Source organism: Triturus cristatus, chromosome 1_2 (genome assembly GCF_964204655.1).
Source record: "Triturus cristatus chromosome 1_2, aTriCri1.1, whole genome shotgun sequence".
Classification (NCBI taxonomy): Eukaryota; Metazoa; Chordata; class Amphibia; order Caudata; family Salamandridae; genus Triturus; species Triturus cristatus.
Window position 1 is genome coordinate 1115762777 of NC_140580.1, and position 144179 is coordinate 1115906955.

Below are 144179 nucleotides of genomic sequence, written 5' to 3' on the forward strand. Positions count from 1 at the left end.
TTGTCTGAACCCTTCCTTGAATGTTAGATTGTTAGGAGCTCTGTAGCCCATCATAGGTATGTGGCTACCTGTGGGGTACACGCCCATGAAAAAACTAGTTACTCAACTGGTTTCCCCTCTCTGTTACCACTGCCATCCCATCTGCCAATGCTTAATTTGTAAAATATTAAGTGCCAGGGCTCTGACCAGGAGACCACTGCAACTTTCACCACCCATCACCCCTGTCATTGCTGCCAAAACAACTACTAACCATCTCTCTTGCATGTAAATGCGACAGTTCAGTTTATTCTAGGTCCCCAAAGCTAAAGGAATGGCTGAAGTGGCAGGTAATAATAATTTTAATGTGTATTGTATTCCTAAACAACAGTTGTTCTGCTCATCTCTAAATTAGATGAGTAGCGCCACGATGTGGTAGACTGTTCTATGTATGGTGTTGACAATTAGGTACCGGTGCTTAGCACCGGAAAGCCCCGGCTCAAATTAAGCACTGCCATCCACCCGAACAAAAGGGGGGGGTTCCATACAAGTGTGATTGTTATTTGCCCACCAAATGCAGCTTCCCCTTTGAAGCTCGTCTTTTGGGCCAAGAATCTGTTTGGCTTCCTGCAGGAGGGAGGCAACACCTCCCTATTTGGAAGGCCTCTATTGTTCCTGAGCCTGGGGGTTGTTCACACAACTTCCCAGGAGCGAAGAAGGCTGTCTGGTGGCCAGCAACTGTGAAAGGCCAACAGATAAACTGGGCAACAGATAGCAACTCCTAAAATTTGCCTTTCCTTAAAAGTGAAATTAAATTTGACTTGGTCGTCAAGTCAGGTATAATGCCACAATTAACTCGAGACCTTGAAGTACCTATTTTACTAGTCCCATTCAGAAGTTATCAGGACTAAGATGTCAGCCTGTAACTCTGTGCTAGTCAATGGGGCTGTTAGCTTTTCCACAGCAACAAGGACAATTAGGAAATTTTACTGTTAGGACATATTAATGTATATGTCCCATTTGAGAATATACAGATCCCTGCCTTAGGGCTAGATAGGCGTTCTTTAGGGGAGACTTATATCTATTGTTAAGGGAAGTGGGAGCTTTGCCGTTGTTTTAAATGACAAAGTCGACCCAGCGGTTTTATAACTGCTCTTCCAGACTGCAGTGGCAGGCTGGGAGCCATTTTGTATTTTGTCACACACAAGGTGGCACAATCAGGGCTGCAACACTGAGTGAACACTATAACTTACATGCTCTGAAGGCCCTTGGTACCATATACAAGGGACTTATAAGTAAGTCAGCTTATGCCAATTGTGGGTACCTAATTCAACATCGATTTTGTAAGGGTTAGAACTCTGATACTGAGGTCTGGTTAGCATCTCTTAACATTGGCATGAACCGTCCTCATGACAGTTCCTGCAATGTATTAAAAGTTTGACGAGTGGTACCACCAGAATGATGGTATCCTCCATAACATTTTTTTACATGTTTTTATCTTTTCAGAAACAAATTCCTAAGTGGTGCCTATTCTCAATCGTGTGTGCTGTCAAACGGCCAAAACTTCAGCGGCCAGTACTCCATAGGGCTTTCGGAGGAGTATGTCCGCCACAGAGCTAGAACAGGCTTTAATGCTGACGTAGTAAATGTTCGCCTGGCTGTAAATCAGGCGAGTAGACCAAAAGTTTGGCGTTGACGGTGCTATGTCGCAATTTCCATTGAGTAAACTCTCCGCCAAACTCTAAATAAGACCCTAAGTTAGGAGGTAACATTATTAATAGGGAGGAATATGGATGGTGTATCCGACCTGCCCTTCATCGCAGTGGCTCTGAAATTGCACTTGGTTCACGATCTGCCACATCCATTGACTATCACTGGTGCTTTACATTTTCTTGGTTCTATTTCTGCTTAAAACGTAAAAAATTCATATCTCCGGTTTACATTATTAGATTTTTGTTGTTTTGATATAATTTTATGTATTCAATTTTACTCTATTGTTCCAATTCGGTTTGGGATTTTTATTGTTTGCATATTGACTTTATTATTTTTTTGGTACGGCATGAATAATTTACACATTGCTCCAAGGTTAGCCTGTCAGCTCTGTGCTATAGATCCCATGGGGTTCAGCTCAGTTTAATCGAGTGACTTTAAGGGTTCAGCCTGATAAGAGTTGTGATTATTTCTCGAGGTGGGCAGTTTCCCACCCCAAATAATAATCCAACTTCTTACAGTGCTGCACTCCACAGGTGGCATCTACCTTCGAGGGCCGGGGTGTAATCTTCATACCATTTACTAGACTCTTAAGTAAGTTAATTATGTGAAGCAGCGGTATACGATTTTTCCATGTTTAAAGGGGGGGCACATGCACCTTACTCCTGTTTAGCAAAGGTAAAGAGCACAGAGTTCCAATGCCAGCAAAACATAAAGGACAAACATGTGGGTAAATCACACAAAGACAGTCAATTTGTCATTTCCTACAAGCATGCAATATTTAACTTACCCCTACAGTGCTACAATCGCAGCAATGGATTTCAGGATAAAGACAGATGGTTCCTCGCGTATAATAATTATCCTTACATTATTTTTCGCTTTGCTCATTATATGACTGAATAATTGAATTCATAAGCCTCAGTAGATAAAAGAGATCCTTTCCCCTTGCTTTATTAATAGGAAGCAGCTTGTTGGACTGTTCCCCAGATGTCATATGTGTCAAAGTGAGCAGATGAGCCCCATGAATTTGTTTTGTTCTTTTCCAAAGATGTATGCTGATTTACATTGCTGTTAATGAAGTCGTTATGTTGTTTATTCACAACCATTTTGTATGCCTCTTTTATACTAGATCCATACTGTGTTTGCACTTCTGATGAGTGTAGCCTTCTTTTCATATTGGCACGTATAATCAAGGATTCGTATATGACTCGCTCAGCATCTTAGACGTATATATTATTTGTATTTTTTCATGGTCCTCTTGATCCTTCGCATGGGAAAGCCCATCACCTGCTGAGATTCCCACTGTCTGACTTCCAGGTCCTGTCTCGTGTGTCCTTTCCATTGCCGGTTTTAGAACGACAATGCTCAAAAAGTGCTACGTTGTGGGAGAGGAAGACCCCTATGATGAAGCATGACACCATGGGCCATTCTTGGTGTGTGAGGGGTATTTAAACAACCTAGTGTGTGTCCAACCAAAGAGGGACACGCACACTTCACTACCCTAGTGTTTATTGAACCCAGGATATTTCTTTCCACTCTTCTCTTCCAGAGGTGGATCCTTATGTTTGATAACTAATTCTAAGTGGAGGACGTATCCACCTCCAGTGCCCGTGTAGGGCTTCCCCTCTACACTCCCTAAACCTATTATTATTAACGTTGTGGGAGAGGTCAGCATCCCATGGTCGTTAACTTGGAGAGGCGAAGCAATGTCTCTCTGGGTGCTTATTTGTATATTTTTGCTTTAATAAACATGGTTTAGGCTTCCAATAGGTGTGAAGGTATTTAACTGCCTCCACAGAAAATGGTGCCTTTGGCCGGGAATTGCCTACTCTCAGGCAGAGGAGGGAGGAGAGCTGGACTCGACTCCACACGATGACCCCAGGCACCAAAGATAAGGGAGATATGTCTTCAGAGGAACTGGGGAAGAGTGCGGCCAAGCACTTCACCAGCTCGTCAGGTTAGCTATTGTTAGAGTAGCTGAATTACAAGGTGAAGTCTGAGCATGCTTACTTTTCTATTGCTATATGTGCTTGTTTATTTTTTTCACAAAAGCATGCATTGGTCGCCTGAGTAATAGCCAAGGGAATCCAACTGGTCGGGTAGGTAGGAGCCCATAAACGGAACATCAGCACGTGTGTGTACACCAAGGAATAGAGAAAGAGGTAGTGGCGGCCGGCATGGCTCACAGGTGGCAGGGTGTGCAAGGGGGGGAGGGTGCACGATGTAAAAAAATATTAAAAAGAAAAATAAACACTTACCTTGCCGCTGGGTCGCGTGTCTCTGCTCCTGCTCTCCTCGTCGGACTCTAGGAACAGGAAGCACAGCTAGCCTCCCCTGACCAATCACAGCGCTGCAATGCAGCGTTGTGATTGATAAGCATCCAGGCTCCCCTGCCAAATCACAATGCTACAATGCAGCGTTGTGATTGGTCTGAGTGTCCTGGTTCGATGCTCAGCCAGGAAATGGGGGCCTGGGCATGTTCTCCATGCAGGCTGTAATGCAGCCTTTGTGGAGAACAGGGAAAGTGTGCATGACTGTATTGGGCAGCCCAAGAGGGCCTGCCAAACAGCCATGTGCACATAGGAGTGGGCAAACAACTCCTGTGATGCCCTGCTCCGCGAGCAGAGCAGCCCTACCTACCCGCCCCTGGCAAAGCAGCACAGAAACCAGTACTGACGGAAACATAAAATGATGATAACTCAAAGTTATTTTCATTTTATGTTTCCTTAACTTTGCACTGCTTAAAAGCAGTGGGGCGACGCTCTTCCTCCTTAGCAGAGGAGCATCTACTTGAGAGAGGTGACTCTAATAAGATTGCAAAAAGGGGAAGATAGGCAGGAGTTCCAGAACCCTAGCACAGACCCTCTAAGAATGAATGTGTGTGTGAAACTGCTCATTGATCCGCCACCTGACTCCTTCGATAGCATATCAGTGTGAACGAATGTCAGCTAAATGCAAGATGGTCAGTGTGAGGGAGTAAAGGATACTGCCCTTCCTCCCTCTACAAGATCAGTTAGAAGAAATAACTGAATGTCTCCTCCCCCGTTACCCATAATTCCTTTTCCCCGCTCCCTCCACAGGAGGAGCTGCAGAACATTCCTGGAAGATGCCTTCTTGTGTTTCCATGAGTGAAGGTGGAATAGCAATGGGGACTAAGAATCTAAAGGTGGAGAAGAGCTCCTGATAAAAGGGCCTCCTGCCCTTCCTATGTACCACCAGCATGGAAAAAAGCATGTGCCCCGATCTGGAACAGTGAGTGGGACTCACCAACAAAGATGGAAAGAAAAGCTTTCCAGAAGGAGGCACCTATGATTTGGAGCTTTTAACTAACTTACAAAAGAGGTTGAAAGATGCCAAAAATAAGATTGATGCAGAACAGCGGCTGGTGTTTCGTAGTTGGTGTAAGGAAGTAGATGAGGGTAAGCATGAGTCGCAGGTCGCCGGGATGAAGCAGACTCATGAGAAACTTCAATATCAAGTCAGTCATTCGAGAGATAGAGATAGGGCTTTCTGTGCCCCCACTGCCTGCCATCCTCCATACTTATTTCCCTAAATTACTGAACTAACAAAGAAAACCACAGGGGAGATAGAAGAAGGTATTCCATATGTCTTCAATTTCCCCTTGCAGGCTGGAGGTGCAGGGGACGTGCCCATGGGAGCGCCCGGAAATGGAGCAGTGCCAACAGCCCCGCTGGCAAGAAGGGCACAGGGAGATAATACACAAGATGGAGCCACGAGACTGAAAATTGACAAAGAGGCTTTAGAGGGAAAGAGCAGCACGTAGGATGAAAGTCTGAGTCACGGCACATACTTCCCGCTCTCATCACCATTTTCATTCAGCACTGGACAGACCACGACAGTAGCCCACCACCTGCAGTATGTTGGGCGAGAAAGTGTAGTAGATATAAGGAAGGCAATAAGTACACACCCTAACTACTCGTGATACTGAGGATGCAGGGCTCTGACAACCCCCTCACATCTCACCCCTAAGAGGCTAACCTGGTCCAGCAGGAAGAATTAACTATCAAGTTCATTGGTCCATGGATGATTTTATTAATATTAAGAAACAATAACACAACATTTGTGAGAACCCAGCAACGTTCAGTGAAGAAATGCAAATGGTGCTTGTAGTGTCCAAGCGAAATTGGGTGCAAGTGGATCAGCTCAACGGAGATGCCGAGGAGAAGTGAGAGATCGATGGTTGGGAAAATGTGAATGTCTGTGAAAGGATAAGGTGTGTATGAGGTCGCTGTAGCAGCAGCGAAAGACGGGTCGCTAAATGCTGTGATGGAAGTCGTGTGCCTAGGCAAATGCAACTGAACAAAGATCTCCCATTTTAAGCACAACTAAGGAGAGCCACCAGTGGATAGCTTAAACATGCTTCAGGATGTGTTGACCAATATCCCAGTATAGACCACCGCAGAGAATTTTCTCTGGGAGCTGTGAGTGTGGCTTTTGTACATGGGCTGTTGTGGAATGTTCAGAATCAGTAACATATCCTGTGATTGGATGGTAAACTGAGAACTTAGTCTAATTAGTCACAGTGGCTAATCACTGTTTGACTACTCACGGTGCAAAGAAACAATGGAATGAGTCAACATTAATGTCTTTACAAATGCAACATATCCTAAAACATGATAAAAGGGAGGTGAGGAGGAGAGTGAGGAGTTAAACAGGGAGCTATGCAACAGATCCAAAAAATGATAAAAGGGAGGCGAGGGGGAGAGTGAGGAGCTAAACAGGGAGCCATGCAACAGATCCAAAAAATGATAAAAGGGAGGCGAGGAAGAGAGTGAGGAGCTAAACAGGGAGCCAAGCAACAGATCCAAAAAATGATAAAAGGGAGGCGAGGAGGAGAGCGAGGAGCTAAACAGGGAGCCATGCAACAGATCCAAAAAATGATAAAAAGGAGGCGAGGAGGAGAGCGAGGAGCTAAACAGGGAGCTATGCAACAGATCCAAAAAATGATAAAAGGGAGGAGAGCGAGGAGCTAAACAGGGAGCCATGCAACAGATCCAAAAAATGATAAAAGGGAGGTGAGGAGGAGAGTGAAGAGCTAAACAGGGAGCCATGCAACAGATCTAAAAGATGATAAAAGGGAGGTGAGGAGCTAAACAGGGAGCCATGCAACAGATCCAAAAAATGATAAAAGGGAGGTGAGGAGGAGAGTGAGGAGCTAAACAGGGAGCCATGCAACAGATATAAAAGATGATAAAAGGGAGGCGAGGAGCTAAACAGGGAGCCATGCAACAGATCAAAAAAATGATAAAAGGGAGGTGAGGAGGAGAGCGAGGAGCTAAACAGGGAGCCATGCAACAGATCCAAAAAATGATAAAAGGGAGGCGAGGGGGAGAGCGAGGAGCTAAATAGGGATCCATGCAACAGATCCAAAAAATGATAAAAGGGAGGTGAGGAGGAGAGTGAAGAGCTAAACAGGGAGCCATGCAACATATCCAAAAAATGATAAAAGGGAGGTGAGGAGGAGAGTGAGGAGCTAAGCAGGGAGCCATGCAACAGATCCAAAAAATGATAAAAGGGAGGTGAGGTGGAGAGTGAAGAGCGAAACAGGGAGCCATGCAACAGATCCAAAAAATGATAAAAGGGAGGTGAGGAGGAGAGCGAGGAGCTAAACAGGGAGCCATGCAACAGATCTAAAAGATGATAAAAGGGAGGTGAGGAGCTAAACAGGGAGCCATGCAACAGATCCAAAAAATGATAAAAGGGAGGTGAGGAGGAGAGCGAGGAGCTAAACAGGGAGCCATGCAACAGATCCAAAAAATGATAAAAGGGAGGTGAGGAGGAGAGCGAGGAGCTAAACAGGGCGCCATGCAACAGATCCAAAACATGATAAAAGGGAGGCGAGGAGGAGAGCAAGGAGCTAAACAGGGAGCCATGCAACAGATCCAAAAAATGATAAAAGGGAGGTGAGGGGGAGAGTGAGGAGCGAAACAGGGAGCCATGCAACAAATCCAAAAAATTATAAAAGGGAGGTGAGGAGGAGAGCGAGGAGCTAAACAGGGAGCGAGGGTTAGGACGGACAGTTCGGGTACGAATGTGCAAAATTCACACTGAGGTTCATATTTTATTTGTGGCCAATTTGGACATTGAAATAGAGATTAACAAATGTCAGTTAAGGCACTGATATAAACTGCACCAGCCACTGTCACCAAGCAGTCCAAAAACAATGAAGCCCGCAATTTGGGTGCAAGGGTTTAAAGAGACTAACTACCACAATCCTTTAATGTGGGCCTCCCAAAACGTTGGCCCAAAAGAATAATCCTAAGTAGGCAAACCCAGTGTTACCTTTCAGTGTTATCAAATCAATCAATTATAAACCGATATGTATGACAATAAGTTTTGATCCTTTGAAACATCACTTTATTTCGAGATCTTTTATGGCACAGGATAAACTTGATTGTAGTATGTACAAAAATCATTAGCCAACATGTTTCGTTCCATCTTAACTTCTTCAGGGCTGCAATAAATACATAAAATACATATTGAATATTTACAAGACTAAACATTATTTACACTTTATTTGAATACACAGTTACTAATTTAAAAACAAGTTTATCAGATGTAACCAGGAAACCTAGTTATGAAGGGCACCGCCTCATCGAGCAAAATGAAACCTTGATTATTTTAGTAGTGTCTGTTATAGAGTCAGAGAGCATCCTTTGCATCATGGGAAGACCCCATGTGCGCCCTCATTCCCATTCCAGTGACTGCAAAGTCTCAATCCCATCTGAAAGTTTTTAAGAATGTACCTTGTAAATAGGCATCGCCTCTGGTTACGTCTATATCTTGATGCACATTTCCGCTCTTCTTAATGAAGGAAATGTACTCTCTCTTCTCCTGTTCCATAGGATAACGTTTTAATAGTTTACAGAACATTCCTTCACTTAGTACATATATTATATAAGAGAGGCAGAGCATATTAATCAAAGCTACTAACAGATACCACCACTCCTAATATCCAGACATAATTTGACATGGAAATGCTATTTCATTGTTGTTCATTTTAAGAAGACAGAAATATGTAATGGTGAATTGTGCACGTAAGTCAAGCGTCCTCTTCCGACTTGCTTGCCTACATCTTCTCAAATATGCAAAGGGGGAGAAGAGGTGTAGATGATACAATGTAAAGGAAGGGGCTAAGCCCATCCTTACAATAAATACTGGTCTATGCACCAAGGGCCTACTCAGTGACATGGTCGCATTTCACTTGGTGATATACAGTATGCGTATGTTTCAACAAGACAGGACAATGCAATGGGATGTTATGCGTATAATCCAAGCGCCATCTTGAAATGTAGTTTCTGCCTGCTTCCCCAACATCATCTTGAATACCCGAAAAGGGAGATAAAACATGTAAGCCGCAGTGTGAAAGGAAAGGGAATAACCTGGCCTTGCATTTAATGATGGTCTGTAAACTAAAGACCCTTTTGGTGGTATGACCTTCAATCAGTTAGTGATATGTATAAACGAGTCATTCCTATATGGCCCTTACACATAGCAGGAATAAACAACAGCTGTGCATATAAGCCTGCACCATCTTGAAACATGGCTCCCACTCGATTACTCACATGATCTCAAATATACAAAGTCGGGAGAAGAGGTGTAGATGCCACAATGTGAAAGGAAAGGCCAAGACCATCCTTAAAATCAGCAATGGCCTATGCACAAAGACATTTTAGTGACATGATCGCCTTTCAATCAGTCGTACAGCATATGCGCATTCATCCTTGCCAGCTATCACAAGAACATTTACCTCACAGATAATTTAGCTTCATTGGAAACTCCGTTTCAGGTTAGTCTTCTTGTTTAAAGCTTTTTGCTAGTGCTAATGGGGACAGTTACCCTGTGTTGTGAGGTGCTGTTACCACAACTCTCAGTAAGCAATACTACATAAGCATCTGTGCCTTAAATGGTCAGTGAGGGACACGTTTTACTTAAATTTGGGGTCCCGGCCAACAAGCTAAGCAAAGACATCTGGCCTTCCAGGAAAAAACTCAAAACCAGGCTCTGCTCCAACTCCATGACCCCGCCCCCCCAAACCTCTCCACCATTTATTCATATGCACCAGGTGCTACTATGCCCCCAGTCTGCTTTCGACAACAGCACAGCAACACACAACAATGAGATCCTGGAGCCAGTGGGTAAGGTACTGCCACAATCCATCATGCTTAAAAGTCTAAACCAGCGCGTATATATGACGTTCCGATGCATGCAATTACAACGCAGTCTTTACATCACAACTACCATTACATTGCATGATTTTACAATGCATGCCATTACAACACATTTTTAAAAACTACCATTACAGCGCATTCCTTTACAAGGCATACCATTACAATGTATACCATTACAACACATAATACTTTTAGGGCAACAGTAGGGTAAGTGTTGGATAGTAAAGGGGTAAAAATTACTATTCCCACTCCAGTGAGTGCAACAGTAGGGAAAGTGCTGGAGAGTGTAGGGGTAAAAATTCCTATTCTCATGTACCCCAAAGTCGATACCCTCCCTAAAACTAAATTAATCTCCTCCATTACTTACCTTATAATGCGCTGCAATGGCATGCGTTGTAATGGTATGCGTTGTAATGGCATTCGTTGTAGTGACATGTGCTGTAATGGCATGCATTGTAATGGCATGCGATGTCAAGGCAGTTGCGGTGTAACAGTTGCGTTGGAAAGGTAGGTCGTTGTAATGACTGCGTTGTAATGGATGTTTCCCACCAACGCAGACAGGTGCTATAAAAATACCAATGAAATAATGGAATTGTACTTGTGCAGTTAAACAGGAATAAGTGAGGGCAGGCAGCTCATGCGTTTTCACAGCATGTTATCCACAACTACTGAGTGAGTACCAGTCAAGAGCATGTATGACACTCACTGAGTGGCATTTAGTGCACTTCAGGCGCGTGTGCCTCATTTAGAAGAATGTACTGATGGGCACGACGGATGCCAGGGTGTTGAGAGCAGATCAGGACATTTAATCACTGGGTGATGGGGACTGTATCATGGACATTTGGGTACATTTAATAACCAGCCTGTGGGACTGAGTTGCATCTCCTGGGCTGATGTGAAGCCATTTATTATCCACTGGGGCATTTGTGGGGTTATTAAGACCTGTTTGAAATTTAACTTTAAACAACAGTAGGGGTGAAGGCACCCAAGGGTGTGCATTCTAAACCATGTTTGTAATACCTTTTATGTGATTGATAAATAGTTACAAGGGTGGATAGTAAATTTGTCTTCCAATTCCACAAATCCTTTCCTTCATTGTAAGAGCTCTTTAAATTATAACATCTTTACCTTCATTATCGAGCCATGAGAGCCCTGGCAATTGACGTCCCACTCCTTTCACTTTTTTCAATCTCTCCTCCTGAGTTTCAATCTATCTTAGTGCTCAGAAGCCTTTGCAGGTGCAAGCGCTTCACAAAGATCTTGTCAATCAATACAGAAACAGCAAGCACCACTATGTATTCTTTGAAAGACGATTCTCGGTCCAATCTGAGGTTCTGTCTATCCTTAATGGCCCTTCTTGATAATAACTCAATTTCCATTGATCACTTTGTCATCACACTTTGTGGAGCCCTTTTCAGTCCTCCACCAACTCCTCAAAATCTGGTTCTTTTCTTTCCTTGTGTGATTCCTCCTCTTTGAAGTGCATTATTGATCAATCCCAACATTCTAGGCCGGGGGTCATCGGCCAATCGAATAAATTACAGAGAGAATCATCTCAGAAGGATGAGGCTGTTGTAATCATTCCCAAATTGTACAGTCAACGGATCTCAGACACATGGAGATTGAGGGATATACCCAGTACTGGAAGTGTTTTTCGAAATAAAATATGAGATTAGACCTAATGTCACCCATCGCCAACGCAGGGATTTACTATTAGACCACCCCAGATTGAAAGAGGAGAAAGATTCTTTTATCCCTAATTTCAGAAGAGCGTCTGTTCTTCCCAGCAATACCAATTCCCTTGAACGTACTGAAAACGTCTTCTCAAATCATTTTTCCATGTTTTTGCTTGTAGGGCAGGTGCCGATGGAACGAGCGGTGGGTGTATTGCACCAGGAGGCCTTTCCATATTCTTGTTAGTGGAATCACTGTGTCCTCTGCTGGCATCCCTCCAGCCCAAACACCCACCCAGCCAATTGTGAAGATAATAGATGCATTACTTTGGAATTTACTCCGACAACTGTTGTATGTTTGTTTTTAGCCCCCGGTGCAGAGATTTGGCCATTCGCGAACAAGTGTTCAGAGGCCATTTGGGAGCCTTATTGCAACCTGAGAACATCTGCGCCTTTTCGTAGGTTTGAAACTGACCCAAGGACGAACATATGAAAATTGAGGGAATTACCCTGAGCTCATTCCTGGCGCGCGCTCGTCTTTCTCATAGAGGCGCTAAGCGCTTCCATATGGCTGGAGTCGCTGCTGTGCAGCGGTATTCTGTTGCATCAGTCATATCCCAACTTGTATCAGGGCACGGCGAGGCACACACACCTGCTCAGCGCCGGGATACCCTCGCGAGCGATAGAGCACTTTACAACTGCACATAACATATTAGAGTAGATGGTCATTAGTCAAATGCTCACGAAAAGAGGCCCTGAAGAGTGTATCGCGAAGGCGTGCATGCAATGGCGTGTATTGTGTTTACTAGTTGTTGGTTTGCGTTTTGTGTAATTTTGATGTGGTGGATGTGTCAAGGTGTGGTGTGGGATGTACCTTTAAGGCAGGGTGCATTGTGGTACGGTAAGGAGTGGAAACGCATGATATGGTATGATATTGTACAGCTTAATGTGAGAAGCATAGGTGTGCACTGTGGTACTAGCAAAGTGAGGATGTGCTACTTGTGTGGGCCTACTTGGTTTAGTGAGGTCTGGCTGCTGTGGCACTTTGTATGGATTGTTAAGGTGTGGCATAGATTAAAAGTTATTTTGTCTTGTTGTTTTGGGTGGTGTGTAATGCCATTGTGATGTGGGCTGTCTTTGTGGTGAGGAGAAGGGTTGAGACATATTGTGTGGAATAGTGTTTTGTGGTGTGGTGAAGTGTGATGTAGTGGTGAGTGTAATGGTGCTCCATGGTGAATATGTGTTGCTGTGAGTTTGTTGAAGCTTGCTCATGGAATGTGGCTCTCGGCATACATATTATTCCCTTGTTGTGAATCCCCTTTAAGTTGTGTTGTCCTGTCCCCAGTTAGGGTCAGTGTATGTGCTTGTTCCCATGGCTGAGTTTCTCCTTCGTGGTTGTGAGGTGAGGTCCTGAATACAAGCAAACACACCTGTTTCAGGCAAGATACTTAAAGCGAAAAATAGCTTTATTTCAGGTTTTTACCAGCTAAGATTTATTCCACGTAAGTGGATGTCGCTGATATAAATCCCTTCAATTTTCTTTTTCAAAGTCCCTTTCCTGTTTCCAAATGATGGAATATATGGGTACTATGTTGGGACCCTTAAACCCCCACCAAACCTCACCAGTAAGGTTTTGCAAAGCCGTAAAGCCTGACAGCTTTCTACTTAGTGCAGTAAATAAAAACAATAAAAAACTAAGGGCCATATGTAGAAAGCAAAATTGCGATCGCAAATGCCGAAATTTGTCGAATTTCGGCGTTTGCGATCGCAATTTTGCTAAGTGGTATGTAGGAAGGCTAATCTGCGTGCAAAATAAGGAATCGCTAAATTTGCGATTCCTTATTTTGCTATTGCATTTAAGGAATCGCAAATTTTGCGATTCCTTAAATGCAATGTAAGAAGCACCAAAAAAGTGCAATTTGGCCTTAAGGAACCGCAAATTACCACCAACTACAGGTTGGTGGTAATTTGCGATTTCTTTCACAAATGCATATTTTTGCATTTTTCAAAGTGGAATGTGGTGCACACACATGTCCTTTGGGCATGTATGTGTGCCACATGTGCACCCATGCTCATTTCAGGGGTGCAACAGGGTGTCCTTTTGACACCCTGGCACACTTGAAATTGCATTCTCAATTTGCGAATCTCTAATTGAGAATCGCAAATTGAGAATGTCTTCCCATTCATTCCTATGGGCCTCTAGGCCCATAGGAATGAATGGGGAGGTATTCCTTAATTGCGAATTGCAATTTGCTATTCGCAATTAAGGAATATGTAGGATTCGCAAAAATATTTGCTAATCCTACCTACATTCCGTTTTGCAATTCTCTAATTGCGATTCCCTAAAAATTGCAATTAGAGAATCGCAAAACACGTTCTACCTACATATGGCCCAAACTGAGGTAAAAAGAGGCCCTTCAAGGAGTACTTTCCAGATGCTCTGGAGCTGCTCCGAAGCTGCCGACCGTGCAGTCTGGGCGCTGGGCTCATTTCCTTGCCCAGCTCCTGGAAGTCCTAGGGTGGGACTTATGGGAGCACGCATTGAGACCACCAGCCCTTTGTGTTCGCCCACTTCCACTCACACATTAGTGAGGCATCAATCTCTTTCTCCCTGATGTCCTGTCCAAGTAGGAGGGGAGCGTGACAGCTGGCTGCACAAAGTTAGCTATGCCAGAGTAGGGCAAAGTAAGAAAAGGTCATACTTCTTCCTGAAGTATAAACTTTGTCCGTCTATGCTGTCATAATTCACATTTTTCCTACCCCCCAATTCCCAGCCCGGGGCGGTTTCAGGCACCCCTCCGTCCCCTGCAGGAGGGTAGAAACGAGCATCACCCGCGCTTAAAAATCCAACCCCACTTTATCCTGGAGTGAAAGGTCTGACCAACCTGAATTCAATGGCTGTTATTTGATTTACGTCTGTATGTTTGTTGTGCTTCCATTGTTAACAAGGTTGGCATTGTTCACACTGATCAATCAGCACCAAACAAAACATACTGTAGTGAATATGTAATACACACATGACACACTCAACACAGCGCCCATTCTCTCTTTAGGTGAACCCCAAGATGTTCCCAACAGTACCCAGGGCTTTAAGTGGGAGCGAAAAAGTGAGGGTCTCTAAAAGGGGAGTGGCTTCTGTAGTTAAGGGCGTGGCATAAACTAAATTCCTGTAATTTCCAGTGTGCCACCAGACCGGTATTTTGGTGTCTCTTTGAGCTCTCTGTTTACACATCTGGATAATAACACACCATTTGATATACACCTTACACTAGCCAGAAATATTGACTTTGACAATGGTTATTAGCTGCTTAAAATAAATGAGCAACATCTGGAGGTGACTCAAGAGCAGTATGAAACACACAAAAAACAGGAACACAACATCCTGGAATAAGCAAACACACAAGTCTAAGTAAAACTTGAAATACAAAGAGGAATGTAATCGATGACATGGATTACCTTAACGCTTTTTACATTCATTGTTCAGAAATCGATCAGTGTTTTTGCCTTTACATTTAAATTTAAGGATATAGGGACCTGTTTCAATGGCTGTTTTTAATTACAATCAGGGTCGGACTGGCCAATGGGCTAATCTCACAGATCAGAGTTTGTGCCGGTTTTTCAGCAGTTTGTGGGCTTGTTTTATTGCCAAGTGGACCAGTTTTTACTGTTGATTTCTCTGACATTTAAACAAACTTTGCCTGCAGCACAAATGCATGCAGTCTCCCATACATTGCAATATGCTCATACAGCGTATCTTTACAAGTTCAAAACTGGCCTGATTTGCAAATGTGGGCCACCTTTTCAGCTATCTGGTTCGCTAACGTGGGCCACTTTTATTTCGGTGCCCGGGCCGATTTTTTCTCTCAGTCCGACACTGATTACTACTGGGTCTGAGACCCGGACGAGCCCCGGCCCACTTAAAGCCCTGACAGCAATCAATTCAAAGACATGCACCCCAACAAAGCGCACTTGACAGATCATATCTTTTTTGTTTGATACTAACATATACTCTGCTATCAGTGCACTTTCAGTGTAACTTACATCCAACAATGTCATTGTTCAGTCTGCCCAGATATACACACAATTTTCTATGACAAAACAACAAGTGAGGCACAAATCATGGCACTCTTATGTGCACAACACACCACAAAATCCAAACAGTTGGCAAAGTTTTGACACCATAACAGCACCTTGTTCACCTCACACCAGCACACACACAACACCTAAGTCTATTGGTGCACGTGTAAAGTCAATTAGCATGTGCACCAATAAACTTAGGGCCAGATGTATCAAAGGGTTTTACTCATTCTGTGTCTTTGGGAAAATAAGTTAATACATAAGGGCATTAGTACTCGACAAAGATCCGATTGTATTCACCCCATTAACCAATAGGAACCATTATTCAATAATGCATTGGACACACTGTCCTTCTACTTACTTACAAGAGAAGACCGACAATGTGGCAGCCACATCGGCATTACTTGGCCTTTACATCCACAGGGGCACCACCAGGATCCTGAAGGCTAACACAGCCAGCACAGCTGCACTCACTCTTGCAGGCGATGCACTGGAAGAGGTTGAGGCCTTCAACTACCTGGGCAGTGTCATAGACAAGCACGGCGGCACAGACGCCAACGTCAAGGCAAGAATCGGCACCAGACCAACATGACATGAGAAAAGCCAGAACCTGCAGAACGGGGCTCAGACTCATGATGTGCTATTAGGCTGTTCAAATGGTTGAAATGTTTTTATCAAAGGCTCAGAACTTAACATAAAATAGCATGTTCATTGGTGCACAAAAAGTTTTCAGAGTCCTGCCCACAGCAATCAATGTCTCATGCGGCCATGTCAAGTACAAGCACCTCCTGCCTCTTTCCCTTTCAGATGATTGAACTGGACACATTATAGGCCTTAATTGGAAAACACAATGTACTTGCTGGGTTTTAGCACATGTGATTTATTCCCGCTTACTGTTTAATTCTGTCTCAGATGGTCCTTGTTATGTCCTTGGACACTGTTCACAAAGGCAGGTCAGTAGAAATTAGCAGAAACCCAGCACCCGGAGGGGTTTCACAGCAGTAGAGTCTGGATGTGAGGCTGAAAGTAAGGACAGAGTTACTTCAGCTCCCCACTATTGGAGCTGGGGTACACGAGCAGCAGTATCGCCCAGCCAGCAAGGCTTTTGAACCATCTCCTCTCGCAGTGGAGCTGAGGGCAGTTGTGAAGCGCACTGTCACTGGATCAGCATGCGGTTGTCTTAGGAGTGTGTAAAGTTGGGAATTCGAACAATTGCCATTCCACTTAGTTGTTTGTACAACTTTGACATCTCCATCGAGTGTGAAACTAAACAAAGTTTGAAAAAGGGAAGATAAAATGGGTCTCTGCACTACAGTGTGAACGCGTCCCATTGCCTCTCAGGAGCGGGAACGCTTCCCATTGCCTCTCTAGAGCAGGAACGCTTCCATTGCATCTCAGGAGCAGGAACGCTTCCCATTGCCTCTCAGGAGCGGGAACGCTTCCCATTGCCTCTCAGGAGCAGGAACACTATCCATTGCCTCTCAGGAGCAGGAACACTATCCATTGCCTCTCAGGAGCAGGAACGCTTCCATTGCATCTCAGGAGCAGGAACGCTTCCCATTGCCTCTCAGGAGCAGGAACGCTTCCCATTGCCTCTCTGGAGCAGGAACGCTTCCATTGCATCTCAGGAGCAGGAACCCTTTCCATTGCCTCTCAGGAGCGGAAACCAGGGCACGAGTCAGGGGTAAACGCAGGTACACGGCATCCACCCACTATTTTCACAAGGCGGACACCATCCCCACTGCTAAGACGTTAGGCCCCACACAAATATGTTGAACTAGTCCCGGCGTAAGACACCGGGACACGTTCAGCAGCACCTGCACGTTGCCTTCTTTCCATTCCAGCAGCAACGTGCAGGCAGCGAGGGAGCCGTTTTTCACCTCCAGCTGGGCCGAAGTTAAGGGGCCATCCGGCCTCCTTTTGTTTGAATATGCGTACTGGGGGCCGCCTGGAACCTCACACTTCAATGTAAATGCCACAGAGGGTAACAAAGGCACACAGCTTGCCTTCTCTTCACAGGTACTTAAGGGAGGCATGCTTTTGCCTTTGTTCTGTCCCTGTATATAAATGCAGACACTGTAAGACTGTCAAATGGGTTGGTCTGTAGCAGTATTAACGGAAATAGTTTAAATAGCATTATTTTATTTATTTTATAGTGGTACGTAATGACGTCATGACGTTATTTGCATACTGTGTTACTTGGTCAGTCCCCCCACTTCTTTTTATAGGACTTGTGCCCTGGCGGGAATGCTGTCATTTGCCTCTCTGTAGCAGGAACGCTTCCCATTGCATCTCAGGAGCAGAAGGCTATCCGTTGCATCTCAGGAACAGGAACACTTCCCAGTGCCTCTCAGGAGCGGCAACGCTATCCGTTGCCTCTCAGGAGTGGGAACACTATTCATTGCCTCTCAGGAGCAGGAACACTTCTCATTGCCTCTCAGGAGCGGGAACGCCATCCGTTGCCTCTCAGGAGCAGGAATGCGTCCTTTTGCCTCTCAGGAGCGGGAACACTATCCATTGCCTCTCAAGAGTGGGAACGCTTCCCATTGCCTCTCAGGAGCGGAAACGCTTCCTGTTGCCTTTGAGGACCACGCGTAGGCTGTGCACCTTTCACAGCACTGATATCCCATAGACAATCAACCTACCCAAACTCATTAATAGAAATGCATGGACCTATGGCATAGCGCAGGAAACACACAGACCAAATAACATTAGCGGTGGAGGGGCACAATTCCGAAGGAAAAAAATTATGTTGCAGGATCATTAAACAAGTTAATGTGTTAACTTGTGGGCGATCCAAAAGCAGACAGTGATGATGCGGCCTTAGCTGGCTGCCATCCTGATCAGCCAAGAAGCAGTGCGCTACCCGCAAGTGATGCAATACTTCAAACAGCTACAGATGGGTTTAATCCATGTCTGGAGGTCACCGTCCAGGAGAACATAGAGCAATCACAGGTCACCACCCAACAGCTCAGGCTTGTCCCAGGGAATACAGGGGTGCCGTCGCTTACACCAGGGCCCCGCTGAATGATTGCAGATTTATTATTTAGGAAGCTCAATCTTCTGGGTACCCTTCGCAGAGATTGCCCTCCTGACCACAGATGAAGATGACCCCTGACTCATGAAACTGCTGGACCTATCAGCTGCCTTCGAGACAGTCAGCCATCCCCCCTCATATGAACCCTAGAGTTTCAAATGGGATTCACCAGCAGTGTCCTTCACTGGTTCTCCCTCTGCCTTCCCAAATGGCAACACATGGGCCTCCAGGTGGAAAAAGATCCCTATCACCTGCCAATTCACCAATGTTCTATACGGTACCGTAGCATCTCCAACCTCTGCCCTGAGCCGCTTGGTGCTCTACTCACAGATAATGGTATAAAAATTCACCAATATACTGATGATGCACAACTCCCGTTGAAAATCTCTTCTGCTTCAGACATCCAATGCCTCAAACACTGACTGCACATCATCCAGACCTTGGCATTCAGTGCCTACCTGAAGCTCAATCAAACCACAGCAGAATTCCTAACACTACACATCTGCCTCTATGACATGAACCTTGACGGCTTCAAACCCCAACTTTCACCAAATACCAAGTCAATTGGATTCACCCTGGACACCAACCTCACCCTCAAGGAACATGTTGCCAAAAACACAAAAACGGCCTGGTACCAGCTTTCACTTCTTAAGAAACTGAAACCAATTCTTTCAGAGAGTGACTTTAGAATTGCTGTTCAAACCCTCTTACTCTTGCATGTGGATGCTGGTAATGCCCTGCTACATGGCCTCCGAGGCTCCACACCGGCATCCCTTAATGGCATCTTACATGCCTTAGCATGTCTCATCTAAAGCCTGAAAAAGTAGGATCACATCACCCCATTCCTGATGGAACACCATTTGCTCCCCTTGCCATCCTGTACCATCTTCAAAACCAGCTGCATCATTTACAAAGCCATCATGACCAGCACTCCTGCTTACCCTGCATACAAGCTCGCCGTCTCTGGTGGTTCTCGGCACACTGGCAGCCAGGAGACCATCAGATCGCAGACTAAGAAGTTAAAAAAGAAGTAAAAACAAGGCAGCAGGCCTTCTCCATCTATGCACCCAAGATCTGCAACTACATCCCCGTATACATCAGGACTACTTCAATGCTGCTACAATTTAGGAAAGAGCTGAAGTCTCACCTCTTCAAAGAACTCTACAGCACAATGCAGTTATAGTCTACAAACCAGCTACCTCTCCCCTCACTGATTGACTTTAAGCTTGTCTTTGACACTGCGCAGCACTCAGATGTAATTTAGCTAGGTTTGCGCTATATAAATATCACAGATATTCATACATACAAAGTTAAAGTGTGTGATATAAGCCTAAAGAGGCTATTACATCAAAGGAAAGGTTTGCCATATACAGTTGAAACTGTTAAGCTGCTGCATCTATATGCCCTAACTTTGGTACAAGCTTTGAGAGACTACTAAAATCGCCTTCCTTTGCGATGTCACACTTCGTCATAAGAGTGGGGTCCAGTATTGATATCCCCTCCACATTTCCTACCAACTAAATTCTAAGAAAGGGTGCTTTTCCTCTGCAACATATATTTTTTTTAAAGTGTCTACCTCAGTAAACCCGCCTTCAAAAGTTTTTTAAAAACACATTGTGTAAAACTAAGAAAGAATATGTTAGCAGAAGAACTCTAGGCAAGCACACATGAGAAGTGAATGGGCGATCCTGTTTGTCACTGAGAGGATCTGGGATTGTCTATTGCCTCACGTGGAATGGAAGTGGCCAAGCTCCTTGGACCAGATGCCTCCTTGTATGGTGGGATTGTCCCCTTCGGTAATGGCACAGACGAGCTAATAAATGATGGCAGGACTGACTTGGCTAGTCATAGAATTTTACTCCATAAAGGAGGTATAGGTTTCAATGAAATATTGGCAAGCTGCCAGCCAGCCCACCACTGTGGCACTGTGGTGGAGGACTATCAGCCCAATCTAGAGATCTCCACCGCCGTATGTGGATCGTATTAGCAAAAGTGATTCCGCCAATGCAGTAGGAGCTCCTTTCTCAAAACAGTAATAACTATCGGCCAACATCTCACAATGGCTGGTTGCCTTTTTTTGTATTTCAATAAAAACAAGCATTTGCAATGCAACAGGTCTCGCATTTGCGTGAGTTTGAGCTATTGGCATTGTAAATGACAATGCCTTTTATTTATGTGTTTTGAAAACCTGCAAGTGGTGCGGAAACACGTACTTTGTACTTATAGTAGTTGCTCTTTTATTGCCAGCCTTGCTTCTCATAAGCAAGGACTATAAGTACAAAGTACGTGTTTACGCACCACTTGCAGGTTTTCAAAACACAGAAAAAAAGTAATTGTCATTTACAATGCAATAGCTCAAACTCTTGCAAATGCTAGACCTATCGCATTGCGAATGCTTGTAACTGTGGCCTTCTACACCGTGTATTCAATCCTTGTTTTGACATCTGCCCTGATAATCTATTTCCTCAATACTATTACATGACCGCCATAAAAACTCAATGTCCATCCAACAAATCAGAGGCAAATCTACTGGTGAGGGGTCTGCCCTCATGAGGATTTATTGCCTGTAAAGTGTTGGCATGAACCCCAAGCCAGCCTTCCTGGACCAGGACTACCATGAATGGGTTGGAGCCACTTTCACAGCACATTAACGCACTGGAGAGTGCCGCATTTTACCAACTCAAACACAGCTTAGTTTGTTGTATTACAAAGCAAAGATGCCCATATCTCAGAACAGGTTCACAAAGATCTATTTGTTTGGAGTTTCAAATCAATGAAAATACTTAATCCGGGGTCCCCAGCTTACAGAAATGACTCCGTGTGGGCCTGTACTAGTTTTTCATCAAAGTCTGATCCCATGCGAATGCAAGAAAGGTTAAAAAAAAAGAAAAAAAGAAAAAAAACAGTGACTAAGAAAGCAAGGATGGCAAGGGTGAGATAAGGAGAAATGTAGTGTATGGGGTGGAAGAAAGAGGCATGAGCGGAATCTAGGCTAGGCAGCCCTGGTATTAATCAACCCTGCCATTAAACAGCACCAGATGGGCACCTAAACTAACGTTTGAGCCCATGCACTTCCAGATTAAACACTGCAATTATTCTAAGTCACCCATGCGTGACTGGGCGAGTGGGGGGACAAAAACACACACACACACACACACAAGATGGGCAAGCAGTGTAGCATCTGAAACAAGTGGTGCAAAGAATCATGCTGGAGCATTTCAAAGAAAACAAGCTGGCCACAAAGTAACCATAACACAGAAGGAAGATGTGCACAAACAGATGCCTTGGACCACTGATCAGTAGGAAACCAAGAAATGCAAGTGCAAAAAGTGTAAAGAAGCACCCACCATTGCTTTAGCTAGCGTCTCGTGAGAGCTGTGTACATTAATGAAAGCTCCCGAGTTAGTACACATGTAAAAGGGGCGCTTCTCATGAGAGGTAACAGAAGACAGGGAGGAACTAAAAGAGGGATTAGAAGCCTATTAACAAATCAGAAGCCAACCTTTACAAAAGACAATGTCACAAGTCAATGAAAAATATGGGCGGAGAGTGGACGGAGCTTTGAGTCCATACCGATTATAGTATGACTCGAAGAGACAGCGCAAGCGCTGCCTAGGCGAGACCTAAAAAGTCATCTCCTTTCACACCTCAGATTCTCAGATAAAGCCCTTCACTTTGAAATCAGAGACAGAAAAGTAAACATCACGCTCCCTTGCAAAACAGAGCCTGAAATGTGACCTCAGTCTTTGAATGCACAGCAAATGTAAGAAGATCAGAACACATTTTATAAGTTTGTTTACAGAAGGAGAGCACTTGTGGAAGATTACAAGGAGCAATTGTAAACAGGCTATACTACACAAGAGGAACGAAGACATGGTGTACAGCCTAATATAAATAAAGCCAGCAAACAAAGGTGAATTGCAAACCACAAAGTTAATGGTAAGCAATTGGTGGCAAGCATTCCTAGGTCACCTTTCCGAGTGTTGCCAAGACGTCTTTAGCAAATCATCTGGTATGCTTCGACCTAAAAAGGTACAATGGCAAAGCCAATAGGTTTCATGGCGAGACCTATTGGCTTTGCCAATGCCCATTCTTGTTCCCATTTCTGTCAATGGCTTTGTTCTTAGTGGAGCGTAAATTGCGTGAGATAGGAAGCCGTGCAACTATTTAGTAATGGCTGTTTTTATAAGTGATGTAATAGAACTTGAATTTAAAGCATTGTTTTAATACTGGGAGATGGAGTCTTGCATCCCAGTGTGAAAAGCACAGCTCCTTCAATCTCGGCAGGATAGAGGCTTGCGTGAGCGTGCTGGCAGTACTGTGGGAAAGGCAGATATTGACTAATTTAGCAAGAGAAAATCTGCACAGAAAAATAGGAGATTTTGTACTTTATTTTGGTATGGGAGCATTTTTTTTAGATTGCTAATAGTCAGTGGTATCAGTGCATCCTTAAGCAAAACACGAGAATGCAACGCTGTGCTGGAGTTATAACGAATGTCCTCCCGAAGTAAAGAAAAAACAGCAATAATGAAATAAAATATCAGGGAGACTGAAGACCAGGGCAAACATGGAGCTCAACTCCAAAGGAACATTATTTTTACGAATCCTCTACAGTTACATTAAAAAAAATCCAACAACAATGGACGTGTCGGGAACGGGAGGGTATGGGGGGGGTAAGAGTCGTAGGCTAAACGAAAGTTAAGATTTCATACAGGGTTAAGTTATTAACTTGGACAAATCCGTGCAAGGACAGTTACAGAACTCCCGCAATGATCTCCATGGCATTTATTGGCAGCCCCGGACAGTCACGTAGTATCTGCCAGATGGCCCTTATGTCTCCCTAGCACAGGCCATTAACACCCATCAATCTTCCACATTTAGGATAAGAAAAAAACATTTCCCTCCTCACCGATTACCACGCGCTCCCAGGGCCCGAATTCATTAGCGTTTCACTTGCTATTGTCAACAAGCGATATGAGGAAAAGAACTGTGCGCTCCCTGCGTGCGCTGCGCAATCGGTAAGAGCGGTGTGCTGCGGCCCGGCCTTGCAGGTCTCTCAAGGGTATGAATTTGCCTCCCGGGTAAAAGCGCCCCATATTTACCAGGCCCATCCGACGTAGCCGTCTTTGTCTAACCTTGTCTCCAGCAGGGGGCAGCAGAGAGGTATTAGCAGCTGTAAGGCCAGCTGAGTAGATGCAGTCGTCTTGCCCTGCGGCGGAGGCTATGTCCGGCCGATACAGTCCAGTGGCGGGTGTCGACCGCGGGCACGGAGCAGATCGCCATGACGCCATGACGTATTTGCTCTGCTTTTTCTGCCGAGCCACTTGGACGGCCTCGCCTCGCCTGTTAAAGGGTTTCTTGTCTTTATGGGGCCATGTGTTTGGCCCCATAAAGATAAGAAACCTTTTGCGACGAACGCAAAGCAGGCCAGGCCGTCCAAATGGGACGGCTCAGAAAGCCAAGCGAATACGTCACCAACACCTCCTTTCCAATGGCTGGCCACCGTTTAACATAAACGGTGATGCCAGCCAATGGAAAAGAGGTGCGGGGCTTAATGCCCCTTACAGAAAATACCCACATCTCATTAAATCTCGCCAGCGAGACTGCGCATGCGCGCAGCCTACGCCAGGCGAGACCTAAAAATAGCAAAGTGTGTTTTTTTCCTCAAAAAAACAAACAAGGACTCTTTCTGGTATATAGCAATATCTTTTCCTGGGCATCAGGGACATTTCTGTCTTTTTTGCCTGTGACCACTGTGACCTCACGAGTAGTCCAGGGCATGAAAAATAAATGTTGGAAGTCCCATCCTAATTTGCAATGGATCTTCTGGCCTTCTCTGCACAGCAGCCATGTAGCAGGAGGATCACTGGTCAAGGGTCTCCAACAGCAGAGCTAGCACAGGCTCCAAAAAAGAAATCTGGTGGTTTCCTATAGTCTAGACGAGGCAGGGGAGCCATGTGTTAGGTGTGGCCAGAGTCACGCTAATTTATGGTGGGGCTCCCATTCACCAAACTTTAAAGTGTTTAATCCACTACTGAAATATTGTACAAAGAAAATAAAGTAAATAACAAAACGAGAGAGTGAGAAGGAAAAGAAACTCATTTCACTTCCCTTATCAACTACAACCATCAAATAAAAGCAAGCTCGCTATCAGCCTTCAAAACATCTACTGATGCCTCTCACTCATGTAAGTAAGGAAACCCTTTAGGTTTTTAAAAGAACCCTCACCAGCTAATGCTAGTTAGCGGCATGCTTTATCATACGGTTCCTACCGAGATGCCTAGTACTTCTGGGTGTGCTTCACTGCCTGAATTACAGCAGAGCGTTTTTTTGTGGTTTCGTGAGAATCAGTGAGTTAAAATTACCTCAAGGTTGTCTACCAATCAGGCATTTTTAATACTGGACACCTTAGGTAAGGTTAAAAATAGTGGTGGATGTGATGTGAAAATACAGAATTATAGATCGATAACTGTGCAAAATGGGGATGTTTTTCACCAAAGTGGTTCTGTGGGACACAAGCTTTAAGCTTCAGTTTTCTATGATGTCACTCAGAACCAGAGTTGATAATCTTCCCCGTTATTCAGTTTACCTATCCATAATATGCACCTAAGCTATTTGTCCATTCTTATCTTTTTAATCTATATTTTATTTTATACAAGTCTTCTGAGAACCTAATCCTAAATAAATAGGAGACAAACTAATCTATGCAATCAATAGAAATGATATGGATAAGACAAGAAATTCAGCAACATGGTCTAATTTAGATGAAATACCAGGCAAGATTTTGCTCTTACTGTAGTCTGTTTGCAGACATTGCTCCTCTCAATGCCGGCCAAGCATACAATTCCCTCCACTCCCAGCTTTTATGTTGCTGTTTTTGATACACCCGGATTTCCTTTTACCCCTTTAGCGTCCAGCTGTCCATTTCAAAGACTTTGGAAATAGCCTACACGTTCAAAAATAGCTCCAATGTTGGAACTTCCAGCCATCCAACTTCTGCTTCTGACCAATGGCCAGTGACATTTGATAAAGCTGTGTTATCTTTTACGCTGTCACAGATGGGGCTTCATGTTGGTCTTTCTCCTTCCAGAGCCCACAACCTGCACAAGCTCCCTTGGAGAGCTACTATTCCTAAGCCACTGCCATATCTCATTTCTCCAGTTTTAGAGGCTCTTGAATATATTGCTTTTCTAAGAGAATATTTCTTCTGACCTGGCAAGTGGCGAGCGGCTGTCGCGCCGTCAATGTTGTGCCAGCACAAAGACCATCTCTTTCTAAATTTGAACTCAGCGCGTGGAGATTAGCTCTGTGAACACGTCATCAAAAGAGGGCTTTGTGATCTCTGGGGTGATCAAAAGGATCTGATCTCAGTAATGTCACAGGACAATTCCATGGAGCAACAGGGCTCGGTGGGGTGGAAAGACTGCAGAGCTGCAGAAGCTCACGTTAGAATCACAGGCGGGGGCACGGAAGCTCCAACATACAGGCAACTGGTTTTGCAAGACTTGGCTTTCGTTTAAAGGGTCCATCAAGTGAGTGATGTCACAATTGGCCTCGAAACCCCTCTAGGCCTCATTAAACAAAGGCGCATTCTGTCTGGAATACAAAATCCAAGCAGGCATCAAACAAAGGAAAATGCAGGAATTTGCAATCTAGGCAGATATTATCAAACAAAGGGAAACTCAGAAATGCTAAACCCAAGCATACATCAAGCAAATGTACAATCTGGAATGCACAATCAAAGCAGACACTGCACAAAGAGAACTGCATGAAACTACAGCCTAAGCAGATATTAACAAATAAACGGGAATTCAGAAATACTAAACCTAAGCATTCAACAAACAATTGCACACCGTGGAGAGTCAATACAGGTAGACACCAAACAAATGGAGCTGCAGGAATCTACACCCTAAGCAGATATTATCAAACCAAGGAAACTCAGAAATATTAAACCCAAGCAGACATTAAACAGATGCACAACCTGGAATGCAAAGTCCAAGCAGGCGCCAAACAAAGGGAACTGCCCAAAACTACAGCCAGTCTTAGCAGACATTATCAAACAAAGGGATATTCAGAAAGGCTAAACCCAAGCAGACATCGAACAAAAAAGCTCAACCTGGAATTCAAAATCCAAACAGACACCAAACAAAGGGACATTCTGCAATTTAGAACCCAAAACTAGATAAACAAACAAAGGGACTTTTTGAAATCCAAAACGCAAATGCCAACATAATAGAAAACAAGGATTCTAAAATCCAAGGAGAAGTGTTGTTCAATTGAGATATGTATTTAATTATTTACCTCCTTATTAGTTCCATATAAAGTGATTTGTGTCACTTTGCAACCCTTTGGATCATTTTGATGTTATTGATAAGGTGCATGTGAAGCCAGGGGTGTTATGGAGCATTCTGATGTTATTGATAAGGTGCATATGAGGACAGGGGTATCATGTAACGTTACGTGGTTTTTTTGAGTGCTGCAGCGGTCACCAATAACTGGACCTCTTGGCAGTGTAGTTAGAGTTCAGTCACATTGAGATGAGTTCCCAGATATTTTTCATTTGTGGTCCCTCTCTTGCAAGGGGATCATTTAAAGGTCGGGTTGAACAGGTCGATGTGCTGTTGTTTTGTGTGACCTGTGGATAGTTCAATTCTACACTATAGTTTAATATTATGTAATTCTGCACCCTATGGGCTGGATGTCCAGGTATCTGTCTCTATGTTTCAGGCACTTGACAGAGAATAGATTCACAGTTGTCTCCATGTAATGGGTAAACCATTCCTGGAGGCGGCCTAGTTTTTACTTCAGAAGGGTTGTGCATGTTCCAAAGATTTTAAACTTTATCCATGTGCCCACCATGAGCTAGTGGAACGCTTTATGTGATCACCGATTTGTAGATTTCATCACAGCAGGCCACAAGGATTTGTAACCCTTGGAACTTGCTGAGTTTCATTCAGAACCTGTGTAGATAATGTTGCCAAGGTGTCCCATCACCCAGGCTCTCTTCAGCTCCAACCAATGGTAGGTTTGATATGTGGTTAGATTTTTCAGCGTAAGGTGAGCCCTAGGATGATGCCAAGGTTAACTTGGGAAGCTGCAGTTACCGATACTGGGAACATATCACAATGACACTGTGCTCACTCACAGGCAGACAAATTGCTCTAGACATTAAGACCTGCCTGGTAGGCCTTTTATCACACCCATCAGAACATAAACACACGTCCAAATTCATTGATCTGGGGTTGGTCTTGGTTAAGTGAGCTATAGCCAAGGTGCGGAAGGAGGGATCACCCCCAGACACTACACAGAGGCTACAGGATGTGGAAAAATGGACTAGGGCTGAGATAGCAACACTTCGGAGCACTATAGGGGGTCAGCACAATGTCACTGGGTTTGACCGTTGGAATGCCCCCCCTGGCAGCAGTACAAGCCAAAACAGATGAAAAGTCACCGTAGCTTCTCTCTTTTGACATTCACACAAAGGTGATCGACAATGGAATTGGTGGGCCAGCCACAAAACTCAGACTCCATTTTGGGGGGCATGCCTGGGACACTCAATGCTGCCCAACCTCTCCCCGGCCTTCAACACTGTCTTACACAACACACTCATTAGAAGACTCCACGAGATTGGGATACAAGGATCCACTCTCAGGCTGCCACCCTTCACATCAGAAGCCAAGAAACTGATATGCAGTAACCTATACATGACACCGCTCACCAACATCATCAGATCACAAGACATCACAGTCATCTTCTATGCCATAGGTGCTCACAAATATTTTCCTGGGGGCCACAAAGTTTGGTCTTTGGTGTGACCGAGGGCCGCACTAATGCCAGTGGGGGGCGGAGGGGGGGTGTAGGTATAGAGGAAGCGAAGCATGCATATCTACTGGCTGAAATCAATTGCGCAATGTGCACACTGGAATGAATCCCGGCTTCTTCACTTGACCAAATTATGTAACCCTGGGCAATTGTTTTATTTCAATTTCCCTCCTTTTTCTTCATTTTCACATATAAGAGGACATTGAAATACATGACATCAGGATGCATGCTGTACAAAAACAACTCCAATGCTTGGATGTAATCACTAATGGCATTGTTGGCAGGGTGTGGGGTTCGGGGGGAAGCATGAACATTCTAAATACATGTTTGAAAACCATCATTTAGAAAAAAATACTTCTGAATACTTCTGAATGCACATCTATAAGTTGACTCACTAAGGTGAAATGGTTCTACAAGTCAATGAAAGACACTTTTTGAATTTTGAAAAGACTAGCGTATTTGTATATTGTAGTAAGGAAGTCTGGACGGGAAGTAGGTTCCAAGAAAGGATTTATTTGAAATGGAGAACAACTTAACAACCACTGTAGAGACTAGGGTAAACACAACCGATCTCACTAGTATCTCCTCTTCTCCACATCCACATTTCATAATGACCTAATACAATTCTACAATGACATAGTAAAGAATACCACACACCTCCCCTCTTTTAAAAAACTAAAAACAAACAACAACAAAGATGATAGAATAAAATAAAAAAATAAAAAATAATAATATTCAAAAACGAACAAAATCTTTAAGTTTAACAGGAGTATGCTTAACACGTAAACTTTTCCTTGCAAAAACAGATTCTTGGTCAATATTAGATGAAGCAGTATCAGGAGTATTTTCATGAACAAGATTGTCCGGAACATCGCCATCACCAAAATTATCTGGAGAACATAAATTATCAAAAACTTCGTGAGTACCGGCAAATCCAGAATTATCGACAATGAGTGAATGACTCTTTGTAGAACTAGATATGGAGCCCTGTGGAACAATAGCAGCAATATGGGGTTTATATACTGATATACATCTAAAATTCCAAATTTTCCCACCTTCTACTCTCACAGTTTTGTTAAAAATGTCTGTGATTTTTACAGGATTAGACCATTTGGATACTTTCCTATTGATTTGACCACCAAACTTCACTCTCACCAAGTCACCCACTTTAAATTTTGAAACATTTGCTTTTCTTTTAGGATTATGAATCATCATTTTCTCTTGATACTTTTCAACACGATCCCTGACACCTTTCAAATCCAATTCTAACTCATACAAATTATTTTCTTTTAACCACCATGGCATAAGTTTGTAACCAGGTTTCCTGCCACGTAACATCTCAGAAGGAGACAATCCCGTTACTGACTTAGGAGACGTGCGATAAGTTAAGAATGTGGCTTGCAAAGCCTTCTTCCATTTCAAACCACTCCTTATAGCCAATTGACACGATTCTTTAATCACCCTATTGAAACGTTCCACCTGACCATTGGCTTGTGGAAAATAATTTGAGACTCTTTTATGCACAATTCCACAATTAGAAAGAAAAGATTCAAACTCACTGCTAATAAATTGTGGTCCATTATCAGAGATAATTTCCTCTGGTAAACCCTCTCTACAAAAAAACTCATTTAAAAATTCAACCACATTCACAGAAGTAACTTTATCAACAATTTTTAACTCCGACCACTTTGAAAAGTAATCAATTAAAACCAAAGCAAACATCTCTTTACCCGATTGATAATTGAATGGTCCAATAATATCAATGCCCAATTTCCTCCAAGGACCTTGAGCAAACTCTACAGGAGTAACATCCACAGAAAGAGGTTTCACAGATTTATCGCTCAATGTACATGGAGAACAATTCCTAACCCATCTGTCCACCATACAATCCATGCTAGGTCACCAATAAAACTCTCTAATTCTTCTCTTGGTTGTAGACACACCCATGTGACCTTTGTGAGCTAATTTGCGAATAAATTCTCTAATGTTCTTTGTAGGTACAATTTTGTCAGCTCTTAACACCATGCCTTGGTTTACCATCAGCTCATCTTTTATTTTAAAAAATGAAGCTAATTCACCACTCAGTTTCCTTTCTTCAGGCCAACCTTTGTTCAAAAACACTTGCATTTCTTTTAAAGTTTCATCTTGCTGCATAGCTTGTGTCCACTCAACCTCTGAAATAATATTAGACTGTTCTTCTCCTATAATAGAATTCACATCAACCATGGTGTAGGCTATATCACACTCCTCTCTGCTTACAGATTCAACATCATTGCTGATGGGCAATCGTGACATGCAATCAGCATGGACATTCAAACGTCCTGGAACATAAACTACTTCACAGCGATATTCTTGCAGTTTGGCAGCAAGTCTTGCTAAACGAGCAGTGAGCATCCTACCACCTCCAGCAGACAACATACTAACCAATGGTTTATGATCGGTCCTTAGTGAAAATTTTGTTCCCCACAAAAATTGACGGAAATGCTGAGTTGCCCAAGTACACGCAAGTAATTCTTTTTCTATGGTAGAGTAATTAAACTCTGCATCACGAAGTGTTCTAGACGCATATGATACAACAAATTCCCCTTCTCTATCTTTTTGCATTAGAACAGCTCCAAGACCAACATTACTTGCATCCACACATACTATGCATTCTTTACCCACAGAATATGGTTTTAAAAAAGGAGCATCAACAATTCTATTTTTGAGAATATCAAGACTCATGTTGATCCTTACCCCACATAAATTTAGTATTCTTTTTTAGCAACAATCGTAATGGATAAACAATTGTGGAATACTTTTGTACAAATTTACCGTAAAACTCTGTAAGCCCTAAAAAGTACAACAATTGTTCTCTTGAAGTAGGAGCAGGTGCCATAGTAATACTCTGTACATGGTTGATTTTGGGTTTAATTCCATCTTTAGAAATTTCATGACCTAAATACTCCACTTTAGTTTGTCTAAATTTGCATTTAGAGAATTTCAATGTTAATCCTTTCATCTGAATATTACTTAGAACCGAATATAAATTATCATCATGTTCTTCAAAACTCTTCCCAAATACCAAAATGTCATTCTGAAACGCTATTGCCCCCTTACAGTTTTTCAATAAATCTTTCATTCAACGTTGAAAAACAGAGGCAGCACTTGCAAGCCCAAAGGGCATACATAAAAATTTAAACATGCCCTCAGGAGTTACAAACGCAGTTAATTTCTTAGACTCTTTGTGCAATTCTACCTGATGATAGGCGCTTGCCAAATCGATTTTCGAAAATACAGTGGCATCAGATAAAGTGGAAATTAATTCCTGAATGTTGGGAAGAGGATGTTTATCTATCCAGATTTCTTTATTTAAACTGCGGAGATCCACACATAAACGAAGGTCTCCTGTACTTTTAAGTGATAAAACTATGGGAGAAACCCATGGAGACGATTCAATAGGCTCAATGATCTGTTTTTGCACTAAGTCATCCAACATTTCTTTGAGTTTAATTCTATAAGCCAATGCAACATTCCTGACTCTGTCTCTGACAGGAATTGCCTTATCATTGAGAATGATCTTGTGTTGAAAATCTGTGTATTTTCCCAACATGTCCCTAAAAATATCTGAATAATTATTTGTTATATTGTTTACGAATAGCTCATCATTCTTAACCTTTTCTGAAGAAGGAACATTCAAGATTACTTGTGACATCTCACTAATGGTATCCACCACACTTACAGGAGGAGAAGCATTAGGGTCGAGTTTAATCCCCAATTCTTGTTGATGTGGCCACCCCAGAATAGCTACACCCTTCGTGGCTACATACACTTTTCCTTTGATAACTCTATCTTTGAATTGAATTTTAACCCCAAAAAAAACTTCCAGATCTATTTTGTGTCCTGAATACCCTCCAGGCTGGATATCAGGAACTAACAAATCTCTTTTTCCCCATAAATCATTACACAACTTCATACCAATAATGGTGTACCATGAACACAAATCTACCATTAGTTGGACAGGTTTGTCATCAATCATAGTAGTACATAAAGGACATTTTTTATGTTCAGTGTCATTCACTGACAATATGCAATTCAAACTGTGAAGGACTTCATCCTCTTCTTGTGAAATGTAATTAACTTTCTGGGTAGAACGACAAACATTACCAAAATGTCCCTTTTTTTGCATTTGATACACACTTTATCCCATGCAGGACACCCTTTATAATTATCAACATGGTTGAAGCTGCCACATCTGTAACATGTTATAGAATTTCTTTTAGAGAAGTTCTTATTATCTACGCTTTTCTTATCAACTTCCTTCTTAACAGGATTTTTAGTATACGTGTTGGAATTAGTTTGACTCTTGACTAATGAAACTTCAGGTTCAATATTTTGTGGCTTCGGCGCTTGGTTTCTTATTTCCGATACGAATAACTCTGATTGCTCAATCCCCTTTGCAATATTGATAACAGCACTGAGAGAGGATTCGGTACCTAACCAAAGTCGTTCTTGAATTTTTTTACTCTTTGTCTTCATCATTATTTGATCTCTAAGTACCTGTTCATACGAAATTGTGTCAAATGCACATGAACAAGCCAGAGAACACAAAGCCGAAACATAATCTTCTATTGATTCTTCTTGTTTTTGGCCACGTGAATAAAATTTGAACCTTTCCATTACTGTGTTTATTTTTCTTCCAAACCGGATTTTCATTTGTTTAGAGGCCTTTTCAAAAACATCCATATCTCCAGAATCTTCGATAAGAGGTAAATTGTCAAATTCTTTCATTCCTGCGCCTCCTAAGCAATGTCTCATTAAAGCAAGTGTCCTGTTTGGCAGAACAACCATCTTTCTCAAGTACATCCACATAAGCAATAAACATTGGGAACCACAAATCCCATTCAATGTTAGGTTTGCCTGCAGTTTGTAGGAAATGTGGGGGTGCAGCAATATTTGACATCTTTTCTGTTTTAATTTTTTTTTTAAATAAAAATATAACAAACAATGAAATGGAAAAAGAAAAAAAAATAATAATACCTGACTCTTCAGGATGTGAGAAGATTTCCTTGCTTGTAGAAATAAGTAAACTTTAACTAAAATGAATATTTAAAACTTCTAGAAACTTGCGATGTGCAGAATGTTCAAAAAGAAATAACTCCGGGTGAAATTCCCGATGAAGTGAAGCTGACGAAAATTATTAAGATGGCGGCACGTAAATGACGTTTCCCACGTTGCGTAGGGTCAAAGGCAAACAATCCCAAAGTGCATTGCGAAAGAGAAGGGAAGAAAAACAACGTCGCGCATGAAGAATTGCAGACAAAGCTCGCGCTGTTGTTTGAAAGATGCAGTGCGTGAATGTCCGTTAGCAACGGTCAACTTCTGGAATTCAAAAAAAAAAAGAAAACCAATGTCCCAAAAAAAAAATTGTTGCGCATGGATAAGCAGAACTTCTAAAACGGTAACATGGCTTGCGGTAAAAATTAATAAAAAGTACTAGCAAAATCTCAAACCGTCAGCACAACCGCATATGAAAGCGCTAGGTCACTAGAGATTTTTCATCCATTGTGCTATGCACGCGTGGGTTCGAATCCCATCCTCGTCGCCAAACAGTGTGTAGTAAGGAAGTCTGGACGTGAAGTAGGTTCCAAGAAAGGATTTATTTGAAATGGAGAACAACTTAACAACCACTGTAGAGACCAGGGTAAACACAACCGATCTCACCAGTATCTCCTCTTCTCCACATCCACATTCCATAATGACCTAATACAATTCTACAATGACATAGTAAAGAATACCACATATATGTTTGCTGTCTTTAAAAATGAAGGTGTTCCTAAAGTTAAGGGCCGAGTTACTTCCTTTAGTTTAACTGCAATTAACCTTTAAATAAGTGCTTGCTGTATACTTAACATTTTTTTAATGTTAGTGCTGAGTCGAGTCAACAGCAGCCCAGTGCTGCTGCTGCTCAGGGGGCCGCATGTAAAGGTCAGGAGGGTCGCATGCAGCCCCCGGGCAGTACTTTGAGTATCACTGTTCTTTGCCAATGACACCAACTCACCCTCTCACTGACAGACAAGACAAAAACCACCAAAGCAAACTCCAGCAACTGCATGACCATGGTAGCAAACTGGATGTGAATCAACTGCCTGAAGCTCAACTCTGACAAGACAGAAGCACTAGTCTTCAGCAATAAGACCTCCCCATGGGATTCCACTTGGTGGCCTTTAAAGCTAGGACCAACACCCATGCCCACAGTCCACACAAGAAATCTAGGGAGCATCCTTGATGACAAGCTCAACACAACAGCTCTAGTCAGCTTCCACATCCCACACATGCTGCAAAAGATCTTTAAATGGTTGCCTCAGAACGGACGGACAATATCGCAAGCATTCATCACCAGCAGGCTGGACTACGGCAACACTCTCTATGCCGGAATCTCCAAACCACTACTACACAGACTCCAGAACATCCATAACGCAGCCACAAGACTCATACTCAACCTCCCATGCTGAACCCACATCCCACCGCACTTCAGCAAGCTTCACTGGCTCCCCATTCACAAGCACAGCCAATCCAAACTTCTAATACACACATACAAAACCCTACACAACACAGACCAGAATACCTGAACAGTTCCATCAACAGTTTTACCAACCAACCAGACACATACGCTCTGCCTCACTCTCACTCGCATACACACTCGGCATTCGCAAATGCAGAAAGAGAGGTCGCTCATTCTCCTCCATCGCATCCAAGACATGTAAAGACCTCTCTCAACCCACCAGAGCCTCCTCCTCACTTCTTGAGTTCCGCAAGAAGATGAAGACCTGGCTCTTCATATAAGCACCTTTAGACCACACACCTTGCCCAAGCTCCTGGATACCCTCTCAGGTATTTAGTGCGCTACACAAATCATAATGACACGCTAGTTGAAAGATCACTGGCTAATGTTCAAGGAGTTATTACTGGCAACACATACTGACAATGGGTTCCTAAAATGTTAGCTGGAAAGAAAATTCAGACTACCACAATCACGTTATTGTGTGTCAGGTTCACATGAGCAATTTGTCATTTTTTGTAACCATTTTGGTGCTATTATTGCTTCAATGTTAGATTTCTTTGTCTTCATGTTCTCAATTTTTGGCAAGGAGTCTTGAAAAACTTCATTTTAATGAATAGATGAAAATCAGCCAGAACGTGAGAAGATTTTTGCCTAAAGGGGAAAGTTTCGACATAGCTACTTGGCCAAATCGCACTGGCTGTGTAGAGCACAGTGACGGCAGAGCTGGTGTTGTGGCTCATTGCAGGAAAGACACCTAAAACATTCCTTTAGAGCACCAATCTCAGCACTTAGACTGGGAGTAGTGTGCATGATCCCAGAGCTCATACTAACCTGCGGAATGTTCTTTACATACGAGTATGAGTGTCCCTGTATGTCCACAAAGGCCGGAACCACGATCTCCAGGAACATCACTGGCTCTGAGAAGGATTCCCATTTAGACCTCAAACCCTAGTATGGTTTTAAATTCTGATAGGTGTGGTTAGTCATGTAACTGCACACACCAGACCTTCAGGATGTGTGGTCATTGCCTCACACCCGCCATTTCCTCCGGTTAATTTTGCGAGATCAAACCCGCTGAAATTTTCCATGGGAAAATGTCCGGTAAATATGGATACTTGCAGAATTCAGTGTAGTAAGCTCCAAATTCTATGCCTGATGCACCACTTCCAGAACAAAGCCTGGAATAGGAGGTATTTGGCAGACTCGGAGGTGTCTGCATTTAGTAGGTGAGGTAAGTACCTCATTCCCATCTCCCGACTCATAATTTTTAGGTGTATCCTAAATAAATGGATATAATGAAAGTCTGGCATGGATTCGACCTTCGTGGATAATGACTGGACAACTCTTCATTGGTCTATCACACATGACCCCTCCTTGGATCATCATTCTTTAAAGCTAAGATGCAGCGGAAAGAAATATTAATGGTAGCTTAAGTAAACAGAGAGAACAAACAAATCTCATGTTGCATGTACAGAATGTTTGGCACAGATCCGAGGCACCTATGAGATCCCATTTCTCTCATTTCCAGGAGCGCCATCGGGACGTATACTATATGCACCACAACTATGTGGTATACAAAAAAGTAATGGATGGAATTCTTGAATTAATCTCAGCCACTGGTAATTACTGGGGCCGCATCCCAGTCCATCATGATTTTGTACTCCATGTCACCTCAGTTTCGGCCAACTATATGCATATCACTTTTGACCGTGCTCTAATCGAAACAGGCCAGCACAAACTGCTAAGCCAAGTCCCCCCGAACCAGAAATACTATTAAATCCATTTGCAACTCAGAATTACATCAGAAGTGAAATCTGTGTAAGCAGAGTGACATGAAAGTGCTGTTTACTGCCACAGTCTTTGAAACAGTGCACAGTTGTGAACATTTACCAATATTATTCATCTAAGAATGAAGAAACAATAAGCAGATCTGTCAAGATTCAAACCTGTGACTTAGAGTTGGTAGCCTTGTATTTTATATTGGTAGCCTTGTATTTTATATTTGCATATGTATGGTGTTAGAGGTCTCATATGTATGTGGTATTTGCATAGCTCAAACAAATCCAGAAAGAAGCCGAGCACTGTACAAGTTCTAAGATAAACATAATGTCAATGAATAATAGGGGAGATAGCTGATTTGGGTATGGTTAATGCATTGTGATGTAATGTTCTTTAAAGAGATGTGTCTTCCGCGTTTGCCTAAATTGGATCAGCGTTGAGGAGGATCTGAAGGATAGCTTTTAGCTTTTGTTGACAAAGTCCTATTGTGGATAATACCAATACCTGCAGTGGGCTTAGGGTCTGCTCATTGCTTACCATTTGCTTGTTTCTTATTCAATAGCATTTCCTTCCTTTTCTTTTGTTTGTTCTTCCCCTGGAGCATAGCTTCTTTATAATTGTTTTGATTGGATTACTTGTATCCTTCCACCTCTCACATTCAGAGAACTACGTTTTTCTTTTTATTTAAGCACTGTATGTGTTTTCTTGCTCTCTCTCTCGTGTGCTGCATCTCCACTCAAATCCCCACCCCTGTACTTTCAGTATTGTCCATCCACTCCCCCAGCTTGTCTGTTGCTTCCCCACACCTTTCCATCTAGCTTTTTATAATTTAATTTCAAGTGCTCCCCCCACGCTTCTGTGTTGCTCCAAGTTTCCGTTTGTCTTCCTGCCCCACCACGCAAGCATTGACTTTTCCCCCCGCAAAACCCCCACCTCCTCCTTTGTTACACCCCTGCATCTCACTGTTACATTGGTTAAAAAAAAAAAAAAAATGTTTATTTTGTTGCATGCAAAGCACCTCCAATTTGCTACCAGGTTACTCAACGTTCTCTTTAATGCAGTTTTTACAAATTTACTGCCCCAGGATTGGTGTTTGCCACTTTTGAGCCATACTACGATACTGCTCTATTGAGTGCCGCTGAGAGCCATATTCTCGGCTCCTTTTGGCTCCCTGTGCTCTATTAAAGCAGTGAGGCAGAGGCAGGGTCCAAGGTGGCCTTCAGCTGGTTTAAGACACCAGGCATGCGTGTCCTGTCATACTCTGTTTAGCCTTACTGGTGAATCCCAGCTGATTCGGCACTATGAACTCCACCACCCGGGTATGCTCTCATTGGTAACTGGGAGAACAGCTCGCGAGCAGCGGGGACACTCACAGGAAAGACAAGGTAATGGAAGCCATTCACTGCATGAGGCGGTCTGGTAGCGCCCCGGCCACGAGCTGCCACTGTTTCTCAAAGAGGATTGGCCTAAGGATATTGGGTTTGGATTTTAACTAAAGTCACCAAAATTATATTGTTTAAATAGGTTTAAAGCTGGGCTTAAAGTTAAGGAGGGTGTAGGAAAGAATTAGGAGGGGAAAGGCCGCAGTTATGTATTTGGATATGTTTCAGAACAAGGTCACACCCTATGTGGTATGGCATCACCACCAATACATATTTTAGAACATAGGACAATTGTATTTCATATGGCTGTGCATTATCCTCCATTACTAATACAGCACGCAAATTGTCCTAAAAAACTGCAGTTCCAGAAATTGAAGACCTGAATCAGTTGGGGCTTAAACCTAAGAAACCAAAGAAATCAACACTTGATTTTTTGGGAGATAATCGGATAGTAGTATTTTCTTAGCTCCTAACTTGGCTGGCGCACTGGAGACTATGAGGAACACTCATTTAACATCTCCATTGGAGCCAATGACCTCTACTTCATGAAAGGGAGATTGACAGTGATCTCTCCAAGTAAAATATTAATAAACTCTCCAACATTCCCTGGCAAAATCTCATCTGCTTTATCAGCCAGACCCTTACTATCGGAAAATGAGTTGAAAATACCTTCGGATTTAGCTGATTCTAAACATCTTCACAGACGTACCCCTGACTCAGATCTAACCACCTTTAGCATTCTTTAATTGCACAATTCCTGGCATTGTTGTATTACAGGTTCCTTTGCTCAAGTTTGGTATATAACCCTCGCCAACTGAAAGTCAAAGATCTATTTTTTTCAAGGGGCTATTCTATGTCTCAGACTGACTACAGGGATAAATGGAAGCACCTTTTGCTATCTTGAAGTTTGCCACCCTACCCTAGTTCATACATTAATAGGTACATTGTAGGGTCTCCTGGACGTGGATGTCCACAAAAGAAAAACATGTGAGAAGGTTCTTCTCAAATGAGCAAAGTTCAGTCGGCTGCTGAGGAAAGTCAAGCACATCTGGTATTAAGAACTATGGCCACTCAAGTTGGTAGACCCAGGAATATCAAACGTTCTTCCAGAAAACCAAGCTACCCTGGGTATCTTCAAAGCAGATGCTCTTCTGAACAACTCTATCATCTCATGGGGACTCATCATCTTTATTCCATGAACAGCCGCATGTACTTCCCACCTACAAACAAATGAGAAAATTGAAAGTATTTCCAATAACTATGACTACCTCGTTTGTCCTGTATAATGGACAGGTAAAACATAATTGAAAAGAATGAGATCTGGGAAAAAGAAATGAAAGATTACCCATAACAACAATGGAATAAACTAGAAACACCTATGTCTAAAATCAAGTTACTTTTTACCCAGCGTCAGAAGTCAATTTGAATTCCACCAGCCCATGTAGCAAGGCTGGGTCCGGTGGCTCTACAGCTTCTTCCACATGGAGCAAAGATTCCATCTTCTGAATTACTCTAGTTATCGTGCACTAAGCGAACCACCATGATTCATATCCAAATCTGTAAGATGTTTTGTATTCACCCTCTTCTTCTACCTTTGGTATTCTCTTTCCGATAAAGGTCCACTTTCAAACACATCTAGAATCATACAAGTGTTACACCTTGTCCCTCAACTAAGACCTTTGATCTCTGCTGACATTAGGCTGGTAAGACTGATACCTCACGGTCCTTACACTTTTGTCTAACCTTGTTCTTTTTCTGAATATGGAGAATAGGGACATTATTTCACGCTAGAGGAATTGATGTAACTCCTTACATTCCTAACAACAATTCGATTACTCGTCTCCCTAGCGAGCTAACATTTCCCTCTGGCCAGTTTACTGTCCTGCATGGTGAAGGCCCAGTATAATATTTACCTATGACCCATATGTTCAATGAAGTCTGATTTATGAAAATTAGCACCTGTTCGTGGGGCAGAGTGTTGACCAGGATACCCTCAGGAGTTCGCCAACCAAATATGAGAAAGATTACTACTGTTGGGACTAGTTTATGCTTATGACAGTTTGGAATGACCAGTTAACTTCTCTATTATTCTTTAATGTATATATTCCTCTTGATAAGAGCTTCAACAAGTAGTTGCTACACATTCTGGATTTTATCGCAGTAAGTGTAGAATGAGAAGGTCGATTGCCCTATATTAATAGGTGACTTAACTGCAAAAGTGTCAAACAAACGCCTGACGCAGTTAAGCCAATGACAGAAATATTGTGGACAATTCCTAGAGTGTTACTTGCATCCAAATATAAAACAGATCAAAGTGGTATACTTCTGTTTGAAAACTTGAGAGACAGTGTCAAACCAGGAAATTGGACAAGAAAGGGACCTGCTGGTGCTCAGTAATTGACTAATCAATTCCTATATACAAACCATTCTATTTCATTATTGACTTCCAAGTAATTGTTAATGATCTTAGTGATTTCCGACCTCTCCAACTTGGTTTAGATCGATTGGAACATCAAAATTCATCGTGGGGGCCATTGGAAATGGAACCCTCACGCAGTCAGATACAAAAGCACCCACGGGCTATTGCCTCACTGCACTGTATGATCTGTGGACAACGACATGCCGGTAAAGGTAGAAGTGGTGTGGACTATTGAGTATAGAATATGGAGTGGCCACAATATAGTGAACAAAACAGCAAGGCCCAAAATAACAGCAGGAAAGTGTGTGTAGACTTTCAACACCTAATTCCACCTGTCTGCACCTTGATATTATATCTCCTCAAGGTACCTAGACGTGGAGTTAAGAATAGCAAATCAATACTTCCTGACCTTTCAGTATTTTGATTTTCAATGTTTTGGTCACAGTATTGTGGCCACTTAATATTCTACACTCATTTTTTCAGGCAACAACCAGTATATGTCATACAGTCACTTAGGAGAACACTTTCCATATATTGGAGTAAGCACAAGCAAACGCCACCAGATCAACCATGGTACGACTTACAGAGAGCAGCAGCCCAAAAACAATTCTATAAATTACTGCCAGCTCATTTATCTGTACACAGAGGTCAAGAAACCACCAAGTCCAGTGTTTATGCCAGAAAGTGCATGAATGAATTAACTGTATGCATCTTGCAAATGAGGGAATAGTGTGGCCCCGTATACCTTCCTTCCCCATTCTGTCTATTTCCATGGTACCTACGGCCACTCCAAAGGCCAAACATGTCTCTTTGGAAAGATTCTCCAGTGCTACGGACCCTGACTAGATCCCATCCTAAGTCATGAAGCAAGACCAAAACCTACGAGGAGAATCTTCAAGGATCCATTCTTAGTAGCTGGAAAGTTAGTAAAATACAGGTGTCCATAAGGAAAGAGAAAGGGTGAAGGGGAAGCAGCTCCAATTAGTAGCAAGAGCCCTCACACACCCCGAAGGGTGTCATGCTTCATCATCGGGCAGCTCCTCGTTGGGCCGGCACTGCAATGCCCAACGGGCCCCGCAGGGGGGCTCTTTGCCGGAGGTCTTCTCTGGTTGCCGATGTGAAGCTGAAAGGTGGTGGTGTGGCGTATGTGTAGTGAGTAGCGCTGGGAGGAGGAAAGTATGGTTAAAAATAGCTATAGGACTCCCAAAAACCAATTTAATTCGCTGCGTTCCTATGCTATGAATAAAAACAACCGAATATATTTTATTTGCCAGCAATGGTTTGTGAGCAAATCATGTACAAAACACTACATCAAAAATGAGTAGGGTTTGCAAGGGCATATTCAGATTTTCTATTAAGCTTGGCCTATTAGAGAAATTATTAACATATTAACATATACAAAGCTAAAGCATTATTAGCCGTCACGTATCGAGCAGGCACCTGGGGCCATACATCAAGTGGCATTTTACAGGCTCAAGAGAATATCTTTATCATACGCTTGTTAAGTATCCCTTCATCTACCTCAACAACAATTATTGGCAAAGAGGTGGGGCTAACCTATCTGGGAAATGTACTTATAGGTAAGCCAATTTTGATTTGGCGGTCAGTTTGGGCCAAATCCGAAACGTCCTTTCCCAGATCTATCGTTTTGGATTGCATAGCACTTGATCATGCTTTTAATATTCCCTGGCTTGTCCATATTAACGATGCTCTTTTAAAGAGGTGCATTGCCTCTCCACACAGTGTGTTGGGTTTGCATAAAAACGAAATAAAAGTTTTACACTTAGACACATGGTCAGAAGATAGGATGCTTAATGAGGGTCTGAAACCTATGGTTGCACTATTTCTGTCAAATTCCTCTGAGGAAGGTTTTCAGTCACACCTGACCATGGTCTCACTCCCACCGCGTCAATGTTTTTTAAAGGGTGCACTGTCCCTGTTTGCGCCACACCTCACCTTTAAACAAGGTGCCCTATTGCAGTGAATGTACAGCTCCCAAGTCAGCCGCAAACTGCGCTGCCCTGGGGGTCGGCAGCGCATTCCGTAGAATGTTAGGGCATATTAGCACGCGATAATGATCGCAAAATGCCCTTAGCGCATTTTTTTTTATCACCTTCTATTGCTGGAGTACATTGCCCTGTTAGCAGCGTATTATCAACATGCCGCTAACAGGCGATGTAAAATCCAGCGATCCTTGCTAATATGCAAGTGTGATCTTATCCCAACAATCCACCTCCCATTGAAAGTATGCCTAAGTAAACTTTTTTCCAAGCGTAAAGTAATTGCGATAAGCATGGTTATTGCTCGTTTTTTTTATCGCTTCGCTGGTCCTGGGCCGCATTGCTAATAGGGCGATGTTGTGTTAGCGACCGTTTTCATTACGTTTAGGTGAGGAACGCCTACCTTGCATGTCATTAGCGATATCTATCGCTGACATGCAAGGCGTAAAAGATAATGGCCGCTAACGCTAGGAAGCAAGCGCTAAAGCAGTTTAGCACTTGCTTGATGATAGTGCGATACAATTATCGCCGCTTTTCGTCCGAAGATGGACGCTAAAGCGGCAATAATTCTATTGCGGGGGCCTTGATGATATGCCCCGTGAGGCGGCTGTTTCAAAGCTGCTCTGTGTTTCACAGTGCATCCGGCAAAATCTATAACATGGCCCCAGTTTTGTTTGATTTAATAGATTTTAATGTTGCATCATGTGTAATAAAAATGCACGCCATATATAGCATGTAAATGACAACACCCCCTTTGTTCATTGGTGGTACCGTTGGCACAGCAGGAATGTTTCTAGTTTCATTGGTTTAAAACTGTAATTTTTAATAAATGCCTTTCAATGCTGTGATGTAGTCGGAGGTACTAAGGTAAAATGCTTCCACATGTGAAAGAAATACACTTGTCTAAATTTTGGGGAGACTTTATTTTATTTTCACATAATATGTGCTTCATGATTTGCATGCCAAATGTTTCCATGGCTCGACTCGGGCGCGGTCTCTCAGAGCCAAAGTAGCCCCTTTGCTCGGCCCTATCTTTTCCTGTTAATTTTCTGTTTTGCCCATTCCGCCTTCCAGCCTCAGTATTCATATAAATTTTTCAAATTAATGAAGTTTCCCTTTGGGTAAAACTAACACAGGGTGACCAGCTTCCCCCTTTTCTTTCTGAGTACAAATTAATTCCCACAAGTTAAATAGTTCCATCTTACTCACCCCGCCCTCCCATAAAATAAAATGAATGTAGTATGGCCAGAAATCCGTTTCTCAGACCCTTTCCTTTTCGATATCGTGAGAACAGAGATGGGCTTTTCCATGCGCTGTTTCAAATCGAGCCCAACAGACTCGGGGCGGGGAGGCATGGGAGGGCGTCCCCAGGCGCTGTCAAAGATGACTCGCTGTGTGACCTTGGGCCCATCACGATGGTTACTTGGTTTACGAGCAAGATACTTGGATGCGAAGGAAATGCTTTATTACGTTTGACACAAGGTCGCCACAAAAACGTGCATCAGCACTTTTCAAAGAAAAACAAATAAGGTTCCGTGTGCTTTCTTCATTTTGTATTACACTAACCTGTTAACAAGATGATGTTACTCGGGGTCTCTTAATGAATTAGATTTCATAATAAAATGGTTGAGGCAGACTTGTCTTTGCAGTACTGGTGCTCCAATCTTTCGAATCTTTTGACAGTGTTAGTTTTGTAAACATAAATCTCCTTAATGTGTTAGTTTAAGTAAATCTATATACCCTTTACCCACCATTTGTATGGTCCGAGTCCCGCTCGGATTCTGGGCGCCTCTTATGGTTCTGGTACTTTCGACGACAGAACTCATCTTGCTCTGTTGGGATTGTATTTGCTTCTGTTTCAGATTGTACTGTAATATTTCAATAGCGCTTGCTACCCCAACGAGTGGTGCTGTAGCACTTGCCTACTTGGGTAGCACGCTACACTCTGTATGGTGTATCACTGGGAGTCTGTTGTCTCTGTTTTGAACCTATGTGGGATGTGTTTGAATTAGGGGTGGGCGGAATTTGCGAAATTCACTTTCGCAAATTATCGCGAAAATGTTAAAAATCTCCGCAAACACGCGGAAATATCGCGAAGATGCGGAAGTTTTTTTCCCACCCGTTCGCGGTATGTTCTGCGTGGTCGCGGCTCGCCAACTTACCCATGAGGTTGCTCGCGGGCGCGGTGCATGATCGCGAGAAGAAAGACGTGATTGCGCGACGAATGATGTTACTGCGGACGCGAACTGTCGCGAGACAGCGCAAATGGCTACCAACAATCCAACATCTCGTGGAGAACGCGACCAGATCGGGAAAACTTGTCGGCGAACGCAGGGATTCAGGTAAGGCGATCGCGCGCACGCAAGAATGTATTATTTTACAGCATGAGCAAGCAAAAAATTTCCGGTAAAATGCGGATTGCGGAAATTTTGACATTTTCGCGCTCTCCGCGGAACGTGAAAATGTCAAATTATCGCAATTTCCGCGAGCGGAACGGATTTTTAGCCCAGGCCTAGTTTGAATGTCGTGCATGATGACCACGGAGGTGCGGTTATCGTGTTATGGGACACAGCGCTCAGCCGTGTGATGGATGCAGACTTGTGGGAGAAAGACGCACGGATTGATGGTTTGCAGTAAGCTGGCAGCTTTGACCACCTCTGCAGGCCCCTTTACTGTACGTCTTATGATCTTTGTGACCTCGCTGGTTACTGCACTGGGTGTCCAGTCCGTGATACTTTGCTTAAAGTCTATGGTCCTGAGCAGGCATAAGTTGGAGGAAGAATTGATGGAGAGATCTGCTAGAATGGACTTTGTTATTATCATCCCGTATCTGATTCTCGTTGTCCAGAGGTGAGTCTCATTGGCTAGTGGCCAGCAAGGCTAAAATAGACTGGTGTTTTATATGGTGACTGAAAAGAGTGGATACTGGTACAGGTATGTGTCTGTCTGGAGTGTCACGTGCCTGGATGACTGTGCCAGAGGACATTGCGGTCTGATTTGCTCTTCTAAAATGTATGGTTGTCCACGGCTTGGCTTCAAGGTGGTGGTTGTTGTTCGAGGCATCATTATAGTTTTGAGACCATTCGAGATGTGCAGGTGTTGTAGGACGAAGTTATCTTATTCAGCATGGTTGATTGTTGATTGTAAGAGGAATTAGGTTTGTTAGAATGACCTGACTGTATGTGCCACTGAGGTGGTAAATCCTTACGCAGCTATATGCCTTGGAGCTGTGCTGTGTGTGATGCTACCGGCCACAGAGCCTACTGCGCACTGTTGTGGTACGATGGATGTGCGAGTAGAGCTTGATGTGGATGTGCCATTGGGGTAGCAAAACTGTTAGGCAACTGGACAGCTTGTAACTTTGGATTATGCATGATGATGTTACAACCTGTGTTTAAAGTGTACTCTTGTTGAATGTCAAGGAGTGGGCATAGCTCCACATGGCTACCAGCTGTGGGGATGCTAACTTTGCTTATGATGTGCATGTACACACCATGTCCAACTAGAAGAACACATGCTGGCCAAGGCATGGCCTCAGTTGGGCCAGAATGATAAAGGCCGGCCTCAAACAGTGCACTGTGCTCCACAAACAGATTGTGGTATGTTGGGGTTGCACAGCCGTGTCCCAGTGATGGCTGCCTCTCTTTTCAAAGAAAATGAGCCTGTTCTACTCTGAGGGCTAACAATGGTTGTACTTTGGAGGACTTAGATCACAGGACCTTGAGAACTTGACAGCAAAGGATGTTTCTCAGTTAGGTTAGTTGCATGTAGAAGTCGCCGTTGTCAGTGGTTTGTGGTCATAGTCCTATAGAGGTCAGGAGTTATGTTTGTGGTTTGTGAGAGTCACAGTACTAAGGGGTCTTTGGTCATAGAACCAAAGGAGGTAGGAAGTTTGGCACCGAAGGTTGGATCACAGTGCTCAGGGAGAGCAGAAGTTACTTTTGTGGTTTGCAAATTTGTCCGTATTGAGGGGCTTTTGATAACAGCGCCTATGGGGTTCAGGAGGTGGGTTGGTGGTAAGTAAGAGTCTCCGTACTGAGGTTTTGTGATCAGAGCACCTATGGAGTTCAGGATGTAGATTGGTTGTATGTAGGAGTCACCGCAGTTGGTGGTAAGTAAGAGTCACTGTACTGAGGTGTTTGTGATCACAGCACCTAGGGATTTCCGGTGTTAGGTTGGTGGTATGTAAGAGTCACCATAGTTGGTGGTAAGAGTCACCGTACTGAGGGGCTTGTGATAACAGCGACTCTGGAGTTCAGGAGGTAGGTTGGTGGTATGTAAGAGTCACCGCAGTTGGTGGTAAACAAGAGTCACTGTACTGAGGGACTTGTGATCACGGTACTTAGGACGATCAAGAAGTAGGTTGGTGGTATGTAAGGGTCACTGCACTGAGCGGTTTATGAACCAAGCACCGACGGCGACCAGGAGGTAGGTTGGTGGTATATAAGAGTGACAGTACTGAGAGATTTGTGATCACGGTACCTAGGGAGATGGTGAGGTAGGTTGGTGGTAAGTTACCGTTCTGAGGGGTTCATTAACCAGCACCGACAGCGATCAGGAGATAGGTTAGTGGTATGTAAGTTACCGCACTGAGGGGTTCGTGAACCAGCACCAACGGCGATCAGGAAATAGGTTGGCAGTATGTAAGTTACCGCACTGAGCGGTTTGTGAACCAGCATTGACGGCGATCAGCAGGTTGGTTGGTGGTATGTAAGTTACCGGACTGAGGGGTTCGTGAACCAGCACCGATAGGTTCGTGAACCAGCAGCGACGGGTTCTTGAACCATTCTTGAACCAGCACTGACGGTGATCAGGAGGTTGGTTGGTGGTATGTAAGTTACTGCACTGAGGGGTTCCTGAACCAGCACCGATGGCGCTCAGGAGATAGGTTGGTGATATGTAAGTTACTGCACTGAGGGAGTGATTCGTGAACCAGCACCAACGGCGATCAGGAAGTTAATTGGTGGGTGGTATGTAAGTTACCGCACTGAGGAGTTTGTGGACCAGCACCGACGTCGACCAGGAGTACAGTGACTTGATACCTTCAGGTTGACGGTTGAAGGGAAGCTTGTTTAACTTTTGTTATTTACAACAATTCAGATGGTTATTTTCTGTCGCATAGTGCGTGTTTGGGGTGTTTCCAGGACTCCAGGTGTTAGTTATGCCTACTAGTTCTCAGTGAGTGGGTAGTTTCCTCCCTGTTACTTGCACCTGAAGTCTGTCTTGTGGTTTGAGTTGCCACCACCCTGCTTACCCTAGTGGTTACTATCCTTCTGGGGTACCAGTGGTTTGGTAGAAAGGCACTGTTTCCACACAAGAACTCTCAATCCCACATCGACCCAATCTTTTAAAAAATATGATATTTGCAGATTCGAGGAAAATGCTCATTATTGTCAAAAACAAAAAGAACACTATTCATACCGGTGCGTAAAACATATGATATATATAAACATATGAGATATATTTTCCATCTTTTCTTATCTCACGATTTCAACAAGTTGATTTTGCCTGAAACAAACATGGCGGCCTTGAATTTCTTTCTGTCGCTATCAGGTGTGACGTCAAGGAAGGCATTCCCATCAACCAGAGTTGTGCACAACGATCGAAACTAATTACAAGTATACATTAAAAAAATAACTTGTATGATTTAATTGAGTTTAATAACAGATGTCTTGCCCTCGTGCATGGACGTTGTTTAAGCAATGACACCTGACCCTGCATATAACCTATGCTTCCTCGCAGGGGTGTGGGTTCAACCCGTATCACAGGGCATCACAGGCTCACAGAGGAGGCCCCTGTTCCTGAAAAAGTTTCAGGGGGACGCAGGATTAGTCCCTGGGATCGCCAGCTGATTAACTGTCCTGAAACTGTCCTGAAATGCTGTGATTTTATGAGACTGCTCAGAGCCCAGGGAACTGTCACAGACATTGTGTTAATTCCGATAATGTTTGACTCACGGGTGCCTGTCTCGGGGACACACACGTTTAGTGCCCCCAGGGGCGAGACTGTGCCAGGCACTAAAATAAAACTTTATCACTTACTCATAAAAGAGTCCCCGAGGGACGCGCGGCCTCAACCGCTGCATACTGAGCAATTCCCGTAAAATCCCCGGCCTGTCTGTCTCAGATTCAACAACATGAGAACAATGAAACCCAAGCATAAGCAAGCGAGCAGGGTGGGGTGTGCAAGGACCATAGTGCCAATATCGGCAACCGTTATCATAGCATACATCAGTACATAATCATAATAAAACACATGACACTGAATGTAAGTGGAGAAATATTGCTGCAGGTTTATTAGCATAATAAATATGCAAACACGGTGGGTTATCTTACGGGCGATCCCAGGGCAGGCCAGCCCCATGCCGCCTGCCCGTCTGATAAGCCTAGAGTCACCATGGCAACGCCAATTGGTGACCACCAAATGTTGGGAGGGTCCACCCCTCCCATCCGTGGACCTCCAGTCCACATGCTTCACCACGCCCCCCCGTGATGGGTGGGCGGAGCATACATGGCAGCCCCCGGTTGCTCAGACCCACAACCGCCTGTCGGTTAGCGGGGCGCCGTAGGTCTTCCAGTGGACACGCTAAAAGATCCCTGGGTATCCTGGCTTAGCACCACACGGTGCTGCTGCATGCTATACCCCTTGGTATGTGCAGACCCTGGATCGCCCTGTAACTCCTCCTGCAACACAAAAGTGAAAGTTGTTAGAAAAACCTTCCCCCCCCTTCTTGTCCCTCCTGATGCCGGGTAAGCGGATGGGCGGGCAAGGCAAACGAGCGGACAAGAGGGCGAGGAGGGGGCGGGGACCGAATATGTACCCCCCCCTTGGCTCCTCCCCGCCGGAAGCAGCTACCTGACTGGGGTCTCCCTAGGTCAAGCCCAGGGACACGACCTCCCACCCCTGTGCCTTCCTGTGGCACTAAGGCGGCCGCCCTCAAGGGGGCGGGCCGCTGCGCAACCCCCACCCCGGGCAGCCTTACATAGTGCCAATATCGGCAACCGTTATCATAGCATACATCAGTACATAATCATAATAAAACACATGACACTGAATGTAAGTGGAGAAATATTGCTGCAGGTTTATTAGCATAATAAATATGCAAACACGGTGGGTTATCTTACGGGCGATCCCAGGGCAGGCCAGCCCCATGCCGCCTGCCCGTCTGATAAGCCTAGAGTCACCATGGCAACGCCAATTGGTGACCACCAAATGTTGGGAGGGTCCACCCCTCCCATCCGTGGACCTCCAGTCCACATGCTTCACCACGCCCCCCCGTGATGGGTGGGCGGAGCATACATGGCAGCCCCCGGTTGCTCAGACCCACAACCGCCTGTCGGTTAGCGGGGCGCCGTAGGTCTTCCAGTGGACACGCTAAAAGATCCCTGGGTATCCTGGCTTAGCACCACACGGTGCTGCTGCATGCTATACCCCTTGGTATGTGCAGACCCTGGATCGCCCTGTAACTCCTCCACAGCCTTGGGAGTGGCCACCGTCACTACCAGGGCCCCCCACCAAGGTAGACCTATTTCCTTACAACCTGCTGCAGCCAAAGCTTCCCCTAGGCCCAGTAGGTCCAGTCTATTCGCAACCCGCAGCTGCCAAGTCTTCACCAAGGTCAAGTAAAATTAAATTCATACCTAGGGTGGAGAGGTGCACCCCATCACCCTCCAGACACCCTGTTGATTTGGCGTGTAAAAGGCCATGGCTGATGAAGCCAAAGCCTCTTAGCTCAGTGAACTTGCACATGGCGCTATTAACTTTTCTCCTTGACACCTCAATGGCTTCTCCTGAGCGGGCTCCTTGCCAAGGTAGCCTATTACTAACAGCCTGCTGCAGCCAAAGCTTCCCCTAGGTCCAGTAGGAAAAGAACCGTGCCTAAACTAGGGAGGTGCACCCCATCTCCCTCCCGGCACCCTGTGGACTTGGCGTGTATAAGACCATGCCTGATGAAGCCAAGACCTCTTTGCTCTGCGCAACTGCGCATGGCTCCTGGTAGGCCATCATACCTACAGCATACTGATACCGGGCTTCTCCCAGGTCCAGTCAAAACAAGTCTACGCCCAACCGGGCCGGCGGCCAGCGTGCACCATCAGGACAGGTTCCCCCAACCTTTCTAAACTCCTCCGTGGATTTGACTGAAATGACCTTAAACCTAAATAGGCGATGGTCCAAAGTTGCCTTTGCATGGCTAAATAACAATCCCTTTGCCAAGACACTCCTGCCTGGCAGTGCCCAGCCTGCCTTCCTTCCTCTTTCACTCCGTTGGAGTATGCCCATCGTATTCCATCAGTCACCACCAAATGTAAAGCCTTGCCCTCCCAAAATTCTGCTAGTATACCAGGGAGAGACAGGTCAGAGTGACCCCAGAGGAGAACAACGTGTAAAATGCTTCTCTATTTGAATACTGGAAAAGCCAATTGGTCTCCAACAGATTTATAGCTTAAAGTGTTCCCCCGGTGCTTCCCTTAATCATATGGACCATAGGCCCCTGTTGGAAGGCCACTTCCACAACCTGCATAGCTGCCAGCCAGTGCTGTAGGGCGGGCGAAGTTACCCGGTACTGATGCTCGCAAAGGTACCTGTTTCGCCAAACTCAAGGGCGTGCTACTCAGTGAGCAACCAGACTCTGCCCTAGTACCCAGAGGTCAAACCCAAGCCCCTCCAAGTTCTGCTGCTTCACCTGCCTGTTAACACGAATCCCAGGGCAGACCACCGGCCTATAACCCATGCTTGGCCATGCCTGAGCTAAAATACCTCTGAACAGCCTGACAACAGGCTAACCACCAGCATTGCGTTCTGAATGTTTCTGACACTGCCAAGAAACATGCGCATAACTAAAGCAACTGGCACCATGCCATAAAAGTAACAGTTCAGCCTTCTATGAAACAAACGTGCCCTTGTGGCGATCAGAGTAGTGCTCCCTCCAAGCCAGCAGCCCTAACAGGCAACCCGCACCCTCTTGGCACTGGCACACCCCCGCCACAGCTGCCCTCGAGTGCCTGGTCGTGTGAGGCCATAACCTATGTTTCATCACTGCGTCATACCGGGGTATGATGACCCATCTAACTCTACTGCTGAGTGCCCATTGCACCATCGCAAGTATGCCTTTGCCTGCTCAGAGTCTGGCTGTAAAGTTGGAAGACATTGACCCCCCAGCCCAGGGCGAAGATGGCAGCATTACAGTATCTGGTGCTATAGACGGTCCCCGTACCCTGATGGGACAGAATGCAATGCCCTTGCTCCTGTTGAGCACGAAACCAAAACCAATTGCTCACCCTGGTTTAATACCTTCCTGCTGCTAATCATTTCCTGGCTGAATGTTGACAAATCCATGTTCTGTAATGGCACTACTTCGCCGCCTGCACCATTCTGCCAGTGCCGAAAAGACCTTTGTCATGCTGCATGGCCTCATCAATCATGCCCTGTTCTAGCAGCGCCCGCTTCAGCCGAGGAGCAAACAACTCGCCGGTACCCCCAAACTGGCCCTGATGCGAGACAAACCGGGCCAAGGCACAGCAGTGCGGTACTAACTAATAGCAGGTCTAACAGCGTCAACAGGCGTCCTCAGCTTACAATAGGCGTGGTGGAGTGAGGGTATCCAGTGAGAATCAAGATGACAACTTCCCATCTGACCGACCGTGGTGGGAACCACTCCTGCATATTCTAGTACACATGGTCCCAGTTCACATGTCACTGCCTGATGTACGTGCCCTAGGTACATGGTCCCCTTGCATGGCGGCCTGCCATTGAGACCCACACCAGTCCCCGATCAGTACCACTATCTGCCTACGCTACAATCTTGCCTGGCCTTCCTTCATGCCCAGCTGTACCACGCGATGATTGCTCTCCTCCGTCACTTGACCTGACCACACCTAGAAATACAAACACAGCGAGAGGAGGCAGCCTGTGACCTGCCCCAAAACCACCATCCCGCATCAAACCGACCCGATGAAAAGACAAGCGCCTAATGCTCTACACCCCTGGAAGACCCAGGAAATAACCCACCGATCAACAATCGAGTAAATAACAACGGACATCCTTTCAGCATCTGAAGGCCTAGCCCCTCCGAAGTAACCTGGGAGCCCAACGCCAGGCCTCAGCACCTGTGGCGTGAGTGATCTTTGCCCACTACCGTGTGAGCCAGGGCCCCCGTGTTTTTTTTTTTTTTTTTTTTTTATGACTGAAGCACACGAAAACAACCCTAGCTGTTCCTTGCCGCTAGGTCTTCCTACCCTCAGGAGACCAAGAACGACCAGGAAACAATAACACTCACTCAACACTAGGCGTTCCAAGTCCACTCGGCCTAATTTGCCAGCCGGTGAGCGTTCCAGATTCTTTAGCTTGGCCCCTCCTATGAGCTCCCTGTTGAAAGTGGCGAGCCGGACCTGCCAGTACTATCTACCCTTCAACTCCTTGCCGCATGGCGGCACTACCCATTGCAACCCTTGTCAACCAGCTGGCAATGTGGGTTAACCTCCGATTAGGGTGGCGGCAGAGCATCTAGCATGTGTCCTAGATGCCCAATCTATGTGACGTTGTGCCGGGGTGGTGGAAACCTTACACTGATAACTGTGCATCGCACCCTCAGACAATCGTAAAATACTTGCTATTTAATAAAGCTGTGAATTGCAATGTGTAACTGTTACTACTTTTATCACACTCCAGGAGTGAGAGGCAGAGCTAGCTACTGATGCACTGCCCATTATACATGGGGTTAACAGCAGGCACATCCCCTGGTGGGCTATCTTGTTTGGAAAGGATCCTTGAGCTGAGGATTACACCGCGATCTCCCTGCCAAGTGCAAGTACACCTAAGAAATGTGCCAGTTTCATACCTGAGACCTGTAAATAAATCCCCGTAGACCGGCTACCTAACATGACCATAATGCGTGCTACCGCCTCAGAGTTTGCCTGCAAAATAACTGCTGTGATTCCAGGCTGATATGAAAACTCATGCATGAGGCAAGAAGTATTGATGGAAGGATCGTGATGTGGCCAAAATTGCAGTCACTGCACCCCCAGTGGGTTGACCCCTACCCCGCCCATCCTACTTACTTGCTGAGTCCTATCCCAGGTACCTTACCTGCTGACCTACAGTGGCCCTTGGTGCTGAACAAACTATGCCCCGGTATGCTTAGTATCCCCCGGAGTTGCTAGCCTCCCACAGGAAGAGGTGGAACTGGGCCTGCCTGTATCTAGGAGTACTGGAGGATGTATGTAATTTGCCCTCCTTGGGATAAAACCTGCCCTTACCTACACATGCATAGATTCGTGTGCTGAACTACAGCAAGGAGCATGCCCAAGTAACTTGCCCTTCTATGAGACCTGGGCAGGAGAGGACCTGCGACATACCCCACTATGGTTGACCTACGCAGATCCCAGCTGTGCCCACACACAAGCGTAAGGTAAGGAGCGCGCGAGAAATGGGCGGAAGGTCTACTGAAGGTAACTGGAGTATGAACGAGCATAGATGTCTCCCACTACGTCGTGCCTTCCCAACTGGCAATAAGTTCAAGATCTGCATCAACCAGGAGCTCTGTCCATGTGACTGCGCCCATACTTCGAGACCCGGGCAGGAAGGACTGTGACCGCCCCAATCTCCTTGCCCTAACACCGGCCCAGCTGTGTCCAAAAGACCTCACAATTCAGCACGTAAAGTGCTTAACTCGTATAACACTGTCAGGACTGACACAAGGCGGCCCCATATAATGCGCCATACATACTCCTGCCGTGCTGCGGAGTGCCCATATCCCTGCCATTCCAAGGACGTAATCTTTCTTCCCGTGGCAACTCTTAAAGGTAGCCAACCCAAACCACACTACCCACTCAGCATTCCCGAGGCTCAGGAATCTGTGGCCTCAAAAATGAGTATAAGGATCAAAATTCGGAACCCGTGGCAGCACGACGGTTGCTGCTGTGGCGAATTCTGCGGCGTTGCCTATGGGTCACCAGATTTGTGTGACCTCGATATATTCGCGCACAGCAGGTGAAGGGTATGAAATAATAGTTGATTAGAGCACACTACTAGCTAAACATAGTGACGTATACACTCCCAATATGCCCTAAAGGGTGAGTAGCTACACCTAGCATGGTAGTGTCAAAAGCTTGAGTGAAATGTGCAAGTTGAAAATATGCATCAGCCACTAGTACATGCATACAATCGAACTCCGGAGGCCCGGAGGAGCCCTTGACGGCGGGCACCGAGCGGACCCTGAGTGCAGTACGTTCAGCCGGGAAGTCTCTAACTGTGGCCCTGCGGATTCGTTTGGGGCGAGGGGGGCCCGCCTCCTCGTTCAACGTAAGCCTTGGCCAATACCGATTGAGACCGGCCCCTACCCCCCTTAACCAACCGCGCCGTCACACCCGCTCCTACTTACTCTCGCGGAAGAGAACGCACCTCCTTCAACTCAGAGCGGAAAGCTGTCCCCGATTCCCCGCATGCAAAGAACAAAGCTGTTAAAACGTGCCCCAGGGCGGTATTGTCCTTGGCCGAGCCAACCATGCGCCTACTCTCCCCTTCCTTCCCCAGCAATAGCCACACTTACACCCTTTTTCCGGCAGCAAGCGTGATCGTCTGGTACACCTAAAACCTTCGCACGACCTTCGCACGATCTAGGAGGAAGAGAAGAGAGGATGACACGACAATATTACTTCCCTGCTGCTCAGACCCACATGCATGGAGGTGATGCGCGCGCAGAATCCTGGATACAAGGCATTCAACACAGGCCTGAGATTAAATCCCAGTTCCCCGGACGCTGCATTCCCTTCGCTACTGAAGAACGGGTGACCAGGATGAACGTGCACAAAAGACTGCTGCTGCGCCCGCAACATTACAAAGCGCTAACAGTAATGCTGGCAAACCAACCGTCTTCGCTTACAAAGTGCAAAAACACGAAGAGCGCACCGGGTGAAACAATATTAATATGTTTTTGGTGTGGTATAAAATCGAGCTCCATTTCCGTACACGATGGGTCTCGCGCAGTGTGGGCACCAGGCACGAGGCGTGTTCGCATTATTACTAGCCTCCATCCGGGTTGCACTCGGCAGCTGTACCCCGGTCATGTATGGGGGAGCAAGAAATGCTACCCAGCAGACAGCAGAGCCTACAGCTTTACTGAACCGGGGTCTTCCATCGGCACACACGGGGCCTCTGCCCCCTCACCTGGTTACGGCTGCTCAGTGCCGGGCGTAAAGCAGGCCCCAGCAGCCCCTGCGGTGCAGGGGGGATACCCGACCACTCAAGGTACCCCTTTCAACCCAAGGCTCATGCGTTTCTGGGAGATGTGTGAAATTCAAGGTCCCTCATCACATTCGGCGGACGGGGAGGCGTTATCAGTTAAGATACTGCACAGTACGTCGCCTGCATTTTGCTTTCACAAGTATTTATTCACTTCTTTTCTTAAAAGAACAATGCCCTTCTTTTCAACATTTTGAGAGTATACACACAAGTGCATCGCTTTTAACTACTGACAACGGCACTAATTCGAGAATGGCACAAAGGGGCAGTTATTTTACACGAGCATTTCTGAGATCAGAACCTCTTATTACCCACAATGCTCAGCCCTGGGAAATAAGCATATATGTTTGTTGGAGAGCGGTATACAAACATGATGCTCAATGGGGCAGGAAAGGGCAGAAAGCAGGACCCCACCACAGGGCCCAGGCGCCCTCTTATTGTTTAGCAATCGAATCCGTCCCACTCACGGCTTGTCCTGCTAAACTGAACACAACCACGTCACGCCAACGTATATGCCTAATATATACCCCATATAAAAACAGCTTGGTCATCGAAGCCGGCGCACAATCCGTCGAACTGAAAGAAGGCTCACTTGCCGAGTGGGTGCAATCTGTTTTGGGGCTTGAGGTGAGAAGCAGGCACCGTCACATGCACCCATCCCCGTTGCCTTGATTGGCTCCGGGGTGTTTATGCACTGCGACCCGTCCGGGAGGACGGGATACTGCAGCAGGAGACGCCGAGCCCGGAACCTATGCAGCAAAAGCCGAGGCAGCAGCCGCGCCAATGCTGGGGCAGCACACTGCGGGTGCCTGCCGGGGGGGGTCAACGAGGGCTCACTTCGAAATTACCCCGCATGTGAAATGCACCGTGAAACCGAAAGCGGGCGCGGGTGCCCCTCCCTTTTATCACGGGTGGCTAACAGATAGCGAGCCCAAGGTCTGATTTCAAAAGGGGCCCCTTTCGCCTCCATTTTACTGCATTCCCTGTCCCAGACAGATAAGTAAGGGGCAAACACAGCGGCGTAGCTACCGTACAGCTTCCTAAACCCGCACCCGCGAACCCCCGTCCGAGGCCCCTGCGTCCCCCGGGCAGTCTGTTGTATGCCCCGTGACTCAGGGCCAGGCTCGTAGCCCAGGGTGCAACTGAGTGCACACCCGGATGGCAATAGAGATACCCCAACCCGCCCCACGATCCACAACATTTGTCGGAGCAGGAAGAAGGGGGGGGGGGTGGGGGGGGGAAAGGGGCGAGGGAGAGGGTGAGCGTGGGCCGGCGACCGTAGTCCGAATCCGCCCCATCGACCCCCTTCCAATGCCAGGCCCGACTAACGGTGAAAGGAGCCAGCCCGGGTAAATTTAAATTATTTACAAACGCGCTTTCCCCTCAAAAGCACAAGATCCAGTCCCCCGCCACAACTCTCTCCCCATCTAAGACACCAACAATAAGGCCGCGAGCGACCAGGGGGGAAGAGAGGAATCGGACGCTCCTACACCCGAGCCGACTCGATGTGCACATCAGGAATGGGGATCAAAAGGACGCGGGGCACAGGGCCGGGGCACTGGCCCCTCGCACTCTACTTGACCGCGTGGCCCGCGACCCACAGCAATTTCCATTAACGCACACCCGATCCTGCCCCCCGCACAAGCTCCTTCCCGAGCACGGCCCCCCCCCCCCGCCCGTGGCACGCCGACCACAGGGCCCTGTCTCCTGGTACTGCCCAGGGACAAGGCCGGGGCGAGAGGGAAGTAACCGGCAGACTCACCTAAGTGAAGACGGGCGACCCGACGGAGCACGACGACTGCAGGTAAGGCAAACGAGCGGACAAGAGGGCGAGGAAGGGGCGGGGACCGAATATGTACCCCCCCCTTGGCTCCTCCCCGCCGGAAGCAGCTACCTGACTGGGGTCTCCCTAGGTCAAGCCCAGGGACACGACCTCCCACCCCTGTGCCTTCCTGTGGCACTAAGGCGGCCGCCCTCAAGGGGGCGGGCCGCTGCGCAACCCCCACCCCGGGCAGCCTTACATAGTGCCACGAAACGGAGAAGCGCTTTGTGTGTGATTCGGGAAAACAGCAGCTTGCACTTACTTTGTATCTATGCAGTTTAATATGTCGAGGACACTCTAGCCAGAGGTTTAGAGCGCTTTATAATAGAGCTGACACATTACTTAAGCATCAGAGGCTGCTCTAGTCATAAGTATGGGGTGCAAGAGATGTAGAGGTACCAGGTCAGGAGTGTCACGCAATAGTGAGGTAAAGGAGTGTTTCACAAGGCAGGGCGCAGTGGAAGGTCAAGTCTCAGAGGGTTGTGGGGAGAGAATAAACTATCTCAAATGGCTTCCAAAGGGGTGAGATTCAAAGGTGAGGGGAGATTCAAAGCCTGCCAAAGACACCGGGCAGTGGTGTGTAGCCCGGGGGAAGGCGTTCCAGGCCCTGGTAGCACTCCCTGAAAAGATTGTCACATCAACTCTTCCTTTTGAAAGGTGGGGGCTCTAGATCAGCGCTTCCGCATAGTGCCAATATCGGCAACTGTTGTCACATAACACACAAGTACATAAATAAACCACATGACACTTTTTGTAAGTGGAGAAATATTGCTGCAGGTTTATTAGTATAACCAATATGCAAACATCAAATCCAATTGGCCGCACTCTGCTCGTCCCACCAGCAAGTTGCCCCAAGGAACTGTGGTCAATGTAGTGGCGACGGCGAGTACGCCTGTGCCACAGTGTTTCAAGAAAGTAAGTGTCGCATTAGCCATCCCTGGACACGTGTTTCGAGGTAGTTGCCTCTCGTCAGCAGGGAGTAGGTAAGTGTATGGGGGTGCCGCGTGGACTGCCAAAAAGTATTAACAGGTAAAGTACCTCTCATGGCGCGCAGGTGCTGGTCCAGGGCTCGTCAGCCCGATGGCTCAAGGGAGCCATAATACAACAAATCCAATCGGCCGCACTCTGCTCGTCCCACCAGCAAGTTGCCCCAAGGAACTGTGGTCAATGTAGTAGCGACGGCGAGTACGCCTGTGCCGCAGTGTTTAAAGAAAGTAAGTGTCGCATTAGCCATCCCTGGACACGTGTTTCGAGGTAGTTGCCTCTCGTCAGCAGGGAGTAGGTAAGTGTATGGGGGTGCCGCGTGGACTGTCAAAAAGTATTAACAGGTAAAGTACCTCTCATGGCGCGCAGGTGCTGGTCCAGGGCTCGTCAGCCCGATGGCTCAAGGGAGCCATAATACAACAAATCCAATTGGCCGCACTCTGCTCGTCCCACCAGCAAGTTGCCCCAAGGAACTGTGGTCAATGTAGTGGCGACGGCGAGTACGCCTGTGCCACAGTGTTTAAAGAAAGTAAGTGTCGCATTAGCCATCCCTGGACACGTGTTTCGAGGTAGTTGCCTCTCGTCAGCAGGGAGTAGGTAAGTGTATGGGGGTGCCGCGTGGACTGTCAAAAAGTATTAACAGGTAAAGTACCTCTCATGGCGCGCAGGTGCTGGTCCAGGGCTCGTCAGCCCGATGGCTCAAGGGAGCCATAATACAACAAATCCAATTGGCCGCACTCTTCTCGTCCCACCAGCAAGTTGCCCCAAGGAACTGTGGTCAATGTAGTGGCGACGGCGAGTACGCCTGTGCCACAGTGTTTAAAGAAAGTAAGTGTCGCATTAGCCATCCCTGCACACGTGTTTTGAGGTAGTTGCCTCTCGTCAGCAGTGAGTAGGTAAGTGTATGGGGGTGCCGCGTGGACTGCCAAAAAGTATTAACAGGTAAAGTACCTCTCATGACGCGTAGGTGCTGGTCCAGGGCTCGTCAGCCTGATGGCTCAAGGGAGCCATAATACAACAAATCCAATTGGCCGCACTCTGCTCGTCCATATGCAAACATGGTGGGTTATCTTACGGGCGATCCCAGGGCAGGCCAACCCCTATGCCGCCTACCCGTCTGATAAGCCTAAAGTACACCGTGGCAGTCGCCAATTGGTGTATACCAAATATTAGGAGGAACCACCTCTCCCATCCGTGAACCACCAGTCCACTTGCTTACTCACGCCCCCCCCAGTGAGAGGTGGGCGGAGCATTCATGGCAGCCCCCGGTTGCTCAGACCCACAACCGCCCGTCGGCTAACGGGGCGCCGTAGTTCTTCCAGGGGACAATGTTAAGACATCCCTGGGTATCCTGGCTTAGCACCCCGCTGTGCTGCTGCATGAAGTACCCCTTGGTATGTGCAGACTCTGGATCGCCCTGTAACTCCTCCTGCAACACAAAGTAACATGTTAGAATGCCTCCCCCCCCCTTGTACCTCCGGCTGCTGGGTAAGCGGAAGGGCGGGCAAGGCGAGACGAGAGGGACAAGAGGGCGAGGAAGGGGCGGGGACAGCCTAAATACCCCTGCCCCCTCCGCCGGAAGTAGCCTTTTGCCGGACGTCTTCCCTGGCCGTGACCCAGGGACTAGACCGGCTACCCTCAGTGCCTTCCTGTGGCACTAAGGCGGCCGCCCTTTAAGGGGGGCTGCTGCGCAACCCCCCCGGGCAGCCTTGCATAGTGCCAATATCGGCAACTGTTGTCACATAACACACAAGTACATAAATAAACCACATGACACTTTTTGTAAGTGGAGAAATATTGCTGCAGGTTTATTAGCATAACCAATATGCAAACATGGTGGGTTATCTTACGGGCGATCCCAGGGCAGGCCAACCCCTATGCCGCCTGCCCGTCTGATAAGCCTAAAGTACACCGTGGCAGTCGCCAATTGGTGTATACCAAATATTGGGAGGGGCCACCCCTCCCATCCGTGAACCACCAGTCCACTTGCTTACTCACGCCCCCCCGTGAGAGGTGGGCGGAGCGTTCATGGCAGCCCCCGGTTGCTCAGACCCACAAACGCCCGTCGGCTAACGGGGCGCCGTAGTTCTTCCAGGGGACAACGCTAAGACATCCCTGGGTATCCTGGCTTAGCACCCCGCTGTGCTGCTGCATGAAGTACCCCTTGGTATGTGCAGACTCTGGATCACCCTGTAACTCCTCCACAGCCTAGGAAGTGGCCACTGTCACTACCAGGGCCCCCCACTCAGACTACCCATTTTTACTTACAACCCGCAGCTGCCAAGGCTTCCCCGAGGTCCAGGAGAAATAAATACATGCCTAGAGATGAGAGGTGCACCCCATATCCCTCCAGACACCCTGTTGACTTGGCGTGTAAAAGACCATACCTGATGAAGCCAAAACCTCTGTGCTCCGTGAAGCTGCGCATGGCGCGATTAACTTTCCTCCTTGACACCTCGATGGCGTCCCCTGAGCGGGCTCCTCTCCAGACCACCCGTGGTGTAATTTCTGACCACCACAGTTCGCACGACCCCAGCATATTGCTCAACTGGCAGAAAGTGTCCCTCATGTTATGGACCCTAGTGTGGTCAAATCATTTCCACCCAGGTGTACCACCAATAGATTTGGCGGAGGCCACCCCCCGAGTCTTTGCTTCAATTTCCTTGTCCATTCACTCCAGCGCAAGCCCGGGAATCCCAACCACGTGATGTCCGTGGCGAGGAAGCCATTCCGCCACTCTCTGACCTTCGCCCACTGCGACAGTCTCGAGATGCTTGAATGGCCCGTTACCCAAACCTTGGTTCCTAATAAATGAAGAAATGATGGTTTGAACGTTTATTTATTGCAACCGTTACCACACAGCACAACACATCTAACATATATACATCTAAATCAAACAAAAAGCACACGGCAAGTGGAGTGGCATACACCTCTCTCCAAGTTCAAACTCGTACAAGTCCAGAGAAGTGCCCCCAGCCCTGAAATCCACTCCTAGGGCCGGATGTATCGTTTGAAGCACTGCGACTCCCAACGCCCTACCTTTTTGATACTCTCTGAAGACATGATTTACACAAAAAAGAAGAGCCACCAACGACAGACAAAGGTTAAGCACTTAAATTCCCATGTATAGTTATATCCAAAGATGGTGCATCCACTTCCAGCATCCGTCGTTGGAAGATGCTATAATGATCCAGAGATTTCACAAACATAAGGAAGGTGCACTCAGTACAAGAGTCATTCAGATCCACAAATGTTATCCGTTGATATTTCAAGTTTATTCCAAATATAATCGGCAAACAGCCAACGCGTTTTGTCCCTTTTGCCAGGGGACTTCTTCAGGGCTGCAGAAGTGACATAAGAACATAAAAGCACAAATATAATGCGACAACCAACAGAAACACATAACAAAATACAAATATATAAATACAATTTGATCAATGACAAACATAAACGTTGTGTACAACATCATATGTATAAAAACAACACAATACACACACATTACATATAACGTGTTTTGCTGGGCATATAATATAAATCTATATATCTAACCATAAGGCTACATACATTTTTTGGTGATTTTGGGAAAGAACTTTAAAATAGAACAAAGACGAGAAAGAAGAAAAGGAAGAAAAGTTTTTATAATAATAAAAACTGAAGGTATATAAGACCAGCATGAATATATGTAAGTATAAAAATAAATAAAATCAGTACAAAAACATACTCCATAACAATAAGAATATATGTATACAATCTCACCTAAAGATCAAACGAGATACGGCTAATTCCGCAACAGCAACTTCATAATAGCCAAAAAGTCCATAAACCGCGCAAAGTTCATCACATGTGTATCCATATCTAAAAGTCAAAATGACAAAAGGCAAGTAGATACATAATATATCTAATCTTTAGTGTGATACACAAGTATAGAGTATTTTCTAAAATCCAAATCGTCGCCTCTTTTTGCATTCACGGTATAAGCCAAACGTAGTAAAATCCAAGTCACGTTCAGAAATCAAGTCATCACATTACTCACACCACTCAAAGCAATAAACCCTCAATCATATTCCTTATCACTCCCATATTCTAAGTGAATAAGGAAGGGGCTTAGGATAGTAACAAAAAACACCATTATGTCTCAACATATATGGTTTCAAAGATAACTTACGTATTCGTCAAAAGTACATGGCGGCATAGTGAATATCATCATAAGTGAATTCTAGATTGCTAGAAGCTTCATGGTAATTGCACTCTCAATCTATCAACAAAGGACAAAGAAAATAAAATGAAAAGGACTATTTAATAATAGCCCATCAAATCTCTCCATTGTCTAGACAGACAAATACATAGACGCAAAGACGCGAAGAGCACCAACATGAGTCCCTAACATATGAAGCAGTGATAAGCAAAGCTCCTTAGGCAGCCTATCACTGTTATCTACTATCCTTCAGTCAAAGTAGCACGATTTTCTAAAATAGCAACACTAGTAATCATTAACATTGACTCATATAAAAATACAATATGTTGACTGGCTGATAAGCGCAAATCCCTATTATGGATTCCCCATGGGTCACTCTGTTGCACTCTCACTAAATATGTCAATAATCATCATGGACTTATAATAATCATATGCCTTGCCTGTTAACTTACAAAAAATTGTTATCCACATATAACGTATGGCATTTGGCGGCAAATATGTAGTCATAGCTGATAGCCTATTTGAAGACATCCAGAGTAAATCGCATTACGCTGCAAGTTTAGGCAAAACCACAGGCTCTGCATATAAAGCGCAACTTAGTCATGTAACTTCTATCTCTATATGGCAGCAAACGTGTAATCATAAGATAAGACATAAAAAAAGGCAACCAGATTAAAACGTATTTCACCGCAAATTAAGGCAAGCTATTATCTAGTTTATCTGTGCGTATTTACTTATATATAACACACAAATCAACTCTCGGGTCTAAGCAATTTTAAAACATGAGCATGAAAGGAGGGATAATATAATCAAACTGTGTCTAGAATGACAGTTCCCTGATACAGAAAAGGAAAGAAATCCCTTTTAGGATGAATGCCCTCACTCACCCGAAGGTGACATGCTTCATCATTTGGGCTTTCTCCTCTCAGTGGGAAAACCTAGTCCCAATGAGGGCTACAACCACCGCACTGAGAGGTGGGAGCTCAGGGATGTTTTATGTGGAGAATCAGGATACTCAGATCCCAACGATGAGCACTAGTGTGGAGTGAGGGCGCAGCGCAAAAAAATCAGAAAGATGTGTAAGTGTGATCTAAAACTGGCTAGCGCTATTGAAAAATGATTTTTATTGGCTCATTAGCCCTGCCAGAAGTAAAAACAGTGCAAAGCAGTTACTATTGAAAACTGCTTGATGACAAAAGGTCGACATGTTTCAGCCAATAAACATCTCAAGAGTATGTGTGGCTTTCATCAGGACCAAAACAAAGCTGCTGCTAGAAAGTGTTACACGCGTGCAAATAAAGTTTGTAAAAAAGACCAAACCAGTTAATGCTCTTGCGGATACAATCTCGCTGGAACTTGTCTGAAAGCAAAAACAAGAAGACACAGATGGAAACAAAATGAGTATCCAAACCTCTTTTCTAAATAACAGTAGCGGTTGAGGCCATAATATATATGTCTCAAACATAGAGCATCTGCCCAAGCTATTAGGAAGCTCTAGTAATAAAGACTCACCCAATTTGTGGGACAAGTAGGCCCACCTCAACCTGGTTACAACTCAGGAAAGGGAGCCCCGCTCTGTAAAAATAAGCAAGCGTAAATCAATACATTTTGCTTATTAAAAGGTGCCAGGAAATGTGAAAAATATCAATAATAACCAACAAAGTGAGATCAAAAATAGGAGGCAAACAGTCTAGTGCATGTTACACTCGTTGAATCCAGAGGGTATACATCATGCATGGACAGACGAGGAAGAAAAAGGAATATTGAGCCCTCATAGATGTTCTAAACAGGGGTCAAAACGGAGTAAACTAGGCGACTAGCAATTCAGACTAAGGTTCTCGCCGAAACTTCACCACCGAAAAAACACCCTGCTCAAAGTCAAGGACAATTACGGCATACTTTAAGACTGAACCCAGCACAGCCCACATATCAAACACTCTTGAAATTATTATTTTCTGCTGACACTTGTGGCTGTACACTCACCTCTCCGTCTGTACTCCGTTGTGGTACAGAAATTGCAACCGGAGGTACCGACGGGGTGGAGAAATGAAAATAAATACCCATCTGGTTCCAGCTCCGAGTCGGAATGCAAGGGCCCCGTAGGTGTCTATCAGTACTGCCTATCCCCATGGAAGAACGTTAGGACCCCATGGTTGTCTAACCGTACTGCCTGTCTCCATTCGGGCGCTAGCTGTTTAGGGAAATGATGTGCTTCAAAGACGCATGCGCGTTGGGGTATTACACTATCACCCATACACTACGACATTGTTAGGAGAGCCCGCCCATGGAAAACAGTAATTGGCTGGAAATTTAGACCCAGGAAGGTAATGTGTGTTTTTTTTAAAAAAACGATGAGAGTAGGAGCACGAGCTTTATTGATGTGCAGCTCCAGCAAAGTCCCTAAATAGAAGGCAAGTAAGTGCTTCCCAGACTACAGAGTGCTCAATACCGGCAGAAATCATTGCCTACAGCAAGAATGTTGATCAATATATGGCGAAGCCACATTTGTTTCGGAAAAATGATAATAAATACACAATCAATAAACAAGGGACTGCATACTCAAAATCCTCATCTTTATAAAGATAGACACACTCACAGTTGTTATGTATGCTTAGTTTCAAAAATGTGACCAACCAATAAGTTTGTTTGCGGATAACAAACCACATACATTAAATGGCACAAAGTTATAGAGATAACCAGGGGATATCCTCATTCAACCCTGAGATGTCACTTTTTAAGCGGAACACCCACCGCTGTTCTCTTCTAAAGAGAAATTTTGAAATGTCTGTAATATGCTGTGGAATGAGGGGCTGCTCCAAAATTGTCCACCGCAGGTCATCTGCCTGATGGTTGAGATCCAGAAAGTGGTTTGTCAGTTTTGTGGCCCTCCTCTTGCACCGAATGGTACTCTTGTGTTCAAGGATTCTGATTTTAGCCTTTCGTGTGGTCATGCCCACATATCGCATGAGACAGGGGCACGTGATGAGGTAAATGACATTATCACTATTACAATTAGTGTGTTTCTGCAAGGACCAAGGTTTAGCAGTGCCGATGTCGACTTCGGTCATATGTGAAGTCTGTGGACAAGCCGCACATGAGCCACATGGGTAATGTCCTCTCACCGGTGGCAACCCCCATAGTGACTGTTGTTCACTGGCAATGTGCATGATTCTCGGTCTGGTATGTACAACCTGATCTTTTATATTAGCACTTCTTTTGAAAGCAAAAAGTGGAGGTGCTAAGGCCTCTGTACCAATATTGAGAATCTTCCAGTGTTTGAGAATACTACTCTTGATCTTATTGATCTTATTGGAGTGAGTGTTATAGGTATTCACACAAGTAAGAGTACCTGAAGGTTCTTTGGGGCTGGGCAAATCAATCAAAGCTTCTCGATTATTGTTTGCAGCTCTTTTGCGGGACATGCGTATGACTTTCTTGGGATAGTTACGCTCCTTGAGTTGGATGCTAAGAAGTTTGGCATGCTCATTGTATTTGTCAATGGATGAACAATTCCTCCTTATTCTTAAAAACTGGCCAAAAGGAAGGTTCTCCCTGAGAGATTTGGGATGAAAGCTTTTAAAAGACAATAACGAGTTACGGGCTGTGGGTTTACGATACAGTTCTGTACCCAGCCCTCCGTTCTCAGGAAAAATTCGAGAAAGCCCAAATGATGAAGCATGTCACCTTCGGGTGAGTGAGGGCATTCATCCTAAAAGGGATTTCTTTCCTTTTCTGTATCAGGGAACTGTCATTCTAGACACAGTTTGATTATATTATCCCTCCTTTCATGCTCATGTTTTAAAATTGCTTAGACCCGAGAGTTGATTTGTGTGTTATATGTTACTTATTGGGGAAAAACTTCTTGCAGGTCTTAAAATTCATTCCCTTGGACCCCCTCCTCCCTTCTTTGCGTATTTACTTATAGTCACATAAAAAGGCAGTATGATAACTAACGATCAAATCTTACCCGCAAGTAGTAAATCGCATTAAGCCGCAACTTTAAGAAAAACCCCAGGCGCTACATATAGAGCGCAACTGCAAATGAAAGCAAACTTATATCTAATTTGGCCGCGTGTACTCACTTATAGTCATATAGAGAGCAGCATGATAACTGACAATCAAACCTTTCCCACAAGACGCGGCAGTTTTAACAGCATCTCGGGTGCAACGTAAATGACGTAGTCTGCGTAGTGACGCGCCCTCAAACAAACCGACATAAAGAAGGGCCTGCGTACGAAGGTATTTATTTAAAAAACGGTCGCCATCTTTCAATGGGCAGAAAACACCCGATAATTTGGGCACAAAACGATTTATAAGTCGGCTTGACGTTAAAACCCAAATATAGATCCTTTCAAAGAAAGTGCATTGAGTAAAAGCACCAGTGATATCAGTATTTATAAACATAAATTACCAAGACCATATCAAGGGCCAAAACGAAAAAAGAACATACTGCGCCAAACGCTCTATATATATTTATTTAAGGCACAATACGAATTGCAAGTAAGCTTAACATAATGATCTAAATGTAGATCGTCTAAAAAAGACACATTAGACAAAGACACACAAATAATATAAATATAAATATATACAAACATTTTATCAAAAATTGCCAGAGTTATGTCAAGTGGCAAAAGAAAAGACATATGCTATGCCAACGCGCAATGTGAGCTTGTTATAATAACCAGACTCAAACTAAGAGAACAAGCAATAGTGGCAAACACATGCCCCAAATGGCCATAAATAGACGCGCGTATTAGAGAAGACCATAATACAACGATCTAGCAAGAGCGCCATGTCAAAGCATGACAGTGAATCATTGCATATCCTATAATATATACTATGATAAATAGCCGAGAAGGACACATTGTAAAGAGCCATTAGTTGACCTATAATTCAATCTGCATGGCAATCTTGAGCAGTATACTGCGTCACATCTCGACAGAATAAGAGGCATCAAATAAACCCCATGATCAAGATCAGGATTTAAGGAAGGAAAAGGCAAAAGGGGAAAGAGGGAATATGTATACATTGAGGGTTTATTGCTTTGAGTGGTGTGAGTAATGTGATGACTTGATTTCTGAACGTGACTTGGATTTTACTACGTTTGGCTTATACCGTGAATGCAAAAAGAGGCGACGATTTGGATTTTAGAAAATACTCTATACTTGTGTATCACACTAAAGATTAGATATATCATGTATCTACTTGCCTTTTGTCATTTTGACTTTTAGATATGGATACACATGTGATGAACTTTGCGCGGTTTATGGACTTTTTGGCTATTATGAAGTTGCTGTTGCGGAATTAGCCGTATCTCGTTTGATCTTTAGGTGAGATTGTATACATATATTCTTACTGTTATGGAGTATGTTTTTGTACTGATTTTATTTATTTTTATACTTACATATATTCATGCTGGTCTTATATACCTTCAGTTTTTATTATTATAAAAACTTTTCTTCCTTTTCTTCTTTCTCGTCTTTGTTCTATTTTAAAGTTCTTTCCCAAAATCACCAAAAAATGTATGTAGCCTTATGGTTAGATATATAGATTTATATTATATGCCCAGCAAAACACGTTATATGTAATGTGTGTGTATTGTGTTGTTTTTATACATATGATGTTGTACACAACGTTTATGTTTGTCATTGATCAAATTGTATTTATATATTTGTATTTTGTTATGTGTTTCTGTTGGTTGTCGCATTATATTTGTGCTTTTATGTTCTTATGTCACTTCTGCAGCCCTGAAGAAGTCCCCTGGCAAAAGGGACAAAACGTGTTGGCTGTTTGCCGATTATATTTGGAATAAACTTGAAATATCAACAGATAACATTTGTGGATCTGAATGACTCTTGTACTGAGTGCACCTTCCTTATGTTTGTGAACTCTCTGAAGACATGCCTGCTAGAAAAGCCGTGGTCGCCGCCCCTATTCTAAAGGAGTGGCTGCTGAATCTTTTGCTCCGGTCTGCCTGCCCTGACAGCCGTAGGCAAGCCTGCAAGATGTGGTCGACTTGAAACCTGGTGACCGGGAGACCATCCGGATGCACCAGTAGGTAGCTTGCCCCCAGCGGGCGAAGTGCCAAGTAAGCTCTGCCCCAGGCTATCGGACAATATCTTGCATCACCCAGGCAGCGTAACACGATCATCCTCCCCCACCCGTGTTGGTCTGTTTTGGACTGCCTAATGACTATTTTGAGACAACCAGACTCCAGTTCTACGTCATTCACGTTCAGGGCCACCCCAGAGGTGTCTGTCTTAGATCGCGCCACCAGTTCCCCGATCCTGAAGGCCCCAAAGAAGGCCAGGGTGAAGCAGGCCAAGAACAGGGTAGCTTCGTACCCCGAGTGGGTGGCCCTGTCCATGCAATCGAGCATCCCTTGGAGGATAGGGTACCCAATAGGAGACCTGGAGTCAGGCGAGCGCGGGTTCGTCCTAGCCCACCCTTGCAATGCTGCTTTAATCACAAAGGCTTTGGTGGGGTCGAACTGTCCCCTTAGCTTGGCATGGTGGCTAATGGCGGACAGGTGACCCATGATCCATGGATGCGATTTACTCCCATCCTTGGCCCACAGAAGGAATTGTTGAACTCTAAGTTCCATGACCGCCTGTTCCTCCTCCCATGCCCCGGTGATCGCACAGAAATTCGCCACACAGCTCCTGTAGCATATCGCCATCCTTGGGGCTAACGACCGTTCCCCCAGTCCCCTCATCGGGAGTCCCACTTCAGCAGCAGCCACAAGTGTGGCGGGAAGGGGGTCCCCTCTTCTCTCGCGCTCGGCCAGGCCTCCCGGAAGCGGAGCCACTGAAATCGAGACAGAGAGTCAGCGGCTACATTCAAAACCCCTTGGATGTGCCTAGCCCTGCACTCCACATTGTTTTTTAGGCACACCCTCACTAGCTCTCGCAGCAGGCACAAAACCAGGGGACAACTAGCTGACTGAGTGTTGATGGCCTGCACCACTGCTAAGTTATCTGACCAGAACAAGACTCGTTTCGCTGCCAGAGCCCTGGGACATAAATGAAAGGCTACCACTATTGGGAAGAGTTTGAGGACAGTGATCTTGGACGTGATCTTCTTCCTGTGCCACGCATTCGGCCACTTCTCTGCACACCACTCCTTGTCCATAATCACGCCGAACCCTTCCCGGCCTGACGCATCAGAGAAAAGTGCTAGTTCAGAGTTGCTGGCCCAGGGTTCGCGCCAGATGACTGACCCATTTAAGTTGTCTAGGAAGTCCGCCCACATCAGTAAGTCTTCGCGCATACCCCTGTTCAGCTTGACCATGTGGTGTTTCTTTTTGACAGGGGCAGTGGCTCTAGCTATCCTCCGCGCAAATGCCCCACCTACGGGGATAACTCTGGCAGCAAAATTGAGTTTTCCCAGGAGGATCTGGAGGGAACCCAGGGAGACCTTATCCTTCCCTACTGTTAGCCCAATCTGATGTCTCAGGTCCCGCACCTTGTCTACTGGCAGCCTGGCCTCACCTGCAACTGTGTCCAGCTCTATGCCTAGGAAGGAGAGGACCTGCGCTGGATCCTCTGTTTTCTAGGGGGCTAAGGGAACGCCGAGCTGCTGCATCAGCACCTGAAATTCCGTGAGGGCTGCCTTGCATTCCTGGGTGCCATCCTTCCCAATGAATAGAAAGTCGTCTAAAAAATGCGAGACCCCAGTTACCCCAGAAGAAAGCTGAAAGGCCCATTGCAGGAAGGAGCTGAAGGCTTCGAAGAAGGCACAGGAGACCGCGCACCCCATGGGCATGCACTTGTCAAAGAAGTACAGGCCGTCCAACTTGAAACCCAGCAGGTGTTGGCTGCTCGGGTGCACTGGTAACAAACGAAAAGCTGACTCAATGTCGGCCTTCGCTAACCAGGCTCCTTTGCCAGCCCTCCTGACAAGGTCCAGAGTCACGTCCAGGCCCTCCTGAAGCCCATGGTTCGCCGATTCCCCCTCCGGGTAAGATAAGTGGTGGATCAGTCTGAAGGTCCCTGGCTCCTTTTTGGGTACCAACCCCGGCGGGGAAACGACAAAGTTTTCTAGCGGAGGTTCCCTGAACGGACCAGCCACCCGCCCCAGCCTTAATTCTTTCTGGACTTTCTCGAGCAAGACCTGGGGGAGGACTCTGGCGGATTTGAGGTTATCCGCTTCCCGGCCGTGCAGCGGGCCTACGAATGGGATGGTGAAGCCTTCGGAAAAACCCTCCAGCAAGAGCGCGCTGTCAGTGGTGTTGGGATACTGTCTGAGGAGATGAAGCATGCGGTCAAGGTTGACTGGGGATGGCCCCTTGCAGGCGTGGGATGCGGATGCGCTGTGGAGTGCCGGGAGCGGGAGACCCATGGGGCCAGGGGGGCTGGAGGCGAGCTGCAAGGGGGCACGACCGGGCTGGAAATGGGGGGGAGGGGCGCCGCTGGGGGTGGCAGAGCTGTCTCAGATGGCCTGTTTGAAGGTGTCAGCCGGCTTCTTATCCTGTTTGGACTGGCACGTGGTCGCAGCATGACGGCCCCCGCATTTGCTGCATGCGTGTTGAAACCGGCACTTGCTCCCCCACGAGCATGCGCCTGCGTTGAATAGGTTGCATGTCCCTGGGGAGACTCTCTTGGCTCCACCCCTGCCACCTCCCCTGCGCGCCCCCCAAAAGGACTGCCTAAAGGGTTTAGGGTTGGTCTGGCTGTTCCCTGGCTGAGCACCCCCTCCTCCCGTGCCCTTAGACTGGGCGACTGTGCTCTGAGCTCCCCGGGAACCCATGTGATCCATCCACAGCTGGACTTCCTTCTGATCCCATTCCATTTCTGGGCATATGTAAATGTAAATGTAAATGTAAATGTAAATGTCAAGGTACTTATAGAGCGCACTGTCACCAGACGGACACCTTGCGGTGTCGCCTTTGCGGTTTCCTGGCGCTGATACTCATACCGCTGTGGAACCCCTCCTGGCTTTCCCTGTGAAGTGTCCACTCCTGGGCACCCCCAGGGTGAAGCCAGGCATCCTTAGCGCTGTTGGGGCCGGTGTGGAGGCTAAGCAAGCTATTGCCCAGAGTTGCAGCGTGGGGCCCGTGATTAGAATAGGCACCGAGGCGAGAATAGACAGGTCCGAGGAAATTGAGCCCGAGCCCCGCCGAGGTGGGAATCGAACCCTGGTCCCTGGCCAGAACTCTGCTTCAGGGTCTGCCGCTCTAACCATTGAGCCACACTCCTCCACATATGGCCATCTTTTTCCTGAATTCACGGTCGTAGTTGAGCCACCCTTCTCCCCCCCACTTCTGTGCCTCAGTGTGGATTAACCGTTGGTACAAAACCAGCACCTGCCCTTGCTCTGGAAATTTTTCCAGAATGACGGATTGTAGGATGGAGAAAGCGGACAGCCAGCTGTCTATGGATTTCTCTGGCCATTGCTGAAACCTGATCTTCTTATCATCCTCTTTCCCCCCAAGCCTGCGCGTGTCTTGGCCGTGCTGGCCCAACAGAAGTAATGAAAATATATCAAGGAATTTGCGCCTCCAGATGAATTCTTTCACTGCCATGGGCACTTCCCAAGACATCGAGCTGTGCCCCGACAGTAACGGGGCGTGGGTGACAGCCTTCTTAACTGCTGCTGGCTGGACTAACACTGGCGAAGCTGCGCTGCCGAGCTGCGTGGAGGAGGGAACACCCGCAGAGGGGGTGGTGACCGCCAGAGGGGTGGCGGCACAAAGTTGCCCAGCTGGCGGCTCACCCCCAGCAGTCTGCTGTCGCTCCCCCCTGACGGTATGTGGCCTGGCCCAATGGGCCCTACGGGTGCAACCTCCAACCTGTGAGCCACCCCTGATCCTGCTGCTGCCACCTCCGCACTCTTGCCAGTGATGCTGCGTGAGGCACTCGCTACCATGGTCAACTCAGGGGCCTGCCGGCCTGTCCCCTGTGGTGTCCAAACATTGGCTGCCGAGGACACATCCCCTCCCGCACAGTCTGCAGGTGGGAGTCCCCCGACTGTTCCCGCCCTCGAGAAGCCAGCTCTGACCTCCTCCATAAAGCTCTTCAGGGTGTCATTGAGCTTACCCAAGTCTTCCGTGGTTGCAAAGTTAGCTTGAGATGGGCTGACTCTCGTGGGGGGGGGCAGGCCCTACAGACGCAGGCTGTGGTGCGGGCACGATTGCACCTCTGGGGGTAAGCGCCGGACGATTCCTGGGTGGCGGCGCGTCCGCGGGAAAGTCTTTTACAGTGGCCCTGTGAATCCGCTTAGACCGGGACGGCCCCGCCTCGTCAATCGACTCCTGTCCCGTGGGAGGGCCTCCGGACACGACCCCAGAGTCGTCAGGGTTGCTGGTCTTCAAGAGGTCTGCAGCCCAAGCCAGGCCCTTGGACTTGGCAAGATCGATGATAGCCGCTATCTGTGCGTCCTGGGAGGTGCCCTGCTGCGTTTCCTCTACCTGGGACGGCATCGAGAAGAGCGCCGGGGTACCCTCGCTATCCATCCCTCGGGCTTGGGTCCTAGTCTGAAAGAGAAAACGATCGTGAGCTGCAGCCTGCAACAACGTGAACAGGCACACCGCACCCTCAGGTGTCCCTTCCGCGACGTCCAAACCAGATTTTACTTACTATCTAGATATAGCTAGCACGACTGTCTGGTCCGGACCTGAGAGATATCCAATATCTGAATTGAAATAAAGAGAAAAAGTTAGATCCCGCGCCCACAGGCGCTTACTCCTGTGCCTAAAGGCCGTTGGCTTGCTCTCCGTGTCCCCCACTGTTCCCACCGAGCCAACTTACTCTCCTGTTCACTAGCGAGTGGATCCCGCAACTCTGAGGGTCACCTGGCAGGATCTGTGTGAGAAATTAGAGAGGTTAGTTTTTTTTTAATTTATCTATTTTTATTTTACTCCTTAGAATTCTCTAGCGTGCACCTGCCGCATTTCAAAGCATCATGGTGAACCTCAGAAGAACACCTTAATTATAAGATGGACACGTGGCGATCGAGTCAATGGCCCAAAAACCTAAGGAGTACCGCTCCCCCAGATGGAGCTCAACCGGTACCACCTGCGCCGCTGGGTTGCATTCTCTCAGAGGGCTATCCCCCTCCCCAACCTGCTGCTCAATCGCCTCTGCCGAGGGATTCCTAGGGCCCCACCGACCCCCTACCGGTCACATTGGGGGGGGGGGGGAGATTAACATTCTTTACCTTATCACACTACTGTGTAGCAAAAGCAAATTTTTGCTACAGGTGGCAGTGGGTAGCAGTCAGATTGTCCCCTACTTTGAGAACTGCAGCCCGCTGGGCCAGCCTGTCCAACAGCGTGTCTGACAATCACCGCATGTACGAGGGGGGATAGCCCAGAAATGCCAGGAGGGGGGAGGCGGCCGTGCAGCTCGAACCCGACCGCAATCCCCGATCCCGGCAATAGGTGGCGCTCTGGTGCCGCCGGTATACACCGGAGCCTCGTTCTCGGGAGAGCAGGGTTCTCTTAATTGCATAAACGAGAGCGCTGGCTCGTCCCGAAGCTATTGGGGCGCTTTACATAGCCCGACGTTTCTTTACCCACTGAAACACGGGGGGAGCAGTAATTAGCCCAGGATCGCATCGTGTGTCCGCGACCTCGAGACTCGAACCCTGGTTTCTGGCCCAGCGGCCTCTCTAAGATGTAGCGCGAACACAGCCGGAAATTAAGTTCTTTGTATTATTGGTTTTGACCACGAACCTGCAAAGCCAGAGGTCTGAACTAGTCCTATAGCACAATGTTTTTATTTTATTTTATTTTTTTAAATATTTAATAGCGCAAACTCGACCGCAGGTATTGGACCTTGCCCCGTAATTACATTACACAGGCACGGGGATTTGCCCAGGCTCACCAGATGTGGACGCGACCTCGAGGCTCGAACCTTCGTTTCCTGCACCAGAGGCGGCCCCGCAGCCGACGGACCTCATTCTCTCCCCGGTATTGGAGACAGGCGGCCCCAGATTAATAAAATGCAGGCGTGGAGTGGGGTGAGCGGATGTGCCCCGGTTCCCAGGATGTGGACGCGACCACGGAGCTCGAACCCTGGATCTTTGCCACTAAGACTGCAGCGCAGTCGATGGACCACCGAAGCGCAGATCAAACGGTCCGAGCAACGCTGGAGATAACCCGAGGGCGCAGCGAGAGAAGCTAACTCACACGACAGCGCCACGCGGGAAGCGGGCACCCGCAATAGCGTGGGGCCTGCCGCTGACGCGGCCTCTGTGCCGCACCTCACCCCCCCAGCGGGGTCGCCATGCCGGAACTAGCGACCAGGTGCACGCAGGAAGAGCGCTGTCCCACCCCCCCACCTGGTAGTATCACCAGCATCGTGGAAGGTATGGAGTCAATGCTATTCCGCGGAGGCACCAGCTGCTGGGAACGGGGAGTGGGGGGGGGGAGTGGCGGTCAGCATTCCCGGGAGGCCAAGCAAGCTAAAACAATGCCGACTCTCGCACCCTGGTCCCCCGCTCCGAGGTCGGCAGCACTGTGCACGAAGCGGAGATACCGGCGGAATCGAACTCCGGGGCCTCAGGCATGCACCGCATGCGCTCTGCCATATGGCTACAGCCCCACAGCAAACAAAGCAGACTCTTGCACCCTAGTCCCCCGCTCCGAGGTCGGCAGCACTGTGCACGAAGCGGAGCTACCGGGGGAATCGAACCCGGGGCCTCGGCATGCACCGCATGCGCTCTACCATTGAGCTACAGCCCCACAGCGGACTACCCATTCTTAAAACACTTGCGCCCCCCACCACACACGCAACCATATGGCCGACGCCTTGAGCCTAGGTCCGAGCATTGTCCCCCCCCCCCGCCCGTGGTACTCCGACCACAGGGCCCCGTCGCCTGGTACTGCCCAGGGACAGGGCCGGGGCGGGGGGGGGGGGTCACCAGCAAACTCACCGCGCAAATGTTCCAAGGCAGCTGGGCGCACGACGATCAAGCTGCGACCAGCGATCAAGGCGAGACGAGAGGGACAAGAGGGCGAGGAAGGGGCGGGGACAGCCTAAATACCCCTGCCCCCTCCCCCCTCCCCCCTCCGCCGGAAGTAGCCTTTTGCCGGACGTCTTCCCTGGCCGTGACCCAGGGACTAGACCGGCTACCCTCAGTGCCTTCCTGTGGCACTAAGGCGGCCGCCCTTTAAGGGAGGCTGCTGCGCAACCCCCGGGCAGCCTTGCATTCCATGAAGGCCACTCTTGCCCGATGTCTGAAGCTTGGCGGCCAGGTATGGATAGGTGGAGGTATGAGGGGCCTTGTGAGTGACGCAGGCTGTATTGTGTACACCGCTTGTTTCAATGAGAAGCCAGTTGGAAGTGTGAGGAGCGGGCACTGCTGGGCAGCACGAGGAGATTGCCCTGGTGAACAGTGTGGGGAGAAGGCACTGGTGACAGATAGCACTGGTGAGCCGTGAGAGCGCAGGCACTGGTTGGAAGTGTGAGGGGATGGTACTGCTGGGCAGCACAAAGAGATAGTACTGGTGACCAGTGGGGGGAGCAGGCACTGGTGAGAGATAGCACTGGTGAGCAGTGCAGGCAGCAGGCACTGGTGAGAGATAGCACTGGTGAGGAGTGTGGGCAGCAGGCACTGGTGAGAGATAGCACTGGTGAGCAGTGCGGGGAGCAGGCACTGGTGAGAGATAGCACTGGTGAGCACTTGTGAGAGATAGCACTGGTGAGCAGTGCGGGAAGCAGGCACTGGTGAGAGATAGCACTGGTGAGCAGTGCGGGCAGCAGGCACTGGTGAGAGATAGCACTGGTGAGCAGTGCAGAGACCAGGCACTGGTGAGAGATAGCACCGGTGAGCAGTGCGGGCAGCAGGCACTGGTGAGAGATAGCACTGGTGAGCAGTGCGGGGAGCAGGCACTGGTGAAAGATATCACTGGTGAGCACTTGTGAGAGATAGCACCAGTAAGCAGTGCGGGAAGCAGGCACTGGTGAGAGATAGCACTGGTCAGCGGTGCGGGCAGCAGGCACTGGTGAGAGATAGCACTGGTGAGCAGTGCAGGGAGCAGGCACTGGTGAGAGATAGCACTGGTGAGCACTTGTGAGAGATAGCACTGGTGAGCAGTGCGGGGAGCAGGCACTGGTGAGAGATAGCACTGGTGAGCAGTGCGGGGAGCAGGCACTTGTGAGCAGTGCTGGGAGCCGGCACTGGTGGGAGAGAGCACTTGTGAGCAGTGGGCGAAGCAGACACTGGTGAGGGATAGCACTGGTGAGCATGCACTGGTGAGAGATAGCACTGGTGAGCAGTGCGGGGAGCAGGCACTGGTGAGAGATAGCACTGGTGAGCAGTGCAGGCAGCAGGCACTGATGAGAGGTAGCACTGGTGAGCAATGCGGGCAGAAGGCACTGGTGGGAGATAGCACTGTTGAGCAGTGCGGGAGCAGGCACTGGTGAGAGAGAGCACTGGTGAGCAGTGCGGGGAGCAGGCACTGATGAGAAATAGCACTGGTGAGCAGTGCGGGGAGCAGGCACTGGTGAGAGGTAGCACTGGTGAGCAATGCGGGCAGCAGGAACTGGAGAGAGATAGCACTGGTGAGCAGTGCGGGCAGCAGGCACTGGTGAGGGAGAGCACTGGTGAGCAGTGGGCGGAGCAGGCACTGGTGAGAGAGAGCACTGGTGAGCAGTATGGGGAGCAGACACTGGTGAGAGATAGCACTGGTGAGCAGTGCGGGGAGCAGACACTGGTGAGAGATAGCACTGGTGAGCAATGCGGGCAGCAGGCACTGGTGAGAGATAGCACGTGCGAGCAGTGCGGGGAGCAGGCACTGGTGAGAGATAGCACTGGTGAGCAGTGCAGGCAGCAGGCACTGATGAGAGGTAGCACTGGTGAGCAATGCGGGCAGCAGGCACTGGTGAGAGATAGCACTGGTGAGCAGTGCGGGAGCAGGCACTGGTGAGAGAGAGCACTGTTGAGCAGTGCGGGGAGCAGGCACTGATGAGAGATAGCACTGGTGAGCAGTGCAGGGAGCAGGCACTGGTGAGAGGTAGCACTGGTGAGCAATGCGGGCAGCAGGCACTGGTGAGAGATAGCACTGGTGAGCAGTGCGGGCAGCAGGCACTGGTGAGGGAGAGCACTGGTGAGCAGTGGGCGGAGCAGGCACTGGTGAGAGAGAGCACTGGTGAGCAGTATAGGGAGCAGACACTGGTGAGAGATAGCACTGGTGAGCAGTGCGGGGAGCAGACACTGGTGATAGATAGCACTGGTGAGCAGTGCGGGGAGCAGACACTGGTGAGGGATAGCACTGGTGAGGAGTATGGGGAGCAGGCACCGGTTGGGAGTAAGAGAAGCTGGCACCACTGGGCAGCATGAGGAGATTGCACTTTTAGGCAGTGAGAGCATCTCTTATTGGTAAGAACAGCAAGGATGTGGTACCGGATGGCAGTGTGAGGGCTAGCTGGCAGTGGTAGCCAGTGTGAGGATTTATCACTGTAAGGAGCTGACACAGGTGGGCAGAATATGTACATTCTAGAGGGCAGTGTGAGGCCCAGGCACGATGGGGAAGTGTGCATATTTTTTCCTAGCTTGGAGCCACTCATTCCATCTGCACCTCTCCCTTCGCTGCAGGCGCACTACCCCACTGTTCTCTCCTGCACGCACCTACGTCGCCGTCTGTCTTTCACAGCACGACTCGGGGTGAAAATGTCTTCCCTTCTTCCTTCAGCCCCCTCCCCCAGCCCCATTGTCGACAGCGCTAAATCTCTAGGTGTCATTCTTGACAAAAGACTCTACTTAATCTCCCACATCAACTCTATTGCCAAGAACGCACGGTACCAGTTGCGCCTTCTATGGGGGATCCGTTGGTTCTTCCCGGAGAATGACTTAAAAACCTTGGTACAATCGCTGGTTCTCTCAAGACTGGATTATTGCAATTCTCTTCTGACGGGCCTACCCAAATCCCACCTCTCCCCTCTCAAATCCATCCTCCATTCAGCAGCTCGCTTCATTTCAGGGTCTAAACGAAGAGACCACATCACTCCTATCCTGTCCTCTCTTCGATGGCTTCCGATCGAGGCAAGATCTATTTACAAAACTGCCTGCATCACACACAAAGCCTTGCACACGTCCTCTACCTGGCAAATAAATTGAAATTGTCCGGAGGCTCTCGACCCTCTCGTAATGCGGAAAAGCTTCTGCTTGAGCCCCCCGTCTTCAAAAGGGAAAGATCGATGGCGCAATCCTTCTCAGGCAATGCGGTGAGAATATGGAACTCACTTCCCCCATTGCTCCGTGCCACCTCCTCTACCCGGATCTTCAAAGCTGAACTCAAAACTCTTCTCTTCCAAAGACACTTTCAGAACTAATACTTTCATACTCCGGCCCCTCTTGGAAATTCGCTCTTCATTGTAAATTTGTATTTTTTCCTGTGCATCCCTCACCCCTGCGTGCTGTGTTGAATTTTGTGTTTGTGTACCCTTCACTTTTAGTTTGTGTAATGGTATATTCTGTACCACTTTTCTCTTGTAACGTAACTAGCTCTATTGTACAGCGCTCTGACACCTTTGGGTAATGTCCGCGCTTTAAAAAAATGCAGTAAATAAAATAAAAAACCCTTCTCAAATGGCCCTCCATCCGCGGTTGTCCCAAGGATGCCTGAGAGGTGACGCGCCTCTAACACCGCCACTTGATAACTTGATATGTCCACACTGGTGACAACCGTGAACTCACCACAGATGCACCCGCCGCGGTTTGTCAGTCCGACCAGGGGACGATGATGTGAAAATCTGCGCGGGAGATAATTGTGTCAGAAGCGTTTCAAGGCCTTCACCCTCACGACATTTGTCTTGATTAGACACCGCCCAGCAGTGGAAAACTCCCGACAGGACCACCTGCGCCCCACCCCCTCCCATGCTTCCAGAAAGGGGAGCCCCGTCCAACTGGTTGAGATTCAGAGTTTGAACATTTGCTACGCTTTTTTATCGCATCTTTCAGGCTGTTCTACAGCTCAACCATGGCAGGCTCAACCCCCCCCCCCCCCCCCCTACAAATACCAACACTCCCACCCCCACCTCCAAACTCATCCTGTCTGCTGTTTTTTTTATTTTTTTTGCATATTTATATAGCGCGACCTCGACCCGAAGGTATTGCAGCGCTTTACATGAGCACCGTATTTACATCACACATTCAGGCACATTGAGGCACGGGGAGATTAAGTGATTGATTACGTGATTTGCCCAGAATCACAGGATGTGGACGCGACCTCGAGGCTCGAACCCTGGTTTCCTGCACCAAAGTAGGCAGTTTAAGCCGACGGACCACATCCTCTCCCGCTGTGAGGGGCCCTCCATCAACTGACATCCACGCACCGTAGATAATCCGACTTTCAATTAGACCAGTTGCATATGGTGTCTACTGGATTGAGTTGCTCCAAATACATTTACTGATATTTGACTATAGGGTCATACCTGTCTGTGTGTGTAAGGGGGGTGGGGGAGGGGGGAGAACATGCAGCGTGGTTGTGTGCGACAACGAGTGGGAAGCGCTCAGGAAAGCGAGAAGCACACGATAATGACCTAACAAGGAAGGGGAGCAGCATAGTACCCCCAGGGGCACCCCGCTTTCCCCCCTCCCCCAAATTAGGTTACCCAAAGAAGACACAAGAAACAGTTGTAAGTGGGTAACAAATGCTGCAGGTTTATTACATAATTCCAGGATATGTAATAGGTGGGTTATCTTACGGGCGATCCAAGGGCAGGCGGCCAACTACTTCACCTGCCCGCCTGATGAGCCGGGCAGCACGGGAACGACCCACAAGTGCTGCCCCCCCAAGTGATTCTTTTACGATCACGTGCCGTTGAAATTCTACTCACACCCCCCCTCTCGGGGCGGAGCGTCGCATAGCAAGCCCCCGGTTGTTCAGGCCCACAACCGCCCGCAGGCCTAGCGGGGCGCCGACCGGCTTCCGGGACCTCTCTGGAGGCTCCTCGTTTTGGCTCAGGCACCACGTGGTGCCGCGCAGAGGTACCCTTTGTACCGGCCTGCTTCCAGATCGCCCTGTAACTCCGCCTGCAACGAAAAAGGAGAACATTACAACGCTCAGAAAAAACCCCCACCCAACCACGCCTACGCCGGGTAAGCGGTAGGGAGGGAAAAAGGCGAGGTGGGCGACAAAGAGGTCGCCAGTGAGGGTGGGGGAAGGCTAAATAGCCTCCCCCTCACACCTGGGCCCGGAAGTGACGCGCATTGCGCGTCACTTCCGGCCCTGACACGGAGGGGGGGCACCAGTCTGAGTCCCTGCCCCCCCCGAAGGAGAGAGTGGGGAGGGGTGACCGGGGCCCCGGGGCCACTAAGGCGCCGACCGCCGAGTGGCCCCCTGCGGGGGCCGCGGTCAGCGGCATAGTACCCCCAGGGGCACCCCGCTTTCCCCCCTCCCCCAAATTAGGTTACCCAAAGAAGACACAAGAAACAGTTGTAAGTGGGTAACAAATGCTGCAGGTTTATTACATAATTCCAGGATATGTAATAGGTGGGTTATCTTACGGGCGATCCAAGGGCAGGCGGCCAACTACTTCACCTGCCCGCCTGATGAGCCGGGCAGCACGGGAACGACCCACAAGTGCTGCCCCCCCAAGTGATTCTTTTACGATCACGTGCCGTTGAAATTCTACTCACACCCCCCCTCTCGGGGCGGAGCGTCGCATAGCAAGCCCCCGGATGTTCAGGCCCACAACCGCCCGCAGGCCTAGCGGGGCGCCGACCGGCTTCCGGGACCTCTCTGGAGGCTCCTCGTTTTGGCTCAGGCACCACGTGGTGCCGCGCAGATGTACCCTTTGTACCGGCCTGCTTCCAGATCGCCCTGTAACTCTGCAACAGCCCTGGAGGCGGCTAACCGTCGCAGCCAGGGCCCCCCACCAACCCGCTATAGTCTTTCCTGCACCTCTCCTATCTAGGGCTTCCTGCAACTAGCTGGAAGGGAACCATCCCTGCAGACAGAAGAGTTTGACATTCTGCCACCTCATGACAGTTTGACAGTGCTCGCGGGACTCAAACCCTGTGAGATCCCTTATAACCACAGGCCCAAGACTTACCAGTGAGCTATAGCTCCTGGAGTTGTAGATGGCCCCATCTATGTCCTCAATCCCTAGACGCTATCCTAATCGGATAGGGTCTGTTGAAATAGAGGGGCCTGTGAAGATGTGCGATAACTATTCGCCCCCAGCGGGAAGGTTACACCTATTCACAATCCTGGGCCTGCCCGCTTGACTATTATGACGAGAAGGGTTACTTAACATTTGTACAGTCCCCTCAGATAGTTAACCTGGGGCACGGGAGTGCACCTAACTGCCAGCGCGTGACCATGGGCAAGGGGCGACTCTTGCCCCTGCCCACCATCCCTTATACCTTATAGGAATTATGCCCCCACGGATCCCTCAGTGATGATCCCTTAGGCATACCAGCTTCGGGAATCTGTTTGGCTTAAGCGTTGCGCGCTGTCATAATGTCCCCTTGTGTTTGCCCCGCTGACACCCCAGGTATTGGGACAGCAGCACCCATAGCGCGGTAAAAGTGTCCGTAAACCAGGATCCCAGTCTCCTGCAGCTGCCGTACGCGACCAGTGATTCCGGTGGGGAGTGCCACCAACCGCAATGGTCCTCCAAGCATTACGGAAAGCCCATTTTTACCTGGGCCTCTCTCCAATTGATGGTGATTACACCCAGCTGAAGGCCAGAGGCCCGCCTAAGGAGCCTATTCACTTGTTTTGCTACCCGGCTCCCTTGTGGGAGGGCCACAGAGTTAGGGCAACGCGTGAGCTCCCAGGGCACGGTGCTGCTGGAAAGCAGATATCTGATACTCACACGCTGGTACCTTATCTGTTGCTGAATGCCCTACTGCAGGAAGTTTCCCAAGAACCGTAGACTTCGCGGTCCCACCTAACTTGATCCCATCACCTGGGGGGAACCCAGTGGTGGCAGGACCTGCATGGTAACTCCATCCCGGCGTAGCTATCGCTTATTTGTGCCGCCGAAGCAGGCAATGCCCCCTTAGTCTCAAGTTCTACCCCTAGAGGATAACCTTGGGAGCAGACAAGTCTGTGGGAACCAACCGGAAACTTTGGTGCAAATACCGGCCCTATTCTGAACGTAGCGAATGCTGCACGGTCAATAATGCCCTGATGCCCTGGGGCTCTACGTGGTCTTTACCAAACTTTGAACGACCGCACACTTGCTATATAACAACCATACCACCCACCAGCCGGGTGGAAGGTCTTCATTGAAGCAACCCGAAATCTGTCTTTGGTTGCAGGGGAATGCCCCCCAAAATACATCTGGACCTATTCCTATATGGTTCCTTCAGCTACTCCTCCTGCAGGCCTAACTCTTGGTTATGGTGCCCAGCTCAGTGTTCTGCAGGCCAATCGGCTTAACCATGAACTATCGGTCGATTTGAGACAGAGGTAAACCACGGGTTGCAATCCGCTCGCGAGCGGCGCACCCGCAACCACTTGGACAATCACGCCGGTAACCTTGTGCCGTGATTTAGGCCCTAGTGATGCGCTATGTGGTGACCACTTATTCTTTTGCCGCTATGTCAGTGCGTCCCCGAATTCAATGCGATTGGGGCGCTGAGCTGCACCCATATCTAACCCATCTAGTGGCTCAATCCAGACTTCCTTTAGCATTAGATAATAACTACCATTCTATCTCGGTTGCGTTGCCCTGCCCGACTAGGCACCCACCCGGGTGTCTAGGTTACAGTTAGATATGTGTGAGTTCCCCATATCAGTGACCGTTGAAGGCGGCCCACATAAGCATGTTGGCGGGGCCAAGTTGCGGGCTTAAGCATACCTCTTTTAGACTGTCGGCAGCGACCCGTGTTTAACTGTTACTAACATGGCAATGACAGTTCTACGTTAGGACTATCCCCACACTGGTCCGCCCTGCCCAAGGACTGATGCACCTGGGAGGGCGAGGCCGTAAGCAATGGGGGTGGGTAACGAGACAACAACAATGACAAGCGACCCAAGCCCCCTTTCAGCAAAAGGTTGGAGACGAGCGACACGTGGTCACGTGTGGTCAGGATCGGACTGCGCGACCCTTACTGTAATTAGCACTTATATGTCGCGCGAACTCGACCCGAAGGTAATGGCGCGCTGTTCATGAGCACCGTATATATATACATCATCAGGCACGTGGATAATAATTATCTGGCCAGAGTCACCGCGTGACCCGCCCGAAGGTGTTGGGAGTGCAGAACATGAGCCCCGTATTTACATACCTTATTCGGGCACGGTCGATTAGTGATTTGCTCAAACCGTACTGCGCACCAAATAATTAGAGCGCCGGACACAAGCACCGACCAAATAACCCGTTCAGGTGCAGGAGGAGTCGTAATGCCCGGGATCGCCTAATGCGCGCGAATGTGGGCACGAGCAACTTCTTGTGAGTAATACATGTACCTGTATCATGTGTCTGCATCATAGGAAGCCAGCCACCACATGTTGCCTATTTATCTAGCGCGCGCTCAACCGGAAGGTATTGGTGCAAATTTTGTGAACAATGCCTGCACTTGTATCCAGTATCTGCCTTATAGGAAGCCAGCACATACATGTTGCATATTTGTGTCGCGCAAACTCGACGCCAAAGGTATTGAAGCGCTGTATATGAGCACCGTACTTACACAAGCCGGCACGGGGAGAATAGGGGATTCGTACCATATAACACGATCGCCGAGCCCGGCCACACGAGCACCGCACCAGATTAACCCTTGAGGAGCGGGGGGGATTAGTAATACCCGTAATCGCGTGATGTGGACAGTGCATGTCTTGGTATCATGTGTCCGCCTTATAGGAAGCCTGCAATTACATGATGAATAGTTATATCGCGCGAACTTGACCGGAAGGCATTGGAGCACTTTAACATGAGCACCGTATTTATATTACCTCTTCAGGCAGGGGGTGTTTACGACATTCATACCCTATTACCCGCTCCCCGACCGAACCGCGCGAGTACCGCACCAGATTCTCCATTGAGGTGCGGGGGGGTTTATTAATACCCGTAATCGCGTATGTGAAAATTGCATGCACTTGTATTATTTATCTGCCTTATAGGAAGCCAGCAATACATGTTGCATAATTATATAGCGCAAGCTGAAGGTGTTGGAGCGCCTTACCTGAGCACCTTATTTACATTACACATTCAAGCACGGGGAGCTTACAAGATTCGTATCATACTAAACGATCCCCGTGCCAGGTCCATTGCGCCTGTCGCACGCAGCCCACTGCATGCCCCCCCACCCTCAACGGCAGCGTAGCCGACGGGAGGGGGGGCGATAACCTTAACCAGGGAGCGCCACATGTGTTGCGCCTCCCGCGATCAGCGGGGACCCAGGCAGCTCCCAGCCGTGCAGTGCTGGTGTTTTGGGGCCGTGAACCCACGCTAGTCTCCTACGTGCTCGAGTATATGGGAGCAAAATCTTGCGAGCAATGCATGCACTGGTATCATGGATCTGCCTATATAGGCAGCCCGCAATTACATGTTGCATATTTATATAGCGCGAGATCGACCTGAAGGTATTGGAGCGCTTTACATGAGTGCCCTATTTACGTTACACATCCAGGCACTGGGCGCTTAATTCAAAATACAATATTACGTGATCGAGTGTACCAGATAACACGAGCACCGCACCCGATTATCCAGTGAGGTGCGGGGGGTATAGTAATGGCCGAATGCGGACGCAACCCCGCGGGCCGGAACTGGTTACCCTAAACCAACAGCCCACTCACAGGTTACGACGCCTACCCCTTGCCCCCGCTTGCCCCATCCGCGTGGAATACCGAAATTCCTTCAAACCTGTACTGTGCGCGAAAAACCCTAAAGCGCCGGGCACTAGCACCGCCCATTCCGGAGCAGGGGGTGTCATACTGGCCGAAATCACCGAGGATGGGGCGCACCACGAATGCAGATGGAGCTGGAGCTCCCCACCGTGTCACACAATTGCCTGCATTGTCACCGTCTGTACATTAATCATTCAGGGAAGGGGTAACAGGTGCTAGACGCGCCACTATGCTCAACTAGTAATTATTTGCTTTGGTAATCATCACGCGAGGTCGCCCGAGTGTATGGGACACCTTACCAGGGGAAAATAAGTGATTTGCCCCTGATCACAGGATGTGGACGCAGCCACGAAGCTCCCACCTGCGTTCGCGCCCCCTGGGCGGCCGCGCTGCCACCAGTCCGCAATCCACGTTGTGGTTAGTTAGTGACTGCAACAAAGGCGATCCACTTTTAATATTGGGAGCATGCGGGCACCGATCCCGCTACCTGCCGCCTGCTAAGCAGATGTTCTGCCATTGGAGCTACAGTCCCTACACCCGGTGCCAACTCGACTCCCAGGGATAATTAAATGATTTGCCCACGAACACAGGAAGGTGATGCGCCAAATTCTCGTGCCCGACGGCAGCCAACCACTACAGGCTACCTGATTATACAGCGCGAGACCGACCTGGAGGTGTTGGAGCGCTTTAAATGAGCGCCGTATTCAAAACACGCATTCCGACACTGGGGGCATAGTCCGCTATCTCCCGCTCGAATGTCCCCGATCCTAATTACCGTTTAAATGACACATCGGGGCACGTGAATAGTCCCCGATCTCGCGAGCCCCGCCCCCATGTGTAGCATAGCATGCCGCCTGTTATATTTACATAGCGCGACCCCGACCCACAGTTATTGTAGCGCTTTAACATAGCCCGTATTCACATTACACATTCAGGCACGGTGCGCGGTGCGGTTGAGAGAGTTGCCCGAATCACCGGACGCAGACTTATATAGCGCAAACCCGACCCGAAGTTATTGGGGCGTTTTAACATAGCCGTGTTCACATTACACATTCAGGCACGGTGCGGTTGAGACAGTTGCCCAGAATCGCAGGATGCGGACGCGTGCTCGAACCCAAGGTTTCCTGCACCAGAGGTGGCAGTGAAGCCGCCGGACCCCGCCCACTCCCGACTTTGCACCTCGGAACCTGCGCAGCCCATCGGTACAGAGGCGTAAGCCCTCCATGCTCATACAACCGTGCACAACGCATGCCACGCCCCCATGCATCAATCCTCCTAGCGCAATCAAGATTGTGCACTTTAAACCATCCCCCTGCATAGGATTGCTGAACCAGGAGGGGGGTGGGGGGGGTGGGGGTGCCGGGATAAAGATCCACGAGATCCCATGCCGGTGACCCGACCGCGCGCGGCATTTCTGCGCACAAATGCCTTTGTTTAGGTTGCCGCCTCAATATTGCATGAAATACAATGTACCGGCAATTAGTCGCGGGTGGGTTCCCCCGCCTGCCCTGCCAGCGCATTACGTTTTGTGTGTTTGTCTTGCTTCGCTTTCCTCCGGGAGGTATAAGTGAACTGTAAATTACACTATAGCAATGAAAGCAAGCGCGAGCGAAGGAACGGGGAGCGTGACCGCGTCTGTTTATTTACCAGCAAAACCCAGACCGTAGCATGCCTCCGGAGTGGGAGATTGACACAGAGGAAGGCGGGGACTGGCGGGCCCAGCAGCGACAGAAGCAGGACCAGCACCGAGGCAGGTCTGATGGGCAGCGTGGTCCCAAGTGAGGAAAGATGCGTCCCCACTGACCTATCGCCTCCGCAACTCGGCGCCAAGGGGGATTTAAATTAGTGACTGCCCAGGAACACTGGATGATGAGCCCCCCTCCCCGCCCCAGGCTCGCAGCCTGCATTGCCGCGCCCCTGGCAGCAGCGCAGCAGACGGCCCAAGGCCCCACTGGTTTCCTGCATAAGAGGCGGCAGCGCAGCCGACGGCGAACACATCTATGGCACTTGACGCTGCGCCGAGGTTAAACATACTTATGCCCCAAACCTAAGATGGGAGCCAGCAAGGGGGGGGGGGAAGGTCGGCGGGTTGCTTCCCGCCATCGCGACACCGTCTCCTCGCGCCCACCAACGATAGCCTTCCGTGGCAGCGGAAAACACGCAGCAAAACACAGCCTACCCCAACTATCGCAAGTTCCCGTAATTTAAAACACGAGCCTTGCTCTGTGCACGGTCCCCCCCCGCCCGTGGTACTCCGACCACAGGGCCCCGTCTCCTGGTACTGCCCAGGGACAGGGCCGGGGCGAGGGGGCAATCCGGCAACTCACCACAAGTATATCGTAAAAGGCGACGGCGGCGACGATGATCCACGCGAGACGGCTCGGCGACCGCAAAAAGGCGAGGTGGGCGACAAAGAGGTCGCCAGTGAGGGTGGGGGAAGGCTAAATAGCCTCCCCCTCACACCTGGGCCCGGAAGTGACGCGCATTGCGCGTCACTTCCGGCCCTGACACGGAGGGGGGGCACCTGTCTGAGTCCCTGCCCCCCCCTCCGAAGGAGAGAGTGGGGAGGGGTGACCGGGGCCCCGGGGCCACTAAGGCGCCTACCGCCGAGTGGCCCCCTGCGGGGGCCGCGGTCAGCGGCAAAGAAGCGCACGAGGGCGAAACCACCACGGAGCACGAGGGAGGAGTGTACATGAGAGACAAACATGGAGCACGGTGTATACAGGGGAGAGAAGGAGAGGGCTGAAAAACACATGCATTCCCATGGAGTGCTTAACCAAAAAGAAAAACAAGCACTGGCAAAGCCAATGTCGTTTAGCTATGCTGTAGAGCAGCGTGGCTGCTGTGCAACACGGCTAAAAGTTTTCTTTTATAAAGCGTTATGACACAGGAACCGGAAAATACAAAAATGGCAGGTTGGGGGTAACACAGACAGCAGGAGGATGAGGGTGGGAGGAAAGAGGTAACACGAACAGGAAAGTAAAAAAAAAAAGTGCCAAGAGGGGCAAATTGGAGGGTATGGGGGGATGGTAGAAGCAACAAGGGACAACGGGAGAACAGAGGGTGGAAGGGAAGAAGTTACACGGACAACACGGGTGGCGGGGTGGGAGGGAAGAATAACAGACAAGAGGGGTGTGGGTGATATGAGGGAAGAAGTTACACAGAGAAAACACGGGTGGCAGGCAGGGGCGTAACTAGACCGGATCTTCCGAGGGGGCTCAAACTCCCAGCCAGGATCACCTCGAGCTCTGGTGGCGGCCGTTATAACACAGTCTTTCTTGGCGCTCTCCTCCCTCATATCCTTCTTCTCCATGAATTCCCTCACTACCACTCTCCAACTTTCCATAGCGTCTCTTTAACATACGTTTCATTTTTTTATAGTGCAACTCATAGCTAACTCACTCTCAATTCTGAGATCTGAATAGTACACGTTCTTTGCAGCAGGCACATGAACCCTCCGTGCTACTTAACAATGAGCTAAAACCGCAACTAGACTAAATTCTGTACTCTCACTAGTAATTATCTTGATATTTTTATTGTTGCCTGAAAACGATGTGATGCATAAGGAAGTTTATGTGCTTTTAAACCAAAGGTTATTTTTAAACGTAGCAACCCCCCCACCCAAGTCAACGCCAGGGGTGGATGCACCAGTCACACCGCCCTAAAGTTAGTCCTTTTTTAAGTTTAAAAGAAGATTATTTTGAAAAAATGCAACAGAACATACATAAGTAACAAAAATTACAATGTGTTTGGATAACCGTAAATGGTGTGATGACTTAATAAACAATCTGCAAAAATCAAACAGTTGTATATGTAAAAAGGATACAGGAACTAGAACAGAGGAAAAAAGAGCGAAAGGGGAAAAAATAATAATAATCCGACCATAATCTAATGAAGTAACAGGAGAGCTTAATACAATATGAAGTGATCTGAGCAATAAGGAAGTAATGGCTGTAAAGTAGATATAAATAACTGTAAAATAGATTTAGATATATAATGCTAAAAATACAATATATAAAATTATGGAAATCTGTTCATGGAGGTTTGGGAGCTTCTTCCAGCAATGGACGGTGTTGGGTAAATTTTTAAGCAGAAGCATCTAAGAAAATAGTAATAGACGACCATAAGTGTTCTCTTTTGATAAGTAGGGATAAAGGAGAAATATAGGCACAATCCAGTCGATGGTTGTAACAGACACTATACCATCAAGCTTGGAAGGATAACTGTGCGGATTGTTTCCAATTTTTGGTGGTTTGCTGGAACACAGTTGCAATTAGTAAATCCACAATGTCTGTATTATATGTGATAGTTTGCCATGGTTCGGAGAGTGAGCCTAGAAAAATGTTTAAAGGGGAAAAGGGAAATTGAGTGTGAAAGATAATATTGGTTTGAGACCATATTTTCAACCAAAATTGATGGGTATAGGGACAAGAGAATAACATATGAAATACATCTGCATTGGAAGCATTACAAGACCAACAGTTTGGAGCAATTGTTGGCATACATTTATGTAGAGATGTTAAAGTAAACATGAGTCTATTGTATAAAAAGAAAAGTGTTTGCGTTGTACTAGCCGATCTTGAGGTCTTACGAATTTTGATCCATAATTTATCGTAAAACGGAAAGGACAATGAAGTATATAATTCCTGTTCCCACTGTAATTCCACTTTGGATTTCCTTCTATGTTCTGTGGGTTTGGTAAGACATTTATAAATGGAGGAATCACTTGATTGGGCACTTAATATGGGAAGGATATTACAATGAGATGATAAAGAGGGAGAAGTCAAAGATTGAGAGGATAAAGACAAGAGTATAGAAGGAATCAATGCCCTAAATTTATTAGAGTATGAATTTGGAAGGCCCCAAAGTGTCTGTGCTTCAGGAAAAGTGAGAAAGTTATCATGTGAGTAAAGCTGATGAACCCAAAGCAGACCCTTATCTCGCCAAGATTTCCAGAATATAGGTTTATTATTATTTATTATTAATTGTTATAAGGCGATTATGCCAAATCAAAGAGTTGAGAAAGCGGTCAACATCAGAGAGGTGTGAAATAATTATTGATTGAAATAATTTAAGAGAAGTATTATTTATAGGCGAGGATGAAAAATGTATCTTATGGGTAAACGTAAGAGATTCTTGAATTGAAAAAGGAGAAAGAAAGGAAAATTTGCCATCTTTCCATAGGGAAGAAGTATCTGAAGATGAATGATTTAAACATTTAGAAAGTTGCTTAAGAAGAAAAGCTTTATGATACATCTGAAATTCAGGAAAATTAACACCTCCAAGTGATTTACTACGTTTAAGCATAGCGAGGGACATACGTGTTTTTTTATTATTCCATAAAAAGTCTGATAGAATAGAGTACATTTTCTTGAAAAAATAGGAGGGAATAGTAAGAGGGATCGCAGAAATGGTATATAGAATAACAGGAACAAGCATCCTTTTAATAGTATCAAGTCTGCCCCACCAGGAAGATTACCGGGGCATGGTCAGAAATCAATATAGAACCAATGTCTGCATGTTTTATGTGTTGTGTGAGTGCTTTAGAGACAAATAGATAGTCTATACGAGATTGGGAGAGGTGAGTAGGAGAGAAAAAAGTGTATTCACGAAGTTGTGGATTGCAGAATCTCCAAAGTCAATGAGAGATCTATGAGAAATGAAAGTGTTGAAATGTTGGTGCATCGGAGAAGGGATGAAAGTTGCTTTGTAGGAAAGGTCTATGTATGGGTCAACAATTAGGTTACAATCACCGCCAAAAATAACACATGGTGTAGGAATAGACAGCAAAAGGGTGGAGATATGAGGCCAAAAATTGTTATCAGGTTTAGTAGGTGCATATACATTAAACAAATAAATAGGAACATCATTAACTTTAAGATGAACAATTAACCAACGACCTTCATCGTCTGAATCTTCAGATAAAAGAGAAACTTTACGTTTGTTATGACAAAGAATCACTGTCCCATTCTTCTTGTTTGTACCAGGAGAGGAAAACACAGTTCCTAACCATTGACGTTTAAGTTTCAAAACTTCTGAACTAACAAGATGAGATTCTTGTAAGAAAACAATATCTACCTTTAAATTAGCAAAATGTACAAGAATCCTCTGCCTTTTAATAGGTGTACCCAAACCTTTGAGATTCCAAGTAATAATAACACATAACATAATTTATCCAAAAATATAAGAAAAAGAGAAAAATGCATAAAGATTTGCAGCAAATATGAACATAGTAAGAAACCTGCAATAATCAAAAGAACCATTAGTAAAGCGCTCGCAAGAAATAGAAAAGGATACGAAATGGAAAAAGAAAGTGTAATAAAAAGGAAAGAAGAGGAGGCTAGAAAGGAGGAAAAAGGAAGGAAAAAAAGAAGAAAGAGAAAAAGAGAAAATATAGACTATATATAGAAGAAGAACAATGAAACATATCAAAGACGAGAAGATGCATAACCAGCGAGACAACTCCGGGGGGAATCACAAGGAGAGATATGGTCCAGACGCTATTATACAATGGAGGGTGGAAACAGAAGGAACCAACACCTGAAAAAGGAAGACAAAAGGAAAAGGGGTAATTAATAAGATTCTGTCTTGAAGAAGGAAATAAAATTGAAAGAAGGCTATTGGGTTGGATCCTTCCAGCCCTTCAACTAAGCCATAGATTTGTAGGTTATTGCGCCTACTACCATTCTCAAGGTTTTCCACTTGTTTCTGAAGATGAAGTATTTCTGCTTTCATAGGAGGAATTTGTTGTGAAGAGATTTGTAGAGATTCGACTTGACATTCCACAGAAGTGATCTTGTTATGAAGCGAAGACTAATTATTAGGCCTGGGCTAAATTTCCGTTCCGCTCGCGGAAATTGCGATAATTTGACATTTTTGCGTTTCGCGGAGAGCGCGAAAATGTCAAAATTTCCGCATTCCGCAGCTTAGCGATAATTTGGTTCTTGCTCGCGCTGTAAAATAATACATTCTCGCATGAGCGCGATCGCCTTACCTGAATCCCTACGTTCGCCGACAAGTTTTCCCGATCCGGTCGCGTTCTCCATAAGATGTTGGATTGTTGGTAGCCATTTGCGCTTTCTCGCGACAGTTCGCGCCCGCAGTAATGTCATTGGTCGCGCGATCACGTCTTTCTTCTCGCAGTGCACCGCGAGAAGAGTGAAAACAAGGTGGCCGCGCCCGCAAGCAACCGCATGGGTAAGCGAGCCGCGACCATGCAGAAAATACCGCGAACGGGCGGGAAAAAAACTTCCGCATCTTCGCGATATTTCCACGTGTTTGCGGAGATTTGTAACATTTTCGCGATAATTTGCGAAAGTCACTTTCGCAAATTCCGCCCACCCCTACTAATTATCCGTTAGAGCTTGTAGGTGAATGTTTGTCTTCTCCATATATGGCCTGAGAGCTCGTATTTCATCCAGAAGTAACTCCAGTGAAGCTGCTGGAGGAGAGGTGACTGGCGAAGGAGGGTCTTTTTTAACTCGCTTAGTGGAAGATAGTAATGACGAAGATTCTGCAAGATGGGGCAAAATGGTTTGTGTTGAATCCTCCATGTTTTCCTGTAAAATTGAAAAGGGGTTAGAGGTAGGCACTGCAGTAGACTTTGGGCGTAAAGCAGATGCGTAAGATGAAACAGTGCCCCAACCAGATTTGGTTCTCTCCATAGACATGAATATTCAACCAGGAAATACAGACTGTGCGAAGAAATGCCAAGAGATGAGCGTATTGCAGCGTTATTAGGTAGATATAATATCACCAGCTGAAATCCTGTGAAAAATTGTGTGCCACTATCAAGTGTTTCAAAGATGTGGTGAGGCCAGTAGAGGTAGCAGCATTACCAGCGTTAAGGTGCCAGCTGTTGTAGCAGAAAGCAGACTACAATTTAGAAGTATGACTTCCGCGATGTTTAGCAAAAGAATACATCAGTCTGACATAAAAACAGACCTTCAAAGTGTCCTGCTATCTCTGCACTTCACCAACGGTAACTTGTGAGAAGACTGCTTCTCGAGGAAAAACGTTGCAGGTTAAACAAAATGGCGGCCGCGGTCCAGTCTTGGAGCACGCCACAGGTTTAAAGCAGAAGGCGCAAAAATGTGGGCTTACCGCGGCTAACAAAAGGCATCTTCAGATTCAGTGATGGTTCCGCCAGCAAGTCCCTTATGCAAAACTGGTGTCGGAAAGCTTCCACCGAACGGAAACTTCACAATCCTCGGATTGAGTCATGGAGCGGCGTCAACCAGCCGCCATCTTCAACGGCGCCCAAGCCACGTCCCTTCCCAAAGTCAGTACTACTCCCAACAATGGGGCAGGACAAGCATTTCCAGAAATGGAGTGAGAGCTAACCTCATACCCATTATATGAGGAAAAAGATCTTTGTAAGTGGTGGGTTGTGATACTTCCCCCAAATTCCAGCAATTAAAACAAGTTAACAGATATCTTGTAGATGATTTAAGGAAAAGTAGACTTCTCTCCTGAGAATTAAAAAACCTTTTGGGATCAAATTTGCTAAAACGCCACTGACCCTTATGAGCATTCATGAAATATTACAGTTTTTTCATGGGGCACCAGGAAGGCTTGACCTTTCCTAGGAGTAGATCTCTTTTTTTTCAACTGTCTTAAGTCAGAAATTACTTCCACTATACCAAGGTCATACATTTTTCATTGCGGAGCCCCTTATGCCAAGGAGTACATTTAATATGACAGTGCCAGAAATTTACCACAGATACTTCAGCCACAGTCATGGGTACCTCTAAAAATCCCGTCCGTTATAAAAGGGTCAGCATTTTGCCATTGACACACCCTATAAAAAGTATACAGGAAATCTTATGACAAGAGTTACCCAAATATCAGTTCCAGCATTTTGCTATGGATTCACCCAATATGCTAAGAATTACGTGCATCATACCAGGGCTTTCAACCAGGTGTGGTGGCATGTGTCTGTGTCCCTGCCGCTGGGTATGATTGGGCTAGCAGATTTCTCAGTTAGACAGTTCAAGTCCCAACAGCCAATGATGGTGTCTTAATAGAAGCATGTCAGGGCCTGAAGTTTGACATAGGTAACACCTCCCATTCATATTTTATTAGTGTCCTTGTCTAAGGCGTGAATAACCTCAGGTATTCCAGACCAGCACCACACTTGCACACATAATACACATACACTCACACACACATTCTCTCACAAACACATTCTCGCTATATCTCTTGCACTCTTTTACACATTTGTACTCTGTCACACTCAGACACAGACACACTTCCATTAATCAATCTGCTTTTATGGTGTTAGAAAGCCTGCCCTGCAGCTTCTGCTATACCTGTCTTGCCTTTCAGTGGAGCTTAATAAAAACATATTATTTATACAATATTCAAAAATAATAATATATTGCCTTGTCAATGTTTATTACAAGTATGAAGTGAGTGAAAAGCGCACTTCCTTAAAATAGCTGTTCCCATTCTTATATTTGGTTTCACATGTGCATCAAGCAGTTACAGTATTGGAAAATAACTAATCCACTTTCTAACATGTAATATCACAGCATCCAACTGATCTTATGAAATGCTTGACTTTTTCGACAACCATGGACTTTATCCAGTAACACTTTGCATTTTTGAGTTTTTGAGACCCAACTTACAATGCAAAAAAAAAACGACAAGTCCCGGAATGAAACATTGTGGTGAATGGAAAGCCAGGACTGGCTGAAGGTGCCACACAATCTTCAATCCAGAACCATACCCCAAAGTCTCAGCCCTAATCACCCTCCTCGTGACATCCCACATTATCAGTCCACTCCTCCCTCTTGCAGCAGCCCCGTTGTTGCAGATGGAATTAAGTAGGCATCTAGTAGTACTGAAAGATGAGGTATTCTGTGGGCGCCTTAGTAGAAATATGCGCATATTCGTGAGAGTTGTGCAATTTTTATTTGTGCAGAGTAATAGGTGTGCTCATGTAAGTGTTGGGTGATGGTGAATAGTGTGAGTGAGTGCAGCATGAGTGGTGCGAGTTTAGGGTGAAAAATCTGCTGATGTAATTGTCGGGTGAGCTGCATGAATGGAATGTAAGAGGAGGGACCATGTGAGTGTCGGTGAGAGGAGTGCATGCAAAGTGAGAGGAGTGAGTGGAGGGTGGTGAAAGCAGTGTAAATGCAGTGTGAGTGGGGTGTCTGTGTGTGGTGCAGGATGAGCAGCAAGAGTGAAGGGTGATCTGTGACAGCGACCGGTGACTGAATGGTGAGAGGAGTTAGTGCAGATTGAATGGTGTGTCACTATGAGTTCTGGCAGACTATTGTCACTGTGTGCAGGCAGGATGAACAGAGTGCCTGTATGAATGCAGACTGAGAGGTTTGTCCATGTGCATGCAGGGTGAGAGGTGAAAGTGCAGGGTGAGTGGTGTAACTCCAGGGTGAGTGCTGCATTTGTTTGCTTGGTGTGAGCGCAGGGTGAGTGCTTTGCCCATGTGAGTGAAGGTTGAGCTGTGTGAGTGACAGGAGTGCCTATATGAGTGCACAGTGAGCGATGTGACAGTATGAGAGTAGGGTGAGAGCAGTGACTGCAGGGTGAGTGATGTGACATGAGTTTGGGTGTGGGTGAAAGTACAGAGTGGGGGGAATGAATGCATGGTGCGTGATGTGCTTGTCTGAGTGAGATTGCAGAGTGAACAGTGACAGTGGCAGGTGAGTGTAATGTCACATGAATGCAGGGTGAGTAGTGTGTTCGTGTAAGTGCAGGGTGAAAAGCGTGAGTGCATGGTGAGTGGTGTGAGTGCAGCGTGATCACTGTCAGGGCAGGTTGAGTGGTGTGCTCATGTGACCGCAGGGTAAGTGGAGGGAGAATGGTGTGAGTTCATGGCAAGGGGAATAAGTGCAGTGTGGTCGCTGTGAGTGCAGGGTGAGTGGTGTGCTCGTGTAAGGGCTGGGTCAGAGGAGGATGAACAGTGTTAGTGAAGGGTAACAGCGTGAGTGCAGTGTGATCGATGTGAGTGTAGGGTGAGCAGCAAAAGTGACAAGTGAGTAGAGTGTCATGGGCATGCAGGGTGAGCAGTGTACTCGTGTGAGCACAGGGTAGGAGGAGGGTGATTGGCGTGAGTGCAGGGTGAGCATGAAGGTGAAGGGTGAGCAGTGAGAATGAGGAGTGAGTTGTTGGAATGCAGAATGTATTACCAGACACCTTGAGTAACTCAGCATTGTCTTGACGGCCGGTTCAGGTATAAGTTAAACTTTTGCTATTATGGCATCAATCAGGGATGGAGGGTGGAGGAAATAAATAATGTGCTGATCCTGCAACAAACTTTCAGTCTCCTGATTAGGGTTGCCAGCTGATCAGATTTGCACAAGCACCACCGGTATTTTGATGTCCCAGCCAGTATCAAAATAAGCAAAATCACGTAAGCCGGTATTTTTAGCACTTATTTGTGAATACTTTAAACAGCAAATATAAATTGCACTTTTAAATGTGTTCTAGGGCTGTATTAATGAACCCTGACTAACAATTAGCGGAAGCAAAGGCAGGAAAGTCATGTTACAAATGAATACATGGCATTTAATTTACAGTCCTATTTAGGGGCAGATTTACAAGCCCCTTGCGACACTTTGTGCCACTGTTGCGTCACTTTTTGTGACGCAGCGGTGGCATGACCAATGCACTACATTGCGGCCCATTTACAACGTTACACATCTAGGGAGATGCATGACGTTGTAAAGCCCGCCGTCACATTATACCTGCGTCAGGTATAATGTATACAGGGTGGGCGTTTCCATGAGGGAAAGCCTCGTAGAAGTGACGCAGTGAAATCTACAAGATTTCACTGCACCACTTTTAGGATACCACTGCGTCAAAACCCTACGCCTGCTTGGAGCAGGTGTAAGGAGTGACACAGTGTATCACAAATAGGCTTCCCCATGTACTGGTGGAGTTGCGTTGTGCTTGCGACACGACTCCAGCATTGCGTGACTTTTGCGCCGTCAGATACGGATCTGACTGGTGGTATCGTTTGAATTGATGTTTCTGGTCACCTGCCTCTCTGTCCCCAGCTATTATCATTGTCCCAGTCGACTGATCACCTGCAACGATTTGCTTGGGTACCTGGCATCTGAATTTCTCTGGTGCTCCTGTTTGACTAGCCCCCAGTCCCCTACATTCAAGGCCACTGGAATTATCCAGCAGAGGAGGCCCAAATTATGAGGCCGGTTTGACTAAATGATGCGGCAATAAAAGGCAAATTATGCGGCACATTTTGTTTTGGTATTACTTCATTATATTGTCATTTTTACACCTGGTAACAATGTTGGAGAAAAGAGTTCACCTTAACTATTACCTATGTAAAAGGCAAATACAGCAACAAGCAAATGAAAGATGACCAGCTAACCTTTGTGAAAAGCCTTCCAGTGTGCACGAGCATAAGTCACACATGTTTTGTTACTTTTGGTCCGTTTGAGCTAGAAACAATTTATTTTTTGTGAGAATCAGCAGATTATGCAGCGGATGATGGCTTATGTGGCAAATAAGGCAAATCCATAATTATGCGAAAATTGCCAAGGCAAAGGACTCACATAAATCCAGTGGTACTGCCCAAACCAAAAAGGCCAGTTCCTTGACTCTTCTCTTTGGTCAGTGTGCATCTTTGTGCATTCTTTCTGTCTGCGGTCTCGGGCTCCTACTTCTGCGTCATTCCGAGCTGCTCCAGGTTTGTCCTCTGCTGCTTTGTCGGGGATCCATCACGGTATTCGAATTTGCACTTCACGCCCTAGCATGAGTGTGGACAGGCATGTTCCCATGGTCCTATGGGGAGGGTTTCGTTATATCCTGATGACTGTGTGAAGAATCTCCCTGTCTAGTTACACTTGCTGTATATGTTTTTTATAGTGTGCACATGAATCTCTCCACCATGCCATTTGCTTGAATGACAAGTTGTGCTAAAGCAGCACCCATGATGGTTTCCCGCAGATTCAAGCTCTGAAACATCTTCTTTGAACAAACACTTAAATACCTTGGGAGACTGCATTTGAAATCAAGCATTGGCAAAGCCAGTAACTCTGGCCTATGAGAGCTATTGGCTTTTTCAATGATTTTAGCCATGTTGCACAGAAGCAGGGCTGCTGTGCAACGTGGGTAAAAATTGTGGAAAAAAGTGCTACGATTGGCAGTGTCATAGCGCTTTTTTATTATGGCTTTTTAGGGAGGGTAGATAAAGCAACACAAACTACATGGGGTGGGAGGGGAAAAAGCAACACAACCAACAGGCTTGTGTCGGAGGATAAAGCAAGACAAACCACATAAAGCAACACAAACAAAGGGCGGGTGGGGGCTATCAGGTAACAAGAGCAACAGGCGGGTGCATGGGGGATAAAGCAATAATGGAAACTAAATCAATCAGGACTTGATCCATGTTCCAAGCAAAAAAAACAGGAAGTGACATCGACAAGCGCTGGGCAATCAGGGGGCAGCAAATATGACTGACAATTAAACCAATGAATGGTAAGCAATAGTTGGGCTCCAAGCCCCTTATAGTAAACAATGCATTGTGGGTAGGTGAGACCTAAAAGGAGTTCCCCAAAAGTGAGCAGTGGAAGGATACAAGTCAGCTGATCAAACGATGGGGGGAAGGCTATGCTCCAAGGGAGGGAAAAACAAAAAAAGAAAAAGGTAAGCCACTAAAAAAGAAGCAAGCAAATCAGTGACAAGGAAGCCAACCAATAGTAAACAATGGGAGGGCTGTAAACCCCTGTAAAATCTTGACAAGTCCACAGAAGGTCTTTTGCTCCCAAATACCTTGCACTGTCTAGTAGGCTCGGCGTAAAACTGGCAGATTCTATAACTTTAGTACTTTTTGCCAATCTTCCCCACCTTGAAATGATGAACCTCTTGTTGATGTGTTAAGTGTCTGCTAAATTTGGTACATATTTGTCAAATGATTCAAAAGGTTTTTTATTAAAAAAAAAGGAAGGGAAGTAGCAACAAAAATCAAAGTGTGTGCTCCATCACCAAGCATCTTGTTGGTATAATCTGTCAACAGGCACTAGTTTCAAGCGTTGGAAGCTTTCTCCTAATGACACACCTATCAGAGAAATCACCCCAGTTTCTATCCAATTTTTGGGATACACTACTTTAGAAAGAATTATGTAGTATTGGCCCTGGTGCCACTCCCTACTGGAGGACCGGCCACCCTATCTAGAGATTCTGGCATGCTCACAGGGATCTCTTTGCCGCAAGTGCGCCCGTCACTAAGGTAGATGCACTTTTAACAAAGCTGCGTACCAAGCTCGAAGCCATGTGGTTTGACCTGCTCCGCATTTTATTTTCAGAAACAGTTCCCAAAACCCAGTTCCCGAAAAAAAAAATTTGCACAGGGACTTTACTCCCTGCACGTGGAGGTCATTGTTTATTTTCCCTTGCTAGGTCCATTATGGCATGATTGGCGGATTACCAATACAACAAGGAATCTGTCAGTCTGAAAACAGGGGCACAGTCGCTAAGAAGGTTAGAATAAGCGAAGAGTTTGAAAAGGGAGCCTCAGAGTGCTGTAGGATTCATTAGGATTTCCATCAAAAACCAGTGATTGGTGAATATCATCATCTGGATATCCGCTCCTTCCCACCACTGTGATTCACTCCATCTTGGAGTTTCATTCGTGGTTAGTTAGTAACCGGAGCACATTTTCGAGGCCCATGGAAGGTGAAGGAGAGAAGGACAGCCAAGCCGCTAGTAAGGGCAAGATATGAGATATATACCAAAAATGATATATAAGTGGTGCAGTGCAGTAAGGTGAAATGTTAAAAAAGGATAAGGAGGAAAAAAGAAAGTTTATTGAAAAATATTCCTGCCAATCCTTATCTAAAAGTGGTGCAGAAACAGCTTCTAACAAATAGGCTGTTTGACAATAGGGTCGACATGTTTCAGCCTGCTTGCCTGGAGGGTCAAATGGCTTTCGTCAGGACCTTCATTTGATTATCGCTACTGCAGCAAAAGTGAGTGAGAAAATTATAAATTGTGAGACAATGTTAAAAAATACAACCTTATTATGGTGTATAACTTCTTCGTATTGTCAGTGTGTATATGAACATCTGATCAGCACGAGAAGTGAGCCTCACCTCACCCGGTAATGACTCAGGTTAGAAGGAGGCCCCGCCCTCTCCGTCGGTACCTCGATGTGGAATCTGAGCCGTTTGGGAGTTCCCAAAACCCAGTTCCCGAAAAAAAAAATTTGCACAGGGACTTTACTCCCTGCACGTGGAGGTCATTGTTTATTTTCCCTTGCTAGGTCCATTATGGCATGATTGGCGGATTTGCATAAGGAATATATGTACGGTCTGCACAATGCATCAAAAGTAGTAGCCCTTTGGTGGATAGGCCTCTGCCATTGACTAGAAGCTCCATCGGTGGTCAATAAACAATTAGCCCCCCCTCTAAATGAGATGGAGGAAAAAGATAGAGGATGAAACCCTAAAGAGGCCCTAAGTTCCACTAGGTTCTTTGGTCACAAGCACAATTTTGCCAAGAAAGTGAAAGTTTGTTGAATTGATCAGAGTTAGGAGATTCAGATGACTCCCATGGTGCAGGATGGTTTAATCAAAAGGCATTCAACATGTTATTGTACTGGGGGATTTGGGCAAAGTTCCCAAAGTTTTGAACTTGGCAAAGTTGGAAAGTTTTAAACGTAACGTAACGTTTTGCATGTTAGATTTTCAACATGATTTGAGAAAACAATTGTATGGCTGTTTCACTTCTTTTTAGGAAAAAATCTAAGTGACAAAAAAGAGGAGTTCTTCTTGGGGGATCAATTTCTGAAACCTGTTCCTCGCCCTCGCCCATCAAAAAACAGTCCTGGAAGGTTTCAAGAAGTCCCGTGACTTTCGAAGCCCTGCCCCACTCAATGTTTGACAGCTACGAGAGGGCCTCCAGTCCCCTCAGAGTAACATAACAAAATAATACTTGGACACACTTCAAAGATCCCGTTGGAATGTGCCAAAGACATGTCTGGGGGGGGGGGGGGGGGGGGGGTCTTTCGTCACACCAACTCCAGGTTCTGCTGTGGGAAACCGAGAGGACGCTGCTCCCATGCAGACATTGCTTTCTAAAAATGCAAACGATTGTATTTGCGCTTTGAAAAAAACACGTGTTGAATTCCATACTGGCGAATCCATTTCTCTGAAGAGGTTTCCCGAAATGTAAAAGATGAATGACATTGGCCAAGCGTTGGCCAATCACCTCAGCCAACTTGTTAAATGCTTTTTACATTGAAAGTGTTTTTAACAAGTAGTTTTTTTTCTATGAAAATCACGTGAATCCATATTTCTCCTGCATTCTTCTCTCACCCCACCCTGTGCTCTTCCTTGACATGTTCTGCAGGGCTGTATTTACAACAACAAAAAGCAGAAGTGCCAGGTCCCAAGGGTTTCTTTTGAGAGCCCCAGTCCACTGCTCGGGTTACTATCACCAGTTTCCAACTTCAGTGCCAACCCCCAGCTGGCACCCCCCCCCCCCACCCCCCGAGAACATTTAGAAAAAACTTGGGCCAAAAAGTGCATCTCAAAACATATTCTTCACATATATTTGCTAAAAGGCTGTCAGGTCATATTAGCACGGGTTGAAACATGTTGTCTGATATGACTGGATGCAACATCAACAAACTCACAGTGAGACACCTACATGCTGGTCAGGTGGCACTCTGTGTGCAGCACAGGATTTTAATTAGCATGTTTTATGTCATGCTCTTTATTACATAGGCCACACCTCTTTGAAAGTACACCTAGTTATGCCTCTTTGACCACACCCCTTTTAGAGACCCGTCGTCTGTTTCATTCCACTTAAAGCACTGCTCCCTGCTGGTTGCAGGAATTTTCACATACACTTAACCCGACCATATATTATCAATATCTCTTCAGTCAATTCATCTGCTTTTTCTGAGAGAATTTAATCTGTGGACTGATAATCCCAATGCTATTGAACGTTACTAAATCTTACTCAGCTTGTTTCTTGGCTCACTTCATCTGAAGGGTCACACTCTCGACTTGATGCTCGCCCAGGGACAGTCTTTGGCATGGGCCCTCTGGCCGTGGTTAATTTGTAAAAAAATAAGTACTTACCATGAAAGCGGGCAGAGGATGTGGTGTAATGGTCAGAGCTGCCGACTTCGGAGCTGGGGCACCAAAATTGAGTCTCAGCTTTGGCTCAACATCCTGTGATTCTGGGCAAATCACTTAATCTCCCTGTGCCTACTATAGATTAACGTGTCCTTAACTAGTGCTCATGAAAAGCGCTGGTGTTGATGGTTACGTGCTGGTGCTGAGTACCGGAAACCACCAGCTCAAATTAAACACTGATGTCTGGGGCACCAACATCAGGAGGGAGCATGGAGCTTTCTGCATTAAGGTCATGCAGCTATTTCTCTCTAAACTGGATCGAGCAATTATGCCTACATTGATTTTATTCATGTTTTACTACAGGCCAGAGACACCTGTGTTTAAAGCCCCCTTAGGAGTTTGCATTCCCTCCGCTTCCCGTAGCCCTCTAGCTCCCTGTCCTGTGACCCCTCCCGTCACCTACAACTTGACACCAAGGAGAAGGAGTTAACTGCTGGGTGATTTATTTAAGGTTGGGGAGGGGCAGGGGTGTTTGGGTTCAGAGACCCGTCACTGTTCTAATGTAATCAGTCAGGGGCTGACCTGTGAACATAAAAGCCTCCATTGCCTCATTTTGTTCAGCAGCATGGATGGAGACGAATTAGCTTCCCCTCGGGGCTCTAGCTGAGCACAGGATGTCTCTGTCCTCACCCCTCTCAATCAGTGGTGGCTGGCTTGTACCGAGGGCGATAGGGCAGGCTCAAAAAATGTAATAATTAAAATAAACGTACCTTTTATATTGCAGCGTGACGTCCTCCTCCCTGGGGTGTCTTCTCTCCTTACGGAAGCTCCAGATGCAGGAAACTGCACTATCCAATCCTGGCGCTGCTTTCACAGCATGAAAGCAGCGCCAGGATTGGATAGAGCGGCATCTCCCAACGCTCCTAAGAGCACTGGAGGCCTGCGCTTTCTCTAATCCAGCTGTCTAAGACAGGTAGGTAAGAGAACTTTAAAATGCACATGTCTGGCTGGCTGGCTCAAGATGGCCGGCCAAAGTGACATGCACATTTTAAACTGCACAGCTCGCTGCTGCTGCCACTCGGCAGCACTGGGCCCGTCCCGTCCTGACAGTTCGGGACGGGTTGCTGAAAAATAAAATGGTAACAAATTAACTTTATCAATGTTTTATTTTTCAGCTCTGGGGCTTGTGGGGTGATGGGACTCCGCCCAAACGGAGAAGCCGCGCCCTGCCTGAGTCGCAATGTCTTCACTATGAAGTCTTGTCGTCAGTTTTCCTGGATGGATCGCAAGGCTGCTCTCTCTGACCTGCGCTGACGAGCCCAGTCAGGCCACAGCGAGCCAAATAGAAGCTCTCTGGAAAGGGCCTGGTCCCAACTCTCTCAAACTAGTTGTGCGCTCTCTTCAATCTTCTACACCCACAACTGAAACTGGTCCTTACTCCACCACAAACTATTCGAACTCTAGATCTCTGATGCCTTAGACCTACCTACCTGTTCAGCTCCAACCAGTTATCGTGTGCAGCCAAGCTCCTGCGGCTCCTTGGGAGACAGCCCAGCCGGCCACTGCCAAACCGGCTTGTAAAAAACAGGAACACCTCTGGCACTATGGGTATCTTCCTTCTCCAGGCATGACCACCCACTACAGTAAAAAACTCAGAAAGAACTGATTTTAAAAACACTTCCCGCTTACTTTCAACATCACATTCAAATGGTTCTATTAAAACTAAGGAACTTTTCTTGTCTGTCTAATCCTTTGGCTTGTAAACAGAAGGGAACACCTAAACAGCGGCTCTGCTCTGATTCCAAAATGAATCCAAAGTTGTACCAGGTCTCTAGACACTTAGGAACAAGCATTGGCAAAGCCAATAGGTCTTGCCTATACAAGAGCTATTTACTTTGGCAATGTATTTTTGCCATGTTGTACAACAGTGTGGCCGATGTTCAGCACGGCTAAATGTTACTGGCGTGGAGTGGAGTGGGGGAGTACAATGCTGTAGACTGGATTTGTTGGAGCAGAGTGTTGCAGAGTGGAGTAGGGTGAGTAGAGTGTTGTAGAGTTGAGTGTAGGGGAGTAGAGTTCAGTGGTTCAGTGGCAGTGAGTATCGTAGAGTGGAGTATCGTACAGTGGAGTGGCGAGGCATAGAGTGGAGTAGGATGGAATAGGATGGAGTGGGTTGGAGTGATTGAGGTAGTGGATTGTTTTGGATTAGAGTGGGGCAAACTGGAGTGGGGCAGACTATTTTGGATTAGAGTGGGGTGGACTGGAGTAGGACAGACTGGAGTGGGGCAGATTGGAGTGGGCCAGATTGTATGTGGACTGGAATGGGTCAGACTGGATTGGGTCAGATTGTTTCGGATTAGAGTGGGGCAGATTGTTTTAGATTGGAGTGGGGCAGATTGTTAGATTGGGGCAGATTGTTGGAGTGGGGCATATTGTTTTGGATTGGAGTGGGGCAGATTGTTTTGAATTGTGGTGGGTTGGAAGGATTGGAGTGTGGTGGATTGGAGTGGACTGTATTGGGGGGAGTGGTTTAGATTGGAGTGGGGTGGTTTGTATTGGTCTGGGGAGGACTGGATTGAGTGGGACGGATTGATGGAACTAAAGAAAACAGGAGTGCATAGTAAAAAAAGAAAGTCTTGGCAAAATAAACAAAAGTTAACTATAGAAAATAAACCTTTGCAATTTTGTTTGTCCTGCTGGGCACTTTTTTTTACCAGTCACACACCTTCTGTTTGCAGGGCACTAAAAGTTAAACAGAACAAAATAGTACCTCAATCACGTCGGGAGCAGTGGACGAACACTGATTAAGTTGAATCAGTCAGTTCTTGGTCCCTGCTCCACAGAAAGGAACAGAAATGATGTTAGACCTGCCTTGATGTATCACGAGGCTGTCAAGAAGAGTGCCATGCAAACCGTCAAATGGCAAGCAATGAGCGGGCTCCATCCTATATTATTTTTTTAAAACAACAGTGATGCGAAGGTGCTAGCGCAAGCTCTTGCAGGCTCGACCCTAAAAAGATGCCCAGACATTTCAGAAACACATATCCTTTCATTGAATGTGTGGCTGAGCCTTTTCCCACACTACAGTAAAAAACATGGAATAACCAGATTTTTTGCTCTGAGGACTGCCGCTTCACTTATGAGTTTCTGCAGACTTCTTAAACCTCAACTTTTTTCTCAGGCTGCTGTTCTCTGTTTAATGCTAGTGCCCCGACACCCTACTTTGTTGCGCTATGCAAAAGCAAACATTAATCTAGCACTCAACCATGTTTCCTCATCTAAAACCTCTTAAGCTGAGTGACCCCATATGTCAGACAGATAGCTCAGTCTTCTGAGTGAGTCTGGGCATTAATTAATAGAAGAACACGTGAGTCTAAGTCTTAGCAGCGGAAGAGTGATGAGTGATTTAATTCTCATCAACAGAGATTGAGTGAATATGAATATCATCAGGATCTTAGCCTGAGTGAACATGAGGATTATCAACAAACCTCAGAGCAAATCCATGTATTACCAAGAGCAGAGCTCTAAGTGAGTATGCGTGTTATCAAGAGCAGAGCATTAAGTGAATCTGGATGTTATCAAGAGCAGAGCACTGAGTGAATCTATATGTTATCAACAGCAAAGCACTGAGTCTAGATGTTGTCAACAGCAGAGCACTGAGTGAGTCTGCATGTTATCAAGAGCAGAGCTCTGAGTGAGTTTGCTTGTTATCAAGAGCAGAGCTCTGAGTGGCGAGACCTATTGGCTATGCCAATGCTTGTTTGGTCGTCCCCTGCTGCACATGCCAGTGGCCTATCTATGTGCAGTGCTGGCTCCCATTAAGACATTGACGTCAGCTGCTTTAAGGAGCCGCCACCTCAAACAGCCACAAGTAGGCACCAGATTGCAACAAATAGCCTTGTTACCAAGGGAAACAGGCTACCTAAATGGCAACATACATTTTTTTCCCAAGTGTTTAAAAGTAGGTACACCAACCCTGCAAAACGTCCACACGCACGAGCCAAACAGTGACTATTTTGAGCGAAGGGAGTTAATGAATACTTCTTGGCACTAGACTCCTAACACTTCCTCAAGTTAGCTTATCAGGAAGCCATGTGTGGCGAACCACGGCGCTCACTTCCTCATTCAATTTAACTATAACAGAGCCTAATATGCCGTAAAATGCCATTGAGCATTAACGCTAACAAACACGATTTAACTTTCGCGAGGAGTCACGTGACGCCCAATGTGTAAGGGGTGAGGTTGGCGCCTCTGAGAGATCACGTGCGGGGATAGGCCGGTTCTTGTCGCTCTGAGACAGGTTCTCGAGCGTCTGACACAAATAGGATTTCCAGTCCCTGTTGAGATGCACATGGCAGAAGGGATTTCTAATCTAGACAACGCAGAACACTGTAGTAAACATGCTTGATGTCCAAGCTACCATATTATGCTGCATCAATGCCTGTAGTCAGTGTCTTTTATTTAACAGCCTAATACATTCTGGTAGTTGTAGTTTTAATGAAAGCAACTGGGACCAAAACATCTGATAAAATGGTTTGCAAGAGGAAATCCCAGGACTAAAGCAGTGTCCTTAATGACATGTAATCCACTGAGATAGCTATTCACTTGGTGATCAGTCAGTCCAGTTTCTTTTCGCCAATACCAAAACATCCACCACATATTCTCTGTATCCGTTGCTAATTATTGGCGTCCCTTGGGCCGCAGAGTGTCCTGCATTTCCTGCACCAATGAACTTGCGTAGTTTGGTCTCGGGCACGTTAGATGGTAGTAGTTTGTTATCATTTTGGTGCAAGTGCAGTAGTTTGAAACCTTGTCACCATGGCAACTCCCGCGCGTTGTATTTGTGCGTGCATCGCACGATTATTATTAGGTTTTTGTTTTTCAAAAACCGCGTCATGCTAGTAACTTGTGTGCATTTTTTGCAGGATGTGTAAGTACCTTGCTTCGTTTATCCACGCAAGTGCCGCAAAAACAATTACACTCATGTAAAAAAAAAACTGATTACCAAAGTCCCCATATTCATTCAGAAGTGCTCCTCATAGCGGACTACGTATCCTATGCGTGTGTTTTGCAGCTTTTGCATGAATTATGCATGTCCTGTGCGGGAAACCTATGTGACCATGTCACGATGCTGTTTAGACACATTAGACACAATCTGGGGACAGAAGGGTGGACTTGTGGTAAAGCGAGACAAGCTTTGGCCGCGCGGCCGTAAAAGTAGCACGGCGGGGACGCGCTCTGTGGTGGGGGAGGGGCAGAGCGAGGCATGCTGCAAGAGAAAAGCCAGATGGCGGCTGTGCGCGTGCTCGCGCGCGTAACAGCAAGCTTGAGGCCAGCAAAAGCGTGTGATCGGACTTTTAAAAGCCCACTTACTAAATGTCTCGCTAGAGCAGCGCATGCGCTGGCTCAGACGAGACCTAAAAATGGGCAGAGCTTCAAGTCCATACCTGAATACAGCATGCTTCGCAGAGCTGCGCATGCGCAGCCCATGCTCGACCTAAAAACATAAGTGGAACATCTTTCTCTGTTCAAGCAGCCAAACTATGGAATTCCCTAACCACACACATAAGATCCACAGACAACCATCTCCACTTCAGAAGATTAGTCAAAAGCTGGCTCTTCCCCCACATTACAACCATGCTCACAACTCAAAAATGTGCCACAATAGTATACTCAGACATGACAAACTATACTTATTACAATATGGAAAAGAGTTGTGGTCATACAATTACAAATCATTGTCATCTGAACTATGCCTTTTGTTATAAGGAGATACTTCTATTTTAGGGAAAATTATATATTACATCACAGAATTCATGTGTCTATCAGACCATGTCAAATGTCTGCTTCTATGTATGTATATATAGGTGCATATGTGGAGAGTTACACCTGCTACTAATAACTACAATAAGTGTCATGTGTATATTACCTACTGGTGGTTGCCAGTAGGTAGATATAGTTAGGACCTATTTTCCATGGGAAATCCGCAACATTCTTTTTGGAATAACATTGGCGGCGATTGACGAATCTTCGCGAAATTTTCCAAACTTTTGGCCAGCTCCGGTCCGCTCCTATCCTGAAAATTTCACGGTGATTCGTCAAGCGGGGGCCGAGAAAAAAGGGGGGTCTCAAAACACGTTTTCCCCATGCATTTTCCCATAGGACCTGTTGACGCAGCTACAGCCCGAACTGCTGAACGGAATTACACCAAATTTGGCAAAGAGGAAGTCCTCAGTTCAGACTCGTGCCTTTTGCTTAAATGGTGTAAATCTGTTCAGTAGTTCCTGAGAAAATTAGAGGTAAAAGTCTAGATATATCTATGGCCTCGGAGGATCCGCGCACCCTCCCCACACCCTCCCGAGCACGAGCTGAATGCTAATTGGCTGCCAACACTCTGAATCAGGAAGTGTTGGCAGCCATCTTGTGCCTCGGTAGACCCGAGGCACAAGAAAACCCCCCAAAAAAGGCGCAAAACGCGACAAGGGGGCAGGGTAGAAACACCCTGACCCCCTAGGCCTGCTCAGGGGGTCCCACAAAATCACGCGATGCGCTTAGGATCCGCGCATCCTGCTGCCGAAAAAAAAACGAAGCATGGGCTCCCGCGCTTCATTTTTATTTAGCCCCCGGGGGGGCCAAGTCCCGGGGGCAATATGTATATTATAAATTGGGCCCAGAGGGGCCACCCAGCCCTGGGGACCGGTACCCCCTGGGGCTTATCTGAATCATGGGGGGGGGGGCCGCCACCCCCGGGGCTTTATTATACATGGGGCTTTATGTCAATGTATGCGAGGGGCTCATGGCCCCCCCACAGCCCCGGGGATCGCCACCCCCCGGGGCTTGTTTTTTAAACAAAAAAACAAAAAACCCTGTGTGGGGGTGCTCAAGCCCCCCCCACACGCCCCGTGGATCACCACCTCCCCAGGGCACTGATTATTTATCGTAGGGGGTCCGTTACGGACCCCCAAGCCCCGGGACCAACACCCCCCGGGGCTTTAAATTAAGTGGGTGGGGGGCCGCGCGGCCCCCCCCCTGGAGCCAATGATGGCCCTGGAGACCGCCACCCCCCAGGGCTGGCTCCTGCAGTGTCGCGGGGTGCCCACCCCCGGGACACTGCTGTTTGCAATGGCAGGGCGGGAGCCTCGCGGCTCCCACCCTGCCATTGCAAACTGCTTTGCTTCATTGAAGCGAGAGCAGGGAAACCTGCTCTCGCTTCAATGAAGCAAAGCAGATTGCTTTTACACATGGGGAGCAGCATGTTAGCTGCTCCCCATGTGGAAAAGCAATGCCGGCTCCCGCAGGAGGCGGGGAGCCGGCTGGGACCGTGGGGGGATTGGGGACCCCCCATGGTCCCCAATGAGGTGGCCAGGCCCCGGGGGTTGGGGTCCCAGGGGCCAGTAGTGGCTTGGGAGAGGGGCCACGCGGCCCCCTCCTAAAAATTTTTTTTTTTTTAAACGGCCCGGGGGATGGGGTCCCCGGGGCCAAAAGGGGCCACAGGAGGGAGGCAAGGCAGCCCCCCTCCAAAATACAATTTTTTTTTCTTAAAAAGGCCATGCCCCGGGGAATAGGGGTCCCCGGGGCAAATTATGGCCTCGGGAGGGGGGCCACGCGGCCCCCTTCCCGATTTTTTTTTTTTTTAAATAAAAAATTGGGGGCAGGCCCTGGGGGATGGGGTTCCCAGGGCCAATAAATTAGAAAAAGAAAGGGGGCTACACAGCCCCCTCGCTAAAAAAAGAAAAAAAGACGGGATCGGGCCAGAGGCCACACCCCCTCCTTGCACCACTCTGCAAACGCGCCCCCTGGTGCATTTGCAGAGGGGGGTCTAATTCCCCTTGAATACTGGGGGTCCCTAGGGGCCAACTAGCCCACAAGGAAGCTCCAGTATGCACCAGAGGGGCTACGTTGCAGAGAGGTGTAATGAGGCCACGCCCCTTTTTACACCTCTCTGCAACGCAGCTCCGTGGCGCTTACTGGAGTTACCTGGTGGGCTAGTTGGCCGCCAGGGGACCTCAGGATTCAAGGGGACTTAATCTCCCAACTTAAAACGCACCACGGGGCGCGTTTGCACAGTGGTGAAGGTAGGGGGCGGGGCCTGATGTGATATGTGTGCAAACACGCCCTGTGGCGCGTTTTAAGTTGGGGAATGTATTCCTCTTCAATCCAGAGGTCCCCTAGGGGCCAACTAGCCCACCAGGTACCTCCACTAAGCGCCACGGACCTGCGTTGCAGAGTGTTGTAAAAAGGGGCGTGGCCTCTGAACACCTCTCTGCAATGCAGCTCCCTGGCGCATACTGGAGGTACCTGGTGGGCTAGTTGGCCCCCAGGGGACCTCAGAATTGAAGAGGAATTAATTTCCTAACTTAAAACGCGCCACAGGGCGTGTTTGCACACGTCACCTCAGGCCGCACCCCTTCCTTCACCATCGTACAAATATACCTCTAAAATCAGCTGAACTACGAATTCCGATTTACTCACCTGTTATCAGGAGAGAACCCAGTGCTGCATCTTTTAACCCAGCACTGACCCTGAAAAGTAAGTCTAAGCGTACTTACCAGTAACTTGTATTTCCTTCCATAGGAATCCATTGTGTGGTTTTCACCAGAAAAGGTTCTAAGTGTCTATTTTTGAAACGTACAAATATTCCTCTAAAATCAGCCGAACTACGAATTCCGATTTACTCACCTGTTATCAGGAGAGAACCCAGTGCTGCATCGTTTAGACCAGCACTGACTCTGAAAAGTAATTCTAAGCGTACTTACCAGTAACTTGTATTTCCTACCATAGCAATCCATTGTGTGGTTTTCACCAGAAAAGTTTCCAAATGTCCATTTTTGAAACGTACAAATATTTCTCCAAAATCAGCCGAACTAAGAATTCCGATTTACTCACCTGTTATCAGGAGAGAACCCAAGGCTGCATCTTTTAGCCCAGCACTGACTCTGAAAAGTAAATCTAAGCGTACTTACCAGTAACTTGTATTTCCTTCCATAGGAATCCATTGTGTGGTTTTAACCAGAAAAGTTTCTGTGTGTCCATTTTTGAAACGTACAAATATTCCTCTAAAATCAGCCGAACTACAAATTCCGATTTACTCACGTGTTATCAGGAGAGAACCCAGTGCTGCATCTTTTAACCCAGCACTGACTCTGAAAAGTAAATCTAAGCGTACTTACCAGTAACTTGTATTTCCTTCCATAGGAATCCATTGTGTGGTTTTCACCAGAAAAGTTTCCAAGTGTCCAATTTTGAAACGTACAAATATTCCTCTAAAATCAGCCGAACTACAAATTCCAATTTACTCACCTGTTATCAGGAGAGAACGCAAGGCTGCATCTTTTAGCCCAGCACTGACTCTGAAAAGTAATTCTAAGCGTACTTACCAGTAACTTGTATTTCCTTCCATAGGAATCCATTGTGTGGTTTTAACCAGAAAAGTTTCTGTGTGTCCATTTTTGAAACGTACAAATATTCCTCTAAAATCAGCCGAACTACGATTTCCGATTTACTCACCTGTTATCAGGAGAGAACTCAGTGCTGCATCTTTTAGCCCAGCACTGACTCTGAAAAGTAAATCTAAGCGTACTTACCAGTAACTTGTATTTCCTTCCATAGGAATCCATTGTGTGGTTTTCACCAGAAAAGTTTCTAAGTGTCCAATTTTGAAACGTACAAATATTCCTCTAAAATCAGCTGAACTACGAATTCCGATTTACTCACCTGTTATCAGGAGAGAACCCAGTGCTGCATCTTTTAGCCCAGCACTGACCCTGAAAAGTAAGTCTAAGCGTACTTACCAGTAACTTGTATTTCCTTCCATAGGAATCCATTGTGTAGTTTTCACCAGAAACGTTTCTAAGTGTCTATTTTCACAAACTAAAAATATTCCTAAAAAATCGTCTGTATGACATTCTTTCAACTGTTTACAGGAGATTGGCCAGTGCTGGATCCAGGATCCACCACTGAGTAAGAAAAAGTAACGATAACACTACTTACCTGCTAAGTGAATTTTCTGCCATAGGATAACATTGGTGATTCTATGTGAAAAATTGTCAACTTTTAAAATACAATAATATTCCTTAGGAGATGTCCAAGGACTGAATCTAGGATCCAGTCCTGTGGTTAGAAAAGTAATCCATAAAGTAACTTATTGCATTTGACTTGAAATTCACATTGAGCTCAATGTTGCATTGTGTTTGAAATTGTGTTGCCCATTGCAACAACTGTAACTACTGTACTTAAAAGTCTATTGCCTATTTGCAAAGTATTTAAGCTAAAGTAATTCATTCTGAGAAAGTATATTTTGTATTGTAATGTATAATGTAATTATAATGTAATTAAAAAAATATATCTAAAAATAAATAGTTTAAAAAATGTAGTACATCAGTATCAAAAAAATCAGTACAACAATTAATACATTAAAAATTGTCATTTACAAAACCTTTGAAATTCACTGAAAAAACCATAGGTTTCAGGCCTGATATAGTTAGGAATTAGCATTTAAAAAACCTTAGAAATTCACTGAAAAAACAATAGGTTTTAGGGGTGTTATAGTTAGCTGGACATTTCACTCGAACAAAACCATTGAAATTCCTCCGATATAGTTAGTTGTACTAACTACATCTCGCGCGCCCGCAATCCACTGCTGATGATGTCACATATTACATCATTCATAACATGGTCAGTGACATCACTGATGACATCTCAAATGACATCACTGATGACATCACCGATGACATCATCCACGTGACAATCAGATACACCTCATCATACACTAGTATAACCTTTCGTCACTCACTGTAAAATACAGAGTGCAAGATTTAAAACCATTGACACACAAATACAAGTTTCTAAACACCCACTCAGTGATTCCTAGATCTATACACACATCTAATCACTTACCTATAGATTCACTCATATATGCTGTCAATGATCAATAGAACACTATCAAATATACTTATACACCTATATCGACATTACACACCAGCACACATCCTAATCACTTATGAAGTCATCCTACTCACTTATGCAAACAATGGATCATACTTACTTTTACTTAGCTATACACTTATAAAAACACCACTTCATCTATTCATATAGATAATAGCTCATACTTAGTGTGTTATAAAATCACTATTACAACTATACAGTTATCCATACAGTCACTCATACAATCACTGAGTCTTATGTATACTTATTTATATACAACAACTGACACATACACTGGCTTTTATTTCTTTAGTTTGTTGGACATGTACCATTGAGACATATATTTGCTCATCGCCACACCCATAAAGATATTCACTCACCCAAACCACTGTTATAACATGTAGTTTTAACTTCATATACCTACTGAATCAACTATTCACACATCTTTGGGCAGTCACACACCCCCACCGAACCACACACACATTCACTCTCCCATACAAATACTCAGTTAACTAATCAATAAATAATATAGACTTTCACGTAGCTAGTAACCAACTAGTGCAGCAGTTTACACAACAACTGAAAAAGTGATACAGATATTCACGCAGTTTAGTCACTATCCAATATATTTAGTGAGACACTATAAGTTAGTCAAGTAAACAGTCAACCACACTGCTACTAAATCCTCCATCCAGATATTTATATTTATATATCCACTCATTCTTCAATGCAAATAGGTATATATATAATAAATATTTAAATAACGAACCAAACCACATTCACTGGATGATGTCATCAGTGATGTCATCAGTGATGTCATTTGAGATGTCATCAGTGATGTCACTGACCATGTCATGAATGATGTAATATGTGACATCATCAGCAGTGGATTGCGGGCGCGCGAGATGTAGTTAGTACAACTAACTATATCGGAGGAATTTTAATGGTTTTGTTTGAGTGAAATGTCCAGCTAACTATATTACCCCTAAAACCTATTGTTTTTTCAGTGCAAGTAAGTAAGTAAGTTTATTATGCATAGTTAATTAAAACCAGTGCAAACATTTTACAAAAATTTAAAATAACATAAAAGTTTGTTCATTATACTCATCATTTTAAAAAGCGTGCAGTAAAAAACCCAGAGTAATTGTCCAGCAGCATTTTTTTCCCTGATGCAGGGCAGCATGATCCTTGGCGTCCTAATGACCTCCTACTTGTTGTCTGTGTGGTTGATCGCCGGTTTTAGTGAGTTTAACAGTCTGTGCTCGGTCATCGCAAGGAACTTAACGTATCTGCAGTTCAGTTTCGTGTTTGCAGGGTTCATGCAGACAAGCACTGCTTGCCTTCTAGTGCTAGTCCCTAACTGCTTGAACTGGTCCTTTAGGAGGTGTTGGCGGGCTAGCCGAAGCTCTTCACAGAGGCAAGTCAAGTGGAGAATATCGCCCTTTTCTTGATTACAGAGTGGACAGGCTTCTTGGCCTTTGCTCCTGAGCCATGGTGAAAGATGCTCTCTACTCGGCAAAACCCCTAATCTGAGTTTCAAAAACCGCAGTTTTATGGCCTTCGGATAGCCCTGACTGAAGTATGATAGTGATGTCAGGGTTTTGTATGAGTTTAAGGTCATCCATGCGTGGTTTCTTTTTGTGAATGCGGCCTTGTCCTCTAATAAGGAAAGAGATTTTACGTTTTTCCAAACCCGTTTTTTAAACGTGTTATGCCCAAGTTGCATATCCCAAGTCGCAGATTGGTTGGTGACCCCCAGGGCTGCCTTCAAGTAAGATCTTGCTTGAGATTCGTCCCTGCTTTGGATGTCTTGCCATAGCAGCGAATTTAGGGGGTTAGCCATGGCCGAGCGGAGTTTGTGGCAGCAGATGATGTAGGCTCCCTGTCTGGCAAGTTCTTGTTTTAGCAAACCAAACTCCAGCCTTATTTGGGCGGGTGAAGTGTAGTGCGGGAGCGAAAACATTATTCTGTAGGCTTTTGTTTGGGTTGTGTCCAGGTTCTTAGAGTCTCTTCCTCGTAGTGCCTACCTGCCATAGCAGATGGAAGGGAGTAGTTTAGCCTGAATAACCTTCAGGTAAGGAGTCAAAATTGGCCCCGTCAGATGGTTGGCTAAGTTTTTCAATGAGACGGCAAAGCAGATCCCTCTCCTTTTTGTTTCTTGTTTGTGCAGTGCAAATTTGCCATCTCTGTCGAAGATGACTCCAAGGTATTTGTACTCTGACACTGGCTCTATTTTTTGGCCACCTAGGGCCCATGGCTTCTGGTGTTTGTTCTTGTAGTTGATTGACATGGTTCAGGTCTTACTCAAGTTTATTTTTAGATTGTTTTCCGTTGCGTAGCTATGCATTTGGATCAGAAGCTGCTGGAGGCCTATATAGGTGTGGCTGAGTAGTACGACGTCATCCGCGTACAGAAGATTACTCAGAGTTTTTCCTCCCAGCCTCGGGGAATGGGAGTTGCATGTTTTGAGTAGACTTGGTAGGTCAGCCATGTACAGATTAAACAATATTGGGGCAAGCACACACCCTTGCTTGAGGCCTTTGGTGGTACAAACTTTAGATGACAAGTGTGTGCCGCCTCCTAGCTTCACTTGCACCCAAGTGTCCGAGTGGAGGAGCTTCAGCATGTTGAGCGTCGGCTGTGGTATGCCCCATTGCGCCAATTTCCCCCAAAGTCTGCCTCTCTCGATGTTGTCAAATGCTGCACTGAAGTCGATGTAGCACAGGTGCAGCAGAAATTTTTTAGTTTTTGCAGCATCTATGATTAGGGAGATAGCCAGAATGTTGGTTGATGTTCCTGTGTTTTTCCGGAAACCGGTCTGGTTCAGTGGAATAATCTGGTTTGCTTCCGCCCATTGCACAATCTCTTCTAGTATAGTTCCCGGTAAGTATTTTGCCTCATTATCAAGGAGGGCTACTAGGCGATAGTTGTTAGGGTCCATTTTGTTGCCTTTTTTGTATATAGGGACGATCGTCGACCCTCTCCAAGATTCTGGGATTCTATTTAGGAGTCTGACTTCCGAGAATATCTGTTGCAGAATGGTTGCCCATTCTGTGTTTTTTTCCTTAAATAGGGCTGGCGGGATGCCATTGGGTCCTGGCGCGCCTTCTTTCCTGCCCTTACAAATCTGTTTTTTTATTACAGCTATTTGCTGAGCGGCTGATGGCTCCAAGTAGTTTTTAGTTTGGTCTTGCTCTCTCTTGATCAGAGATCCCAGCGTTGGCATAGTGGAGTCTGCCTCTATGTTGTTGCCTCTTCGTACTCCTGTGTGTTCCAGATGGTCATTAAAGTGGCTGTAGAGGTAGTTGATCCATGACTCTTCCACGATGTGCGATCCTAGGTCTTTATGTTGTGGACGCAAGATCCTGTTCATTGATTGCCAGAAGCGGGCACTATTGCTGCTTTTAGTGTCATATAGTAATTTTGCCCATGCCTCGTTTTCAGCATCTTTTTTTATGGTCCATTTTATGCGATTGAGCTCAGCCCTTTGTTTTCTCAGCTCTGCTCGAAGATGTACATTATTAGGGACTGATCTTAGCTTCCGTAAGGTCAAGATGACTGTTCTTTTGTGTGACCTTACTTGAGCTCTCGGACCTTTTTTTAAGTTGCTTTTGCTATTTTCTTTATGGAGGTTACTTTTTGGGGCGTTCTTAGTTGCCAGTTCTTATAGCAAAAATCCTGTGTATTGCTCCCAGTGGGAGATGTGCCCAGCTGCATCTGGTTTGTGTGTGTTGTATATGAGGAGGGTAGTTTCGGCCAAGGTGGTTGAGTTAGTTGGTGTGCATTTCATCCTTTTCAGGTTGATCGAATAGATCTCCCGTAGCATATTGTCTGGCTTAATTGCAGTATGCGTCTTAGATGTCAGATGGCATTCCTGGGGACGGTGGTCACTTTCACCCTTGTCCCCCATTCTGAACCCCCGGATATGTGGAAATATTGCCAGACTGGCAAAAGTGTAATCCAGAATAGAGCTAGCAGTTTGTGAGTAGAAAGTTTCTACTGGAGGAGAGTCAGTCGGAAATCTTCCATTTAAGGCCCGAAGATTTTGATGTTCTAGATCTTTGAGTAAGGCGTTATTTTGATTTTTTCTACTATGTAGCGGGGAGCTTTGTGGTGGAATGGTGTAGATTTTATTGAGGGCTAAAGCCTCTTCTTCTGTTGATGAACCAAGTAAGTTTTGGTTGAAGTCCCCTGTCAAGAGGAAGAGAGGCTTTTCCATCTGAGTGACATACTCCGTCAATTGGTTGCAGATTGTGTTAGAGTCTTTGGCTCTGGGTTTGGGGTGAACGTATGCGTTGACAAGGCATATCTCTTCTTCTTTATTGCCTAGCTGTATTTTTATCTTCACTGTTAACATTGTAGACGTGGATGAGTCCACGAGGACTGCCGAAGGTATTGTTGTGGTGGATATGTATGTAGCCAAGTCTCCAGATTGGTGACCGAATCTGTTAGTTCTGACCGCTGCTGTAGAATAGCAAGTGAAGCCCGTGATATGTTGTGTGGTCGTAAGCCAGGTTTCTTGCAGCATTATTATGTCGAATAAAGAGATGTATTTTTGAAAATCCGGGTCGTCCATTTTTGAGTTTAGGCCATTTATGTTCCAAGAACAGATGCCTATGGTTGGTAGCCTTCCCTTTTTCTCATCACTAAATTGTTGGTAGCGTCAAGCCTCTTCAGGACATGTGAAGATCGTGCGAGATAGTATTTCTCTTGTTAGTGCTCGATTTTGATATGATACTCCCCTTGCACAAGCTACTGTACGTCCCCGGGGGCTGTGTGTGTGTTTATTTGGCGGACTTCCTCGCGGGGACTTAGTGACGGTGAGAGTCCGAGACTGATAGTCCTTTGATGCTGTGCCCCGCCGGCTCGTTGTGAGTGCCGGCTCAAATCCGGCTGTCTCCTTCAGCCTGTCGATTGGTCGCTGACAGGGGCTGATCTCTCTTGTTTTGGGCGAGCTTCCCAAGGCGCCTCTAAGGACGCTAAGGGTATTTACCTGTTGTGTGTCTGATTCCGGTCTTGTCCTCCTCTGAAGTGGTGAGGGGTAGGATGGTCTTTGTAAAACGACTAGCTTGATGCCCCATATCTTAAATTGCGCTGCTTCTGCTGCAATTAAGTCGGCGACTTTGCTAGAGCACCAGGTAGTCTTGGTCGCCTCTGGGGAGTTTGAGTTTGTAGCGGGTAGGAATTCGACCGAGATCAAGTCCTTAGTGCTTATCCCCCCCAGGTTGGGGATGCATTCCATAAGTTTAAGAATGTTGCCACGATTTAGCGTGTCATGCTGCCCTTGTGACGTATATTCTGGATAGAAAACCAAGGTCAATCAATTTCAGCTTTATTTCGACTTATTTGTCATAAAAGCGACATACATAATTTAAAAAACATATATAATACACAGTCCAAAATTTCCAGGCAATATAAATGGGGGTGAGTCACATTCAATTCTATTACAGCTATGCTAAAAACATATAAATTAGTTAAGAAGCCAAGGTCTCTGTTGATTGTTTTTTGTTTCCTTCCTCCTGGCGAGCTATTGTTTTTTCAGTGTATTTCTAAGGTTTTTTAAATGCTAATTCCTAACTATATCAGGCCTGAAACCTATGTTTTTTTCAGTGAATGTATCTATAAATAAGTTAAATACAGCTATCTGATACCGTACTACATGATAAATATGGACAGCAGACCATGTGAATATTGCTGCACCTCTGTACATTTGGGTATTTATATAGAGGGGTTTAATCAAGCAGGCAAAACTTTGCCAAGCATTATGTGCATATATAGATGTATGTTTAAATCATTTACATTTTGCAATTATAAAAAAAATCTGTCCTTCTCATCCATTCTCCCTCTGACTCATCCCAATCCTCTGACTACTTTTAAGTCCTAAACATCATTCTTAATCGTTCACCCCTCCTTTAAATCAATGCCACCCAACTAGAAGCACACACGACCATTACCTACAACTCACTACTTCCCCTATTCAAATCCACTCCTTTCATTCTGTCCTTATCCAAACCCTACTAAACACACAAGAAATTTAGAGTACAATCATTACAAAACTAATGCACAAGAAAAAACAAAATTAAAAAATGATACTAACCTACTCCTGGGTTCAGGAGCAGCGTGCTACTCGCCTCAATAAGTACTTCAATGCCTCGTTAGGGGTCGTAAGCGCTATATACAATTACTATTATGATTATTGCTTCAGTAATCTACAGGCGTTAGAATGTATTCTGTTCTATGTAAAACGCTCTGTTTTTTCGAACTAGACCAGGCAAAATGAATACCTGCAATAAAATAACCAAAAAAATACAATAAAATAATGCATAGTAATAAGCTGTGCCTTATAAAGATTGAAAATTGGCAAATGTATCTAAACCGTTCTTCAAATGGTAAAGCAAGCCCCCGGAAACCAGAGCACGACACAGATCTGTGATACATGCATCATGAATAGGTTTCGGCTTCAGGCTCAGACATTAATCTGTGGCTTCTGCATGCCCTGCAGACTGGAAAGTGACTCAGAGGATATCCTGCTCTCCTACGTTCATTTGGCCTCCAATTAATGAATGATCTTAGCAGGACCATTGGCTGGCGGCCACAAGGATATGAACTGAGAATGCTTTGTCTAGGAGAAAAGAGAGTGACAGAGCTGGAGAAGAGTAATACCAAGCGACTGATTGGGCAAGGAGTTTTTTTTTCCCAACTATGTGATAATGTGAGCTCTAGTATGGAACACCTGTAAAAACTGTGAAATATTCCAAAAGTAAGAAGTAGGGTTTAAAGTAAATCAGGATTTAAATAATCTAGGTTCTTAGTTTGAGAAGGCTTTTCTTCCTTTAGCTCCCACTCAGTATTAGCCTGCCAAGCAGACCTCCATCCACTCAGCCTCCATGACTCCCATCTCAGATGTCAGCTTAGCCCACCTTCCTCCGAGACTGTGCCTTTGGGTTCCAGGTCAAGAGGCCCTCCATGGGCAGAGCAGCATCAGGAGATCTACTCTGATCATTGCCCATTCTTCCAGCGACCAGTCATCCACCCCCTCATGAGATGTGCTAGCAGTAGAGAGATCAAGATGTCCCATGCCAGGTGTGAAGAGCTGCTGTAATCGTATGTTTGTCCTTTGAGTTCTAGTATTTCAGTCCTGGATTTAAATTAGGAAAGCAAAACTACTGCAATTACAAGTCAAAGAAGAAAAACAAGCACTGACAATGCCAATCATTTTGGCTTGTCTATAGTGAAAAGAGTTTTTCCAAGCTGTACAGCCACACAACATAAGTACAACTTTGACTGCAGCAGGAGAACCACCCCTAACAAAAGCAACAGGTAGCAGTGATAGTCCAGATCCTATAACACATGACAAGGCACACAATAGGAAGCAACAGTAACCCTGACCCCTCAAACATGCAAACGTGTACTGTGCAGGTAGTAGCAGCACACACTTGTTCGTACACACACACACACAAAGTACAGCAGTGCAAACACCCTCAGCAGTAATAGCATAAGTGGAGGTAGCACGGATGCTTCTTTACACACACAGAACAAGTATAACATCTTCAGCAACAATGCACACTTACCGCCCACTCTCTCCCCATAAGTCAGAGAATAGGGTCACCATACTACTGTGTGTGTGTGTATGTGCACTCTTGTATGTGCGTGTGTGTGTATCCACACGTGTATGTGTGCGTGCACATGTGTGTATGTTCACAAGGGTGTTGGTGTTCACAGGGGTGTTGGGATGTGATGTGTTTGCTTGCGTGTGCTGTTTTGATAATACAGTCAGTGAGCTAGTGTCGGTGATCACATGTCAAGATGATGGGTGTGACGTTGATGGTTGCTGTGTGTGTGTACGTGTGAGAGAAGAATTACTAATGAGGTGTTGTATGTGGTTGATTATGTTCACGCCACAACTGACCGTCTTCATAGTGGTGGTACTGTATGACTGAACAAGCTAGACACTGTCTGTGTGAGGTGTAAATGCACCTATTAACACCTTTTTAGGTCTCGGCTAGCGAAGGCTGCGCTTGCGCAGTCTCGCTCGCGAGATTTAATGATTTCAGTACGGGGCTTGAACCCGCCCCTCTTCTCCATTGGCTGGCTTCCTAAACGGAGGCCAGCCATTGGAGGAGAGGGGCGTCTGTCCGTTTAAGCCCCGTCTTTTTCGGATTCGGGGGCGTGTTTTTTACTTTCTTTCTCTCCTCTGGAATGTAAACAGTCCAGCCAATGGGAAGAGGAGAGAAAGAAAAACACGCCCCCCAATTCGAAAACGCCCCTGCGTTTCTCCAAGGCATTTCTGCTTCACCTCGGAGAAAGAGGGGTGCTCTAAGGAGCCGCTGCCCTTCTGAAATTCGGTCAACGGCCCATTTTAACTTTTACCATATCCCCGTTACATAATTCCACAGCTTACAATTTGGGGTACAAAGCGGTCGTGATTTCCCCAGAACTGAACTTCTCTCTTGGTTAAAAAAAATACATTAAAATAAAGTTTCTCGGTCAGCCGTCTAAGCTACTCGTCTACGGGGAACTCCAAAATGTCGACCCTGCTGTATTAAGCTCTGACTGTGAACATTGTCGCCGGAGTCTCTCTCAATAAAATAACCAATTTTCTTCCTTTGTGAATTGGATAGTGTGCAGTAACTGCTTACCACGGATGTAGAAAAGCAGCTTGCTCCAACCTTATGATTCAAAAAATCCTGACTGCATGACTGCAAAGAGAAAATACATAACGCACCGAAAGTTTGAAACAGAAGTACAGATGCAGATTTTCTTTTTCAGCCGCTACGGCACACGCCGAGGGTTTTAAAAGGTCAACGCCGTTGCTAAAACCACCGGTGTTTTTGTCCCGGCAGTAGCAACACAAAGTGGCCTGGTGACTCACCGGGGGATGGCGCAGCTCTCTCGGGCGGCGCCAGGTGGACAACAGAGCTCAGGGCCCTGTCTCCGCAGGAGGCACCGCTGCACCCAGGCCTGCAGCTGATAACGCTGTATTAGTCCTCCTTTGAGTACCGGGGCTCCCGCGCGCTGATTACTCATTTATCACACCTGGCAGCCCTGCTGATCTATAATTACTCTTCCCTTATCCGGCTGTACTGTCATGTCCACGCGCAGAGCAGAGCCACTGCGAGGCAAAGGCTCCTGCTAATGACACATTACCCTCCTCACAAGCACTTGAAGTTTTATTGTAAATATTCACGATATAAGGCATCCAAGATTCCCTTTTTAATTATAAAAGTAGAAAAGAAATCTTCGGCGCGTTCCCAGCCTCCCACGCTGCACTGGGCGCCTCAAAACACAGTATTTTTTAAGCTAGGCCTGGCTCGGCTTTCAGCAAACAGGTATGGGCTTTTTTTTGTCACATTAACACATGACTACAACCTCAGTATCTCGCTGCAATTATCAGACATATGGCCCAGGAAATTTGTCAATTAAACAGACATCCCTTGCCAACAAACGCTAGCTTCCCGACCAAAAAGAAAGGTTGGCTGATTTTATATGCCACATAATGCATGGAAATAGCTCTCTGTGAATGTAGAAGCGTTCACCAATGGTTTAAAAAAAAAATCAAATAATGTTTCCACATATTTGTGAAAATGGGAGTTTACAGAGAGAAAGCAGGGCCTTTAACCAAATCAAAAATAAACATACATACGTTGGCAAACAGCTGTGGAGAGAATTGTGTGTGGGTTGCTCTGTGTGGGTGGCTCTGTGTGTGTGGGTGGCTTTGTGTGTGTGGCTCTGTGTGTGGGTGCAAATGCAATAGGTCTCGCATTTGAGAGTGATTAAGCTATTGACATTGTAAATAACAATGCCGTTTCTTTAAATGTTTTAAAAACAAAAACATAAACAAAAATAATGTCATGAGCAATGCCAATAGCTCAAACTTTAACAATGCAGAGACCATTGCATTGTAAATGCTTGTTTACACTGTTAGGTAACTTACATGCCCGTTGTTTTCAAATATTTGTGTGTGAGCACGTGTGGTGCTGCTGCAAGAGTGTAATGATGTGACACAGCTACCTACTTAAAAGTGATCTGAAGTTATCAACACCGAGAAGGATCATGGCATGGCTGCAATGTCCGAAGCTCACAAATACATAAAAGGATTTCAAGGAAAAAAACTCACTCATGATGGCAACGCCAAAAAGGCCGTGCAGAGCAGGTAGCTGGAGCATTGTCTGCATATTTGTAGCATCTGGTACCTGTTCACGCGACTTCTGGTGCTCTTTTTCTGGCTGCACGGGAGGGGACGGACAACGAAAGAGTGAGAGGAGGTGGAGGGCAGAAGGAGCAAACAACAACAGTGGAGGAGGCGTGAGCAGACCAGAAAAGTAACATCATAGGAGAGGGGTGGGGGCCATGAAGTAATTTACCATGGAGGTAAGTATAGGTAAAGGGAAGTAAGGATGATTTTAGGATTCAAGAGTTGGGTAGAGGGAAAGGGTGATTTTAGGGTTGGGGTTTGGTAGAGGTGCAGGGAAATAAGCGTGATTTTAGAGTTCAGGTGGGTAGAGGTAAAGGAAGGTAAGGGTGGTGCTATAAAGTTCTGCCAATCTGTAATCAAGTTGTCTTGCAAGCAAAATAAAAACAGTACCACAATCTTGATGCAAGTAGAGTGAAGGACACTAATCAGGACATCAATCAGTACTTGGTCCATGCTCCAAGGAAGAAACAAACACACAGAGACAAACTGAAAGCCGACACATTTTTACATGTACTCACCATTGAAAAGCAAGGACATAAGAGTGACAATGAAGCCAACTAGTGGTCAGTAATAAGTGGGTCCAGGGACCTTTTAAAAGTGTTTTTTAAGTAACAAAAGATCTTTGCAGGTTAGAGAGAAAGACCTACAAACGATCACAATTATTCCAAGGCCAGCAATACACCAGTGGATCGAACCTTCATGCCATGGACACCCTGAATGTGTTTGAAGTTACCACCATTAATTAATTCAGAATAAACATCATACTGGGGCTTGGGAACCCGAAGGCTAGAGGTGCCTCCAATATGTCCCTATTATCAGCCGCGGCAGGTAAGAGCGGTGAGGCCAAGTGAGGGGGGATTTCGACAGACAACGAGGGAAAAATAATTATTTATTTAGTTTTTTCCTCATTGGCGTCTGTCAAAATAACCCCCACCCTGCCCCAACGCCTTTACCTGCACGTGCCGCGGCTGCTTATTATCAACATCATGCCTGGGTCGGCACTTGAGTGGGGGACCAGAGTGTACTCTGCAAATACATATCCTCACATATATGTCTGCATACAGAAACACATACACACACAGATGTGCGCTCACACACACACACAGGGTTCAAGATGTTTTTTTAATACCTTCCTTGCTCTCGACTTTGCATCACGCTCAAGCTTTGATCACTCTCTCGCGCGAGTCGGTTTGGTTTCTTGCTGCGTGATAGGCCCAGTGCTGTCAATCACATTGACCACGTGACTCAATGCCTCTGGCTGGTTTCTGAGATCTAACGTAGCGAGTGTGCTAGAGACCTACAGGCCTGGAACTTAGGATACAACTTGTTTGTACATCAGTGCTCTGATAAATACAAACTCTGCATGTCTGAGTGGCCGAGCCTGGACCACCAGTGAGGCAGACATGGGCCGCTCCTGTGCAAGCATTCAGCAGCTTTGAATGTGCTGGAGATGGTGAAAGAACCAAAGGAAGGGATGGCATGTTACAACTTCTTACGTGTCCTGCTGCACCCGGTACCATGATTTCTTCTGCCTGTGAGTTCCTGTATTGATTGCCAATAGGGTGACCAACTGGCTTTGGTGCAAATTCAGGACAGTGAGTGTAACAATTCCGGACAAAGGGTCAAAATTCAGGACACAAATTCAGGACAGGAGGTCAAAATTCAGGACAATACTTCAGGACAATAGGTAAGTTTTACAGACACATCAGAGGAGGTTGCGCAATAGTATATAAGTAACCCAGCCATATCCAAACATATTTAACCATTTGCAAACCTATCCATCATGTATCCTTCCATCTATCATTTCACTCATCCATCCTATCATCCATCTTTTCACTCATCCATCCATTATCCATTCATCCACCCTTTCACCCTATCCATCTGTACACTCATCCATCCACTCTTCTACCCATCCATCCAGCCATTTACCCATTCACTCATCCAGCCATCCTTTCACTTACTCATCCATCCACCCAGTCACTCATCCTTCCACCCATCCACCTTTCAGGCATCCATCCATCCTCCCTTTCTCTCTCCATCGACCCTTATACTTAGCCATCCTCCCTTCCATCCATCCATCCATCCACCCACCCATCCATCTACTCATCCACTCATGAATCCATCTATTGACCCTATCACTCATCCATCCTTTCTCTCATCCATTTATCCTTTCACTCCTTCACTCATCTATTCATCCTTTTGTCCACCTATCCTCCCTTTCACTCACTCATCCATCCTTACATCCACCCGTTCACTCATCCGTCCATCCATTTATCAATTCATCAATCCATCCATCATTTCACTCATCCATCCACCCACTCACTCACCATCCACCTTTTCACTCATCCATCCTTTCACTCATCCATCCACCCTTTTACCCATCCAGCTACCCTTCCACCCATACATCCAGCTATTTACCTTTTTCTCTCATCCATCCTTCCACTCACTCATCAATCCATCCTCTCTCATTATCCATCTATTCATTCTTTCATTCATCTATTCACCCTTTCACTAATTCATCCAGCCATCCACCCATCCCTTCACTTACTCACTCACCTTTTCATATTAATTTTGAGCTGAGCTTTTTTAAAAAGAGGCCCATCAAGAACTTCACCCTCGCTGCAGGAGCCATTCCAGGACTGGGACAGAAGCCACCCAGGGCGGAGACAGGATCCACCACGGGGGAGGGGGTGGGGGGAACAGGAGCCATCACAGGCGGGGGAGGGGGGACAGGAGCCACCACATGGGGGACTGGAGCCATCACTGGGGGGGCAGAAGCCATCACAAGAGGGGGAACAGGATCCACCAGGGTGGGCACAGGGGTGGGCATGCAGTATTCTAGTATCATCTTGGTGGTCTTCCAGGGTGGGGTAGGGCTCCTCACCCCCTCCTGGACAAGTCAACGAGATGACAGGCTCTCTTTCTAAAAGGTTCATTTTGCCATCCCCCACTGTGATGTACAGTACTTACAGGAGATGCTCCAAGAGAACAGATTTAACTGATTGTCCTCCATACTTTGTTAATCAGTATGGGTGCGATTGTGCCATTTCTGTATTTTATTACATTATAGACTGCATGTTTGAAGAACCGAGGTTTGCTTACAATTTAGTAACCGTAATTAAGCTCTGTGAAGAGAACCACGTTCTGCCTCGGTGTAATCAGGGCCAGTTCTAGGATGTTTGGGGCCCTGGGCAGAAAGGGAATGTGTGAGGCCCCTCTAAATTGCAGAGGCATGACGCGTTCAGGGCTGTTTGCATCTGAATAGATGCCCCTGCTCCTGAAGCGTCAGCCCCTCCCTCTCAGTCACCTTCAAGCACCTCTTAACAGCTCAAGGGCTGAAGGTGTGAGGGTTGCCATCCCACTGTGCCTCTCCAATGCTGCTGGGTATCTGAGCTTTGGTACTGCATCGGAGTCTGTTACACCCACCTCAGCAGCATCGGAGTCAAGAACGGAGGTGGGTGGAAGCTGTGCCGGCTTTAGGGTGGTGCGACCGGTGCCCGGTTAAAATTACGGACAAATGGCATCCGTTAAAGAATCCTTCACGGACAACGGACAGACGGCCGAAATTACGGACTGTCCGTGAAATTTACGGACGGTTGGTCACCCTAATTGCCAATGCGAGGCCCAGCACTGATAAAGTGCACTCTGGCCAGGCCTGTCACGGCAGAGGTGGAGGGAATAAATAACAAAAAGTCAGAGTCCCTGCCTTGACCCTGGAACACACCTCTGCCTAGCAGGGAGCCGAGCTTGAGCTCAGCTCAGCATTTCATCAAAATGTAAAGCTGCTGCAGAGGGCTGGCAGCTCCTTGGGTCAGTAGGGGGACACGGTGCTGCTGTTGCAACTGTTCCTGTACAGTTTCACATCTGTCACCGAAGGAGATCTGTCAACTGCTTTTGGGTTTTTTAGGTCGAGCCGAGCGCAGCGCGCATGTGCTGCCCTTTGGAAGCTTCTTGTGAGGCCTCAAAACTTTTCCATGTGGGTCGGACTCCTCCCCCACATCTGCTTGGCCTTTGTGTGTATCTTTCAATAATGAAGGCACGCAAATGGCCAAAGGCGGGTGCATGTCCCACCTCTTCTTCAAATGTTCACTCCCACGGCATTTTGCTCTCGGGAGCGAGCAGCGGCGCGCAGGCTGGCAGATGCATTCCACCCTCGTTGTGGATCAGGTTACTAATTAGCAGCCTGCGCTCCATGTTTGCACCCCTCCCACACTTCTTTGTTTGTTCTTTGTAGCGCGGTCTGGTTTCACTTTAGGGACCGTGGACCGCGCTTGCTGAAAGTGACAATGTATTCCGACAGTGTCTCTCTCACTGACTGATTCACTCTCTCCCTCTCTCTCTCTCACTGACTGACTGACTCACTCTCTCTCTCACTGACTCTCTCAATCTCTCTCACTGACTGACTAACTGACTAACTGACTGACTGACTCTCTCACTCTCTCTTTCACTGACTGACTCTCCCACTGACTGACTGACTCTCTCACTGACTGACTGACTCACTCTCTCTCTCTCACTGACTGACTGACTTACTGACTCTCTCACTCTGTCTCCACTGACTGACTGACTCTCTCACTGACTGACTAACTGACTGACTCTCACAGACTCTTTGACTGACTGACTCTCTCACTCTCTCATTCACTGACTCTCCCACTGACTGACTGACTCTCTCACTGACCGACTAACTGACTGACTCTATCACTGACTGACTGACTGACTCACTGATTGACTGATGTTCTCACTCTCTCACTGACTGACTCACTCTCTCTCTCACTGACTGACTGACTCTCTCACTCTCTCTCTCACTGACTGACTGACTCCCTCAATCTCTCTCTCACTGACTGACTGACTCTCACTCTCTCACTGACTGAATAACTGACTCTCACTAACTCTCTGACTGACTCTCTCGCTCTCTCTCTCTCTCTGACTGACTGACTCTCTCACTGACTAACTGACTGACTGACTGGATCTCTCTCTCTCTCACTGACTGACTCTCTGACTCTCTCACTGACTGATTCACCGACTCTCTCTCTCACTGACTAACTCTCTCTCTATAACTGACTGACTCTCTCACTCGGTCTCACTGACTGACTGACTCTCTCACTGACTGACTGATGGACTCTCACTCTCTCTCTCACTGATTGACTGACTCTCTCAACCTCTCTCTCACTGACTGACTGACTCTCAATCTCGCTCACTGACTGACTGACTGACTGACTCTCATTGACTCTCAGACTGACTGACCGATTGACTCTCTCACTCTCTCTCTAACTGACTGGCTGACTGACTCGCTCACTGACTGACTAACTGACTGACTGACTCTCTCGCTGACTCACTGACTGACTCATTGACTGACTATCTCTCTCACTCTCTCTCTCACTGACTGACTAACCGAGTGACTGGCTCTCTCATTCTCTCACTGACTGACTAACTGACTGACTGACTGACTCTCACTGACTCTCTGACTAACTGAGTGACTGACTCTCTCACTCTCTCTCCACTGACTGACTCTCTCTCTCTCACTAAATCTCTCTCTCACTGACTGACTCTCTCACTCGCTCTCACTGACTAACTGACTCTCTCACTCTCTCTCCACTGACTGACTCTCTCTCTCTCACTAAATCTCTCTCTCACTGACTGACTCTCTCACTCGCTCTCACTGACTAACTGACTCTCTCACTCTCTCTCTCACTGACTGACTCTCTCTCTCTCACTGCCTGACTGACTCTCTCACTGAATCTCTGACTGACTGACTTAACTCTCACTCTCTCTCTCACTGACTGACTAAATAACTGACTCTCTCACTGACTCACTGACTGACTCTCTCACTGACTGCTATGCAGGTACTATTTCCCAACCTTCACCCTCCTGTAATTTATGCCCGCCCAAAAAATCCATAACAAGCAACTATTGGGACAGGTAGATAGAAGTTGACAGCATTGAAAGGACAAACAAAAACTCAAGACATTATTTATTGGTAATACCTTTTTAATACGGTCCTTCAGTTGTACATAATGCTTCCTTGGTCATACATAAGGTAACAAAAATGCTTCTGACACTTCTTCATTATAACTTTTCAGCATGCTGCAGACTTCTTTACAGCACAGCTTAAAGACATAGGCAAAGTCAATATCCCTGGGTAAACACTTATAAGGTACCAAAGGCGAGACTATTGGCTATGCCAATGCTTGCTAATGCTGGGAGGAGTTTACCGTGCGAGGAGACCCCTGGAAACGAAATGTGATGGACATCAACGACGCTGTCTGTTTTTATTGTTAATTTAACTGTGTTTTATCGGTAGTTAGAAGTATGTACATTTTGTTGTCTGAAAACAATGAAAAGGGATTTTCATATTTTTATTTTGTGAGGTGTAAAAGGAATCACCAAACTCCTAACAATTGTTATCGCTCTTAGTGGCATATATACAAAGATATGGCATGGTGCTGCAAGCAATTTAGCCGATCAATACACGATTCAATCAAGGGAAGGGCAAAATTAAGAGAGATCCAAGGTAGAGAAGGAACAGATTTAATAATTAGATACACAAAAGGTATATACAATTGAAAATAACCATAACTAACACATATGCACTGACAAAAAAGTGACAAAGTGAACGGCGCAGTGACAGAAAGTGTGGAAGTGACAACACGGTACGGCGAAATGATTTAAATAAATTCAAGGTCAAGGAGAGTTATATACAGTCGGTAATTTACATATACACATGAAGGTCTCACAGGACCCTGTGGTTAGCCGTAAATAATGTTGTCTGGTCGACGACGTTTCAACCTCCATAAGTTGAGGTCATCATCAGGACTATGGTTATTGCAATATTCTAAATACCTGTGTCCGTGGTCAAAAACCACTTCAAAGTTAATTGCAGGGAATAGTGGATCAATTAAATAAGGTCCGTCACAGTTAAAACAGGATCATTGAATGTCTGTGGCTGACAACAGAGAGATGGCGACCAATGGGAATGATAAATAGGTCCAGTATTGTTTAAAGGGCAGCCATCAACTGGGGCATTATGTTAAATAATGAAAGGGCATCCGGCGGTGGTTAATTCCGCGATATTAGGAAGTGGACTTAGAGTAGAATCATAAACTGCCGAAGAGCGGGATAGGTTCTCAATGTAGGCGGGTTAGTTGCCAAACAACGGGATCAGTCCACGGGGCTTGGAATAGTTTCTTCAAGTTATCAAGCATCGGGATTAGTCCGAGAAGGGGCCACGGCATCCAAGCAATGGAGACGTCTCCATTGCTTGGACGCCGTGGCCCCTTCTCGGACTAATCCCGATGCTTGATAACTTGAAGAAACTATTCCAAGCCCCGTGGACTGATCCCGTTGTTTGGCAACTAACCCGCCTACATTGAGAACCTATCCCGCTCTTCGGCAGTTTATGATTCTACTCTAAGTCCACTTCCTAATATCGCGGAATTAACCACCGCCGGATGCCCTTTCATTATTTAACATAATGCCCCAGTTGATGGCTGCCCTTTAAACAATACTGGACCTATTTATCATTCCCATTGGTCGCCATCTCTCTGTTGTCAGCCACAGACATTCAATGATCCTGTTTTAACTGTGACGGACCTTATTTAATTGATCCACTATTCCCTGCAATTAACTTTGAAGTGGTTTTTGACCACGGACACAGGTATTTAGAATATTGCAATAACCATAGTCCTGATGATGACCTCAACTTATGGAGGTTGAAACGTCGTCGACCAGACAACATTATTTACGGCTAACCACAGGGTCCTGTGAGACCTTCATGTGTATATGTAAATTACCGACTGTATATAACTCTCCTTGACCTTGAATTTATTTAAATCATTTCGCCGTACCGTGTTGTCACTTCCACACTTTCTGTCACTGCGCCGTTCACTTTGTCACTTTTTTGTCAGTGCATATGTGTTAGTTATGGTTATTTTCAATTGTATATACCTTTTGTGTATCTAATTATTAAATCTGTTCCTTCTCTACCTTGGATCTCTCTTAATTTTGCCCTTCCCTTGATTGAATCGTGTATTGATCGGTCCCTCTACTCATTTTCCCTATTGAGACATTGTTTTTTGTTATTACATATACCCGGTCTCAACTGGGTTAACGGGCTTGCTCCTGTTTTTCTTGCAAGCAATTTAGCAGCGCCAAACTGCGTAATTTCAAAAACGCAGGGATGCGGCGTATTCACAAGAATAAGGCTCACCCCTGTGTTTTCCCTTGCGCCGGTGCTAAAAAGCTGCCTAGCAGCATGGTGCAAGGGTGTCTGTGTTGCAGGGATGATTGTTTATGTGCAGGAATGTGTCCCTTCCTGCATATAAACAACCATTAAAGGCAATTTGCTCCTTCTTTGTCCTCTGCATTCTGCAGCACACGTAGAAAGAGCAAAAAATGAGGAGAAATAAAAGCATTTCTCATCGCTGCGCTACTCGAACGCCTTCTTTTCAATGGCGTTAGTATTTGTCACTGCCTCATATTTACACATCTTGTAAATCTGGGCAGTGTCAAAAAGCAATGGGTGTTGCAGTGGAACGCCCGAAGCAACATTCATTGCACGCCCCTTTGACGCAGAAAACTGCGCCAAAGGATACGATATTTGCAATGTGGCGTTAAGTCACACAAAGTGGCCTAGCGCCGCATTGTAAATATGGAGCAGGGCTTGCGCCACTGGAGTGTCGGAAAGATTGACGCTCTGGTGGCGCAATGCCCTTGTAAATATGCCCCTTGATTTAAATATTATAGCAACATTGTTGTGCTTTGAAGCAGACCGCGCTATCCACCCCGATACATTACAATGAGTGCATCGTTTCACAGAGCGTCTCACTTTTGCATAGTTTACTTTAGGGAAGTAAGCTGGGATTGTGACGAAAAGTTGGCCAACAGTTGCATTTAGAAAACATTCTTTTAATTTGTGTTAAGTTTACATCAGGGTTCTGCTCTCATTTTCTGTTTCTCTGAAAGTGAAAAAACTGTATAAATTATATGTGAAGCTCTATGCTGGGTGTTAAATAGGGGTGGGCGGAATTTGCGAAAATGACTTTCGCAAATTATCGCGAAAATGTTAAAAATCTCCGCAAACACGCGGAAATATCGCGAAGATGGAGAAGTTTTTCTCCCACCCGTTCGCGGTATTTTCTGCGTGGTCGCGGCTCGCCAACTTACCCATGCGGTTGCTCGCGGGCGCGGCCATCTTGTTTTCACTCTTCTCGCGAGAAGAAAGACGTGATCACGCGACCAATGACATTACTGCGGGCGCGAACTGTCGTGAGACAGCGCAAATGGCTACCAACAATCCAACATCTCGTGGAGAACGCGACCGGATCGGGAAAACTTGTCGGCGAACGCGGGGATTCAGGTAAGGCGATAGCGCGCGTGCGAGAATGTATTATTTTACAGCGCGAGCAAAAAACAAATTATCGCTAAGCTGCGGAATGCAGAAATTTTGACCTTTTCGCGCTCTCCGCGGAATGCGAAAATGTCAAATTATCGCAATTTCCGCGAGCGGAACAGAAATGTAGCCCAGGCCTAGTGTTAAATTGTGCTGCCGTACATTTCTTCACATTCTGAAAATGCTCTGTGTATTAGGTATGACGATGCAAGCCGTATACCAGCACAAGGGGTGACACTTATGTCTGGACATTATAATGTTCCACTGACATACACTGTGACTGAGGTCTGGATGTCACTGAGCTGCCTTTCTAGTAGTCATTTATTTTAATATAAGAAAAAGGTTTTCACTACCGCAGTAGCTGCACATACTGACTTGTCTATGGGCAGCTACATGTGAGCAGCGCTGGATTGGCATCAAAAATTGGTCCAGACACCGTAAACAAAAGTGGCCCACATTTGCGGATTTCGTCTTTTCGCAAAAAGCTGCTTCAGGGGTTTCTCTAAAGAGCCATGTCTTCTTAACTTCACTGAAATAAAAAAAATCGAATATTGCCAGGACAATGGGGCATATTTACAAGAAATGACGCATCTGCAAAATGCGTCAGGTGTCCTGCACCTGCTGCAAATGCCATAACAATGCCATGGGTGCGCTGTATGTACAATACAGTGCTCCATGGTGCCAGGATTCACAGATGCATTAGACATTTTGATCCCTCTTTAGGCGCTAAAGTGACGCATTGCTGGAGTTTGTCGTAAGACTAACGCAACTCCAGCAGGGCATCAGAACACAGAGACGAGTCCCAAAAAGCCCTGCATTAATCCTTACGCCTGGTTTAAGAAGGTGTAGGGATTTTGATGCAGTCAAGTTATAGTGAAAAGTTCTACATTTTACTGCATCCGTTTTACATGGCTTTTATTGTGGGGACGCCTACCCTGCATACATTATACCTTTTGCAGGTATTATGTGACGCAGGCCTCCACAAACTGACGCACTCGGCCCAATGCGTCAGTTTGTAAATATGAAGCGGTGTGGAGCACTGATTGCACTGTCGCCGCTGCGTCAAAACAATAGCGTTGCAGCTGCCCTAGCTCCTTGTAAATATGCCCCTAAGTGTTCACAGATTCGTTCACAAAGGTGAACTGCACCAGCATATAGGTGAGGCCACTTCGGCTCAGGCCCTCTGCTCAATCTGCATTCATTAGGAGCTGGACCAGCGAGAGACTGACACCTCCGCCCGCTGGCAAAATGGAGGTAATAGAGGCCTGTGGTGTTGGGCCTCAGGCCCACATGGTGGCAATGACAGACACCGGAGGTTAGGGTACTGGACAACTGGCCTAGGGCACGTGCGCCGTCCCCTTTTATTGACAGGGTCACCTGACTGGTGACGCCTGTGTTGAGTGGGTGTCTCGTGTGGGTTACATCAGCAGTGGAACACTAGAATGTATCCAGCCGGATACTACATCCCTCCCAAACTTTAATGAAAAAAACCAAACGAAAGTCCAACCTGTAATAAAACACATAAATAACCCATAGCACCAAATAAGCCTATTCAGGCCGTCAGCCAGGCGGCGCTGGAGCCTCGGACCGCATGGTCGGGATGCCTTCAGTCCCCTTGGCGATGTTCTTTAGACTTGCCGGGTCTCACGGTGTAGAAAGTCTATGTATAAAAGTTCAGTGCCGATGCATCTGGAGCTGTGGCGAAATACACTTTGGATTCGGAGACGATCTCTATGAGTGAGGCCTTCCTTTGGAGGTGGCGTGCTCGGTGACCCTCCTTACTCCTGACGGCTGAGCAACGTCCGACTTGTCTCCCTCGCATGGTCTCCTCTGCCACTGGAGCCTCTTGGAGGGCTTTTCTGCTGGCTGTCATGGGACCATGTGGACCGTGCGGGGCTTCGCGTGAGCCGCGCAAAGGCATAGATGAGGAACTGCCAATGGACTCACAGCCAAGTCGCTCATATAGCCTTCGATGGTGGTGTCGTTGTCTGGGCGTCCTCGCCGTCTGGAGTTGGGTTATGCACCTTCCTCTGGCGATCTTATGGGTGACCAGTCTTCAGCTGTGACCTTTGTGTTTCCTGCGCCTGACTTGGAGCCGCGGCCGACGCATCACGCCTGCTCGAACTCCCTTCGCATGGGAACTCCGTTGAGGCCCTTGTCCCCTGGACTGCCACGTGACCGCATGGGCTGTGCGGGCCTTAGCGTAGGCCGAACTTAGGGGTCACTGTGGAACTCCCAACAAGGCCACGGCCAAGTCTTGTGTAGTCCCCAAGGGTGGATCTTCCAATGGCCGGGTGTGCTTGACTTCGGCAGGCTGTAGGTTAACGGGGGTGCACAGAAGGTTCCGGGGTGGTTCGCCTCATTGAACTCCGGTTGTCTGGAGTGTGTGTGGATTACTCGTGTGGTGCGATGCTCCTTGGTGATGATGCACCTGGATGGCGATAACAGAATGTTGGTTTTCTTCGGTGGGCAAACAGGTGGCGATCTCCTGTCGGGGTGACCTTAGGGAGTGAGAAGGACTTGATGGAGTTCGTGGCACCACTCCGTTGACTTCAGGCAGGTGCACTGCGAGGTGTGCTGCTATTGATACCAAGCAGCAGGTGACAGGTGAGAGGACGGTCGAACTGTGAAGCATGGGGCCAGGACGCAGATCGCGCTTGCTAGCGGCTTACGGTAGGTCCTCCCGCGGAGCTGTCTCCAGTGACGTCTCTGCACCCTGGGTGCTGGCTTGTGTGGATGAACACCTTCCTCAATGCTGGTGCGAGTCCTTGGTCCTGTCGCTCTTCTCTGTTCCATCTTGCGCGCCTGTGGTGGTTTTCTGCCCTGTGGCGTCGTGCCACTGTTCTTTCCTCATTTGCTGAGTGGCGTCGTGCCACGATCTTCTCCTTCTTCCAAAAAGGTTTTTCCTTGGATGTGGCGTCCTGCCACCTGTCTCATGTTTGCGCCACATAGACATCTCACTGGTTGCGTCGCTCTTGTGACTGTCTTTCCTTTTCTTTTGTGGACCTGTTGCGGGCCTGTCCTGTCAGTAGGACTTGCATGTACCTCTTGGGGACTTCCAGTGGCACCATCCCCTCACAGGGATTTCACAGTGTCCCTCTTCTCTTCGCTCGAGGGAGTCATGCTTGCATCTCGAGGCTGTGCCGTCGTGGCGGCTGCTTCTTCCTTTCTTCCGGTGCGCTTGTCCGGACTGGTCACTTTGCGTGACGGGCTCCTTACCTGCTGTGTGACGTGACGTCTGGTCAATATTGTCAGACTTCTCCTCGGTCCCCTTCATGGGCCTCTTCTTCATTCTTCTTGTTGGAACTCTTGTCAGGTCTCTCCTCTCTGACCTCTTCACTGGTCAGTTCGCTCTCTGACCTCTGGGAGGTCACCTCCTTCGCAACCCTCTCGACTTCATCCTTGTGACCATCTTGCAGGTCGGCTTCTTCTTTGCGACCATGCGGCAGGTCGGCTTCTTTGTTGCGACCGTCTGGCAGGTCGGCTTCACCCTTGCGACCGTCTGGCAGGTCGGCTTCTTCTTTACGACCGTCCGGCAGGTCGGCTTTACCCTTTTGGCACGCATCCGACTGCACCCTTCGTTTGCTTCACTGGATGTGCTGGCTGTGCATTCTATTCAGTCTGTCACTCCTGGAACGGTAGCAGTTGCTCATGTGCCGCTGTGCCCTTGCTTGGTGATGTGCTCTCCTCTTCAACCTCGGTGCAGTAGAGATGTGGTCGCTCTCTGTAGTGCATTCAGCAGTGCTTCTCTCTGGAGACGTCTCTATCTCTCGGGCGCCTGCCCGAGCTGTCGGATTCACTGGGGCGGCCTTCTGCGCGCTTTGGACCAAGTGCGTTCTGTTTTCTCCTTGGACGCTTTCTTCTGGCACTTCGTGTGCCAGTAGGGTAACTAGCTTGCGATTGTGTCTGTGTATCTGGAGGAGTGAGTGATGCGATCTCTTCTCCGGCAGTGGCATATTCTCTGCACCAGTCTTTCTTGTGTTATCGGTGGGGACAGCTATCATGGGACGTTGCTGTGTGGCTGGTCTCCCACCCTTGCTTGAGATGGCTGTCTTTGGTGTTGCTGCTGGTGTTGGTTTGGCACTAGGCTGGGCTGGAGGAGCTTAGGGTTTCTCTTTTTTCTCTCTGTTGGTGGAACGAACAGTCTCATTCCCTTTCCGCTGGATGGGGAGACCTGTAGAGGGTGTGTTGCAGTTCTCTCCCCTTTCAGAACACTTGACAGTCCATCAGGGGCATATGGTGTACTGACTGTCACTGTAGGCCTCTGCAGGTTTAGCAATGTTGCTATGATGGGCAGTACCACCCTATGAACACACAGGTCCATGCAGTCTTCGCTTTGATTGCAGGCCTCCCCAGTTGAAACAAAGAACCGTGCTGGGTTTGTAGGGTGCTGGAGCGGCCTCTGGCAGCGCTCTGCCTCGCTGGTGGTGCCGAAAGAGACCTAAGGCACCAGATACCACCCTCCTTATTGCCGGCTAGTGCGTGTGCGGGTTGTTTAGTTCAAAGTGCAATTTGGCGCTGTGGCCGCCAGGAGGCGCTGCAGCGACGTCTCTCTGCCAGCAGCGGCAGTCTTTCCTGCAACTGCGGGTGATGCAGCATTCACGTGTAGAAGGATGCTGCTCTTGCTGCTGCGGGCATTCCCATGAGGTGAGTGGGGGCACTGTGGGCATCACGCTGGCGAGCTTTACTTTAGTATGAATCATGGCCCCTAATCATTTACTTTGCGCTGGCTTCCTTCACCTTCAAGGCAGCCTCTTGTGTCGAAGGAGCTCTGTGCTGGCACTCGCCGCTGGGGGAAAGGTGTTCTCAGGGCTGGTGGGATGTGATCCCGGTGCCTCTTGTCCAGTTGCTGCACAGACACCAGCAGGCATGCGAGGAAGTTCCGTAGCTGCGGTGCAACAAGTAGGCAGTAGGTGGTACTGACGGTGCTCATAACTTGCAGTGCTGCAGGTTCCTCATTGAACGCAGGCCACGCGGGGCTGACGCTGCAGGCTGGAGCTCGCTCTATGTATGCGGGTGAGAGGCCCGGGTGCTTTGCTGGGAGCTGGTGATCGCTGGCAGCGCTAGAGGAAGATGCACTCACTGGCAGGTATGGGCACAGCGTAGGTTGCAGAGCGCTTATCCTGATTTCGGTCTCCGGTGCGGCGTGGTCATGCGGCCGTTCGGTGGCACTGCCTGCTGGCTCACCTCTTCATCGGCTTCAGTGGCCCCTCGACCACACGCTGCCCGTTGGGATTTACAGGGCCGCGGAGGCGGCCGCCTGGGTGCCGCTGGCGGCATATGTCCAGCTTTGTAGCAGGGGGGTGTTGGCTCTCTCCCGGGACTCAGGCGATTGCTGGGAGCAGTCTCCATACCCTTTTCACTCCGTGTGGACACGGCGGGCGGGACAGCCTGTGGACGCTTCCGGGCTTGCAGAGATTGCGACCGACCTCTAGTTGTCGGGCAGCCCGGCACCAGGGCTGCAGCAGAGATATAGTGCCAATATCGGCAACAGTTATCACAAAGCACATAAGTACATAAGTGCATAAATAAAACACACGACACTGTAATGTAAGTGGAGAAATATTGCTGCAGGTTTATTAGCATAACCAATATGCAAACAAGGTGGGTTATCTTACGGGCGATCCCAGGGCAGGCCAGCCCTATGCCGCCTGCCCGTCTGATAAGCCTAGAGTCACCATGGCAACGCCAACTGGTGTATACCAAATATTGGGAGGGTCCACCCCTCCCATCCGTGGACCACCAGTCCACATGCTTCACACGCCCCCCCGTGATGGGTGGGCGGAGCATAAATGGCAGCCCCCGGTTGCTCAGACCCACAACCGCCTTTCGGTTACGGGGCGCCGTCGTTCTTCCAGGGGACCCGCTAAACATCCCTGGGTATCCTGGCTTAGCACCCCATGGTGCTGCTGCATGCTGTACCCCTTGGTGCGTGCAGACCCTGGATCGCCCTGTAACTCCTCCACAGCCTTGGGAGTGGCCACCGTCACTACCAGGGCCCCCCCACCAAGGTAGCCTATTTCCTTACAACCTGCTGCAGCCCAAGCTTCCCCTCGGTCCACAGGAAAGGATCCATGCCTACACTAGAGAGGTGCACCCCATCTCCCTCCAAACACCCTGTGGACTCGGCGTGTATAAGACCATGCCTGATGAAGCCAGAAACCACTTATTGCCGGGCTTCTCCCAGGTCCAGCCAAAGACAAGTCTTACCAATACCCTACCAGAGGCCATCATGCCCCAACACGACATGTGCCCCCATCCATTCTAAACTCCCCATGAGTTTATGACTGAATAGACCTGCCTAAAGATAGGCGACGGTCCAATGATACACTTGCCTGGCTGAAGAACAAGACCTATTCCAAGCTACTCCAGCCAGGAAGTGCCCATGCGAGTGTAGTTAAGAGTTGACAAGCCCGCTCTACCTCCTCTTACCTCACATGGCTGAATCTAGCACTAGTCGGAGTACAACCATTACCTTCCGACAGTCACCACCTTAAGTGAAGCCTTGCCCTCCCAAACTTCTGCTCGCATACTAGGGAGCAGACAGGACAGCGCGACCCAGGGGGGAACCAGAGCGTACCTGTCCAAGCAACCAAACGCAACCCGACAGAATAATGTCACTGATCTAGTCTGAGATATGTATGCGCTACCTCAGGGATCTTTCTCATGATTCGCCTATCTGTCAGACACCAATCGCTCATCTTGTGCTTTGTGTGATCTAGGCCCACTTTGGTGTGAGCAGATCCCTGTGAAGTATTTCTTGGCTTGTAGGCCAATAATGCACATGTGGTAGGTGAAAGATGAAACCCTACTTGCCGACCCCAGGCCAAAACTGACAACCATTTTACCATCTGTCAACAGTAGAACATGCCTCAATAAGACATTGATAAGGGCCACCTGCATACCTCCTGGTGGCCAAAAGCCTTGTTGGCCAAGCAGCGAAATCTTCGCTCAAAGCAAAATACGAAAAAGACTTCTCGCGGCGTCCGCCACCCATGCGCCGGACAGGACACCGAGGATTCACCGAAAATCCCAGATTACCACAAGCCGAACCATTGTCAGTCGATACTTTTATTTCCATAAGGTAACTAGGCCACAATAAAAGCGACGTAGCAAGCCAAACGAGGGCCCGCCGCCTGCATCCCTAGCTGCCAATGTTTCATATTGCTATGTATGACATTTTCATAATGACCGCGCCCCTGTGGGTGACATTCCAAGACTATAAATGACACTACAGAGGGAGCGAAATCCGTCAATGATACGGCGCATGTCCAACCTACCCATGCACATTACTGAAACATGTTAGGGCGGCGGGACCTGTGATGCTGACTGCCGGTATAGTTCAAATTGTCTCGCTGGCTCCAGAAGTCAACCCCATCATGGGAAAGAACTCTCCCCCAGTCTGTGCCCCTAACTGTATTTGCATTGAGTGGTCCTATAATGAAATTAATCAAATTGTGTGCTTGTGTGAGGCGTCTGCGAAGCATGGCTCATGTCGTGGCTGCTCAAACACGTGACATATCCTATGCTGACCTCGACACTGTGGGACTGTTGTTCAATGGACATGCTCATCTATGGCCTAATATTGGTCAAACAGTGCAGCACACGACAACGGAAATAAATTCCACTGTATCACACCACACTTACGTTAGGCAGTGCATAATGTAAAATAACTGTCAGGCCAGGGCACCCGTCAAGAACCACTCCAGCTTCCTTCACCTATTCCCAGTGCCAGCGCTGCCAAGTACCTGTGTGTAAGTGCGACTATTCGAGGTCTTCAGAAACCCCCAATTAATACAAACATCCTGGGCAGTGGTCAGCCCGGTAGCCACTGGACCAGTATGTGGTACCTTCAGTGAGCCAGAGCTATCATCTATCTTCAGCAGCGAACCGTGACCTGCAGCGCAGAGTGGTTGAGGTTCTGCTCAGTTACTCTTTGTCAACTGTGGAAGTCTGACCTGATGAATTCTGAAATTGGTGAACTCAGCTTGGAGCAAAGCATCACGACAGAATTGGGACCTCTGTGGAAGGGAAGGGGACGTGAGAACAAACATTTGCTCTAACACTAATGCATCCCGCCTATCAACTGCACACCACATAATGCACCTACCGTCTGGGCGTTATTAAATATAGCAGTAAAGCAAAGGTACGTGTGGCTACTGTACCCAAGGCTGTAATGTGCCCTTAAATAAGAAACCATCAACGTGATTAATGGCCCACCCATGTCCCAGGGACCGGTTTCCGAACCTGACCTCCCTCACCATTTCTGCAAAACTTCAGACATTCCCCACAGACTGCTGCAGATAGAACAATTATACTGCTGTGTGACCAGTGGGCAAAGATTGGGTGCTATGCAATAGCCGCATCAGCCAGACCTACACAGAGGATCTGGGTTCAAACACATTGAACAAAGCAGCCAAAGTTTAGACTGCTATGTGTGACCGTTTCCTAAGTCAGTGTAATTCGTGAGAATGCACCTATGAGTGACACTTTATCGCGAGCGTAATCCAAACAAGACGACGGCGAAAAATTCTCAGCACTTGCATCAGTTTGAGAAACAAAACCCCTAGAGGATCGCACCCCTGCCGCAAGGCACCAGGAGCAGGAGGGCCCTTGGTGCGAAAAGTTTGCTGTTTGAAAGGGCAGACTGACTGTGGTATGTGATCAGCCGCATGGCACGACATTCCTTTTAGATACCATTTTAATCGGCAGCTACCCACCTGACCGACCGTGGTGGGAACCACTCCTGTATATTCTAGTCAGATGGTCCCAGTTCACCTGTCACTGCCTGGTGTACGTGACCTCGGTACATGGTCCCCTTGCCTGGCGGCATGCCATTGAGACCAACATCCGATGAGTACCACTATCTGCCTACGCTACCATCTTGCCTGTCGTTCCTTCATGCCCAGATATACCATGCGATGATTGCTCTCCTCCGGCACTTGACCCGACCACACCTAGCAGAACGATCACAGCGGGAGGAAGCGGCATGTGACCTGCCCCAAGACTATGAAATCCTCCTACCGAATGAAGTGGGAGCTCCACCAACCTCTTGGCCAAGCCTGCCAACCCCCACAAGAAAATGTCCCCCTAAGCTCCCAGAATTGAAGGGGGGGGGGGAGGGGCTGTTCTGTGTGGAGATGTGCGAATGGAGGACATGCGTCCTGGAGTACCTATTGTTTGGGTGCAAATATCAGTCCCACGAGAACCTAATGTGTTTAGTACTAATGACCGTGGTAACAACTCAATCAGCACAGGGCTGGTTGCCCCCCCCCCGTCATACAACCGTGTGTGACAAGCCGGGAGATAAGGGAGGCTAACCCCAGTCAGCCACAGAAGGACCCACCACGTGGCTGTGCCCAAAAAACATGAACCCGCATCAAAACGACCCGCTGGAAGGACAACAAGAGCCTAACGCTCTACACCCGCGGATGGCCCCGGAAGTAACCAATCGGTTAACAATCGAGTAACTAACAACGGACATCCTTTCAGCATCTGAAGGGCTGGCCATTTCCGAAGTACCCGGGACCCCAATGCCAGGCAACAGAGCAGGCCTCGGCACCAGTGGTGTGTGTGATCTTAGCCCACATCCGTGTGAGCCAGGGTCCGCGATGCATACTTATTTCATGATTAAAGCACTCTACTAGCTAAACATAGTGACGTTTACACTCCCAATATGCCCTACAGGGTGGATAGCTACACCTGGCATGGTAGTATCAATTGCTGGAGTGAAAAGTGCAATTTGAAAATATGCATCAGCCACTAGTACATGCTTACAATCGACTCTGGAAGTAATCCATAATACAAATAAATCACAAGTCCAGGGAGAACATTCCTGCGAGCCAATGCCACCCAGTGGCCCCAACATGGAGCACTTACATAAGGACCATTCACATTACACACGTTTTATTTATTGGACAAGGGGAGGTCGAAGGATTTTGCCCCGATTCACTGGTTTGTTTGCCCCCGCCGAGACTGGAACCAGGGCTGGCGCAGCCCAGGGCCGAGAACGAGCGGGCTCCCACAGGAGCAAGCCGGGGGGGGGGGGGGACCCAAGTGACTCACTTTGCGACCCCAAACTCACTTACTTATTGATGCTCTTAGTATTAGTGGACTCCTGTGTCTCTCTCTCTCTAATGGGACCCGGCCCAAACCAGATGTGCGGCCACAACAATACAGCTACCAAGGAGTTACCGGGAGGGCTGTCAGAACACCAATAAAACTACAAAGAGACCGGAGGAACCTAAAAGCACTGCACCTGAGCCAGTGCTGTGCCTGCAAACTTACAATACGTTTTTAAAACAGATGCTAACCTCCCTGCTTACGAAAACATAACAGAGGGGCCTAACAACAAATTCACCAGCCACTCGCTACAGGCCTGGTATTACCCCTGGCAGCACTTTTCAAGCAGTAATCATACTGTAATTTACAGTGGCGCGCCAACACCCCACCCAGAGGGGTTTGGAGAACAATGCTTGCCACTGCAAGATTGTGTTACCCAAAGTGCGTACAGCCTCATTTCACATGAGCATCTGCAATTGTATTCCTAGCTGAAAATAACTGACAGCAGGGGACTCGGACCATATGACATATTCAGTCACGGCGATATTGAATGTTGTGCCCCAGTAATGCAGTCTCCCTCACCTCAACACCCTGTCAGAAAGCTCCCCTACACCTGCGCCCCCTTAAGCGTGTGGAGATGCGTGCTACCCACTCATCAAAGCGCTTCTTCAGATGATGAATAAATACATGACTGCAGTTGCAAGTCAGTGCATAGGTGCCTTGCTTATTTGTAGATCACACGGGACAACCCGCCTCCTGTCCCCCAACTGCGTATGCAAGGCTACCCTGCCAAAGGCCCCTCCGGGACTCGCACAGACACTCTGTGCTGCTCTAGCCACGCCCACTGCCCTCGCCCCCGCGCCACGCCATCATGACGCGGTGGCGACCCGAGGGAATGGCGCGCCTGGCAGGGCACTTGTTTTAGTACATACAAGCACAGGATG

At 47.0% G+C, this 144179-nt stretch overlaps 1 long non-coding RNA gene across 2 annotated transcripts; it reads right to left on the reverse strand.

The window, feature by feature from the left end:
- Nucleotides 1-7996: 7996 nt before the first annotated feature.
- LOC146868786 (uncharacterized) lies at nt 7997-64948 on the reverse strand. Of its 2 annotated transcripts, none has more exons than XR_014966426.1 (6): nt 64835-64948; nt 64364-64426; nt 64172-64211; nt 62822-62911; nt 62413-62511; nt 7997-8161 (listed from the first exon to the last, which is right to left on the reverse strand). It is a non-coding gene; the product is annotated as an uncharacterized LOC146868786 (long non-coding RNA). The 2 variants fall into 2 exon arrangements; XR_014966425.1 differs by lacking the exon at nt 7997-8161 and adding an exon at nt 61386-61997.
- Nucleotides 64949-144179: the final 79231 nt, after the last annotated feature.